At 46.1% G+C, this 108,862-nt stretch overlaps 3 protein-coding genes across 4 annotated transcripts; all 3 read left to right on the top strand.

Annotated features, from left to right (window-relative positions):
- Nucleotides 1-19,269: 19,269 nt before the first annotated feature.
- Nucleotides 19,270-34,047, top strand: LOC138802348 (RNA-binding protein Nova-2-like). Its single transcript, XM_069985546.1, has 4 exons — nt 19,270-19,850; nt 24,292-24,435; nt 32,777-32,943; nt 33,182-34,047. The coding sequence occupies exons 1-4, from the start codon at nt 19,697-19,699 to the stop codon at nt 34,022-34,024; spliced, it is 1,308 nt and encodes a 435-aa protein (XP_069841647.1). The 5' UTR covers nt 19,270-19,696; the 3' UTR covers nt 34,025-34,047.
- A 9,552-nt stretch (nt 34,048-43,599) lies between these two features.
- Nucleotides 43,600-55,673, top strand: MYPOP (Myb related transcription factor, partner of profilin). 2 transcript variants are annotated; one of them, XM_069985547.1, is made up of 3 exons: nt 43,600-43,776; nt 49,987-50,424; nt 54,293-55,673. In XM_069985547.1, the coding sequence occupies exons 2-3, from the start codon at nt 50,022-50,024 to the stop codon at nt 54,910-54,912; spliced, it is 1,023 nt and encodes a 340-aa protein (XP_069841648.1). In that variant the 5' UTR covers nt 43,600-43,776; nt 49,987-50,021; the 3' UTR covers nt 54,913-55,673. The 2 variants fall into 2 exon arrangements, with proteins under 2 accessions (XP_069841648.1, XP_069841649.1); XM_069985548.1 differs by lacking the exon at nt 43,600-43,776 and adding an exon at nt 48,456-48,549.
- A 1,623-nt stretch (nt 55,674-57,296) lies between these two features.
- On the top strand, nt 57,297-85,460 carry SYMPK (symplekin scaffold protein). Its single transcript, XM_069985538.1, has 27 exons — nt 57,297-57,440; nt 59,615-59,723; nt 60,084-60,149; nt 60,232-60,285; nt 60,362-60,435; nt 60,519-60,645; nt 62,317-62,566; nt 62,675-62,845; nt 62,938-63,180; nt 70,155-70,300; nt 70,475-70,625; nt 70,970-71,183; nt 71,267-71,417; nt 74,214-74,440; nt 74,523-74,604; nt 74,779-74,892; nt 74,969-75,116; nt 76,470-76,630; nt 76,718-76,826; nt 80,312-80,412; nt 80,495-80,585; nt 80,689-80,790; nt 80,875-81,062; nt 83,479-83,655; nt 83,738-83,827; nt 83,943-84,113; nt 85,278-85,460. The coding sequence occupies exons 2-27, from the start codon at nt 59,649-59,651 to the stop codon at nt 85,395-85,397; spliced, it is 3,603 nt and encodes a 1,200-aa protein (XP_069841639.1). The 5' UTR covers nt 57,297-57,440; nt 59,615-59,648; the 3' UTR covers nt 85,398-85,460.
- Nucleotides 85,461-108,862: the final 23,402 nt, after the last annotated feature.

Genomic DNA, 108,862 nt, shown 5'->3' with positions numbered 1-108,862 from the left:
GGCCCTTGTTATCCCCCTCATGATGCCCCCCTGTCAGCCCCCTTATAGATGCCCCCCATGTTATCTCCCTTATAGATGCCCCCATGTATCGCCCTTATAGATGGCCCCCTGTTAGCCCCCTTATAGATGCCCCTGTTAGCCCCCTTATAAATGCCCCCCTGTTAGCCCCCTTATAGATGTATAGATGCCCCCCTGTTAGCCCCCTTATAGATGCCCCTTTGTTAGCTCCCTTATAGATGCCCCCTTGTTAGCCCCCTTATAGATGGTCCCCCTAATACCCCCCTTTTAGATTGCCCCAATATTATCCCCCTTATAGATAGTCCCTGTGTAGTCCCCCCTTATAGATAGACCCCGTGCAGATAAAAGAAAAAAAACAACAGAACTCACCTAACCACTCGCTCCCCCATTGCTGCTGCCTTCTCCTCTTCTGCCCCTGGCTGACACTCTGCTTCCTGTCCCGCATCCGGCTGGCACACGCATCAGAAAGCTCAGTGTGCGCCGGGGCCGGTACTTACCGTACAGGGAGCGTCTCTGAAACGTGCTCTCTGTACGGGAAGTTCCGGCCCCCCGGTGCACACAGAGCTATCTGATGCGTGCGCCAGCCGGGTGTGGGACACCCCCCCTAGGGAGCGCAGCATCAGCTGGGGGCTGGATTGCCTCTTGTGACCGCAAGGAAGACACAATATTACCATACTAATCACCTGGCAGAGGGGTAATACCATTACTATGCTACTCATCAGGCAGACACATGTTATTATACCATACTAATCACCTGAGAGAGGGGTAATACCATTACTATGCTACTCATCAGGCAGACACATGTTATTATACCATACTAATCACCTAGCAGAGGGGTAATACCATTACTATACTACTCATCAGACAGACACATGTTATTATACCATACTAATCACCTGACAGAGGGGTAATACCATTACTATACTACTCATCAGGCAGACACATGTTATTATACCATACTAATCACCTGACAGAGGGGTAATACCATTACTATTCATATATACACTATACTCATTGTGGTGTCCCACCACGGGTGTTGCTGATGTATACACCGTTCACAAAAGCCTGTACTCTAAGTAAAAGTGGTGAAGCAGTCGTACCAAAGTTTTGCCACTAGATGTCGCTAATATGTATGTCTTGTACCTATGTATTGCACAGCTGTAGTACTCAATGGGTTATTGTTGTTTGTGATTTGTGCACCAATGAGAGCTCTTCCTCTTCTCTACCTATCACTTTTCTCCTTCCTTCTCTGCACTCTCTTCTTACCCACTCACAGCAGGTATTACATACCCTGTAGAAGGTAGTCACATGGGGAGAGGAAGTGTTAGGGAGTCTTATTTTGGTTCCTGTAAGGAGAGAACGCAAGCCAGAACGGTCCCTACAGCTTATGCCAGGTCCCCTGTTAGAGCCGAAGTCTAGTGTAGTCTGCGGTGTGGTAGTGAACAGACGCACATGGGAGACAAGGACACTCTTTTCTTGAAAGCAGCACTTCCACACACTATGCAGTGCTAGACACTCTCAGAGAGGACAAGTCAGGGATCATGCAACCCCATGCCGTGAACAAGTCTAAAGGTGCAGGACAGTATCCTGAAGAAAGAGGAAATGATCCGGATAGAGCAAAGTTGCTAGAAGCCTACGTACTCTACCTTGCAGCGCGGGTGTAACCAGGAAACCTTGGCCACTCTGCTCAACCCAGGTAACAAGGTCTGGGGCTTGTGTCACCTTCTAGGATGGGTCACCCGACAAAAATAGGTGGTGCAAAGACAAAAAGGTTGAAACACGGGAACAAGTATTCTCTCTACTCTCAAGTATTCTACTATTCTATTTTTAAAGTTCTGGCAAAGCACAGTACTACATTGGGTTGGGACTCTCTCAACATCCTCCTCTCTACTCCTCTGCCCTTAGTCTACTTCTCAGCACGCAACTAAGCCAGCACGGCTGTTCTACCTCTCAAGCCCTCAGCACAAGTCTTTTCAGTCAAGTCCAAAGTATATTGTCAAGTCTGAAGTCCATTGTATATCACTGTATCAAGTATTTCTAAAGTAAAAGAGAGTTTATTTATGGTAATGGGACTCAGAGATTATTGCTTAAGCACCTACACAGTAGTTACACCGTCCTTGGGTCCTCCCCCCTTTCTGTGGGTGGTGGTACCGATAGTCCGGATGGCTCATAACTCCACTCCGGGCAACCATGATAAGCGCCCAAGGGACCCTTCTCACAGGCCGGCAGGTCACCGACCACAGGGGAATGGGTCACCATACCTGTGTGCCCAACTGGCACTGGCGTCACAACAACCTAACATCTGGCTGAGCTATACCCTGGCCAACCACCACTGTAGTGGAGTCACACTTCACCATCTAGCAAGTGACCAGTCGAGCCTTACACCGGGGCTGCACCACACTCATCAGGCTGACACATGTTATTATTACCATACTAGTCACATGGCAGAGGGGTAATACCATTACTATACTACTCATCAGGCAGACACATGTTATTATACCATACTAGTCACCTGGCAGAGGGGTAATACCATTACTATTTGGGGGGGCACTTTGGGTCTGGTCCTGTGACATGGGGGTTGCAGGGCCATTCCATGGCCTCCCTTCCCTGCAGTTGCACGCTTTGCGGGGGTGGTGGTCGCTGACCGACACGGTGTGGAGCTAGCGTAGGGACCCGTGTGAACCAGGAGACCTGCACGTTGGTACACGGGGCGGTATGGCTTGATCAATTCATATTCCAACATCCTGAAGTTGTTTTTTTAAAATGGGCTTAGCAGCATTAGTATCAGCCATAGGTGTGATGTGCAGCCGCTCCTCTCTCTCCATGTCGGATGTCGAATACCATTACTATACTACTCATCAGGCAGACACATGTTATTATACCATACTCTACACCTGGCAGAGGGGTAATACCATTAATATTTACATAGAAATGAACAGATTCACGCAGCACTCAAAAAAGGTTTTGAAATCAACTGGTACAGAAAACAGGCTGACATTCCGAGCAGACCTCACACCCACGGACTCCGATCGGAATCCCGCCTGCTATCTCTTTCAGTGGGGTGTCTTGGGCATCTCTGCTCTCCGTGCCACTTGACTCAAAGAATGCAATATGCCTGTTTTCCGTATTGTAGATGGGCCCTTACAAAGTTATAAAGAGAATGACATAAAAGTAGTTATCAGCTGCTGTATGCCATTACAGAGTGCTCCTTTCCCCCAGCTCCCTAGCACAAAAGCAATGTCACTCGTGCGCATGCAGAACATAGAGGAAGAAGCGTCATCGGGGGACTGCGTCCGAGCTGGGTAAGTATGTTTGTTTTTTTTTAAACAAAGGGAGGGGGTGTCTACTGGGGAATTACCTACATGCGGGGACTACCTACCAGGGCCGGCCTTTGGGGTGTGCGACCTGTGCAATTGCACAGGGCGCATCACTCCTGGCCAGCTAGGGGGCGCTCTGGCTGACAGAGAGCTGCACATATAACTTAGACATGGGAATCTGTAAGTTACATGTGTTGTGTGTCTGCCGGAGCGCCCCTCTAGCTGGCCGCTTCCCCTCCTCCCATGCTGGTTGCTTTGGGGCGCTCCTGCAGACAGGCAGCACATCTAGCTTAGAGATTCCTATGTGTAAGCTAGATGTGCAGCCAATAGGGAGGCGCTCCCGCCTACCGAGCTTACTGGGGACCTGGTAAATTACTGTTCCGAGTATGTCCCGGTAAGCGCCGCCCCCTGTATACAAGCCCCGCCCCCCGCCGCCAACCGCGAGTGGGACACTGAGTGCAGTCTTCATTATCCTGCTGAGAAGCAGCAGGTTAAGAGAGGTAGATAAAGGAGAGAGTGGGCCTAAAGTGAGAATAGCCTAGGGACATAGCAGCAGCCACATCCCTCAGTGTGCTGGGACAGACCACTGTCCATGCTACGAACCAGAGCCAGCAACAGCAGCCTGTGCTCAGCACTGATACTACTGCCATATGCTGCTGGCTGGAAGGAGTCTTTCCTGGGCTAGTAAAATTATATGACATTTGTGATTGGCAATGATTTATCGTAGTCAGTATTATGGGGTCACCCAGCTTTCCCAGCATCCTGTATGTCAGTGTAATGGAGGTCACCCAGCTTTCCTAGCATCCTGTATGTCAGTGTAATGGAGGTCACCCAGCTTTCCCAGCATCTTGAAGTCAGTATAATGGAGGTCACCCAGCTTTCCTAGCATCATGTATAGTAGTTAGTATAATGGAGGTCACCCAGCTTTCTCAGCATCTTGTATAGTAGTCAGTATGATGGAGGTCACCCAGCTTTCCTAGCATCTTGTATAGTAGTCAGTATAATGGAGGTCACCCAGCTTTCCCAGAATCCTGTATAGTAGTCAGTATAATAGTGGTCACCCAGCTTTCCAGCATCATGTATAGTAGTCAGTATAATGGCGATCACCCAGCTTTCCTAGCATCTTGTATAGTAGTCAGTATATGGAGGTCACCCAGCTTTCCAGCATCATGTATAGTAGTCAGTATAATGGAGGTCACCCAGCTTTCCTAGCATCTTGTATAGTAGTCAGTATATGGAGGTCACCCAGCTTTCCCAGCATCCTGTATAGTAGTCAGTATGATGGGGTTACCCAGCTTTTCCAGCATCTTGTATAGTAGTCAGTATAATGGAGGTCACCCAGCTTTCCAGCATCTTGTATAGTAGTCAGTATGATGGTGGTCATCCAGCTTTTCCGGCATCTTGTACTCAGTATGATGGAGGTCACCCAGATTTCACAGCATCTTGTTGTCAGTATGATGGAGGTCACCTAACTAGATAGATAGATAGGCATGGTAACTTGCTTATGTTCCCTATGGGTAACATAATCGGTTAGGGGCCCACTCAGACTTGCTTGCCCCTCCATAGACTGAACAACTAGCTACGACCCTGTGTACAATTGTCTGCAGGAGCGCCAATCAGGAAAGCCAAGGACGGTCGCGGAGGCACCTGTCTTCCTGTGCGCGGGTAAATACCTTGATCAGGGGTCGGGTGGTTTAGAGGGCTTGGCTTTAGAGGTGGCGCTCATTGTAGTAGGATTTAGTCTACCATATCTAAATCCTTCATCCTCACACTACATTTGTGGTTTGATTGTGGGGGGTTGTCTGGAGGGGTGGGAGGCTGTGGGATTTAGTCTATGTCACTATTATGGGGTATCATGGGGGGGGGGGGGGCGCCGAAAGAAAGTTTTGCACAGGGCGCCATCTACCCTAAGGCCGGCCCTGCTACCTACATACAAGGGGATCACCTACTGTACATGAGGGGCTACCTACAGTGGATTACCTACTTAGGTGATATTATTTGCTTGGGGGAGGGTGTCTACATGGAGAATAAATGCCCCCTGAGAGTTACTGGATATAAATCACTGTTGTTGTTTGTACTGTTTGCAGAGCTGATATCTGCCACTGTATGGTCATTGTATAGGGGCTAAAGGTAGGATATAAGGATAGTATAGGATTTTATTGTCACAGAGGCGGCCGCGTTGCTGCTCTGGTCCCCAGCCCCGCTCTCACCTCCCAATGCAGCCGCGCTGCTGCTCCTCTTCTCCCCTTCCATGCTTTTGCTGGTGCGCGCGTCCCGGTCTCCTAGACAGCGCGCGCGCCGGCACTATTGCAATTTAAAGGGACAGTACATCCCAAATTGGTTAATGAACCAAATACCTCCACACTATAAATTTCTGCACCTGTCCTGCCCTAGCTTTGTTGGAGCCTCTGCATGCTTCCTATAGTGTGTGTGGTCCCAGCTCTCCATGATTCCTGCCCATGTACCCTGCCCTCAGAGGTTCATGCCCGTGACTGCTATCCCTATCCTTACCTAGAGCCCTGCTGTGTCCCGACTGCCTGTTTCCTGCTACACCTCATCCGCCGCCATTAGCAAGCCAAACCTGGGGTAGCGACCTGGGGGTCGCCTGCTGCTGTAAGTCCACCCCGCCAGCCCCTTAGACTCCACTCCCTGGTGCCGGTACATCATCGCTAGCGGTGGTCCAGTGGATCCACGACTCCAGTCGTTACAGTAGGTTCCAACCATGGATCCCGGCGAGGTGCCAGACATCCGCGACATTGCCAGACATCGCAGAGTCGCTCAGCAGATCCAGCAGTTGACAGCTGCCTTACAGCAGCCTGCCACAGTATAAAGGTCACCTCCAGCATCTCCACCTCTGGCGTCTGGGGCATCTCCCCTTGGTCCAAATCTATGTCTTGTGCTCCCATCCAAGTAAGATGGAGATCCCAAGTTGTGCAGAGGGTTCGTTACCCAGTGTGCCATGTACATTGAGCTCCTGGCTAACCAGTTTACCACCAAGCGCTCCAAGGTGGCATTCGTCATCAGCCTCTTGGAGGTAAAGGCTCTGGCTTGGGCAACTCCATTGTGGGACAGAGACGACCCGGTTACTGTCAACCTCTGGGCCTTACTGACAGAGTTTCAAAGCGTGTTTGAAGAGCCAGCTCGAGCTTCATCTGCAGAGATCGCCCTCTTCAACTTGCGGCAGAAGAACTCCTCTGTGGTCGAGTACGCCATCCAGTTTCGCATGCTGGCACACTGAGTATTTCTTCGGTCACTGGCGAGTCCCTTAGTGATGTCATCCGGTTCCAGACCGAACAAGTGACCCTTCAGGTAGGGGCGCTGCACTATGAGAAGATGATCTTAAACGTCTTGCCCCGTTCTTCTTCAGCTATCTTGTTGGGCCTTCCTTGGTTGCAGCTTCATGCCCCCAGCCCACATTGGAGGACTGGGGAGATCTTGCATTGGGGATCGGAGTGTTCTGGTTGATACCTGAAGACACCTCAATCTGGCCTTTTATCCGAATACCAAGACCTGGGGACGTATTTTCTGAAAAAGAGGCTGACACTCTGCCACCCCATCGGCCGTACAACTGCCCTATAGATCTTCTTCCGGGCGCTGCACCCCTTCATGGTAGGGTGTATCCACTCTCGGTTCTGGAGACAGAGGCCATGTCATCCTATATTAAGGAGAACCTGCAAAAGGGTTTTGTCCGCAAGTCTACCTCTCCTGCAGGTGCCGGATTCTTCTTTGTTCAGAAGAAAGATGGGTCTCTCCACCTCGGTATTGACTACCGGGATCCTAACAAGGTCACAGTAAAGAACCGTTACCGGCTGCCTTTGACCTCTGAGCTTTTTGACCATCTGCGAGGAGCCCGGATCTTCACAAAGCTCAACCTAAGGGGCACTTATAATTTGATTAGGTTTCGTGAAGGTGATGAATGGAAGATTGCCTTCAACACCAGGGATGGGCATTTTGAGTATCTGGTCATGCCTTTTGGCCTATGCAACGCCCCAGCGGTCTTCCAGGAATTTGTCAAAAATATTTTCCGGGACCTCCATTACATTTGCGTTGTGTACCTGGATGACATCCTGGTCTACTCCCCCGATCTGCAGACCCATGTGGCTCAAGTATGCCAGGTACTACGACGCTTGAGGGCCAACTGTCTGTATGCCAAGTTGGAGAAGTGTGTGTTCCATCTTTCTAGCCTTCCCTTCGAAGGCGATTTACATAAAGCAATACGCAAGATTAACCTCCATAAATTCTTCGCCACGCAGAAAAAAACAAACCCCACCAGCAGCGTCTCTGATATACAGTACCACATCGGTCCACTGGGGTTTTTTCCTCCAACCACCTTCGATACCCGTGAACAAGGATGCCTTGCAGACCTCATTTCCATGGCGAACAATACCACTGAAGTTGATATGACCCCGGTCTCGGTATCCACAGATACCCCTTTTACTGGGGGAAACCCCTCCACTTTTTCGCCCCAAGTTACCCCAGGGAGCCCATTGGATTTGTTCCACAAGGCTGTCCTGAGAGATGTCAAGGCACTCTCCTACCCGGCACCTTCCTCCAACTTGACAGACCGTGAACATCGAGCCTTGAAGTGGCTTAAATCCAGGCCCGATTTGCTGGTCCGCCGTGCGGACAAAGGCGGCGCTGCCGTCATAATGACCCAGGAAGATTACCATCTAGAGGCAACACGACAATTGCAGGACACTACTACTTATAGTAGACTGAGTAGAGACCCCACAGTCTCGATCAAGGAGCAGCTGCGCTCCTTGCTGCACACCCATGTGCAGACTGGTGCCATAGACCGTAAAACAGCCGAGCGGCTCATCCCCGAGTCCCCCCGTTCCCCCAAATGGTATCTGCTCCCCAAGATCCATAAGTCGCTGAGCCGCCCGCCGGGTCGTCCCATCATCTCGGCGGTCGGCTCAGTGACCGAGGGTCTCTCACAGTACTTAGATTGGGCACTTCGCCCTATTTTGCAATGTTTTGTCACATATCTCAAAGATACTAATAGTTTCCTGCAGGTTCTGGCCGATGTCCACTGGCAACCCGAGTTCGCCTTGGCCTCCGTGGATGTAGAGAGCCTCTACACCCGCATCCCTCATGATGCGGGTGTGGAGGCTGTCGATTGCATCCTCGGTCGCCTTGACAAGCCTTTAAACTTTCGTAATTTTGTACGGGACGCTTTGTTATTTGTGTTGAGGAACAACTGTTTTACCTACAGAGGAGATTGGTACCGTCAGGAGACCGGCACCGCTATGGGCACGCCGGTCTCCTGCACGTATGCCAATCTCTTTCTGGCACAACTGGAAATGGATTTAGTTTTTGCTCCATGCAATCCTTACATCACGGGTATCGTTTCTTTCCACCGTTATGTGGACGATATTTTTGTTGTTTGGAATGGCACCAAAGAGGAATTTCAGGGTTTTGTTTCTTTTCTGAATGATCATAACTCACGTAATATGTTTTTTACATTTTGTTTTGGAGGCCATACACTTGAGTTCCTTGACGTTTTAGTTGAAGCCTCGCCCCAGGGTCTTACTACCACTGTTTTCCGTAAAAAAACTGCCGTAAATTCTTTGTTACATTTTAACAGCTCCCATCCTTTGCAGACTAAAAGGTCAATACCCTTCAGTCAGATGCTACGTTTGAAACGCATCAACAGTACTGAAGAAGGTTTTCAGCTGCAAGCTACCAACCTCAAGGCCCGTTTGCTCAATAGAGGCTATCCAGCTCACCTCCTAGAAGAGGCACACGCTAGGGCTAATACTCTCCCCAGAACCTCCCTCTTGTCTGATAAATCCCACAGACAATCCAAGAAGGTCTTCGACCCTAGCAATAAAAGATTCACTTTTGCGCTACAGAACAGCAACCAAAACGATATGGTGACCAACATTATTAAAAGACATTGGTTTTTGTTACAGCATGATAGTGACCTTAGAGAGGTAGTTGACCGGAAGCCACTTATCACTTTCAGAAAGAACATCACCATAGCCGACTCCCTGACTGAGAATCGCGCCACTCCGAATAGGAACTGGCTAGATCGCAACCTGCCGGAAGGCAACAAGCGACGTGGCACTTGTCATTACTGCCCCCAACTGTTGAACAAAGCCTATGTCAACCTTGGAGGCAGAGAGTGTTTTGTCCGTGACTTTATAACCTGCAGAACGACCCACGTCGTCTATGCCATCCTTTGCCCGTGCGGCAGATACTATGTCGGTAAAACTAAACGTCCGATGTGGACACGTTTTAAAGAACATCAGTATTCTGTCCGCACGGGTAAGGGTGTCCCCAGGCTGATCGATCATATACGTACTGCTCATAACAGTGACACTAAGTCATTACGGTTCATAGGTCTAGAACGTATAGATCCCCCCAGCAATGGAGAGGATAGACTAAAACTTCTCCTTAAGCGAGAAACCCGATGGATTCTACGCTTAGATGCTACCGGGCCAAGTGGCCTGAACGAGAGGAACGATCTAAATACTTTGTTATAACTGACCGCAATGTCTATTTGCTTTTGTTGTAGGTTTTTTTATTCTTGTCTTTTGTAACAACTTTATTGATGGTTTTTTTATTCTTGTCCTTTGTAACAACTTTATCGATTGTCTTTCAACAACTTTATTGTTACCTGCATTGCTATTTAAGCACCTCCCCAGCACTCACAGGGCGTTCCTAGCCCGACGAAGCGCCTCTGTAGGCGTGAAACATTTTGTTGCTCTTGCTGAACACACCTGCTTCACCATCTCCCCTCTCCCCGCCTAGCCTACTCTGATGTATCGGAAATAAACCACTTGCATCTTCAGTCCGGTGAGTGCGAGACTCTGTTTCTTGATCCTTGTTCATTTATCCTGCCTTTTTTGTCTCTGCACCGCCGCTCCACGGTTTGGATACAGTTTGTGTGCTATATACTCCAGTCCCGGGTTTCCCACATTGGGTGTACCTTGTAGTTAGTGCCGGCCGGAACTCTCACCATACGTATACCATTATGTCTTTTCCTCCACCGACCCAGGCACAACCAGATGGACACCAGGACCCCAGCATGGACATAGGAGCTTCAGCACCTACAGAGGCTCTAAGCGCAGGGAGAGTGGGTGCAGGTGTGTTCTTCACCTCCTGTAACAGCAAGGAGGAGGTGCAGGTCATTGGACTTAAGTCCTTGGAAAACCGGATCAGTTCCTTAGCTGAAAAGGAAATCAAGTCTTTCTGGACTGTGAATTCCCTGCAGTCTTACGTGGAAAGTAATCGGGTCCCTCGTGGACTCCGCACTTACAAGTCGCCTTCCCAATACCAGGACGACGAGGCGTTTTTGAGAGAATGGCAAGAGGCGCATCATCTGCACGCTCTAAACCTCACTAAAATCGTGCTGAAAAAAAGCCAAATTGAATATGAACGGATCACCACAGAGTTACTAAAAAGCAAAACGGAATACCGGACAAGACTCCCCGATAACGAGTCTACGGTTTTTCTGAACAAGCTAGAGAAGCGTTTAGTTACTCTTCAAACAGACATTAAAGATCGGAAAAGGGAAAAGTTCGTGAGAGATAAAGCCGATTATGACCAGGGGAGAATTTTTGACTGGAACACAAAAGGCAGAAAGAAGCCTAAACCGACCAGGAGAACACCTGATTTCTGGACAACTGATTCCGAGTCCAGTCAGTCTGACAGTGGGCCGAATTATCCCCAAACGTCAGCCCCTTTAGGCGGCCGACCCGCAGGGGTGGGAAGAAGAGGAGACGGCCCCAATCGGGGCCCACTGAAGAGAAAACAGGTCTCATGGCGGCGACAGTAGACCCTCCAATGGTGGTCAATTTGACAAACGTCACCCTCCCGGACGGATGCGAATCTTTGTTCAACAAAGGACTCAATTATGGCATAAATGAAAAATTTTCCATCACAACCTTCGAAGGCGATTTACATAAAGCAATACGCAAGATTAACCTCCATAAATTCTTCGCCACGCAGAAAAAAACAAACCCCACCAGCAGCGTCTCTGATATACAGTACCACATCGGTCCACTGGGGTTTTTTCCTCCAACCACCTTCGATACCCGTGAACAAGGATGCCTTGCAGACCTCATTTCCATGGCGAACAATACCACTGAAGTTGATATGACCCCGGTCTCGGTATCCACAGATACCCCTTTTACTGGGGGAAACCCCTCCACTTTTTCGCCCCAAGTTACCCCAGGGAGCCCATTGGATTTGTTCCACAAGGCTGTCCTGAGAGATGTCAAGGCACTCTCCTACCCGGCACCTTCCTCCAACTTGACAGACCGTGAACATCGAGCCTTGAAGTGGCTTAAATCCAGGCCCGATTTGCTGGTCCGCCGTGCGGACAAAGGCGGCGCTGCCGTCATAATGACCCAGGAAGATTACCATCTAGAGGCAACACGACAATTGCAGGACACTACTACTTATAGTAGACTGAGTAGAGACCCCACAGTCTCGATCAAGGAGCAGCTGCGCTCCTTGCTGCACACCCATGTGCAGACTGGTGCCATAGACCGTAAAACAGCCGAGCGGCTCATCCCCGAGTCCCCCCGTTCCCCCAAATGGTATCTGCTCCCCAAGATCCATAAGTCGCTGAGCCGCCCGCCGGGTCGTCCCATCATCTCGGCGGTCGGCTCAGTGACCGAGGGTCTCTCACAGTACTTAGATTGGGCACTTCGCCCTATTTTGCAATGTTTTGTCACATATCTCAAAGATACTAATAGTTTCCTGCAGGTTCTGGCCGATGTCCACTGGCAACCCGAGTTCGCCTTGGCCTCCGTGGATGTAGAGAGCCTCTACACCCGCATCCCTCATGATGCGGGTGTGGAGGCTGTCGATTGCATCCTCGGTCGCCTTGACAAGCCTTTAAACTTTCGTAATTTTGTACGGGACGCTTTGTTATTTGTGTTGAGGAACAACTGTTTTACCTACAGAGGAGATTGGTACCGTCAGGAGACCGGCACCGCTATGGGCACGCCGGTCTCCTGCACGTATGCCAATCTCTTTCTGGCACAACTGGAAATGGATTTAGTTTTTGCTCCATGCAATCCTTACATCACGGGTATCGTTTCTTTCCACCGTTATGTGGACGATATTTTTGTTGTTTGGAATGGCACCAAAGAGGAATTTCAGGGTTTTGTTTCTTTTCTGAATGATCATAACTCACGTAATATGTTTTTTACATTTTGTTTTGGAGGCCATACACTTGAGTTCCTTGACGTTTTAGTTGAAGCCTCGCCCCAGGGTCTTACTACCACTGTTTTCCGTAAAAAAACTGCCGTAAATTCTTTGTTACATTTTAACAGCTCCCATCCTTTGCAGACTAAAAGGTCAATACCCTTCAGTCAGATGCTACGTTTGAAACGCATCAACAGTACTGAAGAAGGTTTTCAGCTGCAAGCTACCAACCTCAAGGCCCGTTTGCTCAATAGAGGCTATCCAGCTCACCTCCTAGAAGAGGCACACGCTAGGGCTAATACTCTCCCCAGAACCTCCCTCTTGTCTGATAAATCCCACAGACAATCCAAGAAGGTCTTCGACCCTAGCAATAAAAGATTCACTTTTGCGCTACAGAACAGCAACCAAAACGATATGGTGACCAACATTATTAAAAGACATTGGTTTTTGTTACAGCATGATAGTGACCTTAGAGAGGTAGTTGACCGGAAGCCACTTATCACTTTCAGAAAGAACATCACCATAGCCGACTCCCTGACTGAGAATCGCGCCACTCCGAATAGGAACTGGCTAGATCGCAACCTGCCGGAAGGCAACAAGCGATGTGGCACTTGTCATTACTGCCCCCAACTGTTGAACAAAGCCTATGTCAACCTTGGAGGCAGAGAGTGTTTTGTCCGTGACTTTATAACCTGCAGAACGACCCACGTCGTCTATGCCATCCTTTGCCCGTGCGGCAGATACTATGTCGGTAAAACTAAACGTCCGATGTGGACACGTTTTAAAGAACATCAGTATTCTGTCCGCACGGGTAAGGGTGTCCCCAGGCTGATCGATCATATACGTACTGCTCATAACAGTGACACTAAGTCATTACGGTTCATAGGTCTAGAACGTATAGATCCCCCCAGCAATGGAGAGGATAGACTAAAACTTCTCCTTAAGCGAGAAACCCGATGGATTCTACGCTTAGATGCTACCGGGCCAAGTGGCCTGAACGAGAGGAACGATCTAAATACTTTGTTATAACTGACCGCAATGTCTATTTGCTTTTGTTGTAGGTTTTTTTATTCTTGTCTTTTGTAACAACTTTATTGATGGTTTTTTTATTCTTGTCCTTTGTAACAACTTTATCGATTGTCTTTCAACAACTTTATTGTTACCTGCATTGCTATTCAAGCACCTCCCCAGCACTCACAGGGCGTTCCTAGCCCGACGAAGCGCCTCTGTAGGCGTGAAACATTTTGTTGCTCTTGCTGAACACACCTGCTTCACCATCTCCCCTCTCCCCGCCTAGCCTACTCTGATGTATCGGAAATAAACCACTTGCATCTTCAGTCCGGTGAGTGCGAGACTCTGTTTCTTGATCCTTGTTGATGAATGGAAGATTGCCTTCAACACCAGGGATGGGCATTTTGAGTATCTGGTCATGCCTTTTGGCCTATGCAACGCCCCAGCGGTCTTCCAGGAATTTGTCAAAAATATTTTCCGGGACCTCCATTACATTTGCGTTGTGTACCTGGATGACATCCTGGTCTACTCCCCCGATCTGCAGACCCATGTGGCTCAAGTATGCCAGGTACTACGACGCTTGAGGGCCAACTGTCTGTATGCCAAGTTGGAGAAGTGTGTGTTCCATCTTTCTAGCCTTCCCTTCTTATGATATATAGTTTCGGATCGTGGTTTACAGATGGATCCGGCTAAGCTTTCGGCAGTTCTTCAGTTGCCTTGCCCCATCTGACTCCTGGCCGTGATTCCTGCCTGTGTTCCCTGCTATCAGCGGTTCCTGCCCGTGACTACTATCCCTATCCTTACCTAGAGCCATGCTGTGTCCCGGCCTGCCTGTTTCCTGCTACACCTCATCCGCCACCACTAGCAAGCCAAACCAGGGGTCCAAACCTGTGTCCATCCCGCCTTGCGGCGGGCTCTGGTGAAGACCAGCGGCCCCTTAGATTGCGCTCCCTGGTGCAGCTACGTCATCGCTAGCGGTGGTCCAGTGGATCCACGACTCTAGTAGTTACATTTATTCAGTAACAGTATGGCCGTATTAGTAGTGGTCATGGTGTGGTGGAATATTTCTCCCTTGTATACTGGTATTATTGGTAATGCTGGTCTCGGTATACAATAGTAGTGTAATGGATGAAATTGAAACAAATTTCATCCTCATGCTGCGACTAAAAGCCACAATACAAGGAGACTTACACTGCAAGAGACCTGGTGCCATTAAAGCCGCTGCCCAGAAATTACCTATGGTCAGTAGTTTCTGCTGATTTAATGTCACTGCCAATTTACCCAATAAAGGGGTCACTAAGGCTCTGTCACCCAATAACATACCTGGGCGGAGGGATACTAACCGTACTATACTAATCCCCTGCCAGACGGATATTATCATTAGTATACCAATCACTTGGCGGAGGGATACTACCCGTAATATACTAGTCACCTGCCAGAGGGATATTATCATTAGTATACCAATCACTTGGCGGAGGGATACTACCCGTAATATACTAGTCACCTGCCAGAGGGATATTATCATTAGTATACCAATCATAAGGCAGAGGGGTACTACCCATAATATACTAGTCACCTGCCAGAGGGATATTATCATTAGTATACCAATTACTGGGCGGAGGGATGCTACCCATAATATACTAGTCACCTGCCAGAGGGATATTATCATTAGTATACCAATCACTTGGCGGAGGGATACTACCCGTACTACAGTAGTCACCTGCCAGAGGGATATTATCATTAGTATACCAATTACTGGGCGGAGGGATACTACCCATAATATACTAGTCACCTGCCAGAGGGATATTATCATTAGTATACCAATCACCAGGCAGAGGGGTACTACCCATAATATACTAGTCACCTGCCAGAGGGATATTATCATTAGTATACCAATTACTGGGCGGAGGGGTACTACCCATAATATACTAGTCACCTGCCAGAGGGACATTATCATTAGTATACCAATTACTGGGTAGAAGGGTACTACCCATAATATACTAGTCACCTGCCAGAGGAATATTATCATTAGTATACCAATTACTGGGCAGAGGGATACTACCCATACTATACTCTTCACCTGACATAAGGGGTATTATCATTAGTATACCAATTACTGGGTGGAGGGGTACTACCCATACTATACTAGTCACCTGACATAACGGGTATTATTATTAGTATACCAATTACCAGACAGAGGGGTACTACCCATACTATACTAGTCACCTGACATAAGGGGTATTATCATTAGTATACCAATTACTGGGTGGAGGGGTACTACCCATGCTATACTAGTCACCTGACATAAGGGGTATTATTATTAGTATACCAATCACTGGGCGGAGGGATACTACCCATACTATACTAGTCACCTGACATAAGGGGTATTATTATTAGTATACCAATTACCAGACAAAGGGGTACTACACATACTATACTAGTCACCTGCCACAGGGCTACTACCATTATTATACTAATCACTAATGTCTTCGGGATTCCCAGTGAAGTTATATGGGTGATTTTGCAGGCATCCTCAGTGATGATGTGGGTATCCCCAGTGATGTCATTGATATGCCTAATAATGTCAATGGTATTCCCAGAGAAGGGGATCATGGCGTATCCTTTCTTGGTATGCTGACAATTATGTGCCCTATATATAAGGCCTCTACCGTATGTAAGTGATAGGGTGCAGCTCATGTCGGGGTGTGTGATGGTGTCTGACATGTACAAGGATCTGTCACTAATGCCCCTGAATGTCTAGCATGTGAGCACTTGTAATGCAGATGTGACCAGACAATTGGTGAATAGATGGTGGGGGGGGGGGGGTGGGGGGGTCACAGATGGGATCTGGTACAAAGAAGCCTGGAACTTAACATTCAGAAGGCGTCTTCCCCCACTGCAGGGGTCCCCCTCCCCATGCCCAGACTTTCCCTGCCTCCTCCACTCTATTGATGCAGCTTTCTTTGTCTATGAATCCCCCTTGCAAACCTCATCTGCCCCCTCTTGATGCATTTCTATCCTTTTACCTCCCATCGGAACTGACGTGAAGTCTACAACCGAAGACAAACCCATTGTACACGGGAAGTACTCGCTAGTATACCCTGAAAGACACAGAAGAATCCTTGAATACACTGATATACATGGGGTACATGCTGATATATGTGACTTACACTGATATATGCAGGTATATAACATAAATCATAAATACATAAATAAGGACTACACCAATATACATAAAGATTATATATATATATATATATATATATATATATATATATATATGTGTGTGTGTGTGTGTGTTGTGAGGTTTTTATTTGGTTTTCATGGTTTGTATTACATCTTGGAATATTCTTGAATTGCGGCCTCAGAAAACTGACATGTCAGTTATTTGCGGCGCCGCATGGGATCCTGGCCGGAGCGTATACTATGTGTGTACACTCCGGCCGGGATCCCATAGATCAACAGACAGTGTTCACAGGCGCATAAAGTACGGCCGTTGTTGCCGATGGCAACAATGGCCGTACTTATACGTAGTGTGAACATAGCCTAAACATGCTTTGTGGGTTATCCTGAGTGAGCGTATGGTGACGACAATAATGATAGTTAACAATGATTGTGTGTTGCAGTGAGCGATTTCCGATCGTTCTCAAAAGCGAAAATTCGGAGAACAGGAAAATCTTTATCTAATACCACCCTTAGTCATGTTCCTTATTCCTGAACGATGTCTGCAGCAATGTGGCTGGGGCATTATCCTGCCATGAAGGAGGACACTTGGGGGGAGATTTATCAAACGTGGTGTCAAGTGAAACTGGCTCAGTTGCCCCTAGCAACCAATCAGATTCCACCTTTCATTTTCCAAAGAGTCTGTGAGGAATGAAAGGTGGAATCTGATTGGTTGCTAGGGGCAACTGAGCCAGTTTCACTTTACACCATGTTTGATAAATCTCCCCCTTGGTGTGTATATTGGTTAGGTAGGTGGTCGGTGTCTCAAAAATATCTACATAATGCCCGTGGGGAGATTTATCAAACATGGTGTAAAGTGAGACTGGCTCAGTTGCCCCTAGCAACCAATCAGATTCCACCTTTCATTCCTCACAGACTCTTTGGAAAATGACAGAGTATTATGTTTATACCACCCCCTGCTGCCCAGACAACCCCTTTTAAGGGTCGTTTACAGGGGACGATTATTGTGCAAAAAATTGTTGACTCCTGGTGTAAACACGACAGTGAACAAACAACGAACGACAGATCGTTCCAATGTCACTAATCTCATCTTTTGAGCTGTCCCTTAAAATCATTGTTAATCGTTCTCAAGTCTTTCAGTGTAAACGAGTATCATTTACAGGATATATGAGTGCAAGTACGATCGCAACGACTTTTCAAAACGATTTATCTTCTTGACTAAATGATTATCGTTTAAAAGAAAAAATCATCAGTTGTCATACGCAACAAGCGGTTAGGCGATTTATCTGTGCGTATAAAAGGAGGTGTACAGCGTCTGTGGTAGAAGTGCCCCGCTGATGTCACCAGATGCTGCAGCCAATCACTGGTCTCACAAGGTGACATCATAGGGCACTTCTCCCGGGGACTCTGGACCAGTGACACACACATTCTAACATCCCAGCTCTTAGGGTACTATTACACCAAGCGATTTTTTTAACGACTAACGATTAACGATAAACAATCTTAAACGACTGCTACGGCAAACGACCCGTAATTGTTCACCCAATTACACGGAACTATGATTGTTATTTATGATCGTTCTTGCAGTTGTTTAGTCGTCGCTGTTGCGTATGTTTTAGCTATGACTTCTTATTCCACTGAACGATTTGCGAATGATCAAACGATAAAATTAGGTCCAGATCCTATTAAATGATCAATGATTTCTTGTTAGTCGTTTAATCGTTGCCTGCTATTAAACAAAACGATTATCATTCAAATCCGAACGATCTAACAATTTTTGAACGATAATCGTCCCGTGGAATAGGGCTCATAGATTTTTAACGATTAACGTTAAACGATCGCAAACAAGATTGTTTATCGTCAACCTGAAATCGTTCACCATATTACACAGGACGATAGTCGTTAGTTGCGATCGTTCCTATGATCGTTTATTCCTTCTGATCCCAGCAAAACAATGGACAATGTACAATTACACTGAACGATTAGTGAACAAATGCGGAACTTGAGCGAACGAATGTGGAATTACAGCGAAAGATTAACGATAATTTTAGGTTCAGATCTAAATCAACGATCAACGAGGCGCAAACGATTTTTCGATCACTGCCTGCAATTACACAGAACGATTATCGTTTAAATTCGAACGATATAACGATGTTTCGCACGATAATCTTCCCGTGTAATTGGGCCCTTAACCTTTTCCCATGTCTATGACCTTACTCTGTGACCCCCAGGTCCATAATGTCCTCCCACCAGACTATAACCTCCCTTCATATTAAAACCTCTCCCCAAACTATGACCTCCTGTGCTCCAGACTGTGACCTCCCCCTATAGTGTGAACCCCCTGACAGTGACCCCCTTCCTGATCTCTGACGGCTGGGTTGGCCTGAGCTCTGAAGCCTCCTACAGCCTGGGGTGGAGGCTTCTCGGCCTCGTCCCCTGCTCTCTGGTGGGATGCACTTGCTGCTTTATCCTCATCCTTAGAATAAAGCCTGGAGAGTGTCTGCCTATCAGGGGCCGGGGGTGTGTAGAGAGGGGGGCTGCTCCTGACCAATTCCAGGCTCTGCATCCTGACGTCAGCCCCTGGCCCTCTGCCCCCAGCTCCTCTCTATAGAGATGCTAATTCTTTGCCTCATCCAGGACTGATCCCCTCATCTTAATTCCAGGATCTGATCAGATTGAATCCCCCAAATCTTACATCCCCCTCTTCCCTGCAGCCCCCTCCCCCTCTCATCCTCTTCTCAGTATAAACCCTCACACATCCCATTTCCTTCCTCCCTTTGTCTTTTCCATCCCTGATTTTTTTTTGTCCTCAGCTGTGGGGGAGGGATAATATGAAATGAAGAAACAGCAATAAGAGAGGCTGGGAGGACACACACCGGGGGCTCCAGCATCATCACAGCCCAGGAGACCTTCTGCATTGATGGAACTGTGAGACCCCCGCCACCCCCCACTCTGCTCTCTGGCTTTCTACTCTTTAGTCCTCAGTCACTGCCTCTAGGGCCACAATGGCTGGAGGGTCTCTCCACCAGAACACTCCCTATCCCCCTGCACAGCAGCAACAGCAAACCCCACAGATGGAGACGGAGGCATCAGACTCAAGGAAGAGACCACTGGAGACCCCGACTGAGGCTTCCAGCACCAAGAGATCCAACACGGCAGGTCAGTCCAGATAGGCGCTATATGTGACGTCACACCGATAGGGCCTTATTTCAGGGGGGTCAGGATAATGACACAGCAGCTATAACCTGATGACATTGATCCTTCTAATGGGGAACGTTCATGGTTATGGCCTCTGCTCCTGGCTTCATCCAAGATACTATTTCTTGGTAGGATGTCAGGGATTGCATGGCCTCCTTCATGACATTAACGCTTCCATTGCCTGCAGAGTGTAGACATTCATGCATTGTATGTCGTCCTCCATGACATATCCATCATTAACCCTTCCATTGTCTGCAGAGTATGGAAATCGAGCGATCATATGGCCTCTTCCGTTACATCTCCATCATTACTACTGCAGAATGTGGATTGCGTGTCCTTGGTCACCTCCACTAATCCTATAGCCTTTCACTTTCTTAGCGTCTGGCCTTATATAACATATCTCGATAGCAAGGCCTCTCGTGCGGATGATTTCTGGAGATCCCTAGAAATAGCTTGACGTCCATCAGTCTTAGTGGGATGCAATGAGTTGCCCCAAATAATTTTTGTGAGGTCAGAAATGAGTGAGAAATAAATCGCCTTATATCCAGGTGATGGAGCCTTTTAGGGCCCCTATTTTTGTGTACACAGAGCCCTGAGGTTCATGTGGGATGTGACGTCATGCCAGTCCATGCACAATATCGCTTACACTAATAGCACTGTCGTGTATTGTCCTTTATGTAAAGGGCCACAGATGGAAGAAGGACCCAATTTTGATGGATAGGGTACAGGAACCAGAGGTTTGGCCCAAACTCATAAAAACGACTTCTAGCATCCGATTCCACAATGGGCCCATAAAGGCAATATTAGTAAATGTTGATTATGTTGATGATGACAGCAGGCCGGACCCCTGACACCTAAGCAGTGACAGGGGCAGAAGGAGTTACCCTATGTGCTGTAGCAGTGGTAGAATTGTCCCTGGCATCACCATTATAGTACCCTCTAGTTACTTTCTCTTAGACCTGATACAACATGAGATTCCAGTTGTGCTATTTTTCAGGTCTTTGCCGACTCCAAGGGCCCATTGGAGCCCTAGTGTAATAGTTATATAGCAGATAATGTTGAAAGTGGACAAGTCCAATCTATAACCCTACTTGATCCAGAAGAAGGCAAACAATCCCATACTAAGGGAAAAAAATTATGATTTCTTTCTGACTCGGAATCATCCCATCTCCAGAAATCTAATACAATGTTGTCCTGACAAGGTTCTAGATGGAACCGGAACATGAGACACAAACAATGATGCACATAATGACGCCGGTCGCGTCTGAATCCCACCCCTTTTACTCTTCCATAATGAAGAAGCCCTTTTAGGAGCACTGCTGCTGTCAGTGACTACTTTTAGGCTCCTGGAGAAGCTTTTGCTCCTCTTCACTTTTTGTAGAATGTTCCGCTGTCTGGTTGATTCGAGAATTAGTTTGAAGGCGCAGGAACAGCAGCGGGCCTCAGGCAGGGCCACTGACAGGTGCATTTCAGGGCGCATAGTATCTACATTTCTTTATTCACTAAGACATGGCTTTATGTCAGTCCTGTAGGGAACACCAATGGCCTCTGCACTGACAGCTCTGCAAGCTGCTTACCTGACCTCATAGGGCTGCAGGGTAAAAAGCCTAAATCTGAGCCATGTAAAGAATACTAAAATCCCTGATGAGCTGCCAGATTTTTCTCATTCCCTTTCGAGGGACTTTCCAGGGACGGGATCTATGCATCTTTTTGGACCTGTCAGAACCAAGAAAAAGAGCATAAGGTCTCCACCTTGGACTGGACAGGCGCTTTCTTGTTATCGTCCAATTCCAACCCTCATTGTAAACTGATCACAATCATATCTATACATTAACTCTATCATGAATATAATCTATATAACGTATAATGTCTGTTCATGATAATGCTGATGCAATGGTGACATTTCTGTCATTGTTTTGTGGGACCAGAAGGAATCAAGGAATCCCAAACAATACTGACATGGAGACCAGAAACATGACAAAGAGGCATTCTAGGACTTGTAGTTCTTCTGTGATGCTTCCAGGGGGAGCTAGAGATGCACAAGGCAATGTATAAATCAGGGTCAGGAGGGACAGAAGGCAGAGGGGGCAGCTGCATCGGGCAGCACTGAGGTGGGAGGTAACATTTATCTATGAAAGAATGAAATGTTGCTGTGCCTTTAAATTCATGCAGCACGTGGAATAGTGAATGGGAATCATATTTAAATAGCACCAACTTATACTACAGCACTTTACCAGTTATAATATAAGTATTATAGATAGATAGATAGATAGATAGATAGATAGATAGATAGATAGATGATAGATAGATCGATGTTTGTACATAGATAGAGAGATAGATAGAGAGATAGATAGATAGATAGATAGATAGATAGATAGATAGATAGATAGATAGATAGATAGATGTGTGTACATAGATAGATAGGAGATAGATAGATAGATAGATAGATAGATAGATAGATGATAGATAGATAGATAGATAGATAGATAGATAGATAGATAGATAGATAGATAGATAGAAGATAGATGAGAGATAGGAGATAGATAGATAGATAGATAGATAGATGTGTGTACATAGATAGATAGGAAATAAATGATAGATAGATAGATAGATAGATAGATAGATAGATAGATAGATAGATGAAAGATCGATAGATAGATAGATAGATAGATAGATAGATAGATAGATAGATGAAAGATCGATAGATAGATAGATAGATAGATAGATAGATAGGAGATAGATGGATAAATACTAGACAGATATGACAGATATGATATATATAGCATATTATATAGATATATGTACCTAGGTAGATAACTATAATATAGATCTGTGTGTATATAGATAGGTCTGCAGAGACCATTGCTTATCTGTCTAACAGTGATCATGGGTTGGGGGGGGGGGATGGTCTTCATTTGACATTCACATTTCTCGGCCTTGGACACAAAGAGATCTTGTCCCTCCTCTTCTGGTGACGTTTTTTGTTGTTTTCTTTCCTTGCGGTGGGGGTCGGGGGGTATTTGTTTCCTGTTAATGATAACACAGAGGACAGAGAGGAGAGCATTGTTGTCTCCATACATTCATCAGATCAATGAACAGCTGTCTAAGACAACAGGCTAACCCCAACCCTTATTATAGCCCAGCATTACCTCTGCATCGTATGGCTGGGTTCACAATGGGATATGAATGGATGGCCTAAGATTCAGCCAAAATAGAGATGTCCGCTATTGTGAACACACCTTAGTAACCTGTACATGGGGGAAGCGGCTCAAATGTGATCACTAGATAACTACATACAGGCCATTAAGGAGAATGGAGCTGCTGCTGTACACTGCAGTATGTGTGGGCAGGGGGATGGGGTGGTGACATAAACCTGGGATGGCTGTGTGAACCTAGCCTAGGCCCAATATTAACCAATGCTCTAACCTCAGCATTAATACTAGCATCATAAGCCAAATAATAATGCTAATCCCCCCTAAACCAGGGATGGGGAACCTTTGGCCCACCAGCTGTTGCAAAACTACAATTCGCATCATGCCTGGACAGCCAAAGCAACATCTGGAGGGCCAAAGGTTCCCCATCCCTGCCCTAAACCCAAAGAGGTGTCATGGATGGATGGAAGTAGATACATCTGCAGGAGGAACAGGGGGAACTGGAGGAGGCAGAGCCTTGGTGGCACTGAAGATTATGTAGGGGATATAGGTGTATGGAGGAGATGGAGATTTTTGGATGACACATAGGAATCTAAAAGCAACAGAAAACCTAAGGGGAGATTTGAAGTTCTGAAGTTAGGGTCCTATTTAACGGGCCGATGGGGGCCCGATCAATAATGTAAACGAGCACCGACCTATCAGGTCAGTGCTCGCTTGCTCCTCATTCCCAGCTCGCTGCCTGTGCTATTGCACGCGCCAACAGCAAGCGGGTAAGTGTGTGTGTGTGGGGGGGGGCTCCTCAGCCAATCCCCATAGGGAGCCCATATTACACGGACCGATGACAGCAGATCGATGCTAGCCAAGTCGTTTGTTTTTTAACATGTTGAAAGACAACGATCATCTGACATTGTTCATGTCGTCTGATCATTGCCTATTATTACACAAAGTGATTATTGGCTGTTATGGCTGATAATCGGCCACATACGGCTAATAATCCCTTTGTGTAACAGGGCCTTAATTCTGTGATGTTGCGTCTCTTCTCTGGTTATCTCTAGTAACCAGCTGTCATCTCTGGTCATCTCTAGTATCCAACCATTTGCAGTCATACGTAGTCATTTCTAGTGTCCCACAACCTGCTGTCATATCTGGGTGACTTTATAAGAAACTATCATGGACAATAAGTGCGGAGTCACGCAGGGTCTGATGCTCACTTCTCATATAGAAGAGTTGTGTTATATTTTTTTCTGCAGACGACAGCGAGCTCTTCCTGAAGGTGCTGATACCGAGTTATGCTGCTGGATCAATTATCGGAAAAGGAGGTCAAACAATTGTCCAGCTGCAACGTGAGACGGGCGCCACCATCAAACTGTCCAAGTCAAAAGACTTCTACCCAGGTGAGTGTGCGAGCTATGGGCAATGCAGCTTTACTGTGTGTTATGTATGTACATTGGAAAATTACAGGTTTGTCATAGAGTCCAGTAGGATCCATGGGTACAGCATACTGATACCGCGTAAGGCAAATTATGATTCTTCACAACAGACGTGAATGAATAATAAATGGAAATCGAAGCTGAAGAACCCTAATGCCAATGGCTGACAATGTAGAGAAATGTATTAAGAGGCTGTCAGCAGTCCATGAGACAGAGTTCTTATGGGAAGCTCTGTTATAGGAGCAGAACAGCAAAAAAATAAAAACCAATAACACATCACAGACCCTACTGACTTGAATGGCCTCCATCAGGATTCTGTCAGGATTCCATGTCAGTATTTTGTGAGACAACATACCACTGCATGGTTGCACTATTTTGTCCTGGATTTTTGACAGAAATAGTGACAGTCCCTATTGGGACTAAACCCAAAGCCTAAGGGTACTATTACAGAGAACGATAATCGGCCGAATCGGCCCTATCCGACCGATTATCGTTCTGTGTAATAAACACAACGATCATTGGCTGATTGTTGATAGTCGGGCACGACCGCGCATTGCTACATGTAATAGCGGTGCGTGGCCGGCGGCTGACAATTTACAAAGTGCATACATTACCTATCCATGGTCCAGGGCTCCTCCTGCTCTCTGCTTCTCCCAGGGTCCTGCGCGCTGCAGCTTCAGAGCGGCCTGTCTTAGCTGACAGGCCGCTCAGCCAATCACTAGCCAGGACCGCCGCGGCCAGTGATTGGCTGAGTGGATTGTCAGTTAAGACAGGCCACTCTGAAGCTGCAGCGCGCGGGACCTGGGGAGAAGTGGACCACAAGAGGAGCCCTGGACCCAGGATAGGTAATGTATGCAGTTTAAGCAAGGGCTGCAAGGACATCGGTAATGATGTCTATGCAGCCTTTGTTAAACGATTATCTAGTCGTGTAATAGGCCCAGTAAACGAGCGCCGATCTAGCAGATTGGCGCTCGTTTACAGTTATTATCGGGCCCCCATCGGGCCATGTAATAGTACCCTTAATTTCAAAGAATAAAAACATGTAGTTTTCATTGTCTCCAAGCATAGCTGAAGGTTTCAATAGACCAAACATAGTCTACTTGTCACTTATTTGGTTTCCTTGACTCTGGTATACATTACAGCTGAGCGATAGAAAAGTGTAGACTATTACATAGGGTATTTTGTCTAGGTTACAAGGGATGTATAGTGTATATATTTACTATATGACATCCCAGCTGTGTAATATAGGCTCCTTCCTTCCCCAAACCTCTAGCACAGCGGCCACTCGCAGGTAAGTGGCTGCCAGAGAAGGACGCCAATGTCATAGGGCTGGAGACAATGGGAAGTTTTACTGCTGCCGCTGTTATTACCCCATTGGTTGTGTAGAGGAAAAGGCACAAACCCCACTCCTGCCAATAGATCTCCTGGCACTCCCATTAGAGGACTGGGCACAGACAGATACAATTACTTATCGTCTAGTCGCTGACTGATTGCCTGCTGCTGCTCTCACAGTGTAGAGACTGACTCCTCCAATCCAATGAAAGGATTACCAGCAACGCATCTCCTCTGATATAAAATACAAAAACAACAGTATAAGGGGCAAGGGTCACATCACAGACTTGTTGTGACCTCCACAATATGAAATTCTGACTATTGTCCCGCTCACATGGTCACTGCTATACTGCATTGACTAGTCCATCCAGAACTACGATAAACATTCCTGTCACTCTAGATAATGCCTCCTGTTTATTGCCCTTAGGTCCCTATTACACCAACAGATTATCTGACAGATTTTTTTAAGCCAAAGCCAGGAATGGATTTGAGAAGAGGAGAAATCTCAGTCTTTCCTTTATTACTTGTTCATAGGTCATTACTGGCTTTGGCTCAAAAAAATCTGTCATATAATCTGTTGGTGTAATAGGGATCTCCTTTGTGACTAGCAGACATATTACCTCCAGCCGGTTTTACATGGGCGTCCTATGACCACATTTTTACATCTATATTATGGCCACAAGTCCCGTCTCACCGTGGGTCTGATGACCTGAACTGACGGGCATCAGTTTAGGTCATCGCAAATGTGGTTAGGCTGGGACATTCACCGGTAATACGGACACTAAACCCACCCTGGACATAATAATACAACCAATGATAAGTGGTTTCATCTCAAAATTTACATTTAAGCCTTTAGGTACAACTCCTTCCCTCCCCAGACTCTTTATCCTTCACCTGACTTTCTTACCAATCTCAGCAAACCAAGTTTACATCAAGTTTTTTGCTTTTTCTTTTTAAACAGAAAACAGAAATCTTCAGTTTTTTTGGAGCATGGGGCGCTGATAAGGTGGGTAAGTCTCTAGCCTTCTTCCTCGGTGCCATTCCCATGCTGTTAGCAGTGAAATCCTCAGTCCTTGGTAGAAGGAACAGGCCGGCTCTCGTGATGAGAGTGGAGCAGTGCTTCTAATGGTGCTCCGGACAAAGGACTACACTGCTAATAGCACCGGAACAGCACCGGGGAGGAAGGTTAGAGACATACCTTCCTCCTCGGCGCCCTGTGCAAAATAGAGAGCTATAAGCAGGTTAGATTTAACTAACCTACTGATAGTTCCCCTTTAAACCCAATACAGATATGAAAATCACTAAAAGCGTTCCAGGACGGCTCAGCCAGTCAGCGACAGAGGTAGGCTGAGCGAGCCTAGAACATCTTGTCCCAGATTCTCTCTCTAACCAGTAAGTGGCTGGGGACCTGAGTAGCGCTATGCGGGGACCAGCACTGGAGGCGGGGAGTACACCTTTGACAAGGGGTCTGTGTTCTGAAATAACAAGGGTATCCTGGAGATAGCGGGTGAAGATCTGGCTTCACGGGAGTAAGCTTAGTTAGCAGACTGAGCTGCTTGAGGTTGACGATGGGGTCCAAATATTTGATTGAATGTGACCCGCTATACCTTATATTATACAGACCTTTAATTTACACTTTAATTAAGGGAGAATCATACATTTCCAGGGCGTGAGAACATCAAATGTGTAGGCTCCTCCCGGTGGTGACATGTTTTATGGGGAGGAATTTACAATTAGGTAATTTTTAATGACCATTTTTCACCCACCTTGGCCATTAGATCCAGGTTAATAGCAGCGTATGGTAGGTTTAATATAGGTTGGTTCTTGGCCAAGGGACTTGTTACATGGGGCGCCTTTTTGGGTTAATAATCACTAGAAGGAACGCTTGTTCTTTACAATTATAAAGGGGCCAGCCATCAGCCGATGAAAAAAAACAAAAAAACATTTGTGTTTCAGCAGGTTGCATCTTTTGTACAGCCAATCAAATTGTTATTTGATGGGTTCATGCTGTGTTCACACATGCAGTAATGCAATAAAAATGCATTACTTCATTGCAATAATTAACCATTTAAGTGCCGTCCAGCATTGCGTTAACGCAATGAAACTCCAACGCGTGTGAACATACCCTCAAATGGCTACACAAACGATCAGATAATCAAGCCTGGCTGCTCAATAGTCAGGCCACGTAAATGATCGCCGATCCCTATCAGGAGCCTGTTGGCCTCTGTAAAAGAGCCTTAAAGGGCTTATGTCATGTAAAAAACATAAATGAAACATATTTCAAAAATACAAGCATCTCTGAAACTGTTGTGTTTGAGAGTTATAGATTCACTTACATCCTATATGACTTCTTTGTTTTGATAACCTGTTGCCCTTGGTTATGACCCACTAAGGTGTACCAGGCATGCCCGGTTCTACTGCAATCTCCAGGAGGCACTGACAGTTGGTCTACACTTAGGGCCCTTTTACACAGAAAGATTATCTGCCAGATTATCTGCCAAAGATTTGAAGCCAACGCCAGGACTGGATTTGAAAAGAGGAGAAATCTCAGGCTTTCATGTATGACCTGATCTCTATTTACAGTCTGTTCCTGGTTTTGGCTTCAAATCTTTGGCAGATAATCTGGCAGATAATCTTTCTGTGTAAAAGGGCCCTTAGCCTCAAAGCAAGGGGGATTGTGGGACCATGTGTTAACAGCAACAGCAAGGTCACAGTTAAAAGAGGTATCCAGCGCTACAAAAACATGGCCACTTCCTCCAGAGACAGCACCACTCATTGAAGTTAATTGAGCTTAATTGCAAACCACACCTGGAAGAAAGTGGCCATGGTTTTGTAGCACTGGATAACACCTTTAAGAGAGATACCCAGAAGTTCCATGAGGCTGCAATAAAAGTTTAAATTGGTCTCTTTGCATCGTATGACATGGACGTGGTGAGAGGCCTATGGTCTCCAGGTCTCATCCTGTTACTGTAGAGGGGTAAATTGTGGTTTTGGGGCACACATGGTAATGCTGACACCAGTATTTTCTTCATTTTGGTAATAAAACATTTTTGTGATGATTTTATGGATCTGGTGCCCGATACTGTTGCACACAGATATTCAACACTGATTTCTGGATATTTCTATCTTCGCATCATAGGGAACTGTAGAAACTTGTGTATGATACCCCAGAAACATAGGCACATATAGAAAGACTCTGACTGTGTGGATAGGACTGGTTTCTTAAGACAGTGGAACTTGTGTCCTCGAAAGACAGTGAAGCTTGTGTCCTTGACTCTGTCGGTGATGGATTGGCTGGTGATGAATGCAACTTAAGCATGCTCGAGTCCGATTGTTCAACAGTTGAATACCAGTTGCTGAAGAAGTTGGATGCAGACCTAGGAAGTCCTAAAAAACACCTTAGGGATGCACCCAACTTCTTCAGCCACCAGTATACAAATACCGAACAATCGGACTCGAGTTGTCCTCATCTCTACTGGTGATCCTTTTATTGGATTGGAGGAGTCGATTTTTCCTCTTCTCTGCTAAAGCAGAATGACTCTCTATTTGGGACTCAGGATCTGGGTTATGGCTGCTGCCCCCCCGAGTGCCCTCTCTGCCCTTCTCACACTTAAGGCTGTTATACACGGCCCGATGTGCTAAATAAGCAAGCGCCAATCTGCCAGATCGTTGCTCGCTTACAGAGCTTATCCATGCAGCCCTTGCCTTGAGTGTAAAATAATAAACTTTATACATACCTGTCCACCCTCCCCAATATTCTTCTTGCTTCTCCCCACTTCCTGCAGCTGCGGCTGGAATTTCTATCACTGGCCGAGATGGGACACCACCACGGTCAAAGATTGGCTGAGCGGCCTATCACTTCAGACTGGCTCAGGCAGCTGCAGGGAGTGGGGAGAAGCTAGAAGAACACCGGCAAGCGTGGACAAAAAGAGCGTGGAAAAAAGTATGACTTTGCTTGCATCCGTTTTTCCATTGACTTCAATTAAAAAAAAAAAAAAAAAAAAACAGACTACGTTTTTGTGTACATTAAAAAAACGTATCCGTTTCCTTTATGATGGAAGTCAATGGAAAAACGGATCAAAACGGATGCACACAAAGGCATACGTTTTTTTTCATCCGTTTTTTGAAAAAACATTGCAAAAACGCAGTGTGAACCCAGCCTAGTAGTCCCTTTAGCTGATGGGTCGCACAGTATGTGGTAGTTGTCACTTTATGGAGATCTTTTACTTATATCCAGTATGTTCCCTTGATAGCCCTCCTAATTTTTTAGGTAAACAAACAGGGAAAGGGGAGACATTGATCAGGTGGCTCTGGGAGGAGCTAGGGGGGCAGCATGGGATTGGCCTGGTCCTCCTAGGCTGAAGCCTGAATTAGAAGGTTTCCATGGTGACGAAACACAGCCAGTCAGGCTCAGCAGAAGACAGCAGGCCTCTGTTGCCATGACGATAGTTGATAGCGAACTGTTGCCCAGTGTGTAATGGGCTGCGCCTCAGACCTTTCAGCATTTCCATAGTAACTACTGAGCCCTGGAGTCACCATGGAAACCTCCACGTTAGCCGCCACCAAGCGCAGAGATGGCGGAACACTTGGGAGGGTGCTGCGAATCCTGTCACTGAGCCGTGTGATAAATCATCTCTTTGTCTCTATTTTCCCATTTTTGCTGCTTTATTTTTCTAGGTAGATTATAAGCAGTCACTAAATCTTCCCGGAGTCTGTAACCTCCACAACGGCCGCTGTCGCACTAAAGAGTGTGGCACCCGACAGGTACCTTCCAGTCCCCCAGACTGTACATGAGTGGAGGAGTGCACCCCAAACCATGCACGCCATCTCATGCTCATGTCACACTCTTCATAGTCACCCCGAGTGGCCCAAACTGGGGTTCACATGGAGGGAGGGGGTCATAATGGGGGGGGGGGCACATCCAGGCAGTAGATCAGACAGCAATGACCTCCACACATCATAAACTCCAGGAAGCTGCAGAGAAGCCCCTTTCACCTGGTAGTACCATGGACTTCCATCTTAGCATACCCCTAGCATGCGGCATTGATTCTTGGTGGCTGCCCTAAGGCCGTCTGAAAACATGGATACAGGCCATAGCCATGTTTTCCTGGACCCCTAGGGCGGTGGTCAGCCACCAGTAATCAAATGCTGCACCGCTCATCTTTAGTGAAAACCACTCAGAAATCTCTGATATATGAACGTTATATGTTACGAATCTGAGGCCGCACCGCTGACGGATGACATCATATCCCTCCTAATTCCTGACATCTACTCTAGTCATGAATTTGCCACTCATGTCCACATATATAAAAAAAAACTATTTAAATTAGGTCTCCATTATTTTTTATTGACGGTCTATCCTTTGCGTATAAATAAAAAAAGTTGGACTCCCAGTGATCAGATATTGATGGCCTATCAATAAGAAAAGGATGGCTCATCTTCTCTCCCTTGCTACACAATGACCTTTGTACATGTCACAGAGCATGCCCTCTACATCCGGCGATGTCAATCGGTGACTGACATAACCTCATTCCACTTCCTGAACATCGACCTCCATGTTGGTCAGAAATCATGCCCACAACACTTTCCCATAGACCTCAATAGGTAATGGGGGCAGCTCGGCATCTTGTCTCCCTTCCTGCACATCATGATACAGAACAAAAAATGAAGAAGATGAACAAGTTATTCCGTAATAATGATACATGTGATCCTTGGATGTGAATGTTGATCTGGTTTTTGACATATCTGCTCATCTACCCTCATATTTTTCCTCTTACCTTGCGTTGTCTTCTCAGCCCCCTTGTCTCATGGAATGGTTACATAAGATTGTAAGGATTGATGACCTTGTTGTTAGTGACATCACAAAAGTTAATGACATCATCAGGGTTAGGGACACCACCAGTCTTCAGTGTTTGGTGACATCACCAAGATTAGTGATATCACACTGCATAGTGACATTACTAAGGTTAGTGAAGACAAGTCATAGTGATGTCATTGGGATAACACTGACATTGTTGGTTCTCTTGATGACGTAACTTTTTTTTGCCACTGACAGGTACCACAATGACATCACTATATAGTATACTGACTAAGTAACTTCCATCTGTAAGTTACATGATTGGGGTACTTGAATTATCTGGGTAACAAACACTGCCAGAGTACATGACATCACTGGGGTAAGTGACATCATCATATTATAAGACGCGTCACTATGCAGTGTGCTTCCTGGATTGGTCATTGCTGTGTCACATGATGCATTTATGATTATGTGTACTTTCATGGTAACAAACTTCCATGTGTGTCCATGATCTCTGGGGGGGGCAGTGATGGTCATGGAGGCATGTATTACATTAGTGGGATAGGAGGCCAGAGCTGCCCACTAACATTCTCCAGCAGACTCCAGCCTGAGGCAGAAAGTGAAATGGTGCCTATCAACTCAAATGGGAAACTGCAATGAGAAAATGCTCAGGGGGCACCTAGCATTCTAGTGTCTGTTCTCACTTCTGCTCCACCCCTCCTCCTCTGTTACTCCTCCACTCCACTACCAACCCCCTCTCTCCTACCCCCGCCACTGTCACCTCTTCTTAGCCATCCTGTTATCCACCCCTGCTCTGCTATCCTCCATCTCTGCTACCACCCCCTCCTCAGCCACCCTGTTACCCACCCTTCTTCTGCTATCCTCCATCTCTGCTACCACCCCCTCCTCAGCCATCTTGTTACTCACCCCCCCTCTGCTATCCTCCATCTCTGCTATCCCCCATCACAGCTGTTACCCCATTCTCTGCTATTCTTCTTTGTTGTTATTAACACCTACTCTGCTATTAGGAAGAATGGTGGTCTATTCCCAAGTATGGTTGGTTTATCCCCTGATCAGGCTTCTGCTGGAGAGTAGTCCAGATGGGTGGCTGCTGATCTTCTAAACATTTTTCTATATGTTTTTCCTGTCATTCATATTGTATGTCATGTATTATAGGGACAACGGAGCGTGTGTGTCTGGTGCAGGGAACGGCAGAGGCGCTACAGGCTGTACACAACTTCATAGCGGAGAAGGTGCGGGAGGTGCCACAAGGAGCAACCAAGACTGACTTGGGTGTACTTATCCCTGCCCAGAACAACGTCAGTGCTGAGCGAGCCAAGCAGGTCTGTGCCACCCCAAACATTCGTCTGTGCTCATGTTACCCTTCACAATGTCACCCTGACCTTCTCCTTGCCCAACAGTGATCACTCTGATCCCATCAAGACCAATAACTAACACTGTAACCCTATCCCTGCCCAATGGCGATCACTCTAGTCTTTATATTTACATCCCTAGCCTGATCCCTGCCCAATATTTAGCAACCATTCAGCCTAAAATATCACTTTCATTTCATTTCCTTAGGCCAAACTAATTGTCCCCAACACAACAGCGGGCTTGATCATTGGCAAGGGTGGATCCACTGTGCGTAGCATCATGGAAGAGTCAGGGGCATGGGTCCAGCTCTCCCAGAAACCTGCAGGACCAAACCTCCAAGAGCGGGTAGTGACAGTGAGTGGGGAGCCAAATCAAGTTCAACGAGCCATAAGAAGCATCATACACAAAGCACGAGAGGACCCCCCTCAGGGCACAGCCTATCTCAACATCAGCTACACCAACTCCCAGGGTCCTGTTGCCAACTCAAACCCTACAGGATCTCCTTATGCTGGAGGGACAGCAGAACCAGCCATTGCCCCTTTCCCTACTGCATCGCCAGCAACTCCAGCCATCTCTGGTGGAGACCTCTTGGCCATCTCTACCGCCCTAAATACACTGGCCAGTTATGGTTATAGCACAGGTTTGGGATATAACCCCTTGGTGGGTGGCGTCCATCCAGCAGCAGTCAGTCTTCTTGCATCCTACACGGGTGAAGCTGCTCCAGCCCTTGGTATTGGCGGAGGAGGAATTCTTATGGACAAGTTAGCTGCTGAAAGTGTTACAGGTAAAGAAACACTAGAGATGGCTGTGCCAGAGACATTGGTCGGTGCAATACTGGGCAAAGGTGGAAAGACGCTGGTGGAATATCAAGAGCTGACAGGAGCTCGAATTCAGATCTCAAAGAAAGGAGAATTTGTTCCAGGAACAAGAAGCAGAAAAGTGACCATCACTGGGCCACCAGGCGCTACACAAGCAGCACAGTATCTGATTGGGCAGAGGGTGGCATATGAGCAAAACGTTCGGTCAAGCAACCCGCAAAAAGTGGGATAAGATGCTTCTGAACGTGGTTGGGAGGGAGGTCGATGAGTGGGGTGGGGGGAGGGTAAACGGGGCCATAGAAACAAACAGATGTCATTTATTTGTCTCCGTGGGTTGAATATGGACTTGCACCTCCAGGATATTGATCAGGATTTGATAATGTGGCCATAACGTCATGAAGCGAAAGCAAATGGGTTTATTTTCCCTCGAAGGCTCTATAGACTGTGGTCCGAAGGCGACGTCTGATAAAACAACCCGAAAAATGTGAAGACTCAAATTCTAAACAGGAACAAAAGCAATAAGAGCAGATTTTGCACTGCGGAAAGATGAGTCCACTCATGACCTCCTGGACGGCGCAGAAGCAAGACACATGAAACCGACAGATAACATGGCGGATGCTGTACTTTGTGAACATATCACACGTCCCTGCCCAAAGACGGGGACTGGACACTCACAGTTGGATATATCCTGTGTCCACCATTTCATATGTGCCAAAACCTACCTAGAACTAGTGCCAAAACCACTCTCCAACCCTCACTGGGTGCCCTGCACAATGCCAAGCCTGGTAGTTAGGATGCTTCGGGGGCAAAGATAGAGACTGGACAATGTTATCCCCTCAGCTGCTTCTGTGGAAACATTAAAAGAAAGGCCAAAATTGCTCCTTTTACTGCAGATAGATTTGTTATGGATGTGTAAAGAGCAGATGGAATCAGCTGCGAGAGGTAGAAATATTTCCTAATATTTGATGCATAAACTATAAAAGAAGATGAATTCTAGAGGCGTGCATATTGTATGGTTATTGGGATGCGGGCTGATTGGTGATTATTACTGCATTATATCCCAGATGTACTGAAATACATATAGACGTGCACTTAAACCATCTGTACATGGTCTTTATACTGGTGGCACCTCTTTGGGTAAACTAAGGGCTTCAATCACACCACATTTGATACCAGATGTATCAAACGCTTAGTGTTAAAGCCAGTGACAGGCGTAAAATCTTTGTTAGGCTACGTTCACATTAGCTTTCGTCCTTCTGGCACCATTCCGTCAACTTTTCTCTATTTTAGAGAAAGCGAAACGGAAATTGTTGGATCCGTTATAATTCCCTATAGGTTTCAATGATATTTTTTTGTGCTCCGTTTGACCAAATAGTGCTCCGTTAGCTTACAATCCGTTCAAGTTCCGTTTTTCTGACCGGACGAAAAAATTGTGTTTGAAGTATTTTTTTTTCTGTTTTCAAAAACGGAACAGAATTTTTTTTATAATGTTAAGTCAATGGTGACGGAACGAAACGGAAGGTTAATCTGTTTGCGTCCGTTGTTCAAGTTCAGTCGCATTCTGTTTTCTAGTTGGAGAATGCGCAGAAGGGGAGAGAAAAAAAACAGTGAAAAACGGACACAAAGGAATTACAAACGGATGACAACGGAAGCAAACGTATGGCAAACTTCCGCTAATTTTACTAAAATAAACGGATACACTAACATTTTTGGCTATCCGTTTGCATCCGTTAGCAAATCCGTCTTTATCTATCCGTTTACAAAAAATGAACGGATCCATCAGTTTCATGTAAAAACGCTAGTGTGGCCGAGCCCTTACAGGCAGAGACAGGGATACACTCACTGTTACAGGCAGAGACGGGAATACACTCACTGTTACAGGCAGAGACAGGCGTACACTCACTGTTACAGGCAGAGACAGGGATACACTCACTGTTACAGGCAGAGACAGGCATACGTTCACTATTACAGGCAGAGACAGGGATACACTCACTGTTACAGGCAGAGACAGGCATACGTTCACTATTACAGGCAGAGACAGGCGTACACTCACTGGTACAGGCAGAGACAGGCATACACTCACTGTTATAGGCAGAGACAGGCATACACTCACTGTTACAGGCAGAGACGGGCATACACTCACTGTTACAGGCAGAGACAGGCATACATTAACTGTTACAGGCAGAGACAGGCATACACTCACTGTTATAGGCAGAGACAGGCCTATACTCTCTTTTACAGGCAGAGACAGGCGTACACTCACTGTTACAGGCAGAGACACATGTACACTCACTGGTACAGGCAGAGACAGGCATACACTCACTGTTACAAGCAGAGACAGGCGTACACTCACTGTTACAGGCAGAGACACATGTACACTCACTGGTACAGGCAGAGACAGGCATACACTCACTGTTACAGGCAGAGACAGGCGTACACTCACTGTTACAGGCAGAGACAGGTGTACACTCACTGTTACAGGCAGAGACAGGCGTACACTCACTGTTACAGGCAGAGACAGGTGTACACTCACTGTTACAGGCAGAGACACATGTAAACTTTCTGTTACAGAAATACACTGACTATTACGACTTCACTCACTCACATTCACTCACTGGTACAAACAAGGACACTCATTGTGACAATCAAGGATATACTTAGGGGCCATTCACATGTCCGTGCACAGACCTTGATTCATTATGATACCGGGAGCTCCGATCTACAAATCTTCGCGTTCCTATACTGACACAGCATTTTTTTTGCAGATCTGTAAAAGTGTAAAATACAGTCAAAATTATGATACCAGCTATAATTTTTTGCGGACGTTCTGGAAGGAACGTCTGTAAAAAATATGGATCCCATAGACTTCTATTGGTGTGTGCGTGCCAAAAATATGGCCAGCACTATGGCATTTCAGTAACTATAGACAGTGTGAATAGCCCAACACAAATCAATTGGCCCCAAGTTTGTCCGTAATAGCAAATGCGCAATTACGGACAAACTTACGGAACATGTGAATATTACTGTTTGAGTCAGGGAAAGGCATACATACACTCACGGTCAAGGATAGCTGTACGCTCCAGTTACATCATACCAAAAGAACCAACAATTCTGCCATAGAGTGGTCACATATACAAGATGTATACAGCCATTCGTTATAACATCATCATGATGTACACTATGTTTGAGACTCCGGAATTAATCGTACTCACGGCCAGAATATATATCAATACAAACACTTCCTTTTCTTCCACTTTTCCTCTCCATCCAGCGCAGGTAACTTCTCTATAGCATTCCCACATTTGCGGTTACCATATGAAAACCCCACCAATAGCCGCGTGGTGCTGCCAATAATCCCGCCAACTATGTAAAGCTACTGGTGACCACAAGGGGGCATGGTTTTGATCACATGTGGTGAATGCAATGTGGTCTAAATAAGCATCTGTTCTTTATATCATCTAATTCATATTCATGATAATTTATGGGACATGTGAAAGCAAATTGACAAGCTTCTCCATACATTTATCAGCTACATCCTAGCGGCCAGCCCTGTTGCTATGGAAACAGTGCCTAACAACCACTTATGTGAGAATGGCAACCAGAAAGTGTCAGATCAAGACACACTTACCCACGAACTTGTGACAACACTATGGGCATCTCGGGCACATGTAAGATGGGCATCAGACCTATGACGGCCCATAATGGTGGGACTCTGCCACATCTGTTCATTTGTCAAAAGCAGCAGATAAAGCATCACCTCTGACCCAGCATCACCTCTATGGTAAGCTACAGTAGGTCCCCACCAAATATTAAACCCTGTACAAATAAGTCCACCTCCTGGGAGTTCAGAACTTTGGCTGTAGACAGTGATATAGTATCCCCTGCATCTTAGCCCTTCTCCTAATTCTCTCCTGGCCTTGCTTTAAGACACAGCTCTCTGCTTACGCCTCCTTCACTGCTATATTACAAGGCAGAAGATCATGGATGATGCCCGGACGATCAAGCGATCACCTGGTCAGCCCCCCCCCCCCCCCCCCCCGGACTCACCCGCTCGCTGTTGCCGCGTGGAGTAGCGCTCGTTTGCTCCTCTCAGTCGGCCCGTGGAATAAGGCCTTATGCAGAAAAGCGATGTACTCTGCTCTTTCTGGCGGCTTCAAAGGAAATGAATAGAGTGCCATACCCGCGGCTCTATTCATAATGACCAGGCCGAGGGCCGATACGGAGATCAGCGGAGGGGTACAGAAGTCGGACCCCCGGTGATCTCTTACATTTCTAATCTAGAAAGCAAGTTTAATTTACAGTCATGGCCAAAAGTTTTGAGAATGATACAAATATAAATTTTTACAAAGTCTACTGCTTCAGTTTTTAAAATGGCAATTTGCATATACTCCAGAATGTTATAAAAGAGTGATCAGCTTAACAGCAATTACTTGCAAAGTCAATATTTGCCTAGAAAATGAACTTTATCCCCCAAAACACATTTCAACATCATTGCAGCCCTGCCTTAAAAGGACCAGCTAACATTGTTTCAGTGATTGCTCCATTAACACAGGTGTGGGTGTTGATGAGGACAGGGCTGGAGATCAATTTGTCATGATTAAGTAAGAATGACACCACTGGACACTTTAAAAGGAGGCTGGTGCTTGGCATTATTGTTTCTCTTCTGTTAACCATGGTTATCTCTAAAGAAACACATGCAGTCATCATTACACTGCACAAAAATGGCCTAACAGGGAAGAGTATCGCAGCTAGAAAGATTGCACCTCAGTCAACAATCTATCGCATCATCAAGAACTTTAAGGAGAGAGGTTCCATTGTTGCCAAAAAGGCTCCAGGGCGCCCAAGAAAGACCAGCAAGCGCCAGGACGTCTCTTAAAAGTGTTTCAGCTGCAGGATCGGGCTACCAGCAGTGCAGAGCTTGCTCAGGAATGGCAGCAGGCAGGTGTGAGGGCATCTGCACTGTGCACTGTGAGGCGGAGACTCCTGGAGCAAGGCCTGGTCTCAAGGAGGGCAGCAAAGAAGCCACTTCTCTCCAGAAGAAACATCAGGGACAGGTTGATATTCTGCAAAAGATACAGGGAGTGGACTGGTGAGGACTGGGGGAAAGTCATTGTCTCTGATGAATCCCCTTTCCGATTGTTTGGGACATCTGGAAAACAGCTTATTCGGAGAAGACGAGGTGAGCGCTACCACCAGTCTTGTCTCATGCCAACTATAACCGGCATCCTTAAACCATTCATGTGTGCGGTTGCTTCTCAGCCAAGGGAATCGGCTCTCTCACAGTCTTGCCTAAAAACACAGCCATGAATAAAGAATGGTACCAGAATGTCCTCCGAGAGCAACTTCTCCCAATCGTCCAAGAGCAGTTTGGCCATCACCAGAGCCTTTTCCAGCATGATGGAGCACCTTGCCATAAAGCAAAGGTGGTAACTAAATGGCTCAGGGAACAAAACATAGAGATTTTGGGTCCATGGCCTGGAAACTCCCCAGATCTTAATCCCATTGAGAACTTGTGGTCAATCATCAAGAGACGGGTAGACAAACAAAAACCAACAAATTCTGACAAAATGCAAGCATTCAATGTGCAAAAATAGACTGCTATCAGTCAGGATTTGGTCCAAAAGTTGATTGAGAGCAGCCAGGGAGAATTACAGAGGTCCTGAAGAAGAAGGGTCAACACTGCAAATATTGACTTTCTGCATTAACTCATTCTGTCAGTATAAGCTTTTATTACTCATAATATGATTGCAATTATATTTCTGTATGTGATAAAAACATCTGAGAAACACACATAGAACCAGAGGGCAGCAGAGCATGTGAAAATATATTTGTGTCACTCTCAAAACTTTTGGCCATGACTGTTTTATGTGGGATTTTTCGCGCAAATCTGCACAACAATATAGAGAACTCTGAACAGTCTTATTGGTTTGTCTTCAGAGTGACTTTGCATAGATTCGCACAGCTATATAATGCCCCATACAACTTACCACAAAAAATTTAGGCTGACGGTACATACACCACAAATGATAAATCCCCAATACAGTGGTGCCTTGGATTAGGAGCATAATTCGTTCCGGGACCGCGCTTGTAATCCAAATCCACTCTTAAACCAAAGCAAATTTTTTACATAAGAAATCATGGAAATGCGGACAATTGGTTCCACACCCCAAAAAGAAATATTTATTACTCTGAATAACATATAAAACTGATGAAACAAACATTCAGAAACTGCAGAATCTGTGATATTATAAGTTACTGTACAGTAATGGGGAGGATGGGAAACACAAGGGCTGACAGAGACTGCAGGGAGCATGAAGGAATCAGCAGGGCAGATGTGGGCACATACATGCAGCGCTCTCTGTCCGGGGAGAGAGGGGTTACAGCTATGGAGAGATTACCTCCACAGTCCTGTCCCCTGATGTAAGCCCCAGCCTGAAGTGGATCTGCCATGATTTGGAAGGTGATGGAGACTTCCTGGGTCAGAGTACAGGGCTGTAGACCCAGCTATGCAGACCATGCCCTTCCCCCGCTCCCCCTCCCACCCAGTACAGGGAGTTCTTAAACCAAAGCAATGCTCTTAACCCCTAGACGACCCTGGACGTAGGGTTACGTCATGGAAGTCTGTCCCCAGACGACCCATGACGTAACCTTACGTCATGGGTGTTATTCCCGCTATGAAGCGCGCTCCGGAGCAGAGCGCGCTTCATAGGAGGTGGGGGCCGGCTGCAGTGAGCAGCCGGGACCTCACCGGTAATGACACGCTGCAGCGATCGCGCTGCCGCGTGTCATTAACCCCTTAAACGCCGCGACCGCAGCGTTTAAGTGTAAGTGACAGGGGGAGTCCCCTGTCACTTACCGATCGGGACCCCCGCAGTGTGACTGCGGGGGTCCCGATTGTTGAAACGGACTGCTGGAGGTCTCTTACCTGCCTCCATGCGGTCCGATCGGCGATCTGCTACACTGAGCCTGCACAGGCAGGCTCAATGAGCAGAGCGCCGATAACACTGATCAATGCTATGCCTATGGCATAGCATTCATCAGTGTATAAATCAAAGTAATGTATGTACAAGTCCCCCAAAGGGACTTCAAAAGTGTAAAAAAAAAAAAGTTCAAAACACTAACACACTACCCCAAAACCCCTCCCCCAATAAAAGTCTAAATCACCCCCCTTTCCCATTATATAAATAAAACATATAAAAATGAATAAATAGATAAACATATAATATACCATAGCGTGCGTAATTGTCCGATCTATTAAAATATAACAAGCGTCATTGCGACCGGTAAACGGCGTACACGAAAAGAGGGGAAAAAGTGCGCAGATTACCGATTTTATGTTACATTATATATAAAAAAAAATCAATAAAAAGTGATCAAAACGTCCGATCTTCACAAATATGGTATTAATAAAAACTAGAGATCATGGCGGAAAAAATGACACCCCATACAGCCCCATAGGTGAAAAAATAAAACCGTTATAAGCGTCACAATAGGCCCATTTTATTAATATTTAATTGCCAAAAAAAAGGATTTCATAAAAAAATATATATATAACATTAGAGAATCTGTGTAACCTGCATATGGTTGTGTTCGGACTGACCTATAGAATAATAGTGTCATGTCGCTGTTACCATATAGTGCATTACGTAGACACAGGAACCCCCCAAACGTTACCATATTGCATTCTTCCTTACGATTTCACCTATTTATATCTTCATAAATAATATATTTGGAATTCCATCATACATGTTATGGTAAAATGAATGACGCCATTACACAGTACAACTATTCCTGTAACAAACAAGCACTTACATGGCCTGTAGATAGACAACTGAGAGTGCTAGAGCTCTTAGAAGGGGAGGAGGGAAAAACGAAAACACTATGATCAAAATTTGCGTGGTCCACTGGGTCATTTTGGGCCTGGTCCTCAAAGGGTTAAACCAAGTCACAATTTTGAACTGTGAGCTCTTCTTGCAAAACACTCTAAAACCAAGGTACCACTGTACTACGTTTTCCCAATATATAATGGTAAAAGCGGTAACCTGCTGATCGAGGGACTGTGATCACATAAAAAAAAGACACTCTAATCTTAATTGTTCCCCCTATGTTAGTGCCTCCTCTGCTTCTTAAGTCTGTAGGTAGGAAGAGTTAAAGGGATTACAGTCTTTCCCTACTTGTCTGATGTCCGACATTATAATGATACATGATGCAGGAGTTTTGCATTCTGGTCTGTAGCAAATTGTTCGTATTTACAGACCTTAATCACGGATTGTGTGACTGCCCGCTAAGTGTTCAATGTCCCTGCAGCAGGTGGAAATAAGCATTACACAATGCCCATTAACATCAATGGGTGTCTGTGTGAGATGTGACAGGGACAGGACTCATATACACTCGATGAAAATCCAGGGGCATCTGAACATGCCGTTAAGAGTTAAAGGGAGAATATCAGCAGGTTAGATAGCTTCTTATTACACATGGGGTGCTGAGGAAGAAGGTAAGTCTCATACCTTCATCCTTGGTGCCATTCCCGTGCACAATCCTCGGACCATAGAGGCCGTTTGGATCACTACCTCGCCCCCCGGAGTGCGGATCTGGCCTGCCCTCTCCACTGATCATTAGAAGATGCGGGCTGTAGGGGCAGATCAGCACTCCGGGGGGGGGGGGGGGGGGGGGAGGGGTGAAGGCAGTGCTCTAAACTACCTTACCGAACTGAGGATTAAACTAATAAGTGCACAAGAATGGTGCCGAAGATTTAGTACTAATAGAAAAAAAAAAGGAAGACTGGCACCAAGACCAGGAGGTTTGTATGTATGAACCCTATGAAACCCTGAGTTTCCCTTTAACTGCAGTTCAGCTCCCTCCCGTTCCAGTGAATGGTAACCAGGTTTGGTCACCACACAGTGAATACAGTCACCTGCTTCTGGCCATGTTTATTGTGGACTGCAAGTGCTGAAGAGTTGATCGTCGGGGGTGCCAGGTGTTGGCCCCTCCGCCGGCCAGTAACCTATCCAGTGGACAGCCCATCACTATCCCTGGTCCTCAAAGTTTTTTGTGCATGCAGCTTGTCCCACGTGGATAGAAATAATTCTTCTGGGGAGATCCCACGGTTCATGGTGTCTCTACACAGAGAACAGACGTCGCTGTATCTCATGTGCCACCTGCTGGTCGTCTCTGGATTAGGTCTCCAGTGCTGGACACATCGGAGTATGTCCTCACACGTTATGCTGCGTTTACACGGAGCGATGATTCGAACAATCGAACGATAAACAATTTCAAAGTAACCGTGTGTTTTTTATAACGATCAGCGTTTAGACGGAACGATAAATCGTTTGAAAAATCGTTATTGCAATCATCTTAAGATCGCTTAAGCCCATCTCACACATAGGGTGAATCGGTGAAAGGCTGATTACACAAAGCGAACGACCAACAATGATTTGAGAACATGCTGAAAGATTAAAATGAACGATTTGTCGATCAGTAACGTATACACACAGTGACAGCGCCCTGTCCCTGGCCCCTGTGGATGATGAGGGTTTTCCTCCTTGCTCCTGTCTCGCACTGCAGTGGTCTCAGCATGTCTGACCCTGTAATGTGTAATATCGGGGGCGTCCGGGCCGGTGAGGGGCGCAGCTCCTGTTTGGTTATTTACCTCACGGAAGCCCCGCACATGCGCACTGCGCACGATCTTTAATGCTGACAGGTGCGCTACCTGTGAAGTGGGTGTGGCATTTAGTCGGTGGGCGTGGTTACACGGATCCCTACAGCCTCGGTCCAGTCATATGGGGAGAGCGCTAAGTCAGGAGACGACATCTAGTGGCCGTAGGACGCGTTAGTGTCCGCAGCGTTCTCTCCCATAGTGCCCCGCGCTGCGGGCAGAGGTGCGGGGCGTGGCCCGAAGGTGACGCAGTGCGGCGCATGCTCCGTGGGTGGCGGGAGGAGAGGAAGTGGAAGAGGTGGAGCAGGAGCCGGAGCGGCTACAAAAAGGTAAAAAACCCCGAAATCCTCCCGGACGCTGAGCCCCTGCCCCTCCCCCGCCCACTGAGCGGCCCCCGAGCCCAGGCGGCCCCTGCGGGGGACCAGAGAGCCAACCCCTCATACACAGAGCGGATAAACACCCGGGGGGATGATAGATACCCGGGGAGAATGAGGGGTACACGCTAAGTAGGGGAAACACCCAGACAAGATGTAACATGCCTGGTAACTAGAGGAAACACACCCAGAGACTGTTATATATACACCCAGAGACTGTTATATATACACCCAGAGACTGTTATATATACCCAGTAACCAGGATAAACACCCACACACCAATCTACACCCAGAGACTGTTATATATACCCAGGATAAACACCCACACACCAATATACACCCAGAGACTGTTATATATACACCCAGAGACTGTTATATATACACCCAGAGACTGTTATATATACACCCAGAGACTGTTATATATACACCCAGAGACTGTTATATATACCCAGGATAAACACCCACACACCAATATACACCCAGATGCTGTTATATATACCCAGGATAAACACCCACACACCAATATACACCCAGAGACTGTTATATATACACCCAGAGACTGTTATATATACACCCAGAGACTGTTATATATACACCCAGAGACTGTTATATATACCCAGGATAAACACCCACACACCAATATACACCCAGAGACTGTTATATATACCCAGGATAAACACCCACACACCAATATACACCCAGATACTGTTATATATACCCAGGATAAACACCCACACACCAATATACACCCAGAGGCTGTTATATATACCCAGGATAAACACCCACACACCAATATACACCCAGAGACTGTTATATATACCCAGGATAAACACCCACACACCAATATACACCCAGATACTGTTATATATACCCAGGATAAACACCCACACACCAATATACACCCAGAGACTGTTATATATACCCAGGATAAACACCCACACACCAATATACACCCAGAGGCTGTTATATATACCCAGGATAAACACCCACACACCAATATACACCCAGAGACTGTTATATATACCCAGGATAAACACCCACACACCAATATACACCCAGAGACTGTTATATCTACCCAGGATAAACACCCACACACCAATATACACCCAGAGACTGTTATATCTACCCAGGATAAACACCCACACACCAATATACACCCAGAGACTGTTATATATACCCAGGATAAACACCCACACACCAATATACACCCAGAGACTGTTATATATACCCAGGATAAACACCCACACACCAATATACACCCAGAGACTGTTATATATACCCAGGATAAACACCCACACACCAATATACACCCAGATACTGTTATATCTACCCAGGATAAACACCCACACTCCAATATACACCCAGAGACTGTTATATATACACAGGATAAACACCCACACACCAATATACACCCAGATACTGTTATATATACCCAGGATAAACACCCACACACCAATATACACCCAGAGACTGTTATATATACCCAGGATAAACACCCACACACCAATATACACCCAGAGACTGTTATATATACCCAGGATAAACACCCACACACCAATATACACCCAGAGACTGTTATATATACACAGGATAAACACCCACACACCAATATACACCCAGATACTGTTATATCTACCCAGGATAAACACCCACACACCAATATACACCCAGATACTGTTATATCTACCCAGGATAAACACCCACACCAATATACACCCAGAGACTGTTATATATACCCAGGATAAACACCCACACACCAATATACACCCAGAGACTGTTATATATACACAGGATAAACACCCACACACCAATATACACCCAGATACTGTTATATATACCCAGGATAAACACCCACACACCAATATACACCCAGATACTGTTATATCTACCCAGGATAAACACCCACACACCAATATACACCCAGAGACTGTTATATATATACACACAGGATAAACACCCACACACCAATATACACCCAGATACTGTTATATATACCAAGGATAAACACCCACACTCCAAAATATACACAGTAACCAGGATAAACACCCACACACCAATATACACCCAGATACTGTTATATGTACCAAGGATAAACACCCACACTCCAATATATACCCAGTAACCAGGATAAACACCCACACCAATATACACCCAGATACTGTTATATATACACAGTAACCAGAATAAACACCCACATACCAATATACACCCAAAGACTGTTATATATACCCATTAACCAGGATAAACACCCACGCACCAATATACAGCCAGATATTGTTATATATACCCAGTAACCAGGATAAACACCCACATACCAATATAGACCCAGATACTGTTATATATACCCAGGATAAACACCCACACTCCAATATGTACCCATTAACCAGGATAAACACCCACACCAATATATACCTAGAGGCTGTTATATATACCCAGTAATCGTGATAAACACCCACACACCAATATACTAGAGACTGTTATATATACCCAGTAACCAGGATAAACACCAACACACCAATATACACCCAGAGACTGTTATATATACCCAGTAATCGGGATAAACACCCACACACAACAATATACTTGAGACTGTTATATATACCCAGTAACCAGGATAAACACCCCCACACCAATAAATACCCAAAGACTGTTATATATACCCAGTTATCAGTATAAACATCCACATACCAATATATACCCAGAGACTTTTATATATACCCAGTAATCAGTATAAACACCCACACAATATACACTCAGATACTGTTATATATACGCAGTTATCGGTATAAACATCCACACACCAATATACACCCAGAGATTGTTTTATATACCCAGTAACAAGGATAAACACCCACACACCAATATATACCCAGGTACCAGGATAAATACTCAGAGATTGTTATATACCCACTAACCAGGATAAACACCCACACACCAATATACACCCAGAGACTACATACCCAGGAACCAGAGTAAATGCCTAGAGACTGTTATATATACCCAGTAACCAGGATAAACACCACACCAATATACACCCAGAGACTGTTATATATACCCAGTAACCAGGATAAACACCACACCAATATATACCCAGGAACCAGAGTAAATACCCTGGGAGGATGATGGATACCCGGTAACTAGGGGAAACACCCAGAGACTGTTATACAGTATATACCCAGTAATACCTACAGACCTATATATACCCTGTAACCCCAGTAAATACCTGGAGATGCTGATATATACCCACTTATATGGGAAAACACATGGATAACATGATTTATACCTGGGGAGAATGATCAGTACCAGGATAAACACCTGCAGACTGTTATATATACCCAGTTAACCCAAGTAAATACGCGAAGACAGTGATATATACCCGGTAACCTGAGTTAACACCTGAAAATCCTGATTTGTGCCTGGGAAGAATGATAGATACCCGGGAACCAGGAGAATCAGCCACACATGGCGTTATATACCCGGTAACCTGAGAAAACACCCACCTGATGCGGGGTCGCTCTCAGGTGAGATCTGGTTCTGGCCACAAAAGGGAGTATACATGCTGACCTGTATTAAGGCTCTCAGAGGCTACTTTGGGGCAGTGTACTTCTTGGTGAGAGATGGGTGGTGGATAGACATGACTGAGAGACACGTTGGCGCCGTCCTCTGAAGAGGTGTGATAGGATGGAGAGAAGCAGGACGGCTAGTATAATGAATTACCACCATCTAGGTGGCTGTGACTGAGCTGTAAGGAGATGTTGGGAGTAGTGGTTACCCGGCTGGTGTGATGATATAGGGAGAACACACTGCCCCCTGCTGGTGTGATGATGATGTGGGGAAGGACACACTGCCCCCTGCTGGTGTGATGATGTGCGGAGGACATACTACCCCCTGCTGGTGTGATGATGTGGACAGAATACACTGCCCCTTTGCTGGTGTGTGGATGGGGAGGACACACTGCCCCCTGCTGGTGTAATGATGAGGAGAACACACTGCCCCCTGCTGGTGTGATGATGTGGGGAGGACATACTACCCCCTGCTGGTGTGATGATGTGGAGAACACACTGCCCCCTGCTGTGTTGATGATGTGGACAGAATACACTGCCCCTTTGCTGGTGTGTGGATGGGGAGGACACACTGCCCCCTGCTGGTGTAATGATGAGGAGAACACACTGACCCCGGCTGGTGTGATGATGTAGGGAGGACACACTGCCCCCTGCTGGTGTGATGATGTGGGGAGGACATACTACCCCCTGCTGGTGTGATGATGTGGAGAACACAATGCCCCCTGCTGTGTTGATGATGTGGACAGAATACACTGCCCCTTTGCTGGTGTGTGGATGGGGAAGACACACTGCCCCCTGCTGGTGTAATGATGAGGAGGACACAGTGACCCCGGCTGGTGTGATGATGTAGGGAGGACACACTGCCCCCTGCTGGTGTGAGGATGTAGGAGCCATCAAATAGGACAGTGGTCACCTCTAATAGTGGTACAAGGACACTAACAGCTCAGTGATATGTACAGGTCATGCGCTGCCCCTCATGGCTTCCAGCTGCAGGATAGCTGCCTATTATGAGCCATGTGCACAGCTGCCTCCATAGTCACAGTCCATCAGTCACACGAGGAGTCGGCTCCTCACACAGACACACTCACAAACAGATACACAGACACACACACACACACACACAGGGCTCAGTGTATCAGCACTCAGGACTCACCATAGATTCTGGGTACGTCCGTCTCATAGCTGAACGTAGAGAGGCGGCTGTGAGTGTGAGATGGCACAATCATCAGAGGAAGCTGGCACACGGCCGGGAACGTCTCCTCCACATCTACCAGGATCTACAGGCCGAGCTGTAACATCTGTGGTGACAGTACCGCAGGACGCCATACGGGACCTGTATCCTCCATGTCCAACTGTATCTCATCATCCGGGCTAGTGGTGCCTAACCGTATCTCATCGGCCAGGCTAGTGGTGCCTAACCGTATCTCATCGGCCAGGCTAGTGGTGCCTAACCGTATCTCATCTTTTATCCAGGCCAGTGGTGCCTAAGGGCCCTATTCCACAAGACGACTATCGTTCAGTTAATTGTTAAATCGTTCGGAACGAAGTGATAATCGTTCAGGTGTATAGCAGTTAACGATCAAACATTGAACGAGAAATCGTTGATTGCTTAATGAGACCTGGACCTATTTTTATCGTTGCTCGTTCGCATCCATGTAATTGGGTAAACGATTTCAGGTTGTTCGCAATATCGGTTGTTTGAGATCGTTTATCTGTAACGATTATGCGAGCGATAATCATCTCATGGAATAGGGCCCTAACCGTATGTCATCTCTTATCCAGGCCAGTGGTGCCTAAAGGTGCGTTTACACGAAACGATAATTGGCCCGATCGTACGATTAACGATGTCGGAGTAACGATTTTTTTCCACAACGATCAGCGTTTAGACGGTACGATATATCGTACAGGAAATCGTTTTGCGATCGCTTAAGCCTATCTCACACATTGGTTAAATAGGCAAACGACTGTTCACACGGAAAGATCTGCAAATTTTTTGCGAACAACGATTTGATAAAATGTTGAAAGATCAAAATGAACGATTTCTCGTTCGTCGTTTGATCGTTTGCTGCGTTTACATGTATGATTATCGTTCGAATTCGATCGTTATCGCGCAAATTCGCACGATAATCGTTACATGTAAACGCACCTTAACCGTATCTCATCTCTTATTCAGGCCAGTGGTACCTAATCGTATCTCATCTGATTAAAGGGATTGTTATTCAGTTGGGGAACAGAACTCTGGAGATGTGGGTGTAGATGGTCAGCTGCCAGGTTCCTATAGTGTGTGCCATCCAAGGATTGTGGTATGATGACCAGTGGTCTTGGGACCTGCCAGGGAGATGAGACCACCACCATAGGCTGTTCAGTCCCAACGATGCACCCTCGGGATACGGCTTCACAGTGATGCAGACCTGTCCATCCGTACAGTTCAGCAGTTGACTTTCTACCCCCGTGTATAGTGTCAGCAATCGGCCAACGAGTGGGCTTATCCCGCTTCTCGGCTGATCGCATCTTTTGAGCTGTGTGTGTTTGTTTGCTGTGTTACTGTATGAACGGACTAATATAACCAACATAACCAATGTTTTTTTCTCTTCCTATTTAGCCAAAACACTGGAGGCCATAGTGAATGCCCTCGCCATGTCTGGCGACACGGAGGAAGTGACTCGACTCCGTAAGCCAAGGTTTTCTTATGAGGAGAACCAGATCCTTATCCGAGAAGTGCGGGCCCATTACTCCATGCTGTACGGAGCGCAGAGCCGACGCCTCAGTGTGGCCGAGCGACGCCGAGTGTGGGAGGGCATCGCCGCGAAGATCAACGCCATCACCAACTGGAAACGGACGGCCCAGGAAGTGCAGAAACGCTGGAACGATTTCAAGAGACGGACCAAAGAGAAATTGGCTCGTATCCCTCATTCCACGCAAAATGGAACGGCAGAGGACGTTCTCACTGCGGAGGAGGAAACCATCTTTGCCATCCTGGGTCCTGGGGTGGTACCTGGGAGGGAGTCTTATCTTCATGGGACGCGGCTGGGAGCTATGGGTGAGCATTAGATTGCACCTACCCCTAGTTCTCAGGGTTTTGTATGAGTTCAGGTGACGATCTACTGGCTGAGACTGGTCAGTGATGGAATTATAGGTTACTATTTATTATAACCCTCACCATCTTAGGGGTCCCTGGTTGCTGATCTCCATGTAATAGCGTGTCTTCTAAAGATGTATAGGCCGTGACCGCCATAGATTTATAGCCAGTGACCGCCATGTTCATGAGGTAGTTCTCCTCCACATTAAGGTCAGCTGCCTCTCTCTATCCCCTATCACCACTCAAGCTGCAATGTCTCCTCAGGAGCCGTCAGTCTTCCCCTCTCCCTACTGATGGATCAGTCACCAGAGAGAAGAGTGTGTGTGCTGCACAGCTTAAGGTGATTGTCCTGACATGGACCCCTTTATGTACTCTAAATATTCTGTACTGATTTATAATGGTTGGAACTGAGGTTTACTGATCCAGAGCTCCAGTTCCCTTGCATTACTGTCAGGTTACAATACAAATATTCTGCTGCCTGTAGCCGCCAGTAGGGGGCGCCCAGGAGCTTACGGCATACAGACGTATACATTGGGTTAATAAATCATAATGCAGGGAGCTCCCCCTACTGATGTTAACATTTAATTACATCAGTGGAGTTCTGTACCAGGAACAGTGCAGCTCTCACCCCATGTTAATATATCGTGACTAGAGATGAGCGAACCTGGAGCATGCTCGAGTCCATCCGAACCCAAACTTTCGGCATTTGATTAGAGGTGGCTGCTGAAGTTGGATAAAGCCCTAAGGCTATGTGGAAAACATGGATATAGTCATTTGCTGTATCCATGTTTTCCAGACAACCTTTATCCAAGTTCAGCAGCCCCCGCTAATCAAATGCCGAAAGTTCGGGTTCGGATGGACTCGAACCCGGTTCGCTCATCTCTAATCGTGACATTAGGTATCACAGAACGATGGACCTACATAAAACCGCTATATCTGTCATAGTCCAACGTCTGATCCCTCATGACAACCGACGTAGTGTAGCCGTAAAGCTGTGTTTGTAACGTAGAGGTATGCCACTGCCTCAGTCGGAGATAACTCTGCCCCAAGATGTTTAACCCCTTAGATGCTGCAGTCATTGGTGACTTTATGGAATTTACCAAGTTTAAAAGAGGGGAGTTGTTCTTTGGACGGCTCCCTCTATAGGTCACCAGTAAAACAGGCCTAAAATGACAAAACACAAAGCCATTTGTAAGTGCCCCCCATGTCTGGTGTTATTTCTTACCATCTAAAAACATCTGTTTCTGTTCATTGGGCACAAAAATTCAAAAACTAATGGGATGAAAGTGACGGAAAACCAGATCCCCAGATCCACTTTGTGCTATTTAAATAGAAATTTCACAGATCCTTCTTTGGGGAGAAAGTGCCTCCCCCCCCCCCCCCCCCCTTACTTACTTCAGATGGAAGAGCAGCGATATGGAAGAGCAGCGATCAGGAGTAATGATCAGAACCTAGGAGGATTGCGCAGGAACCATTGAGGGGGTTTTCACACATGACAGTTTTTTTTTGGCCAAGATTATGACGGAAAGAACCAATGTGCGAATTCTGCATGGATATTTTGATTTTGTTGGTAGATGTGGATACACCGGGTACCTTCAGACTCTAATTTGCAGGAAACCGAAGCAGACTGCATGGTATAAGGAAGAAAGCCCCATGAATGTGCTGTATTTCTGCTGGTTGTAAATGAAGTCTTATGGAATTCCCACCAAAAATTAGCATCACCAGGCCTTCATCCACATTTCTTTCTGAAACCTTTTATCGTATTGGGGATAAAGGGGTTGTTCTAAAATTAGGTTATCCTCTATCTATAGAGTAGATGCTAAGAGTCTGTTTGTGGGGGTCCAGCCATTGGGACCTCCACCGATCACAAAAATGGAGGTTCCTGGCCCTCGGGTTAATGGAGCTTGCATAGTCCCTGCTCTGTTTATTTTCTTTGGGACTTCAGAAGATGCTGCCGCTACTTTTACTTGGGGAACAAGGGACCTCCGTTCTCATGATTGGTAGGGTTTTAATTGTTGGACCCTCATGGTCACATTCTGAGGATAGAGGATATCTTTAAAAAGTACCTATCACTTGTAGACTGCGTCAAGAAATGTTGAGAACCTGCAGGTATGCTGTCTTTTCTGACACAAATGTGGGATGGAATCCCTGGAAGTGCCATAAACTGCATTGTCTACAGCGCTTCCGGGCATTCCCTCTACCTCCCACAATGAAGAAGACCGTGTACCTGTGGGAGATTTTCAAAGTATACTGCCGTGGTCTTCAAGTCATAGGTAGACTTTAAAGGGGAACTATCGGCAGGTTTGTGCATACCGGCAGTCACAGAACTCCTCTTACCGTGGCCGGCCTTCTCATGCATATGCATAAGCAGGCAGGCTGGAATATGTATCAGAAGCGGGGGGCGGGCCAAACGATGCTCCGGACGGCCAAGGAACACCCCCAATGCTCCTAACAAGCGAGTTTGCATATTTTTACATCATTGACTATTATGAAAATGGCAGCATTTGAGAGCGTGAGAAGACGGACAACGGTAAGAGGAGTTTAGAAGCTACCGGGAACTGTCAGCAGGTTTGTACGAATGAACCTGACGATAGCTTCCCTATAAAACTTAGAAGAACCACTTATAGTGTCTAGATGCCAAACAATTGTCATCCAGCCTCCCACTGTCCAGAAGACTGTCTACAAGTGAGGAAGTTTTCATGGAACCTTTCAAGACCAGAACAGAAGACGCAGGGAGTCGTCTTTAAGAAGCCACAAAACAGCCATTAAATAAGCATGATGGTACCAGAAGAAAGTAATACCTGCAAGGTAGAGCAAAGTGGTCGTAGATATATGTCCACAGGACCAAAGAGCCGTGACAGACTGTATTTCACAAGAAGAATCTAGTACCTGTTCTGTAAAGCATGCACCAAAGAAGTTGATGCATGCAGTGTACAGCATGATGATGATTGAGGTGGCTGGAGACTCCTAAATGCTCGGCATTTGACTCTCAGTGGTTGGAGAGGATACAGCGTGAGGGCTCCCTTGAAGACGTGGAACTGTAGGATCTGGTGATGTTCTGGTTTGAGGAGCTTATGGTTTGAATCCACACTGAATTATAACGTTTACCAGAGAAGATTGAAGAAGGTGTGATAGCTGAAGAAAAGAATTGGAGAAGCCCTGGATGTCAATGCTGGATTGGAATCTTATCAGGATGGTGGCTGGTAAATTATAGTGAAGAAAGTCTGTTTTTGGTCATTTTTCATTCCCATTATTATTCTATGTGACTGAGGAGCAGATACTGAGGGACAGATGGTAAGCACATTGTACGTTGGGGCGCACTTGCCTTACTGTACACCTGTACTACAACCTATTAGGTATTTTTCTTCCATACGGCTCTATTACCTGTTAGATATTTATAGTCCATAGCTCAACTGATCTGTTTGTGGTGTCTATTAACACGATAACGCAGACACAACAGCTGATGATTCACTTCCCTTGCTCCAGAAGCTCAGCCCCAGACACAAGGGTCTCCCATTGAAAAACCCTTAGATATTTTAGTGCTGACGTTTCCTTGTAGCGTTCATCATGCGGGAGGGCAGCAGTGGTTGGCGTTGTAGATATTTTATTGCCTACGTTTCCTTGTAGCGTTCATCATGCGGGAGGGCAGCAGTGGTTGGCGTAGATATTTTAGTGCTGTTTCCTTGTAGCGTTCATCATGCGGGAGGGCAGCAGTGGTTGGCGTAGTAGATATTTTAGTGCCGACGTTTCCTTGTAGCGTTCACCATGCGGGAGGGCAGCAGTGGTTGGCGTTGTACACAACTAACACCATGTCTGTTCTTATCCACAGACTTACATTTACCTGGCCCCGGCTCATCTAGTGCAGAGAACTCTCTCAGCGGTCCCTGCTGCCCCCCAGAGCCTCCACTGCTGCTTCATCCTAAGGAGTCTGCTTCCCCCACGCCTCAGATTCACATTGTTCAATTGCCTCAGCTAAGCCCTTCGCCAGATCCCTCAGATGGTGACTCTCCAGAACAGCTTCCCCCGGGCTCTGGTTCTCCTCTACTGGCCCCAGGCGGTGTCAGTCAGCACTACGACCCAACAGTTGCCATGCTGAGAGCCCAGCAGGAAACGGCTGAAGCTATACGGCACCTGACCTATACCCTCCGGCAAAGTATGGACCGTTTGACCAATGTCCTGGCCACCTTATTGCCTCTTATACCTCCCCAGCCGCCATCGCCGGCCCCGTCGGCCGTCATTGAGCCTGTTTACTTTCCCACAAAGACAGAGCCAGAATCTGAACCATGTTCGGTGAGTTACGAGGTAGAAAGTCACGAGGCACACGAGGACGAAGTCCAGGAGACGACAGTAGATCCACCACCGCCTCCACCATCTCCGCCTCCCAACAAGAGGAAGCGATTCTCCTACCTGACAACACGCAAACGCAGAGGTCGCTGGAAAAACATATAGACAATCACAAACTGTATGAGAAGGCATGGCGGAGTGTCGGGATTGTCTCTCAGTAACTTTACCCCCCTCGCCCCAGATAGGAAAAAAGATGAAATCTTCCCATGTTAGTTTCTGTGTTTGAAATACGACTCTGACAGTCCTCTTGTAGTAGGAATTGTTGGGGGATAGTGTAGTACAAGCGCAGCTGACAAGGACCTCATCCTTCAGCCTAAATCTCACGCTTCTCTCTGCTCCTCCTCACCTGGTGATGATGAAGGTATTCGCAGATTTGCACCCCTATCAGGTAACTAGGATGTGGGTCCTCGGTGCCGATTTCTCATAGCTGGGTGATGCCTTGTGTTGGATTTACAGCGGCCTAGAGGAAGGTCCTCAATAATAAAGCACAGCAGTGACGGGGTTGTCATCTAGTGTCAGGGTGACAGCGGGAAGAGTCGAGATTCCTCGTGATGAAGGTTTGGTAGGTTCCAGGTGTTGCCACCGGGTACAGATGATATAAATGGTGGCTGCATGGTAGCGTGCTGTGGCTGCCTATCCAGCGTCTGTTTCCTGTTGCTCTCAGGTCTTTATATGGGAACGTTTGGTATTGTCAGTGATGGATTCTCGGGTCCTGTCCTCTCTCTCCATACACGTGGCTAGCCCAGAAAGCAATATATGTGTAGAAATCGGCATCCTCCCGGTGTCCCCACCGCGTTACCGTAATGAAATGGAAGGGAGCGTTGATTCTGTATGTAAATAACTTATTAAAAGCTTCTGATTCCTAACAAATCGTGTTCATTAAAGAGGAGGGGAGAATATGGAACAGGGCGGGATCCACCAGGCGAGGTCTGTACATCCAACAAACATGGGAGATGCCAAGGTCCTGCGACTGCTGAGGAAGAATGGCGCGGGCTTAGGAGGGTGCGGATGCCGGCTGGTTATCTGCCATCAACAGGCGGTGTCCAAGCTCCACATGATGCCGACTTTCAGCTGTCCAGATGCCCAATTATAATAATGCAGCATCCGGCCATACTGTGCCTCATCGGTGGTCAGGGGTCCAGTCATCACCTGGCAATGCCTTCAAGCAGTCTTAGCAGCCCTTGTGACTGAGCTTTTCTTACAACCTGCTTATACACGTCCCCTGTATTTGTTATCGCTACAGTGAATACAATTACACTACTCACAAAAAGTTAGGGATATTTGAAGGGGTTGACCAGGATTTGGAAAACATGGCTGCTTTCTTCAAGAAACAGCACCTCTCGTGTCCTCAATTTGGGTACGTGTAAACTATGAAATGGCGACGGATAACCCGTCGCACTTTACGCAGCTGGCACCCACTCTCGGACTGAGGTGGATGGATTCCCTCGTCCCTCCAAAGAATAAACATGTTAATTCAGTCTCCCATAACGTTACCTATGATGTCACCAGTCTCCCATAACGTCACCTATGATGTCACCAGCCTCCCATGTTACCTGTGTCACCAGTCTCATGTTACCTATGATGTCATCGGTCTCCCATAGCATTACTTATGATGTTACCAGTCTCCCATAACATCATCTATGATGTCACCAGTCTCCCATAAGTTACATGTCACCAGTCTCCCATGTTACCTATGATGTTATCAGTCTCCCATAACGTCATCTATGATGTCACCAGTCTCTCATAACGTTACCTATGATGTCACAGTCTCCCATAGCATTACTTATGTCACCAGTCTCCCATAACGTGACCTATGATGTCACCAGTCTCCCATAACGTGACCTATGATGTCACCAGTCTCCCATAACGTGACCTATAATGTCACCAGTCTCCAATAATGTTACCTATGATGTCACCAGTCTCCCATAACTGCACCTATGATGTCACCAGTCTCCCATGTTACCTGTGTCACCAGTCTCATGTTACCTATGATGTCACCAGTCTCCCATAGCATTACTTATGATGTTACCAGTCTCCCATAACGTTACATGTCACCAATCTCCCATAACGTTACCTATGATGTCACCAGAGACATGGATACTACTAGGATGACATCACCAAAGCTGATAACACTACTGATGATATCACTGGACATGCAGATAATTACTTGTGACGTCACTAGTGATTTAAATCTCTGGTGGTGACCCTACTAATGACGTCACCAAAAATAAGGCTACACCTTAAAATGTTGCGGGAGAAGCTGTTGACCTCAGCGGAGCCCTGGCTCACACTAAGCATGTCAACGGAGATGTTAGTGTTTGTGATATTCCTGACACTGATTATATCACTACACACGATGATGTCACTATTGATGACATGATGTCACTTGGCGCCCCTGATGCGTGTCCTGTGCTGGAGACCCCGGAGCGCAGCTCCCACTGAGAAGCGCAAATCCTAGGGTGCGCATGCGCACAACGCCAGCGCACCGGAAGCGGAAGTACGTCATCGCCGTCCAAGATGGCTGCGCCGGCTGCGTTTTGGCGAGAGGAGGAAAGTTGACAGATGCCGCGGGCTCACCGGGGGATAGTGTGCACTGCGACCGACAGGGACAGCCCAAAGCTGGAATATTACCGGTAATACACCCCTATAGAGCAGTAATGGAGGTGACTGCCCGGTGACAGGAGGAGGAATGACCGGAACCATGTCTGCTGGGGAAGGGAGGGGGGGGGGGTTATCACTGTTATCTGTGGTGTTACATAGGACTGCAGGTGACATCTACTACATTATCTGTACTCAGAGATATCACTGTGTTATCTGTGCTGTTACATAGGACTGCAGGTGGCATCTACTACATTATCTGTACTCAGAGATATTACTGTGTTATATGTGCTGTTACATAGGACTGCAGGTGACTACTACATTATCTGTACTCAGAGATATCACTGTGGTATCTGTGGTGTTACATAGGACTGCAGGTGACAGCTACTACATTATCTGTACTCAGAGATATCACTGTTATCTGTGGTGTTACATAGGACTGCAGGTGACTACTACATTATCTGTACTCAGAGATATCACTGTGTTATCTGTGGTGTTACATAGGACTGCAGATGACATCTACATTATCTGTACTCAGATATCACTGTGTTATCTGTGCTGTTACATAGGACTGCAGGTGACTACTACATTATCTGTACTCAGAGATATCACTGTGTTATCTGTGCTGTTACATAGGACTGCAGGTGACAGCTACTACATGATCTGTACTCAGAGATATCACTGTGTTATCTGCTGTTACATAGGACTGCAGGTGACAGCTACTACATTATCTGTACTCAGAGATATCGCTGTGTTGTCTGTGGTGTTACATAGGACTGCAGGTGACTACTACATTATCTGTACTCAGAGATATCACTGTGTTATCTGTGCTGTTACATAGGACTGCAGGTGACATCTACTACATTATCTGTACTCAGAGGCATATCACTGTTATCTGTGCTGTTACATAGGACTGCAGGTGACATCTACTAGATTATCTGTACTCAGAGGCATATCACTGTGTTATCTGTGCTGTTACATAGGACTGCAGGTGACAGCTACTACATGATCTGTACTCAGAGATATCACTGTGTTATCTGCTGTTACATAGGACTGCAGGTGACAGCTACTACATTATCTGTACTCAGAGATATCGCTGTGTTGTCTGTGGTGTTACATAGGACTGCAGGTGACTACTACATTATCTGTACTCAGAGATATCACTGTGTTATCTGTGCTGTTACATAGGACTGCAGGTGACATCTACTACATTATCTGTACTCAGAGATATCACTGTGTTATCTGTGCTGTTACATAGGACTGCAGGTGACATCTACTACATTATCTGTACTCAGAGATATCACTGTGTTATCTGCTGTTACATAGGACTGCAGGTGACAGCTACTACATTATCTGTACTCAGAGATATCGCTGTGTTGTCTGTGGTGTTACATAGGACTGCAGGTGACTACTACATTATCTGTACTCAGAGATATCACTGTGTTATCTGTGCTGTTACATAGGACTGCAGGTGACATCTACATTATCTGTACTCAGAGGCATATCACTGTTATCTGTGCTGTTACATAGGACTGCAGGTGACATCTACTAGATTATCTGTACTCAGAGGCATATCACTGTGTTATCTGTGCTGTTACATAGGACTGCAGGTGACAGCTACTACATGATCTGTACTCAGAGATATCACTGTGTTATCTGCTGTTACATAGGACTGCAGGTGACAGCTACTACATTATCTGTACTCAGAGATATCGCTGTGTTGTCTGTGGTGTTACATAGGACTGCAGGTGACTACTACATTATCTGTACTCAGAGATATCACTGTGTTATCTGTGCTGTTACATAGGACTGCAGGTGACATCTACTACATTATCTGTACTCAGAGATATCACTGTGTTATCTGTGCTGTTACATAGGACTGCAGGTGACATCTACTACATTATCTGTACTCAGAGATATCACTGTGTTATCTGTGCTGTTACATAGGACTGCAGGTGACTACTACATTATCTGTACTTAGAGAGATATCACTGTGTTATCTGTGCTGTTACATAGGACTGCAGGTGACTACTACATTATCTGTACTTAGAGAGATATCACTGTGTTATCTGTGCTGTTACATAGGACTGCAGGTGACTACTACATTATCTGTACTTAGAGAGATATCACTGTGTTATCTGTGGTGTTACATAGGACTGTTGGTACATAGGACTGTTGGTACTTGACTTCTTTTTTTGTTATACTACAGATCTGCATAGAGGTTTCCTGTACTCCTCTTCATTATGGCGGTCAGCGTCGCCTCCCAGTTCTTCACCCAGGATGATGCGACCTCTGAAGTCCTCTCCACCTCGGAGAAGGTAACAAGTTTGGCATTGGCATGGTCACATGATTGGGTTACATGGCATTGTTATAGTGTGGTCACATGACTGCTTACATGGCATTGTTATGGTGTGGTCACATGATTCGGTCACATGGCATTGTTATAGTGTGGTCACATGACTGCTTACATGGCATTGTTATGGTGTGGTCACATGATTGGGTTACATGGCATTGTTATAGTGTGGTCACATGACTGCTTACATGGCATTGTTATAGTGTGGTCACATGACTGGGTCACATGGCATTATTATGGTGTGGTCACATGATTGGATCACATGGCATTGTTATAATTGTTGGGTTTATGGGCTTCATGTGTTTTGCAATCATCTGGCTTTCAGGTGGTGGAGCTGCTGAACATGGCCGCCCTCGCCACCAACGATTCCAAGATCACGATGCTGAAGCAGGTGAGTCCGCGCTGCGCCCCGAGTGGCCATGCTGCACCCCCGCTGCTTGTCCGCAGAGCTCACATGTCTCATCCATTCCCAGGTCCAGGAGCTGATCATAAACAAGGACCCGACGCTGCTGGATAACTTTCTGGATGTAAGTGCCTGTCAGGGGCAGCAGGGGGCAGATGTGGGCAGCGTAGACTCTGACCCCTCTTCTTTCCATCGTGCAGGAGATCATCGCTTTCCAGGCTGATAAATCTGTAGATGTTCGGAAGTTTGTGGTGAATTTCATAGAAGAAGCCTGGTGAGTGAGTGGTGTGTACTGAGAGGGGCCCGGGGGTCTCTTATGTCTCCAGTATCATATACTGATCTTTCCTTGTCCGGCAGTAAACTGGACAATGAACTCCTCATCAAGCTGATCGCTAATCTGCACATGTTACTGAAGGATGAGAACGTCAATGTGGTGAAGAAGTCCATCCTGACCATGACCCAGCTGTATAAAGTGGCCCTTCAGGTCAGTGCCCCCTCGTATTGGGGATCAGACAGAGGGGGGCGTCCTCAGTGATGGCAGTACACAGCATCCCATGGGAGTGCAGCCAATACAGGGGGCCCTATGGCCTGGAGATGGTATTACTGTATAGATATAACTGGTCCCAGTACTGGAGATGGTATTACTATAGATGTAACTGGTGACAGTACTATACATATAACTGGTAACAGTACTGGAGATGGTGTTACTATAGATGTATCCGGTGCGAGTACTAGAGATGGTATTACTATAGATGTAACTGGTGACAGTACTGGAGATGGTATTACTGTAGATGTACCAGGTTCCAGTACTGGAGATGGTATTACTATAGATGTACTCGGTGCCAGTACTGGAGATGGTATTACTATACATATAACTGGTGACAGTACTGGAGATGGTATTACTATACATATAACTGGTGACAGTACTGGCACCGGGTACATCTATAGTAATACCACCTCCAGTACTGACACCAGTTATATCTATAGTAATACCATCTCCAGTACTGGCACCGGGTACATCTATAGTAATACCATCTCCAGTACTGTCACCAGTTACATCTATAGTAATACCACCTCCAGTACTGACACCAGTTACATCTATAGTAATGCGGTTCACAGAAGAAAAGGAGCGTTGCACCTCACACCTATGGCTGATACTAGTGCCCCTAGGCTAAATAAAAAACACATCAGAATTTTGTGTATGAATTGATCAAGCCATACTGCCCCATGTACCATCGTGCAGGTATCTGATACACATGGGTCCCTACACTAAGTCCACACCGTGCCAGTCAGTGGCCACCAACCCCGCAGGCGCGCATAGTCAGGGATTGGGGGCCATGGGACGGCCCTGCGACCCCCATGCCACAGGACCAGACCCAAAAACACCACACCACCAAAAACATTACATCTATAGTAATACCATCTCCAGTACTGTCACCGGGTACATCTATATAGTAATACCATCTCCAGTACTGTCACCGGGTACATCTATATAGTAATACCATCTCCAGTACTGGCACCAGTTATATCTGTAGTATTACAATCTACTTCAGAAGTAGCCATTGCATTCAGTGTAAGGGGCTCGGACGTGTATTCTTAGGGTCCATTTACACAGGAAGATTATCTGACAGATTATCTGCCAAATATTTAAAGCCAAAGCCAAGACTGGATTTGAAAGAGGAGAAATCTCAGTATTTCATTTATGACCTGATCTCTGTTTATAGTCTATTCCTGGCTTTGGTTTCAAAACTGTGGCAGGTAATCTGTCAGATAATCTTTCTGTGTAAATGGACCCTTACAATGTTCTGCCACTGTTCTTGTGACCTCGAGGCTGGATGTTGTAGTTCCCTTTTTTAGGGCTGAGACTGTGACTGTGATTGGTCCCGGACTTCTAAAAAGAAGCTAAATTGAGGAGAATTCTTGTATGTTGTATGTTAATTATACAAGGTTGTGTAAGGGTACAAACACACACCATATACGCAGCAGATACGCAGCAGATCTGCAGCAGATTTGATGCTGTGTTCAGTTATTTAGATCTAACTTGCTGTGTATTTGTTGCGTAACGCAGCAGTAAATACGCTGCATATACTGTGTGTGGGTTTATACCCCAAGACTGTTCTGCGGCCTTTACCTTATGCGTCTTCTTTTGTTCCAGTGGGTCGCCCGCTCTCGCCCCACGTCCGATTTTCAAGAATCCTGCTGGGATCTGGTTACAGAAATGGCCACTGACATTCTCCAACTTTTGGAGTCAGACAACGATGGGATTCGCACACACGCAGTAAAGTTTGTGGAGAGTTTAATTGTCACTTTGTCCCCACGTACTGCAGACAGTGAGATTCCCAAGAGACAGGAGGGAGACATCAGCCTGGAGCAAATCCCTACAGATCACCCTTTCGTAAAGTACAGTATGTATCTGCTATAGGTGTTTGGAAGAGAGGGGGGCACTCCTCCTTGGCCATGTTGGGTGGTGTCAGGGTCACGTGCATGTTGACAAATTGTTGGATTCTTGGCAGGTGTCTTACGAGATGTTGGGAAGCAAGCCCTGAAAGAACTCCTGAAATTTATGGCTCACCCTGCAATCTCCAGCATCAACCTTACGGCAGCAATGGGTTCTTTGGCCTCAATTGCTCGTCAGCGGCCCATGTTTATGGCAGAAGTGATCCAGGCCTACGAGTCTCTGCATGGTGAGATATTCATGTACATTGCGTCAGCAGGTCAGCAGTGTTTTTTTTTTTTTTTTTCGCTAGTTCTGACTTTTTTTTTTTTTCCTCTTTAGCAAACTTACCTCCAACTCTTGCCAAGTCTCAAGTGAGCAGCGTTAGAAAGAATCTGAAGTTGCAGTTACTCAGCGTTCTCCGGCACCCATCCTCTTGTGATTATCAGGGGCCCATCAGCACCCTTCTGATGGATCTGGGTACTGGCCAAGCGGAGATCACGCGCCACCTACCGCCACACAGGGATCTTGGCAGAAAGAGAACCAGGGAGGGTGGAGAAGGAGGCCAGAAGAAGAGCCGAACTGGTAAGATTGTGCTAGATATTATAGTGCAATGTCCAGAAAGTATTCTAGCGAGACAGCCATCCTTGATAAAATCCACTTTTATTTAACTTGGACAAAAATAGAATAAAACATCCAGCACATGGATAGTGCACTATCCATGTGCTGGATGTTTTATTCTATTTTTGTCCAAGTTAAATAAAAGTGGATTTTATCAAGGATGGCTGTCTCGCTGGAATACTTTCTGGACATTGCATTCTGACCAGCCCTGTGAGTTCCAGGGCACTAGCGACGCCTCCTATACCACGCTTGCATCTAGGAGAAGGTTCAGACCTGCATTACAGGCATGTATATGGTTGTAGCGATTTTCTGTTTTCTAGATATTATAGGGTTATCATCTGACTGAGAGCAGGTAGTAATGGCAAAGACGGCCTCCTATATACAGGAATATAACTACTATAATACTGCCTCCTATATACAGGAATATAACTACTATAATACTGCTCCCTATATACAGGAATATAACTACTATAATACTGCCTCCTATATACAGGAATATAACTACTACAATACTGCTCCCTTTATACAGGAATATAACTACTATAATATTGCTCCTATATACAAGAATATAACTACTATAATTGTTTGTGTGGAGCAAGAGACCTCAGCACAACCGGATAGAGGATTAGCCAGACCTTGTATAGTATGGAGTATAGGTGTCGGTGGAGGGGGCAATCTCCATGAAATAAACAGCTTATATAGGTGGTGCACGGGCAGAAATGGAGCAGTTCAGACAATGCGTATAGGTAGATAAAAAGTCCAGCACTCACCGATATCAGAGGTATGTAAGCTTGTGTCTTTATTTCATCTTGCGATATGTGCAGGGAGGGAGAGGGTGCGCGGCGTGACTCAAATGGCGACGGCCGTTTCTGGCCGCTAGGGCCTTTCGTCTAGCCGAGAGTATGCACCGTGTAACAGGAAGGGGGTGTGAAATAGGTAAAAGTAACACACGTGATCAGTGACAGTATAAAATCATTCAAAGCAGTAAAACATTACAGAAACACGGCCAAATCGTTTCTTTCATTAAGGCCAAGGGGGCCAGTAGCTTCAAGACCTGCAATCCATAAAGACTCCCTTTTTAGTAGAGTCCGATGCTGGTCTGTACTGCTACCTCTGGGATTAACCCGTTCCAGACCTAGAAATTTAACGCACTTTGTGTCGCCCCCATGTTCCTTTCGGATGTGTTCTATTAAACGCGGTACTCCCTTTCCTGTGTGAACAGAGTACATATGCTCTTTATACCGGTTCCATAGAGGGCGTTTAGTTTTGCCCACATAGAATCTTCTACATGGGCAAACCAGGGCATATACTGTGTACGTAGTTCTGCAGGTGATGAAATCCTTAATGTAGCATTCTTTCCCTCCTAGATGAATATAGGAGGTACTAAGCATTTGTGGACAGTAGTTACAGTGGCCACATTTACGGTTACCCTCGGGGAGAGATGCATTAAGCCAGTGTGTTGTTCTCTTTTTCTTTACATCTTGACTATTGTTGCTACTGAGCATGTCCCCTATGGTTTTGTTTTTTCTGTGGGTAATACAGGGTTTACGACTGGCAATGTCGTGCAAATCGGGGTCGCTCTCTAAAAGAAACCAGTGGCGATTTATGGCTTGTCTTATAGTATCATTGAGTGGTGAATTCTGAAAAATAAACATAAATCTTTTTTCATTAGCTTTTTTGCGGGAGGAGGGTTGTAATAAGCTGGATCTTTCTACGTCCAGAGCACGGTTAAATGCTTCTTTGACCATAGGTTTGGGGTAGCCTCTGCGTGTAAGTCTCTCCTCCAGATCACCAGCCTGTCTTTTAAAACTATCAATGTCGCTATTAACCCTCCTAAGGCGCAGCATTTGGCCATATGGTATGGCTTTTTTGACAACTGGGGGGTGCGAGCTGGTGAAGTGTAGGAGAGAGTTACACGCAGTAGGTTTTCTATATACAGAGGTCTTGATCTCATTGTCTATTATTTCTACAGAAATATCTAGAAACTCGAGTGTGGGGCCACCAAACTTGGATGTGAAAAACATATTTCTATTGTTGTGATTATTGAGGTATAGGACAAACTCAGAGAACAAGTTCTCGTTACCACCCCATGCAATAAAGATGTCATCCACGAACCTATAGTAACCCTTTATATATGTAATAAAGGGGTTGTTTTCTGTGTATATAAGGTCGTGTTCAAGCTTGGCCAGGAATAGGTTAGCGTACGTGCAGGAGACCGGCGTGCCCATGGCAGTGCCGATCTCCTGTCGATGCCATACATCTTCAAACTTAAATACATTACTTCTTAAAATAAACATAAGGGCCTCTTTAACAAAATTACGTAGGGCCACGGGGTTGCCCCCTTTTTCAAGGAACCAGTCTACTGCCTCTACACCCGCATCATGTGGGATGCGGGTGTAGAGGCTCTCCACATCTATGGAGGTGAGAGCCGTTCCAGCCTCCCAATGTATGTTCCTAATTGCCCCAAGGAATTCACCGGAGTCCTTAATGTAAGATGAGGTGTGTTCAAGTATGGGTCTAAGGACCCATTCAATATACTGGGATAGGCCCTCAGTAACCGAATTGATCGCTGAGACAATAGGGCGCCCAGGTGGTTTCTCCAAAGATTTGTGGATCTTGGGGAGAAAATACCACCTAGGCGCCCTAGGGGAATCAGGTATCAGTTTCTCTGCCGTCTCTCTATCCAGAGCCCCTGCAGCTACGTGTCTATTCAAAAGTGACCTTAGGTCCTCTCTGACTTTCCCTATTGGGTCTTTGTTCAGAATAGAGTAGGTATTGGTGTCACTAAGCTGCCTTTGGGCTTCATATGTGTAGTAGGCTTTCGACATGACTACCGCTGATCCCCCTTTATCTCCCCAGATAAAGGGGGATCAGCGGTAGTCATGTCGAAAGCCTACTACACATATGAAGCCCAAAGGCAGCTTAGTGACACCAATACCTACTCTATTCTGAACAAAGACCCAATAGGGAAAGTCAGAGAGGACCTAAGGTCACTTTTGAATAGACACGTAGCTGCAGGGGCTCTGGATAGAGAGACGGCAGAGAAACTGATACCTGATTCCCCTAGGGCGCCTAGGTGGTATTTTCTCCCCAAGATCCACAAATCTTTGGAGAAACCACCTGGGCGCCCTATTGTCTCAGCGATCAATTCGGTTACTGAGGGCCTATCCCAGTATATTGAATGGGTCCTTAGACCCATACTTGAACACACCTCATCTTACATTAAGGACTCCGGTGAATTCCTTGGGGCAATTAGGAACATACATTGGGAGGCTGGAACGGCTCTCACCTCCATAGATGTGGAGAGCCTCTACACCCGCATCCCACATGATGCGGGTGTAGAGGCAGTAGACTGGTTCCTTGAAAAAGGGGGCAACCCCGTGGCCCTACGTAATTTTGTTAAAGAGGCCCTTATGTTTATTTTAAGAAGTAATGTATTTAAGTTTGAAGATGTATGGCATCGACAGGAGATCGGCACTGCCATGGGCATGCCGGTCTCCTGCACGTACGCTAACCTATTCCTGGCCAAGCTTGAACACGACCTTATATACACAGAAAACAACCCCTTTATTACATATATAAAGGGTTACTATAGGTTCGTGGATGACATCTTTATTGCATGGGGTGGTAACGAGAACTTGTTCTCTGAGTTTGTCCTATACCTCAATAATCACAACAATAGAAATATGTTTTTCACATCCAAGTTTGGTGGCCCCACACTCGAGTTTCTAGATATTTCTGTAGAAATAATAGACAATGAGATCAAGACCTCTGTATATAGAAAACCTACTGCGTGTAACTCTCTCCTACACTCACCAGCTCGCACCCCCCAGTTGTCAAAAAAGCCATACCATATGGCCAAATGCTGCGCCTTAGGAGGGTTAATAGCGACATTGATAGTTTTAAAAGACAGGCTGGTGATCTGGAGGAGAGACTTACACGCAGAGGCTACCCCAAACCTATGGTCAAAGAAGCATTTAACCGTGCTCTGGACGTAGAAAGATCCAGCTTATTACAACCCTCCTCCCGCAAAAAAGCTAATGAAAAAAGATTTATGTTTATTTTTCAGAATTCACCACTCAATGATACTATAAGACAAGCCATAAATCGCCACTGGTTTCTTTTAGAGAGCGACCCCGATTTGCACGACATTGCCAGTCGTAAACCCTGTATTACCCACAGAAAAAACAAAACCATAGGGGACATGCTCAGTAGCAACAATAGTCAAGATGTAAAGAAAAAGAGAACAACACACTGGCTTAATGCATCTCTCCCCGAGGGTAACCGTAAATGTGGCCACTGTAACTACTGTCCACAAATGCTTAGTACCTCCTATATTCATCTAGGAGGGAAAGAATGCTACATTAAGGATTTCATCACCTGCAGAACTACGTACACAGTATATGCCCTGGTCTGCCCATGTAGAAGATTCTATGTGGGCAAAACTAAACGCCCTCTATGGAACCGGTATAAAGAGCATATGTACTCTGTTCACACAGGAAAGGGAGTACCGCGTTTAATAGAACACATCCGAAAGGAACATGGGGGCGACACAAAGTGCGTTAAATTTCTAGGTCTGGAACGGGTTAATCCCAGAGGTAGCAGTACAGACCAGCATCGGACTCTACTAAAAAGGGAGTCTTTATGGATTGCAGGTCTTGAAGCTACTGGCCCCCTTGGCCTTAATGAAAGAAACGATTTGGCCGTGTTTCTGTAATGTTTTACTGCTTTGAATGATTTTATACTGTCACTGATCACGTGTGTTACTTTTACCTATTTCACACCCCCTTCCTGTTACACGGCGCATACTCTCGGCTAGACGAAAGGCCCTAGCGGCCAGAAACGGCCGTCGCCATTTAAGTCACGCCGCGCACCCTCTCCCTCCCTGCACATATCGCAAGATGAAATAAAGACACAAGCTTACATACCTCTGATATCGGTGAGTGCTGGACTTTTTATCTACCTATACGCATAACTACTATAATACTGCTCCTATATACCAGAATATAACTACTATAATGCTACTATATACAGGAATATAACTACCATAATACTGCTCCTATATACAGGAATATAACTACTATAATACGAACTGGAGAGAGTGGAACGGCTGCACATCCCATCTATGGCTGATACTAATGCCGCTAGGCCTATATTAAAAATCAACACCAGAGTGTCTGTATATGAATTGATCAAGCCATATTGCCCCGTGTACCACCGCGCAGGTCCTCTGGTCCACACGGGTCCCTACGCTAACTCCACACCGTGTCGGTCAGCGACCGCCAACCCCGCAAAGCGTGCACATGCAGGGAAGGGAGGCCATGGAACGGCCCTGCAACCCCAATGTCACAGGACCAGACCCAAAAAGCCCCACCAAAACCCAGCCAGCACCACCGGCGGGGAAGGCTGCCCCCAAACGACACAAGTATGGATATGGTATTACACTTACCATTGCTGCTCTCACAGAATGGGGAAGACATAGGGTCCAGACATGTGAGCACAGACATATCCTGCTAATTTTGGTCATGTGGGTCTTATAAAGGAGACACCTGAGTGCACATGGTTTTAATCCCTCCTGTTTTTTCCCATTCTGTTTGCTGCAGCTATGGTGAGTGTAATACCTCATCCAGACTTGTGCTGTTTGGGGGCGACCTTCTCCGCCGGCGGCGCTGGCCGGGTTCTGGTGTGGTGTTTTTGGGTCTGGTCCTGTGGCATGGGGGTCGCAGGGCCGTCCCATGGCCCCCGTTCCCTGACTGTGCGCGCCTGCGGGGTTGGTGGCCACTGACTGGCACGGTGTGGACTTAGTGTAGGGACCCATGTGTATCAGATACCGGCACGAGGTACATGGGGCAGTATGGCTTGATCAATTCATACACAAAATTCTGATGTGTTTTTTATTTAGCCTAGGGGCACTAGTATCAGCCATAGGTGTGAGGTGCAGCACTCTGTTTCTTCCCTGAACCGCATTTTGCTTCTCTCTTTTCTCCGTGTTTTGCACTCCTCCTGGTGAGACCCACATGACCGCAATTAGCAGGAGACACCTGAGTGCACATGGTTTTAATCCCTCCTGTTTTTTCCCATTCTGTTTGCTGCAGCTATGGTGAGCGCAATACCTCATCCAGACTTGTGCTGTTTGGGGGCGACCTTCGCCGGCGGCGGCGCTGGCCGGGTTCTGGTGTGGTGTTTTTGGGTCTGGTCCTGTGGCATGGGGGTCGCAGGGCCGTCCCATGGCCCCCGTTCCCTGACTGTGCGCGCCTGCGGGGTTGGTGGCCACTGACTGGCACGGTGTGGACTTAGTGTAGGGACCCATGTGTATCAGATACCGGCACGAGGTACATGGGGCAGTATGGCTTGATCAATTCATACACAAAATTCTGATGTGTTTTTTATTTAGCCTAGCGGCACTAGTATCAGCCATAGGTGTGAGGTGCAGCACTCTGTTTCTTCCCTGAACCGCATAACTACTATAATACTGCTCCTATATACAGGAATATAACTACTATAATACTGCTCCTATATACAGGAATATAACTACTATAATACTGCTCCTATATACAGGAATATAACTACTATAATACTGCTCCTATATACAGGAATATAACTACTATAATACTGCCCTCTATATACAGGAATATAACTACTATAATACTGCTCCTATATACAGGAATATAACTACTATAATACTGCTCCTATATACAGGAATATAACTACTATAATACTGCTCCTATATACAGGAATATAACTACTATAATACTGCCCCTATATACAGGAATATAACTACTATAATACTGCTCCTATATACAGGAATATAACTACTATAATACTGCTCCTATATACAGGAATATAACTACTATAATACTGCTCCTATATACAGGAATATAACTACTATAATACTGCCTCCTAAGTGATCTGATTGCCATTTGCTTTCTCTCTTGCAGACACCCCTTTGGTGGATGATGATGATGAGAAGGACACCATCCCTCATGTCCCGTTACCCCCTGCTCCCCCCGTTACAATGTCTGCTACTGACATCACTGCTGACTTCCTGCGTCCTTTACTTACTCCAGAAAGTGTGGCCAACCTGGTGAGTGTGGCGCTCGGCTTGTTTACCATTGCTCATGGTTCCCAGTGTCTTTTCTCTCTCTTTCTTTGTATTCTCACCCATCTCCTCTTTGTTATGGTCACCCCCTGCTGTGTGCATTACTCCACAATATCTACAGTTCATTAGGTGCTCATATAGTAATGTCTTGTCCTCCAGGTCCTCATCAGTATGGTCTACCTGCCAGACACCATGCCGGCCTCCTTCCAGTCCACATACACTCCAGTGGAGTCTGCCGGGACAGATGCTCAGATAAGGCACCTCGCACGTCTCATGGCTACGCAGATGACGGCATCTGGAATTGGACCTGGTAAACGGGATACATCTGTCTGATACTATATCACAGGGGTTGGGAACCTTGGCTCTCCAGCTGTTGCAAAACTACAACTCCCATCATGCCTGGACAGCCAAAGCTTTAGCTTTGGCTGTCCAGGCATAATGGGAGTTGTAGTTTTGTAACTGCTGGAGAGCCAAGGTTCCCAACCCCTGTAATATCAGATTTAATGGGGAGGAATACAACATACGTTGACTACTTTATGTATAAACCCCCCCCCCCTCCCCCTTACTATCGGCAACCAGCTCCATGTTACAGGACCAGACCTGCACCACAGTGTCCCATCCTTTAGCTCTCATACTTGCTTTGTTACTCTCCAGGTGTGGAGAAGCTGAAGGAAGCCCCTGTAGAAGTGGTGGAGGAGGAGAGCACAAAACCAGAAGGACTAGTTATTAAAAGAAGGGTCTCGTCCCTGCTCACCCAGGGCCAGGCCATCTCTGTTGTGGGCTCCCAGGCAAAGGACTCAAAAGATGAAGATGAGGCCCCACTAGCCAAAAAACGACCTGAGCCCATCTTGCCAGCAACTCAGATGAGGTGAGAAGCCCCAGGACGGGGATCATGCCCCTGCACTGATACGTTACCGCTATAACAGCTTTATTTATTCCTATTCCCCTCAGGGTGGCCGGAGCCGGAGGCCGCAAGAAAATCTTCAAGCTCAAAGAAGTTTTGGAACCGTTGACAGAAAGTCAGATCAAGAACCTTAAGCTGTCGGCAGTGCAGAGGATCCTGCAGGCGGAGCGCAGTGTGGGGGGCAGCGGGGCCGCACAGGTATCACACATCCCCCCCCCCCCCAGGGTCCTATTACACTGAGCGATTTTTACACAAACGAGATTTTGTTTATCGTTAACCTGAAATCGTTCACCATAGTACACAGGACGATAATGGTTAGTGACGATCGTTACTACTATCGTTATTGCGATCGTTACTATGTTTTGTTAATTCCTTCTGATCCCAGCAAAACAATGAACAATGTGCAATTACACTGAATGATTAGTAAAAAAATTTGGAACTTGAGCGAACGAAGGTGGAATTACAGCGCACGATTAATTGATAATAACGATAATACGAACAATTTTTCGATCGTTGCCTGCAATTACACAGAACGATTATTGTTTAATTTCAAACGATATAACAATTTTTCGCATGATAATCGTCCGGTGTAATAGGGCCCTAACTGTTACACTGGTCAGTTCAACCCCGATTTCTTCTGTCTTCCCTGCTCCCCCTCCTCCTTCCATACATAATGGAGGTGGGTGAGGAGGTTATACATCAGAGCCTAGAGATGGAGGAGAGCACAGGACAGTTCTCAGCATTGCTGTACAGGAGAGAGATCCTTCACGAGGGTCAACCAATTGTGATGCCAGGCTGCAAGAACTGGTGCCAGAGTTTTATAAATATCCTGTATAAGGATATTAAAAGTATCCAGTACTTATCAGCTGCTGTATGTCCTGCAGGAGGTGGTGTATTCTTTCCAGTCTGGAGAGCAGGAGAGGTTTTCTATGGGGATTTGCTTCTGATCTGGACAGTTCCTGACATGGACAGAGGTGGCAGCAGAGAGCACTGTGTCAGACAGGAAAGAAAATACTACTTCCTGCAGGACATACAGCAGCTGATACGTACTGGAAGACTGGAGATTTTAAAAAAGGAGATTTTTTTAAAAAAAGCAAGTTGCAAATCTCTGGCACTTTCTGGCACTAGTTAATTTAATTTTTTTTTGCTTAACGATCTCGCATGGGTAAAGTCTGACACTAGAAGCAGGTCACATACTCTGTATCGGGGTTTAACTCCTAGGCGACCTAGGACGTACCGGTACGTCCTGGAAGTCTGTCCCCAGACGATTTTGGACGTACCGGTACATCCTGAGCTATGAAGCGCGCTCCGGAGCGGAGCACGCTTCATAGCAGGTGGGGGCCGGCTGCAATCAGCAGCTGGCACCTCACCGTTAATGACGCGCTGCAGCGTGACATTAACTCCTTAAACGCCGCAATCGTGCCGCGGCGTCTAAGTGTAAGTGACAGGGGGAGTCCCCTGTCACTTACCGATTGGGACCCCCGCAGTGTGACTGCGGGGGTCCCAATCGGTAAAACGGACCGCCGGAGGTCTCTCACCTGCTTCTGTGCGGTGCGATCGGCGCTCTGGTCAGTGAGCCTGCACAGGCAGGCTCAATGAGCAGATCGCCGATAACACTGAGCAATGCTATGCCTATGTACAAGTCCCCCAAAGGGACTTCAAATGTGTAAAAAAAAAAGTTAAAAATCGCTAACACACTACCCCAAAGCCCCTCCCCCAATAAGTTTAAATCACCCCCCTTTCCCAATATATAAATAAAACATATAAAAATAAATAAATAAACATATAATATACCGTAGCGTGCGTAATTGTCTGATCTATTAAAATATAACAAGCGTCGTTGCGAACAGTGAACAGCAGAGACGAAAAGAGGGGAAAAAAAAGTGCGCGGATTACCGATTTTATGTAACATTATATATTAAAAAAAAATTAATAAAGGGTATATTCACACGAACGGTCTCGCAGCGAGATTGGCAGGTCCTGGCAGTTCCCACAAACTATAAAGCGAGTATGTAATTCTGCCGCCCTTAACCCCTTCTGCTCCCGCCCGGCTCCCCCGCTGTAAGCATACATTACCTGTCCTCGCTGCACTGGCCCGGCGTCCTGCTCTCCCATCCGGCCAATCAGTGGCTGCGGCTGGGCAACACACTGATTGGACGGACGGGAGAGCAGGACGCCGGACCCGTGCAGCGAGGACAGGTAAAGTATGCTTACAGCGGGGGAGCCGGCCGGGAGCAGAAGGGGTTAAGGGCGGCAGAATTACATACTCGCTCCGTTCGTGTGAATATACCCAAAAAGTGATCAAAACGTCCGATCTTCACAAATATGGTATTAATAAAAACTAGAGATCGTGGTGGAAAACGTTGTGGTGGTGACGTCCCATACAGCCCCATAGGTGAAAAAATAAAACCAGTATAAGCGTCACAATAGTCCCATTTTATTAATATTTATTTGCCCAAAAAAAAGGATTTCATTAAAAAAAATATATATAACATTAGAGAGTCTGTGTAACCTGCATATGGTTGTGTTCGGACTGACCTATAGAATAATAGTATAATGTTGCTTTTACCATATAGTATATTATGTAGACACAGGAACCCCCCAAACGTTACCATATTGCATTCTTTACGATTTCACCTATTTATATCTTCATAAATAATATATTTGGGATTCCCTCATACATGTTATGGTAGAATGAAAGACGCCATTACAAAGTACAACTATTCCTGTAAAAAACAACAAGCACTTACATGGCCTGTAGATAGAAAACTGAGAGTGCTAGAGCTCTTAGAAAGGGGGGAGGGAAAAACGAAAGCGCAAAGATCAAAATTTGCGCAGTCCACTGGGTCATTTTGGGCCTGGTCCTCAAAGGGTTAAAGACGAAGAATACAGCTTAAAGTTTAGTTCAGCTTTGTAGCTTATAGGAAATCACTAATGTGAGGAAACAATATTCTATGTCTGAGGTGTCCGTAACCTTCCTTGTCTTCTCTATAGATGCGGGTGAAGATTCTGGCCCGGCTGGTGACCCAGCTGGATACCTCACTGAAGGCTGAGGTCTTGGGCCACTTTCTCTCGGACCCTCGTGGTCGTCTGGACTTGGCTCTAGCCTGGTTGTACCAGGAGTATTGTGACTATCAGTCCGGGGCAGGAGAAGCCGGCTACCAGGAGTGCTTGATAGGGATTCTGACAGGACTGCAGGAGCGGCCGGACCAGCGGGACGGGTCAGTGCTGCCTCATACTGGCTCCTGAGCTCACAGACTTTTGTCATCATTCAGACTGTGTAATGTTTTCTTATCCTTGTAGAGTCTTCACAAAAGTTGTTCTGGAGGCTCCGCTGCTCACAGACGCTGCGCTGGAGGTTATTCGCAAATACTGTGAGGACGAGGTACTGGCAGCTAGTGCTGGAGCCCACCCTACTATACAGATATATATATTTAGTGACCAGTCTATGTATATCAGTGACACAATACCTCTAAGTCTCAGCTTTGGATTTATCACCCCACCCTGCGGGTAATACTTGGCAGCAGCTCTCAATGACCCTAAATGCTTTTGTTTCCAGGGTCGCAGTTACCTGGGGATGTCCACCCTGAGAGATCTCATCCTCACTCGCCCGGCTCGGCAGTTCCAGTATTTGCATTTACTCCTGGACCTCAGCTCTAATGAGAAGGACAAGGTGCGGCTCTGCCCCCTGCTCTGCCCTTTCCCGCTTCTCTCCTGACCTTCCGCTCACTCTCCGCTGTGTTTCCTAGGTCCGGCAGCAGGCGCTGCTCCTTATAAAGCGCATGTACGAGAAGGAGAGTCTCCGGCAATACATAGAAAAGTTTGCACTTAACTACCTGCAGCTGCTCGTCCACCCCAACCCTCCGTCAGTGCTCTTTGGGGCGGATAAGGACACAGGTATACTGGCTGGTTTGAGTGGGTGATTGACATTTTATTTTTATTTATTTTACAATTAGGAGCCTCAGTTGCTTTTAACCCTATGATGCAAACTTGGGGTCAGCAATAATAATAAGCATATATAGAGCAACACTAGGCTATTATTAAAGAACGGTGTGGCTGATCCTGTGTATACCTGTTTTGGCAGATGTACCTCTTAAAGGGGTAGTGCGGCGGTAAAGAATTATTGACAGAATAACACACATTACAAAGTTATACAACTTTGTAATGTATGTTATGTCTGTGAATGGCCCCCTTCCCCGTGTCCCACCACCCCCACCCGTGTACCCGGAAGTGTGGTGCGCTATACATACCTGTCACGTGCCGACTCGTCTCCAATCTTCAGTCTGCAATGTCGTTTTCGGACGGCCGGGCCGAATCCCTCCGGGCGTCCTGAGTGCCGGCCGCCCTCTTCAGCGTCATCAGATGCTCAGCCGCGATTGGCTGAGCACAGTTTGGCTCACCACACTTCCGGGTACACGGGTGGGGGTGGTGGGACACGGGGAAGGGGGCCATTCACAGACATAACATACATTAGAAAGTTGTATAACTTTGTAATGTGTGTTATTCTGTCAATAATTCTTCACTGCCGCACTACCCCTTTAAGGGTTGTCTGCCATCTTGATTACTTCTCCCTTTGATATAGCTCTGCTTATACAACGTAAACTTTCCAGAGACCGTCTGATCGTATGAAGCTGCATCTCGTAGGACACACAAGAATATCTGTATACGCAGCAGAGAGAGGTTGTGTAACTATGCAGCTAAACATTGTATGGACTCGCATACTATATTACTGCACTCCTGGTCCCTAAGATCTGAGCTGTCTGGAGGGGTTTGGTAGGTGATGAGTCAGGTAATACAGGAATTACTGACACCATGGGCCATACAGTAGAGCAGGGCTTAGGAACCTTCGACCCTTCAGCTGTTGCAAAACCACAATTCCCATCATGTCTTGACATCCAAAGCTAAAGCTTTGGCTGTCCGGGTATGATGGGAATTGTAGTTTTGCAACTGTTGCGTGTCATTTAGTGGTAGTCAGTCTTGGGAATCTGGTGACCCAGCTTGAGTATGTATAAATCCGGCTGAGCTGGGATGAAACAGAGTACACTGCAGGACTAATGCTGGGGCGTTACCTGAATGGGCAAGAAAAATAAATTGACTGCTTCTAAGTTCACACATATGTAAATAGCTGAAATCAGCACCATCAAATACACAACAATTTATGTTGGTTGTATTGCACCAATCCACAGCAGATCCTGTACGTGTGAATATACCCTAAGGTAATAAAGTTCATGTTTTTATTGTTCTTCTTAGAGGTGGCTGCACCCTGGACTGAGGACACAGTGAAGCACTGCCTGTACCTGTATCTCGCTTTGCTGCCACAGAACCACAAGTTGATCCATGAGCTGGCATCAGTCTACACAGAGGCCACAGCGGACATAAAGCGCACTGTGCTGCGTGTCATCGAGACTCCGGTGAGCCATTAGAAACAGTCATAGAGCTGAGCCTAGAATGTGAACAGACTACGGCTTATCGCTGATGGCTGTCCTGCTTCCCTGCAGATCCGCGGAATGGGCATGAACTCCCCGGAGCTGCTCCTGCTGGTGGAGAATTGCCCCAAGGGGGCAGAAACCCTGGTGACTCGTTGCCTGCACATATTAACAGATAAAGGTTGGTCACACGTTGTGTACACCTGGGTGGGATGGGACTAGTCAGAGGAAAGTTAACCATATTGTTCACCACATTACACAGAATGATGGTCGTTAGTTATGATCGCTTAGGGTCCATTTACACAGAAAGATTATCTGACAGATTATCTGCCAAAGATTTGAAGCCAAAGCCGGGAACAGACAATAAACAGAGATCAGGTCATAAAGGAAAGCCTGAGATTTTTCCTCTTTTCAAATCCAATCCTGGTTTTGGCTTCAAATCTTTGTCAGATAATCTGTCAGATAATCTTTCTGTGTAAATGGACCCTTATGCTGGGTTCACACGGAAAGATTATCGTGCGAATTTGCACGATAACGATCGAATTCGAACGATCATCGTACGTGTAAACGCAGCGAATGATTGCACGACGAGCGAGAAATCGTTCATTTTGATCTTTTAACTTGTTCTTAAATCGTCGTTCACCGTTCGCAAAAAATTCATCGAACGTTCCGTGTAAACAGTCGTCGCGCGATAGTCCGGCCGCCCGCCCCCCCCGCTCGCCCCCCGCTCATCCGCAGCCCCCTACGCCTGCTCGATCGCCACCCCCGCCGGCGCTCTGATCGCCACCCCCGCCGCTGCTACGATGGTCTTCGACATCCCCGGCTCCACTCTTCAGTGCACTGATTGGCTGAAGAGGGGAGCCGGGAAATTCAAACGGCTCCTCTTCAGCCAATCAGTGCTGAAGTGGAGCACTGATTGGCTGAAGAGGAGCCGTTTGAAATTCCCGGCCAATTCAGCCAATCAATGCGCTGGAGAGGGGAGCCGGGAGTTTTGAAGACCTGCGACGCGGAGCAGGTAACGTATGTTCTTGGCGGCGGGGGGTGGCGATCGGAGCGGCGGCGGTGGTGGTGATCGGAGTGGCAATCGGAGCGGCGGCGGGGGTGGCGAGCGGCGCGGGGGCGGGCGGCAGGCGCGCGATCGCAAAAGATTTTTCCGTACGATATATCGTACAGTCTAAATGCTGATCGTTATAAAAAAAAAAATTACTTCGAAATCATTAATCGTGTGATCGGGCCAATTATCGCTCCGTGTAAACTTAGCATTTCTCCATCTTATCCCAGTAAATGAAGGAACAACGTGGAATTTCACTGAGCAATTAGACAATTAACCATGATTTTGGTGTCGGCACCAAATGAACGATGAACGATTTCTCTGTCGTTCGTTCTTTGCTTGCATTAACATGAAACGATTATTGTTTAAATTAGAGTGATATAACGATAATTCACACGATACTCAAAATAGGGCTTTAAGACTCGGAACCAAAGGTTCAAAGCCAAAGGGTAATGGAATAATAAATCCCTCTGTGCATTCAGGAATCCATCGCCCTGGAGATCATTGTTTCCCCAACCTGTCTCTCCACCTGTTAGCTACAATTCCCAGCATGCCCTGAGAGCCAAAACTTGCTGCAGCATTGCTGGGAGTTTTGCAGCAGCTAGAGAGCCGCTGGTTGGGGGTCACTGCCATAGATGACATTAGAATAGATTATATCACCCGCTGCATGTTCTGTCTTAAAAGTTTAGTAATTTTTTTTCTCAAAAGATACTCGTCAGGAAAACTAACCTTTGACATGTCATGAGACATCAATAGTTTTTGATCCTAGTGGATCTCACTGCTGACACCCGCTCAGATCAAGAGAAATAGCCGGGGAAAGATGGCAGCAGCGTGGTGCAATCCCTGGCCTGCACCGTTCGAAATTCCCTATAGAAGTCTATGGGAAATGTTGACGTTCTGAATGGCATTGCATTGCACAGCCGCGCTCTTTCTCTGGGTGTTTCTCTTGACCAGAGTGGGTTTCAGCAGTAAAACCCAATCAGATGAATATTTTTTTTACATGTCTGATGACAAAAAAAGGCCAGAACTCAATACCCTTGTTCACACTGCCGATTGCACGCTGTCGGTGCTGGCATACATACAAAAGCAGAAAAATGCTGCAGCAGCCTGCTACTGTCACTCACTCGGCTTGCACTCTACCCATCTCTTGTGGGTGTTTTAAACAGGTTACTTGGATCCTTTATGCCCAGTTTTGTAGTTTTATAGTCTGAGAGGCCAGTGTTAGGGACCATCTCTCTGAGGTCACCTTAATATGGTGAGATGATACACTCTATTTGATCAAATGGTTTGGTATATACGGGAAGTCCTAAAACTTGCAGGTTGCTGCAACATTTTTCTTTTTTTGTATACCTGATGACACGTCAAAAGTTAGTTAGTCACAGTGCCCATTTAAAGGGAATGTGTCACTTTTTATTTTTTTTATTTACTAAATACTAGATACTAAAACTTGTTATTTTACTCTAATCTGATTTTAATGATTTTAATTTAACAATTTGTACCTTGTTATGGGGACTATGCAAAACAAGAGTCCGTGGAGCCTCAGTTACGAGTCTCAAAACACGGGATAGCCAGATATCTCTAGCCTGTTGCCAACGGGGTGCCTCCATGATGGGGAGAGCACCACACCACCCTGATAAATAACCCCTTAAGTCCCACTCAGTTGCGAGTATTGGAACATAGACAGGGAAACAACAGGGTGGCCCCTTTTGTCAATGTCTAACTCAAGGTGCGAGTATTGCGATCATGACAAGGGCTTGCAAAGGCAGCCCTTGTCATGATCGCAGCCTGCCTTTGCAAGCCCTTGTCATGATCGCAATACTCGCACCTTGAGTTAGACATTGACAAAAGGGGCCACCCTGTTGTTTCCCTGTCTATGTTCCAATACTCGCAACCGAGTGGGACTTAAGGGGTTATTTATCAGGGTGGTGTGGTGCTCTCCCTATCATGGAGGCACCCCGTTGGCAACAGGGTAGAGATATCTGGCTATCCCGTGTTTTGAGACTCGTAACTGAGGCTCCACGGACTCTTGTTTTGCATATTTAAATTTTTGGGGGCATCAGTGGAGACTCTTGATTGAGTACTTCATTGGAATTTTTTTCGCTGATCTCCTTGAGTTCAGTGATTACTGTGTTTTGTTGTTATGGGGACTGCAATATTTCCTGGGCTGTTTTTAACAGCATTTAGTAACATGCTTTACAGCAAGCCTCATGAACATATACGGCAACAGACAGACTCAGCCCCCATGAGATGAATGTGAGACATTACTGAGCGTGCTCTGTGACCTGTGAAGAGGTCATTCCACAGGGAGCTGCTATTGTCTCCTTTATCTACTGTTGTCACATGATGCTGCAGTGCTGTACAGATCACTTTACAGCAGCCTCCTCTTATCACCACAGACACAACAGGAAGTCTCAGCTTAGTTTTAGCTCCAGTAGTGAGAATGAAAACTGCAAGATATTAGAATTATTATATATAAAATAGATAGAAAATTGGAAAATTAGAAAAAATGTCACCACAAATTCTTAAAAAAATCAGTTTAACACAAAAACCTTATTTATATATGTCATTTTCTGATTTAATTTGCCTTTTTAAGTACTTGTATCCTCTTGTTTCAGTTCCTCCTTCCCCTGAGCTTGTGAAACGTGTGCGGGATCTGTATCAGAAGCGTCTCCCGGACGTCCGCTTCCTGATCCCGGTGCTGAACGGCCTGGATAAGGTGAGAGGGGAGGACGGCCTGTATAGGATGTCGTCGTGTCTCGGGATGGAGGCAGCGTTACCGCCTTCTTTCTCTCTTGCAGAAGGAGGTCATTCAGGCTTTACCCAAACTCATCAAACTCAACCCAATTGTTGTGAAAGAAGTCTTCAATCGCCTGCTGGGGACGCAGCACGGTGAGAGCGGGAAGGGTCCGATTAGTTACCCAGATCTGTTCTGTATGAGAATGTGAGCTGTTACATGTCTGTGTGTGTGTGATGGAGATTGTGACTTTCCTAGGAGATGGAGGCAGCACCATGTCTCCCCTGACTCCCGGGGATCTGCTGGTCGCTCTTCATAACATCGACTCCAGTAAATGTGACATGAAATCCGTCATTAAAGGTAATTCTTCATTTCCTCAGTGCTCCGCCATATTACCCAGAATTCTGTATCCATATCTTTATACAATGCTCCACTTCTCTCCAGCCACCAACCTGTGTTTCTCGGCCCGCTCGGTGTATACGTCCGAGGTGCTGGCGGTGGTTCTTCAACAGCTGATGGACACTACGCCGCTCCCTATGCTGCTTATGAGGACGGTGATCCAGGCCCTGGGCATGTACCCCAGACTAGGAGGCTTCATCATGAACATCCTCACCCGGCTCATCTACAAGCAGGTAAGGCATGGATCCTGTCAGGACTCACCCTACATACCTTCTCCATCATACATACATTTAAAAACCTGTTCTAAATTTTTTTTTATTTTATATTCTGAGAGAGGCCATTAGTTAGTATAGGGTCCAACTCTCTGGGGTCAACTTAATGTGGTGAGTTGGTACATTCTGTTTGATTAAATGGTGTGATAAGAACCTCAGAACAGGTTTTTATTGCGTGTACGCTGGAGGGAGTATATGCGGTCCTGACACTTGCTGTTTGCTGCAGCATTTTTCTATTTGTGAAAATACCCGACCTGGCTGATGGATTGCCCCATCAGCCAATCAGTGACTGCATTGGTGTCCCTCCCGAGTCACTGACTGGCTGAGTGGGAAGGAGACTGGTGGGAGTCCTGGAGCGGGAAGGCAGTGATGCGGAGGGACGGGTACGGGTAAGTAGAGCTTCTTTATTATGTTCCTCCTTCCCCAGACATCTCCTTTTAAGGCCCTCTTATACCTCTAGATCTTTTACAGAAGTGAGAACCAACATGTCAGGTCGGCACTCGCTTCCCCCTTGTTCCCTGCGTGCTGCACTGTGCTATTACACAGACACACAGACCCATTGAAGTTAGCGGAGGCCTGCTGCCTCTCCTATTGCACAGAGCATGGTGCTGCAGACCGTCACTGACACAAATGGAGCTTTTCCTTTTTGCTACATCCATGATATGGAAATGACAAGCTCAGCGACTGCTCCACTTTCTGTCTCCAAGTATTCTTTGCACTCACAGTAGTATGCACCCTTGTCACTACTCGATGTGTGGGTGTCTGGGGTAAAACCTACCTGGATGAGGGCCTCTCTTTAGCTATCTGTAACATGAATGTGTAAATGAGTGTTAGAAAGGAAAGCATTGCACGGTGTAAGGCTGGGTTCACACACAGTATATTTCAGGCAGTATTTGGTCCTCATGTCAGGTCCTCATAGCAACCAAAACCCGGAATGGATTAAAAACACAGAAAGGATCTGTTCACACAATGTTGAAATTGAGTGGATGGCCGCCATTTAATTGCAAATATTTGCTGTTATTTTAAAACAACGGCTGTTATATTGAAATAATGGCCATTATTTACTGTTATATGGCGGCCATCCACTCAATTACAACATTGTGTGAACAGAGCCTTTCTGTGTTTTTAATCCACTCGTGGTTTTGGTTGCTATGAGGACCAAATACTGCCTGAAATATACTGTGTGTGAACCCAGCCTAAAACTGGTTGCGTCAGTTCTTTGCAACTCACAGGATATTTACAACCTGAGATAGTTGTGGCTGTGTGACAGGACCTAAAGGTAATCGGACAACCCAACATACATCCAACACAGAGATACCCAAACAGTAGGAAATCATGTGATAAAATATCACCTATTCTAATACAAGAATAAGAGCCTATAAAATACCCCTAATTGGGTAGAGGGGGGAAAGCACCTGTGTGCTTAGTCAGCAAGAGAATGAATGTTCATATATCATGATTATTATTATTAGTATTATTATATGGCCTTAGGATAAGTCCTCAATATCTAATCGGTGAGTGTGGACTCAAGGCTTCTCCATCAATCTGCTGCTGGGCTCACATACACAGAGCAGAGAGATGAAGGCAGACAGCGCCATACACTGTGTAGTGGAAGGATGTGTTGAGGACGGCACTTCCGTGGCGGTGGTGCTCGAGGCAGTGGATAACCGAGTATAATAGTAGAAAGGACCCGGCACTCACCAGATGATGCTGCTAATTTATTGTAGTGCACAAAGCATCAGGTACAAGAAGGATGCAGGTCGGCCAAGCATGGCCTTCATCAGCTCAGAGTGTACTACACTGAGCTGATGAAGGCCATGCTTGGCCGAAACGCGTCCTCCTTGTACCTGATGCTTTGTGCACTACAATAAATTAGCAACATCATCTGGTGAGTGCCGGGTCCTTTCTACTATTATCTACTGTGCAGTGGCGGTGCTGGGATACTCAAGCTCAGCTTCCATTTGCTTCAGGGTGCCTTCACACCTACCGTATCGCAGTAGAAAATCCGCTGCGGATCCGCAGCAAATCCGCAGCAGATTTAACTAAATGAATGAACACAGCATTAAATGCGGATCCGCAGCAGATTTGACAGTGCGTATTTAATACTGTTTTTCATTGTGCTTGTTATAAGTGGTTGGGAACCTGCGGCCCTGCAGCTGTAGCACAACTAAGGCAAAGCTTTGGCTGTCCAGACATGTTGCAAACTACAATTCCCATCATCTGGAGAGCTGTAAGTTCCCACCACACTATTAGATCCAGCCCTCATTGCCCATAATACAATGATCTTACTTTCACGACGACTGAACCATTTGACCGCTATACCTGTACTGTGACTCCGCAATGTCTAACCTTGTACACAACGCTGTCTTGCCCTCAGGTCTGGAAGTATCCGAAGGTTTGGGAGGGTTTCATTAAGTGCTGCCAGAGAACCAAACCCCAGTCGTTCAGCGTCCTCCTCCAGCTGCCACCTCCACAGCTGCAGTCAGTCCTCCAGACGTCTCCTGATCTCAGGGATCCTCTGTTGGCTCACGTCCGGTCTTTTACCCCCAACCAGGTGAGTGCTGATTCCGTCCTTCTCTGACACATGGCCGCAGTGCTGCCCGATGCATTTACTAACTTCTCGTCTTCCCTGTCAGATGGCGCACGTCCCTCATGCCATCATGGCGGTCCTAGAAGCTGAATCCAGAACGGACACTGAATTAGAGGACGTTGCTCTAACAGAAGAGGTTAGTGGTCATACCCTCCATGATGCAGGTACTGCAGACTACAGAGACAACCTGACCCAATCATCTTTATACCCCCCCCCCCCCCCCCCCCCCCCCCCCCCCCCATTGTCTCCAGGTCCCAGAGATCTCATCCCAGCTCCATATTGCCCATGGTCTCACTCAAGAAAAATCTCTGAAGCGGCAGGTTGTGGAGGAGCAGAAAGGAAAAAGTATCCAGGAGGTGAAGGAAGACACCGAGATGGACCTGCCTGTTCTTCTCCTGGAGGAAGATGATGAAGTGCAGATGGTTTGTGTTGGATTTCAGCCCCTTCATACTGCTGGGTTTTTACGCACACAATGCCCCACCTCCCACTTTTTAGCTTTTAAGACCAATAACTTTAACTTTTCCATTTACAAAGCTGTATGAGGGTGCATGTTTTTTAGGACAGGTTGTACTTTCAGTTGCATCCTGCAGTTTGATGTATGTATGATATTATGAAACGCACAGAATTATAATGAAGCCCTATGGAATTTCCAGTGCAGCGAGTGCCGGAAGTTCCATAGGGCTCCATTATAATTCTGCCCACTGCTGTGTTTTTCTGTCCCTTCGTTTTATCAGTCGGCGGAGGTTTCAGCACTTGGACCCCAACCGATACAAACCTAGAAGTTTGCCTTTTGCAATTCATGGCTGACTGTTAGATAGTTGTTACCTGGTACCTTTCATATATCAGTCTGTGCTTCCAGATCATAGATTAATGCTTTTATTCTCTGGTGGAAAATGTCAAAGGGGGGTTTCCAGGCTCCTATAGTGCAGGAATGTCTCCTTGCTCCCCTTTCCATCCCTGCTCAGTTGACAGCCAGCACTCTGCTTCCACATCTCAGTGTGGGAATAAGATTTGGATACAGGGCTTGGCTTTCAGCTGTCAATCAAGCCGGATAGGAGGGGTAGCGAGGAGGCGTTACACAACTCGGCCCTTGTTATATATGAAAGGTATGAGGCGTCTCCTTGCCCTTTACACTCATAGTGATTGTCAGCTGCAACTAGCAGGAGCTGGTACCTCCTGAGCGTGCTCCACATGTCTTTTCACAACATATACCTATGTATCACATGTCAGGAGGGGCCAAAGGGCTTGTTCAAAAAAAAAATAATTCTTTCAAATCAACTGTTTCCAGAGATTTGTAATTTATTTCTATTTAAAAAAAAAACCTCTAGTCTTCCAGTACTTATCAGCTGCTGTATGTCCTGCAGGAAGTGGTGAATTCTTTCCAGTCTGGAGAGCAGGAGAGGTTTTCTATGGGTATTTGCTGCTGTTTTGGACAGTTCCTGACATGGACAGAGGTGGCAGCAGTGAGCACTGTGTCACACTGGAAAGAATACACCACTTCCTGCAGAACATTCTGATACATAACATCTGTAGGAAGTGCGGTGTTTAGTAACGTAACCTTATAACGTGTTTATTCTCCTTCTCAGAAGAGTCAAGGGAAAGATCCTCCCCAAGAGGAAAGTGAGAGCACCCCGGCCGCTACCACCACCCGCTCCCCACCCCCTGAGGAGCCCATGGAGGAAGGACTGGACCAAAGAGAGGATTAGATCGCTCCTCTGTTGTTACATTGTAGTCATTCATGAATAAAATGTATTTTTCTGTTGTGCTAAGATGATTTTCTGTCACTTTGGATGATGCATCAGCAGTCGGGTTTCTCGTTAAATTATGTTATGTTATTTTTTTTTTTTTACAGTCATGCAAGTCAGTGGTCAGTAAAGGTTTCCTTATTATATGTAGGATCAATCTAAAAAATATCCCGCTAATGGCACAAAGGTGTGGATAGATATTCAGAAACACAGAAGATATCTCCACCTGTACATCAGGGACTCATGGACGTATCTGATACAGAGCAGATCCATCGTTGGCAATGTGGTTATGTATACCAGGGCTATATAGCTGTGTGCACGTCACTTACGTCTTGTAAGAATAAAATGTGTTACACTTGGGATTTCCCAGTGTGCTGTGCTCCCAAAAGGGACAGTACATTCCTGTTTTCTCCTGTTATACTACTACTTACTGCCACCACTAGGGGGAGCTCTCTGAATACAGAACGCTACAGTGTCTTCTCTAGAACTAACAAATTCCAGTTAAAGGGACCGTTAGAGATGAAATCCAAGCAGATGTGATATCTTTTCTTGTGTTAACCCCTTAAGGACATATGCAGTACCAGTACATCATGGGAGCATGTCACTTAAGGACCCATGATGTACTGGTGTGCCAGTAGGTCCGGTGGCTCTGTGAAGTGAGTTTAGGGACTGAGCTTGTTTCACAGAGCCTGAGGACTGGCTGCTATCTGTAGCTGGGTTCTCTCTGTCAATGACAGGCCACCATGATTGTGCAGCCGTGCTGTGCTCCTGTCACTGTCTGGGAACCCCACAGTGTCACTGCAAGGAATCTGATCGTTCTAAATGACTGCCGGAGGTCTCTTACCCTCCTCTGTGCAGTTAGCTTGGCGATCATTGCATAGAGTCTGCCACAGGCAGGCTCTATGTAATGTTTGCAGATTTCATTGATCAGTGCTATGGCTCACGGCCGCCCGCATCTCCACCTGTGCCATAGACTCCATTTTATGCACAGGCGGATGGTGGAATTCGCCCGACCATAGAATGGAGTCTATGAGATGGTCAGAAATGTGCATGGGCGTGAGTGACTGAATTTACGACAGATTATCCAATGCAAATCCGTAGACGGAACCCACCCTTATAAAATAGGAGCTTCGATTTTTGACTTATCCCCTCTCTAAAGTCCCTATTACATAAACTGATTTATTGGCCATTACGGCTGATAATCGCTACATGTAATAAAAGACAACGATCAGCTGACATGCACGATGTCGGCTGATCATTCTCTTTCCACATGTTGAAAGACAAGCGACAAGGATAGAAACCATCTGTTGCTGTCGCTCTGTGTGACAGGAAAGGCAATAGTAGACCTTCGCTATCTCCTGTGGGCGATCGTCTGGGGAGCCCCTCCTGGCGGCATGTGTAATAGCTCCAGCAGCGAGCGCTGAGTAGTCGTGAGCTGTCAAAATGTTTTGAGTTTGGCAACTGGGACGTCTGGCATTTGATTACCAGTGGCTGCAGAAATTGGGTGCTGCCCTAGGGCTGCCAGGAAAACATGGATACAGTCTCAACCACAGCCAAACGTTCCAGTTGCCAAACTCCAACATTTTAACAGATCAGCTCAACACTAGCACTGAGCTGACAGGCACTCGCTTACTCCCGCTGATCGGCCCGTGTAATAGGGGCTTAAGACAGGATTCACTCCAAGATTACACTGAGTATATATAGAGGGTTGGTGAAATTAAACTTTCCCAGCTCAGAGGGTTGTGGAGGATGTTCAACTGCTCCAAATGAGGTTAAAGGGGTATTCCACTCAAACATAACTTTTGATATTGATACTAACTATTCTGTCCATACTTGTTATTGTCTATTCGGTCTCCTTCCCCCAGTTCTCAGCTGCTGCTTTCTGCTGAAGACACAAAAATCTGTGTGTGAGCTTTTCTCTCTGTCTCCCCCTCCTCCCTTCTGGGAAAGATGATGTAAACAAGTCCCTGACTGTCTGTGTCTGCAACATTGTAGCTTCTTTGTAATGCTGGGAGGGTTATTCTGATGTCAAGTTGCTAAAGCTACAATGTTGCAGATAAAGCCTGCCTCCTGTTTAAACCAGCCGTCTCAGAAGGAAAGGGGGAGACAGAGAGAGAGGCTCACACACAGATATTTGTGTCTTCAGCACAACGCAGCAGAACTGGGGGAAGGAGACTGAATAGATAATAACAAGTATGGAAGGAATTGTTAGTTACACCATGAGCAACAACGTATCAAAAGTTATGTTTGAGTGGGATACCCCATTAAACATTTTTTTTTAGCTGATAGGTGGTACTGGAGCATTAAAGGGTTTATGCGGTTTGGTAAAATTAATGTTGCATCATGGAGACTAACAATTCCTTCCATACTTGTCATTACTCTTTTCAGTCTCCTTCTCCCAGTTCTGAGTTGCTGCTTTCTGCTAAAGATACAGAAAACTGTGTGAGCTGTGTCAGACTGTCTCTTTACTCTGTGAGACCTGGAGGGTTAATCTGCGGTCAAGTTGCAGATAATCTCGCTGTGATTAATCCTCCCGGCATTACAGAGTGCAGGGTGCTGTTTACATGAGCTGCCTCAGAAGAGGAGGGGGGCGGAGATAACATCACACACAGATTTTTGTGTCTTCAGCAGAAAAAAGCAGCTCAGAACTGGGGGAAGCAGACTGAAACGGTATACCAAGTATACAACAAATTGTTAGTCTCCAGGAGGAAGGGGTCAACATGGACTTTACCTAGCTGGATAACCTCTTCAAGGGTATTTTATGTGCATAAAGTGAGACCTTTGCAGATGCATGAATGATCAGCAATGTGGCCCCTTTTTTTTCCCTGATCCCATCCTGAGTGGTTTCTTGAAGGACTGAGTCTACCATGCAAGACCTGCATCAGTGTCAGATCTGAAGGACGGGGTTCATTGTAGCGATTAAAGCTCACTGCAAACTTTCAGCAGTGGAAGGCGCAGTTTTATGAATGGAGAGTATTGTTGAAAACCAAGGGGGACATATTGTGGCATAATTGGCATATTTACAGCGCCATCTATCAGCAATTGTTTATACTGAAATGTTTTATTTAATTTTATCTTTTATTTAATAAATGGGGAGAATATCCTCTGAAGTGTCTGTTCTTTGGAGCAGCAGAACGTCCCCCAGAGCACTCCGGGATTAGGAAGTATTATTTCACTAATCCTGTTCATTAAAACAAAGGATGAAAAGAAATAAACTTTTTGAAGTGATTACAAATAATAAAATACACATATAGCACCGAGAAGAATATAACTTTCCCTATTGTCCCATTGGCATCACAACATATGGGGTAAATGAGCCCCTGGGACGAAGGAATATTTTAATGAAATGATAAAAGTAAACTTTTATTCCCCTCCTCCAGGAAGTATAAATAAGCCCCACCTCCCCACACACCTCAGTCTTTTTTTCTTCGTTTCCTATGCAGCCCCATGGAACCCTGTCCCTCCTCTTTAGGCTGCAGACAGATGTCTGAGTCAACGCTGGAGCCTTTCTCAGGCCAGTATCCTGAGGCATTAACTTGTGCCTCAGCCTCTTTAGATGTGGAGCGCTGTTCCACGTCTATTTTAAAATGTAAAGACCGCATCCCGGCTCGGCCGGGCGGTGGAACACAGATGCGTTCCACCAAGCTGAACGTCATATCCGGTCGCGGCCCTCTGGGCGGAAGTGACGCGCCGTGGAGCACAGATGCGTTCCACGGCATTCTGACGTGTTTCCGGCGGCGTGGGGGCGGCGCGGCGGCTCACGCTTGCCTCCAGCAGTATAAAGAGTCTGCTGTACTGGCAGCATGTAGGTCTCTCAGCTTGTGAGATCTCGGATTGCTGCCTGCTGTGTTGGAATCCTGCATTTGCCTTGCTTAGCAAAACCTGTGCATACAGACCTGTTAAAGCATTACCAAAGTAAGTGGAACTTTGCTGCCATCTAGTGGTGTATTAACACACTATTCCTATAGACTAGGTCTATTGGATTAATGGAAAATTTTATTTCAGATGTCTGAAATGGATACTAGCCCTGCTAGCAAAATATCTACAAAGAGGAAACACTTCTCCTGCGCTGAATGTGAAACTCCTCTTCCAGATGGATATGAATATCGTACGTGGAACGTCTGAATCAGATAAGAACTGAATTTTCCCTATTTTTACATATTTATGTATAAATATGTGTTACAGTGCGATGCGTTTCATGTCGCCCTAAACCCAATGAGGGGGAGCCTGACGTACAGGACGTAGTGATTTGGGTAAAGGACTATGTCCAAAAGACCCTTGCTGAAAAGGAGAGCCACCATGTTAGCAAGAAAAAGTGTAAATGGAGTATCTCTCCTTCCACTTCTCAGCCTGTAAGTAAAATTCCTATAGTGGTGAAATAAACTATTTTTTATATTAAACCCTAGGGGTCTGAATTGAAGATAGTCGGTGGAAGAAGGTCTTCATCATCCTCCTCTGAGTCATTTTCCACCTCGGAAGATGAAAAGGAGTTATTTAAGGGTTATTTTACTCAGGATAGAATTTACAAACTCCGTAAGGCGGTACAGGCTGAGATTCATCCAGAGGACTTAGAAGAAGGTACCTCCTCCGCCAAAAAGCCTAGGGCTTTTTATGTTGGAGAGACTTTTATGGAGATGTTACATACAGAATGGAAGAAACCGGAAAAGGCTCCGGTGTTAAGTAAGAGGTTCAAAACCTTATATGTTCTTAATGAGGAACAATGTAAGGATTGGATAAAACCTCCCAAGGTGGACATGGCCATAGCCAAGTTGTCCAAGTGCACGGTTTTACCTGCGGAGGATGGGTCAAATCTTAAGGACCCTATGGACAGGAGAGTTGAGGTTGCCCTTAAAAGAGCATATACTGCGGGGCGCTGCCCAGGGGGCAGTTTCAATCTCCTCATTCGAGGTTTCTAGAAGCCTCAGGCGATGGCTGGCCAAAGTCCAGGAAAACCTGGAATCTGGAGTGAGCAGGGACAAGGTCCTTCGCTCCTTCAAGAAGGTGAACATGGCAATCGATTTCCTCTGTGATGCACCATCCCAGGGAACTAGATTGGCGTCCAAAACTATGGCCCTCTCTACCGCCGGTAGAAGGGCTTTGTGGCTGAAGCCTTGGTTTGGCGACGCAAACTCAAAATTTCAGTTATGCAATATGGAGTTCCAACCTGGGAGGCTGTTCGGACCAGAGTTAGATAAATTGATGGAAGAATTATCGGACAAAAAAGGGAAATCCTTGCCACTGTCACATAAGTCCCGTGAGTCTTTTCGGAAGACCAGATCGCCTCAGCGTGGTAGAGGCAGATACCAATATAGGGGGAAAGGAAGAGGTTATAATAGAAGAACATCCGGCAAGCAGAATAAAGATACAAAAAAGCCTGACTTCTGACGCCAGAAGTGTCTCGGTGGGGGGGAGACTAAGTCTGTTTCTTCCAGCCTGGGAAAATCTAATAAAAGATTGTAAGATTGTAAATATTATTCGCCAGGGTTATGCGCTTCATTTTTCTTCTCCTCTTCCTCCCCCAAGGTTTCTCCAATCAAGAAGTGTAAAACCAGAAAAACAAATCATTCTAGAAAGAGAGATTCTTCACCTTCTATCCATAGAGGCTCTGGAGGAGGTTCCTCTGGCAGAGAGAGGGCTGGGAGTGTACTCTCCAGTATTTATCGTGCCCAAGCCATCAGGAAAGTGGAGGCTTATTATAGATCTGCGGTATCTAAACAGATATATAATAAAGACAAAATTTCGCATGGAGAATATGAGCGGTAAGGTCTGTCCTTCAAGAGAAGGATTTCATGGCATCCATAGACTTGCAGGATGCATATCTCCATGTCCCGATCCTACAAGGCCATAGAAAATACCTAAGGATCTCAATACACCTCCAAGGGAGAGTAAGACACTTACAATTCAAGGTGCTCCCGTTCGGAGTAACCTCTGCTCCCTTTATCTTCACGAAGATAGTGTCCTCCATGATGGTGTTATTCCGTTTACAGGGAATAAAAATCATCCCGTACCTCGACAACTGGTTGATTATGGCTCAGACTCAAGAGTCTTCTGAGTCTGCAGTTGAGTTATGTCCAGGACATACTTCAACAGCTGGGATGGCTCATCAACCACGAGAAGTCAGACCTGGTTCCTTCCAGGACCAAGGTTTTTCTAGGATTTCTCATAGACTCCACACAAATGAAACTGTTTCTGTCGTCCCCCAGAGTGGAACGTATCCAGGCAGGAGCACAATTCCTTATTCCTCCTCGACAGGTCACAATAAGAACTTTGATGAGATTCCTGGGCCTTCTGACCTCAACAGCGGAAGCCGTTCCATGGGCACTATGGCACATGAGATTCCTCCAGACTGAAGTTTTGGCAGCCTGGAATCGGAGGTTAGAAGATCTAGATGCAACACATGTCCTGTCTACTCAAACTTAACAGTCCCTAATGTGGTGGAGACAAGTGAATCATGGAGCATCAATTTCAGAGCCGCAATGGGTGACTATTACGACAGACGCCTCAGGTACAGGATGGGGGGCTCACCTTTTAGACAATACAATCTCAGGAGTTTGGAGTCCACAAGAATCTCTCCTTCCTTCATATCTCCTTTGCTTCTCAAGGAGGTGGAGAAGATATTCAGATGGGCAGAAACCAGGATTTCCAGGTTGTCTGCAATTCATATCAGAGGTATACACAACACTCTAGCGGATCGACTGAGTCGAGGTCTTACAGTTCCGGGAGAATGGTCACTCTCCGGGAGAGTGTTCACTCAGATAACATACAGGTGGGGACTTCCTCAGATAGATCTCATGGCGTCAGCAAGCAATGCCAAACTGAGGCAGTTTTGCTCCCTGTATACGTCGGACAACCCGACGGTGGTAGACGCTATGACAATTCAGTGGAATTTTCAACTAGCGTACATTTTTCCTCCAATCGCCATGATTCCCAGAGTTCTGACGAACATCAGGATGGATCAATCTTCAGTAATCATGATAGCGCCATTCTGGCCCAAGAGGTCATGGTTTCCCCTGCTCATGAACATGAGCAGGGGGAACCTTTGGAAGCTTCCGCAGGAGGTGGATCTAATATCCCAGGGCCATCATCTCTGCAGGGACTTAGCCAGTCTCAACCTAACAGCCTGGAGACTGGAGGGCCCTTATTAGAATCCGAACTGTCAGAAAAAGTATTACAAACTCTTTCCCATGCATGCAGTTCTGCCACAAATAAATCATATTTGAGAATATGGGGGATTTTTTGTGCTTGGTGTTCCTCAAAGCAAATTAATCCATCTAAACCATCTACTCCACAGATCCTGGATTTTCTTCAGGAGGGGTTTGATAGGGGCCTCAAACCTGCTTCTTTAAAGGTGCAAATAGCTGCCCTTTCGGCGCACCTAAATTGGCACCTTTTTTAGGTGATGGAAGTCAAGAATTTTGTTAAAGCAGTAACCAGGTTGAGACCCAACTTGGTTAGACAAGTAGATACTTGGGACCTGTCTTTGGTGTTGAGACGCCTATGCCTCCCTCCGTTTGAACCTCTGGAAGAAGTAGATTATAAATACATTTCTTTTAAGGTTGCCTTTTTATTGGCAATTACATCTGCCAAGAGGGTGGGGGAGCTTCAAGCATTAGGATCCTCCCCCCCTTATGTGATTTTAACTCAAGATAGGGTTATTTTACGGTTTCTTCCAGGGTTCCTGCCTAAGGTAGCAACCTTTGCTAATATTAATCGGCAGATCATATTACCTGTTTTTTCTCCTGTCGGAGCAGATGAAGAAAATATGGATCTTTCCAGCCTGGACGTGTCAAGATCTATCAGGATCTATCTGAACAGAGTGGCCTCCTTCGGCAAGCAGGAAAACTTTTTTGTTCTCTTCGCTGGACAGAACAAGGGGAAGAAGGCTTCCAAACCAACCATATCAAGATGGATCTGTGATACCATCAATTTATGTTACTCTTTGGCCGACCTAACTCCTCCGGAGTTCACTAAAGCCCATTCAACTAGGGCAGTAGCTTCTAGTTGGGCCGAGCGTGCCTCGGTACCTTTAGAGGATATATGCCAGGCGGCAACCTGGTCGTCTCTCTCAACTTTTGTAAACCATTACAGATTGGAATCTATACTGTCAACCAGAACAGCTTTCGCAAGATCAGTGCTATCTGCAGCTGTGATTGGAAACCCACCCAATGAGGAGCATTCGTGCTAATTCACCATATGTTGTGATGCCAATGGGACGATAGGGAAGCAAAAATTATTATGTTAATTTGTTTTCCCTGAGACCCATTGGCATCACAAGACACCCTCCCTATTTATGTTCGTTATAATTGACTGAGGTGTATGGGGAGGTGGGGCTTATTTATACTTCCTGGAGGAGGGGAATAAAAGTTTACTTTTATCATTTCATTAAAATATTCCTTCTTCCCAGGGGCTCGCAGGGGCGAATTTACCCCATATGTTGTGATGCCAATGGGTCTCAGGGAAAACAAATTAACATAATTTTTGCTTTTGGTCTAGGATACAAAATTAAAGAAATGCTCTGTAGCTAATACAGAAAATGCAGTCATCATAGTAAACATATAAGCACAGATCCAAAATACACTGAAACAACATAAAGAACCTATAAGCAGTGTCGGACTGGGGTATCTGGGGCCCACCAGAGAAAATGATCCTGAGGGCCCGGAGGATTCTGCCCATCAATACCTGAAGCATTGTGTACTGGGTAGAAAATATTACCATGACGTACAAGGGTACGCACACACTACGCCTTTCACCCAATGAATTGACATGTTAATACATCATGTGGGGTGGGGAAACATTCTGTGACAGGACTTCCCCGACTAGAGCCCGTAACTAAAGTGTAACTGTCATGTAAATGTCACTTTTCAGAAATCATTTAGTACAAGCGATTTTAAGAAACTCTGTAATAGGTTTTATTAAGCCAAAGAGTTTCCTTCTGTGCTCAAAAAGCAGTTTTCGTACCTCCCCCCTCACTTCAGAAGAAGCAGGATTTCTGTGTCTATTATGGTCTATGGAAAGGGGAGGGGCCGAAGCGGGTGAGTGAGCACAGAGAGAAGAAAAGGCAGCCCTGCACAGCACAACACCCTGCAATCTTCTCTCACCAAGCTCCCAGAAAAGCACTGACCTTTCTGACCTGTGAATCTAGCGTTTTATGTGCCCAGTCTCCAAACTGCACAGCTGCTTGTCTCCTCTTCCTGCTCACTGATCCCTCTCGGCCCCTCATCCCCCCCATAGGTTATAATGGACACAGCAGAACTTGTCTTCACCTTGTTCCTGTGTAATGAAGGCAACTTTGTCTGATAATGCACAAATAAAAAGTGAGGGGGGGGGGGGGGGGGGGGAGTATGAAAAGAGGCTTTTTTTTGCTTAATAAAACCTATTACAGAGTTTCTTAAAATATTTTAAATGGAAGTTAGGGATGGGAGGGGGAGCAAGGAAGCATTACAGTCCTCAGTTTAGAGGCCTGGTACCAGCTTAGTTTTACTGATTAGCTTAATTATTTACATTTCAATAGTAAATGACTTCTGGGGTTGGGGGGTAAGAACTTTCCAGTCACTGTAAGAGGCCATTTCTCTTCGTCATCGTCAGTGTTGCTCAGATATATACAAGAAGACACTAATATAAAACCAACAACAATAATAATAATAAAGTCAATACTGACAATAACAGTAATAATGATACAATTAATATGGATGTGATATATTGAGGTGTCATAAGTAACAGCAATCTCGGTAAAGTGGTACTTGCTCTTGAAAGCACTATATATCCTCCACCAATACGCCTTTTCCTGGTGGTGAAAAGGTGTGGTGACCTCCTGCAGTGTTATGGAGGAGGTACAGCCGGTCACTGGCTGAGATGTAGCCGGGCCCAAAGATGTTGTGTCGTGACGCCAGTGCCTGTTGGGCACACAGGTATGGTGGCACTCCTGCTTTTATTTTAGAGGGCCGGTTATACCTTGTTCCCCTGCGGTGACCTGCTGGGCTGTTGCGGGGTCCCTTGGGTTGTAGTCATGGTGGTCCGGAGTGGAGCAATGACCCACCCAGACTATTGGCACTGCCACCCACAGAAAGGGGAGATGACCCAAGGAATGTTCGTGTACTGTGTTGGTGCAAGGTGAGAAATCATGGAATCTCTTTATCATAAATAAGGTCTGCTTTACTGAGGAAACACTTGTGTGTAGCAAGTCATACAGCTTTGCCTTGAAACAATTCTTCATGCTTAATAAAACACTTGATAAGTTAGCATCTAGATCTGTAGTGAGCAGAGGAGTAGTACAGTTGTGTGAACTGAGTAGCGTGATACAAAGAAGCTGAGTAGCAGAGAGGAGGATGTCGTGAGAGTCCCAACCCAATTAGTACTGTGCTCTGCCGGGATGTTGGAGGATGAGGTAGAAGAATACTTGAGAAGAAAGAGAGAATATTTGTGCCCGTGTTTTGACCTTTGGGTCTTCGCACCACCTAATGCCCTACCAGTGTCTGGGGACCCGTCCTAGGGGGTGGCACAAGCCCCAGACCTTGTTACCTGGGATGAGCGAAATGCTGAGGGTTCCCTGCTGACACCCACGCTGCGAGATAGAGTTCATAGGCTTCTAGAAACACGCTCATTGGTCTACAGATCCATGTGACATATCAATAAACAATAACCCATACATCAACTAAGTGCATCAACTAAGTATATACACTTATAGTAACTTACATCTTGTGGTGAAACTCGAACACTACTTCATCACCACTGACACACAAAAAGTACAGGCTTTTGCGAAGGGTGTAACTACGAGCAACACCCGTGGTGGGACACTAATAAAACACAGTCTAATAATTGTATCGCTGGAATATATTGCCCCTTCTAACCAGCAGGTGGCAGTACAACACTATACTCTCTATTGGATGACTCGGGAAGTGTGTGATAGAGGAAACAAAACCTGCAGGACGAACAGAGACGTCTAATAACTCACAATATGATTTATCATCAGGTTAGTAGAAAACAAGGCAGAAATCCTTTAGAAGGTAACTTCCATATTCCCATCACCTTATCCTGCTCTTCTATGAGTAAAAAGAGATTCACATTCACGTTATAGAGATTTGTGTAAAAACATTTTTTTATATTAATGTTCATTATTTCGAGAAAATCTCCAGATTTCGCTTTCACTCTCTCAGGCGTCTAGTTTCATCAGCTGGAGAGTCATTTTCCTATTGGAGGAAGCTGTAAGTGGCGTCCAATCAGAGATGAGCCCCGCCCCCTGTCTATAACAGCACTGCCTGAGATGCTTTGCTGGGTTTGTCTCGGGTGACACTTGTGTTCTTGTCCCTCGGAGCCCCCAATATATCAGCGACAGGGTGAGGAAGATGTTCCCCCTCATTGTGCTTCAACCTGGTCGTCTCTCTCAACCTTTGTAAACCATTACAGATTGGAATCTATACTGTCAACCAGAACAGCTTTCTCAAGATCAGTGCTATCTGCAGCTGTGATTGAGAACCCACCCAATGAGGAGCATTCGTGCTAATTCCCCATATGTTGTGATGCCAATGGGACGATAGGGAAGCAAAAATTATTATGTTAATTTGTTTTCCCTGAGACCCATTGGCATCACAAGACACCCTCCCTATTTATGTTCGTTATAATTGACTGAGGTGTATGGGGAGGTGGGGCTTATTTATACTTCCTGGAAAAGGGGAATAAAAGTTTACTTTTATCATTTCATTAAAATATTCCTTCTTCCCAGGGGCTCGCAGGGGCGAATTTACCCCATATGTTGTGATGCCAATGGGTCTCAGGGAAAACAAATTAACATAATAATTTTTGCTTTTGGTCTAGGATACAAAATTAAAGAAATGCTCTGTAGCTAATACAGAAAATGATGTATTAACATGTTAATTTATTGGGTGAAAGGCGTAGTGTGTGCGTACCCTTATACTTATAGGTCATGGTAATATTTTCTACCCAGTACACAATGCTTCAGGTATTGATGGGCAGAATCCTCCGGGCCCTCAGGATCATTTTCTCTGGTGGGCCCCAGATACCCCAGTCCGACACTGCTTATAGGTTCTTTATGTTGTTTCAGTGTATTTTGGATCTGTGCTTATATGTTTACTATGATGGCTCACTGATCCCTCTCGGCCCCTCATCCCCCCCATAGGTTATAATGGACACAGCAGAACTCGTCTTCACCTTGTTCCTGTGTAATGAAGACGACTTTGTCTGATAATGCACAAATAAAAAGTGAGGCGGGGGGGGGGGGGGGGAGTATGAAAAGAGGCTTTTTTTTTGCTTAATAAAACCTATTACAGAGTTTCTTAAAATATTTGAAAAATATTTTAAATGGCAGTTAGGGATAGGGATGGGAGGGGGAGCAAGGAAGCATTACAGTCCTCAGTCTAGAGGCCTGGTCCCAGCTTAGTTTTACTGATTAGCTTAGTTATTTACATTTCAATAGTAAATGACTTCTGGGGTTGGGGGGTAAGAACTTTCCAGTCACTGTAAGAGGCCATTTCTCTTCGTCATCGTCAGTGTTGCTCAGATATATACAAGAAGACACTAATATAAAACCAACAACAACAACAATAATAATAATAATAATAATAATAATAATAATAATAATAATGAAGTCAATACTGACAATAACAGTAATAATGATACAATTAATATGGATGTGATATATTGAGGTGTCATAAGTAACAGCAATCTCGGTAAAGTGGTACTTGCTCTCGAAAGCACTATATATCCTCCACCAATACGCCTTTTCCTGGTGGTGAAAAGGTGTGGTGACCTCCTGCAGTGTTATGGAGGAGGTACAGCTGGTCACTGGCTGAGATGTAGCCGGGCCCAAAGATGTTGTGTCGTGACGCCAGTGCCTGTTGGGCACACAGGTATGGTGGCACTCCTGCTTTTATGGTGGGGTAAAAGAAAATAAGAAAGTCTTATGCAGAAAACAGTATCAGCACTGCTGGCCATATACCTCTATATACCAGTTACCAAATAATACCACCATACCAATTACCATCATACTGCTACTAAACAAAGCTGCTGTACTGAGAGCAACATTTTATAAACACCAAATAATACTACCAGACAATGACTGCATATTACCACCCCATAGTGACTTAATATTATCATCAATATTACCAGTACACAAGGAACAAATAATACCGCCACTATGATTGAAAAATACCACTAGTATTGCTACTGAAAACCACTGTACAGAGTCCAGCATTGCCCCCACATAGTGACAGTATAGAGATTACAGTGCAGTTACATCCAGTGGCTCACAGGTGACATTGTCTCTAATCTGAGTTGTCCATTTTTTTTCCTTTTTTCTCTATTCAGTCTCGGCCATCACAAAGGCTTTTTTTTTTAGCCATAACTTGTCCCCTATTAGACAAACATTTTAGGCTCCACACGTTTCCTGTATCCCTCCTTTCCTGTATACGATACCCCATCCATAGTGCCCAACATCCATGCAATAATTATCCTCTTCTGTTCCTCCACGCTGTCAATACCCTTCTTTTTGCAGTGACACTTAAAGGGGTTAGTCAGTGCTACAAAAACATGGCCACTTTCTTTCAGAGACAACACGACTCTTGTCTCCAGTTCAGATGCTGTTTGCAATTAAGCTCCATTCACTTCAATGGAACTGAGCAGCAAAACCTCGCCCAAGCTGGAGACAAGAGCGGTGCTGTCTCTGGAAGAAAGTGGCCATGTTTTTGTAGCACTGGATAACCTCTTTAAGATCCCTTTTGCACCTTCAAACTAATCCTCCCTCCTATGCCCCCAAATAGCAATAATCCCATTTCCTGTGCCTCCAAATACTGCTAATCCCCCCTCTTGTGCCCCCAGTAGTGATGATCCACCTAGTAATGATGATCCCCCTCCTGTAACCCCACAGTAGTGATGATCCCCCCTCTTTGCCCCCAGTAATGATAATGTGCACTTCCTGTGCCCCCCAGTAGTGGTGATCCTAACTCCTGTGCCCTGCAGTAGGGATGATCGCCCCTCTTGTGTCCTCAGTAGTGGTGATCCACCCCTCCTGTGTCTCCTAGTAGGAAGTGATGATCCCCCCTCTTGTGTCCCCAGTAGTGAAGATGCCCCTGCTGTGACCCCCAGTAGTGATAAACTGTGTCTCCCAATTTTAATTGTCGCCCCCTCCCCCCCAAACTGTTTATTATTGTGATGACGCTGTTTTGTTTAATATGGTTGTGGTAGATGGGACTCTATTTTGTCTGCCTGTCATCCATTTTATCTCCATTGCGATAAGATTCTTTTAGAAGATGTCTACTGCAAAGGCTATCTGACATGTAGGATATGTAAAATGAGTGTGAAACGGAAGTATATGCTAAACCACAAAGTTGGCTCTGGAGGTGAGGTGTGAAATGCTATGAATTTTAGTTTATAAGATACAAATAACTCGGGTAGGATTTATCCACCTCATCCCCCCCCCCCCCCTCCCCAAACCACTGGTACCGTCCGCTTGATGACGCTAAGTCCTTTAAGTCCTTCACGGCCCTGTTTAAAATGGGCCCGATGTTCATTCTTCAGCGCGTACAGAGCAGGAGCGCGCGCCTCCCATAGACTCCCATTATGAGCGGGAGGCTAACGGCATTCCGCGGCGGACAATTCCGTCGCGGAATTCCGCTAGCTTTCCTCAGTGGGAACGGGGCCTTAATCTGCAGCAATGTCAATGTGGCCCAGGTCTGTGACTCCTCTCCTTTCTTCCTCCCCACCCTCATCATCATTAGGAACTCCCCTGGCAGGATTTCTCCTATTTATCACTTGTCTAAACACTGCTCAGGTGCTGCTTTGGATCGCTAAGACACAGGTGCAGTGTTTAGACAAGTGATAAATAGGAGAAATCCTGCTAGGGGAGTTCCTAATAATTAGGAGGGTGGGAAGGAAGAAAGAAAGGAGATGTGTCACAGGCCTAGGGCACAGACATTCTAGGCCACATTGACTCAGCAAATTTTTTACCCTAACCAAGGCACCAAGATCATTTTAAAGACATGACTGGGAAGGACTCTGAGCAAACAGTTACCTGCGGTTTGGGGGAGTGGGTTGGTTGGGAGGTGTCAGGCAGCAGGAGGAGGATGTGTCAGGCAGCAGGGGGAGGAGATGTAAGGTAGCAGGGGGAGGAGGTTCAGGCAGCAGGAGGTGCCAGGCAGCAGGGGGAGGAGGTGTCAGGCAGGAGGAAGAGGTGCCTGGCAGCAAAGGGAGGAAGTGTCAGGCAGCAGGGGAGGAGGTGTAAGGCAGCAGGAGGAGGAGGTGTCAGGCAGCAGGAGGAGGAGGAGGTGTCAGGCAGCAGGAGGAGAGGGTGTCAGGCAGCATGGGAAGGAGGTGTCCTTAACGTCCTAGCGCCAATTTTCATTTTTTCTATGCAAAAGAACACTGCAGAGACACCATCACATGTCTCTACGTCAGTGAACTAACCAGACCTTCCTCCGGGAAGGAACAACCAAGCCAAGGAATGTCTCCAATCAAGGAAACCACCCAAGCAAGGTACCCATCCACAGACAGCGGTTTCGGGGTATTTACTCCTCATCAGTGTGGAGTAGGAATCTGGCTAGTGGGAGCAATGACTAGTAACTAGCATCACTTTGCATGCACTTTTTATGGTCTTTTAATGTACCATAAAATGTATGACAGAACCCCCAAAATTTTTATGGAGTGGAATTAGGAAAAAACTTTTGGGGAGTTCCCGTGTCTATAGAATTCACTTTACGGTAAAACTGACATTTTAACTCTATACATTTAAAAAAAAAAATTTCTAAGTCCCCCAAGAGGACTATGACATGCAGACCCTAGATGATTGCATACGCTGGTTAATGCTATGCCATTGCATAGCACTGATCAGCATTATCGATGGTCTTCACATAGAGTCTGCTTGTGGCAGACTCTATTCGAAAAACACCAAGTTGACTGCACGGTAAGCAGTATACCTCCAGCAGTCAGGGAAAATTATCAAGACCCCCGCTATCACACTGAGGGGGACCAATCGGTAAGTGACAGGAGCTGCTCCTGTTACTTACACTTAAATGCAGTGATTGCTGCTGCCTCTCATTACACCCTTAACAATGCCGGGCATACATGTACGCTCTGCTGGGGGGCCGCCCTATGAAGCGAACTCAGGAGCTGATCTCGCTTCACCCTTAATGGTGGGCTGCTGCGATGGTGGCAGGCCGCCATTAACCCTTTAACCGTTGCGATCTTGCCGTGACGTTTAGGTGTAAGTGACAGGAGCAGCTCCTGTCACTTATCGATCAGGATCCCCACAGTGTGTCTGTAAGGGTCCTGATCGCACTGTCTGACTGCCGGAGGTACAGTATACAGCTTACCTCCGTGTAGTCAGATCTTCAGTCTTCTGATAAGAGTCTGACACAGGCCACAGGCAGGCTCTATTAGAAGATCACGGATTACACTGATCCCTGCTATGCTATGGCATAGCAGTAATCAGTCAATGTGATCTAATGTACCTATGTAATAGTCCCCAAGGGGGACTAAAAAAAGTGTAAAGTAAATAAATAAATGTTTAAAAAAAAATGCCCCAAAGCCCCTCCCCCAATAAAAGTCTAAATCACCCTCCCTTCCCTTTTATAAATAAAACACATAAAAATAATAAAATAAATAAACATATTATATATTGTAACTAGCGTAATTGTCCAATCTATTAAAATAAAACAATATTGTTCCCGCACGGTGAACGGCGTAAACAAAAAGCGGTAAAAAAAACCTCAGGATTGATGATTTTTTAATGTTGGGGGATTTTGAACAATCATCTTGTGCTAAGGCAGAATTGCATCCACACCATGTCAGTAGGGTGACTGCAGCTGGGGATCTGCTGGCACCTGGAGGGATTCAGGATGAAACCTCTGTAACTCAATTATAGAGATAAAATAACTTGCAGCTCGTCCATATTGTACTAACTAGGTACATTGTATGAGCTCGGTCATGTCCGATGCTGCAATACAGTATGGAATAAACAAGATGTGATAAATCTGGGCGAACAGCCAAACACTCGATTGCATCATTGCTCAAACACAGTGATTTATTCGGTCTGAGGGTCCGTTCACACTACGGAGTAAGCGCCGCTTGAAGTTCCACCTGTCCCGTTGATTTAATAGGATGTCTTGCGCACTCCGCCATCCAGCCGGAGAAGTGACATGTCAATTCTGCGCTTATTCAGTAGTGTGAACGGACTCTTACTGAGAAAGTAAATTAACAATTAAAGGACAACTCCAGTGGTACAAAGAAAAAAAGAAAAAGAAAAGATGTAACACATAGGCCCAGATTTACTAATGTGTCTGTGCCAGAATTTTGGGTGAAAAAGGGGGCGCACTTTTCCACCACTTTCACACACTTTTCTGCCTGGTATGAAAAAGGGGCGGGGTTTAGGTATACAACACCTGGAGGGGGGGGGGCCAAGTGAATCTGACCCTGCCCCCCCCCCCCCCGGCTCCTGCTGCGGTCCAGTGCTCTGGCATCTTCTGGTCAGGTCTGGATGCTGTGTATTGCAGGCAGCGCTAATCACACTGACCACAGGAAGTGCTGAGTGTCAGGACAGGGAACGGGGCGCTTCCTTCCTCTTGCCACCACTCCGCCATTCAATTGTAACATCATTGTAAGAAAAAACGAATACAATTGAATAGAAGGGGAGCAGGCTTGCTCATGGCAGTTCCCGGATCATTTTCACAGTCCATTTAGGCAGAGTAACAGCATGTGGTGGGTCACCCTACCATAAGGGCAATTGGTTGTGACCCCTATAGCTACACCACTGATCTTCTCCGAACAGGACTGGAGGAGCTCAGGTACATGCCGACATGACAATGGAGACCACAGCCCACTGCGGCCTGCTGGAGCCGGTGTAACAGTCTGGGGTAGATGATTTGGGGTGGGATTGCTAAGCCTGGTCAGCAAATAGGTCAGAAATCTTTCACCCTCACTCCAGGCCTGTTCTCAGCCGTACTATAGTAGGGGCCTGTTCACACTACCTAAAGCAGGCAGAAATTCCGAGCCGAACCCCTGCCCGCGGACTCCACTCGGAATCCCACCTGAATTTCCACCTCTTTTCCGTAGTATTAACAGGCCCTAAAACTCAGTCCGGTAACCATAGAAAACAATGGGGCAGAATCCCGGAGTGGAGCCCTTATAAGCTGCCAATTACGCTGCTGCTGTCATGGCCGCCTGACATAGGGATAGAGCATTATAGACAGAGCATTATACAATCTACCCAATCATTCCGACCCCTCAGCACAGTCAGGGGTGGGGCCCTACACTTCCTATACGTGCAGGTGGATTGGGGAGCTCCAGTTCTTAGTGCAAGAGAAGCATCAAAGCTACAAACCCCATCTACTGCAGCAACACCGAGTGTGTGATGTATGTGTGTGGTGTCCCACCAGTGTTGGACTGGGGTGTCTGGGCCCACCAGAGGAAATGATCCTGGGGGCCCACCAATGAGGAACCAGTGAGAAACGACATGTCAGTCAGTGTTAGTTCAGGTTTTAAAGCTGGGGGCCCACTGGACGATCCTCCGGTCCTCTGGTGGGCCAGTCTGACACTGTGTCCCACAGTTAAGTGCCTTAGGCACCTGTTCTAAAGTTCCCTCTTCAGTTTAGTGGTGATGAAGGTAGCATTCTCTAGTTTCACCACTAGGTGTCTAGGTGTTTGGTATATATGCTTTTATGTGTTGTATAGCTGAAGTGAGCAAAGGGTTACTGTTGTTGTTGTACCATGTGGTCTGTGCTGACCTATAGGAGATACTCTCTCTTCTCTTGCCTATCCCTGCTCTACAGACATACACACCGCCCCTGGGGAAGTAACTAGTAAGCCAGTGTGAACAGGAAGATCAGATCAGTATAGACTAGACAGTGTGTTGGTGAGGTGGTGAGACACACTCAGTTTCTCCAGTCTATCCACTATATCTACTATGCAGTGCTAGACACTACAAGAGGGAGAAAGTCGGGGATAAACCCAGCCCACACCAAAATCCACTCTACACAGTGTAGGGCAGTATAACAAAGTATACCATAAGGTCTACACATTCTATCTTGCAGTGCAGGTGACACCGGGACACCCTCGGACACTTAGCTTCACCCAGGTAACCACGGCGGGGGCTCGTACCACCCTATTAGGACGGGAAGCTCGACACTGCACGGCAGAAGGTGGTACAGGTAAACTTCTCACTCTCAAGTCTTACTCTAAAGTTCCGGCAGAGCACAGTACTACTTTGAGTTTGGACTCCCTTGACAAACTCCTCTATGCTTCTCCACTTTACTCTCAACTCTCCAAGCATCGCTACAACTACCTCTACTGTCTCCCACTCTTTCAAGTATCTCTGCAGCACAGATCCAGTTAAGCACTAAAGTCTGTACAAAGATTACCTATCTGCTGCCAAAGTGTTTTATATTATTGTTGTTCTATTTTTATCACTGGGACTCAGTCATCTCTTCCTCTGCACCAGCTCCTATACACACTAACCACACACCTTGGGTTATTTTTCCCCTTTCTGTGGGTGGTGGTACCGATAGTTCGGGTGGGTCAATTGCCACTCAGGACCACCGTGACAAGAGCCCAAGGGACCCGTTACAGACCATTTGGGGAATAGTACAAACCGGCCATACACAAAGCAGGTACCAACATCACACCTGTGTGCTGGACTAGCACTGGCGTCTCAACAATCACCATCACTGGCCGTGTATTACCGCCGAGTTACCACCACATGTGTGATGTCCTGTAGTATATGTGTGATGTGATCAGTGTGTGATGTCCTGTAGTGTATGTGTGATGTCCTGTAGTGTATGTGTGATGTGATCAGTATGTGATGTCCTGTAGTGTGTGTGTGATGTGATCAGTGTGTGATGTCCTCAGTGTGTGATGTTCTGTAGTGTATGTGTGATGTGATCAGTATGTGATGTCCTGTAGTGTATGTGTGATGTGATCAGTATGTGATGTCCTGTAGTGTATGTGTGATGTGATCAGTGTGTGATGTCCAGTAGTGTATGTGTGATGTGATCAGTGTGTGATGTCCTGTAGTGTATGTGTGATGTCCTGTAGTGTATGTGTGATGTCCTGTAGTGTATGTGTGATGTGATCAGTGTGTGATGTCCTGTAGTGTATGTGTGATGTCCTGTAGTGTATGTGTGATGTCCTGTAGTGTATGTGTGATGTGATCAGTGTGTGATGTCCTGTAGTGTATGTGTGATGTCCTGTAGTGTATGTGTGATGTCCTGTAGTGTATGTGTGATGTGATCAGTATGTGATGTCCTGTAGTGTGTGTGTGATGTGATCAGTGTGTGATGTCCTCAGTGTGTGATGTCCTGTAGTGTATGTGTGATGTCCAGTAGTGTATGTGTGATGTGATCAGTATGTGATGTCCTGTAGTGTATGATTGATGTGATCAGTGTGTGATGTCCTGTAGTGTATGGTGCTAGGTGTTGTTTGCAGGGACTGGTGTTGCGACACTGCTGCGGCACAGGTCACAGAACTCGGAGTGGTATAAGCCTTCACTGGGTCCTAACACATGCCTGTTAAATGAGTAGTTCCTGTGTCCCTTTGAACAGGTCGGTGTATTACTTACAGCATTCTCTTCAGCCATTCTCCTAATATGCAGGAGAATAGGATTCTTGTCACACCCCTCCCCCGCCCTCCAGCTGCTGTTTGACAGGTGACTGCCTATACACAGCATGGATAGATAACTGTGAATTAGCAGCTGGTGGGCGGAGTTTTCTGCTTCTCATGAATATCCAGGACTGCTGAGCTAATGCACATATTGGACTTACTGTCCATGTTATTCTCTGGATCAGCTGCACAGAACAATGTAAGTGACACATCATTTTGTACAACTTCTCTGTCACTAGTTTATGCTGCAGCGAGACAGAGTCTCTTTAAAGTGATGCCAGGAGATGGGATATAGTGACTGTAAATAGGAACTTGTAATGATAATTTCTTTAAATCACAATGTAAATGTAATAATGATTTGGGATTGGGAGGCATCATAGTGTAATATTATAAAAATAAACAGAATTATTTTTGTATAGAGAGACGCCCTCTGGTTAGTTGTAGACTGTCATATAGCTGTATTGTGTGATCACCATGAAGGATGAAAATAGCACGGATTGTAGCACAAAGGCATCCATCCTAGAGTTTTTCAGGAATTAAGACATACCCTTATTAAAGATTCTATAATGACAGGGACTGTTCCACAGGAGCTAATGTGGTACCATTATTCAAGAAGGGGTCAAAGAGTGATCCTGGAAACTATAGGCCTGTAAGTCTAACATCTGTGGATGTTGTGTATCTGGACTTTTCAAAGGCATTTGATACTGTGCCGCATGAAAGGTTGGTCTACAAAATGAGGACGCTGGGACTGGGGGAAAACATATGCAAATGGGTAAGTAACTGGTTGTGTGATAGAAAACAGAGGGTGGTCATTGATGGAACATATTCAGATTGTGTTTTAGTTACTAGTGGGTTACCACAGAGGTCAGTGTTGGGTCCACTTCTTTTTAATATTTTTTTTTGTATTATTGACCTTGTAGAGGGGCTACAGAGTAGAATCTGCATATTTGCAGATGATACAAAATTGGGTAGAGTAATCACCACAGAGGAGGATAATATCATATTACAGAGGGATTTGGAGAAGCTGGAGGCTTGGGCGGAAAAATGACAAATGAAGTTTAATGTGGATAAGTGTCATGCATTTGGGCTGTAGAAATAATAAGTACAGTTATGTGCTAAATAATAAAACACTGGGTAACACTGCTTCTGAAAAGGACCTGAAAAGGACCTGGGGTATTGGTGGACAGTAAACTCAACTTTATTAATCAGTGCCAGGCAGCAGCTGCCAAGGCTAATAAAATAATCCATACAGGTAGCAGAAGATAGTCAGCGGCACTCACCATGCATTAAAAACTCGGTCTTATTTTCAAAAAACAAGTTACACGGCAGACATGGCAAAAAGCAGGAGCGTTTCACTAACGCTTCCTCAGGCCTAATGATACAATCTACTATCTTCTGCTACCTGTATGGACTATTTATGCAACCCCTTTTAGCAGAGCACCCGAGAGTCCAAGTTACACACTCCTAGCGAGGTACACAAGAGCCTATTGCTTTCATTCCATCCACCAGTTGTGGCAGTGTCGGATCTGTGTCTAATACGGCTAATAACATCATGGGATGCATCAAGAGGCCGAGATGCTAAAGATGAGAACATAGTTTTGCCTCTTCATAAATCACTGGTCAGACCACACATGGTATATACTGTATACAGCACCAGGCACCGGTATATAAGAAGGACACAGCTGAGTTGGAGCGGGTGCAGAGGAGGGCAACAAAGGTCAGTAAGGGAGTGGGTGGGTTACAGGACCAGGACAGGTTATCAAGCTTGGGGTTATTTACACTAGAAAAAAGACGTCTTAGGGGCGATCTGATCACAATGTACAAATATATGAATGGACAGTACAGAGATCTTTGTAGTGATCTTTTTACTCCTACGTCTGTAACCATGACAAGGGGGCATCCTCTACGTCTAGAGGAAAGAAGGTTTCACCATCAGCACAGACGCTGGTTCTTTACTGTACGAGCGGTAAGACTGTGGAACTCTCTGCCATATGATGCTGTCATGGCTAATTCATTAAAGGACAAGTGCCATGAAAAACTTTTTCCCACTAATTGAAGCACATTACAAAGTTATATAATGGTGCGTTTACACAGGCAGATTTATCTGACAGATTATTGAAGCCAAATCCAGGAACAGACCATAAACAGGGAATGGGTCATAAAGGATAAACTGAGATTTCTGCTCTTTTCAAATCCATCCCTGACTTTGGTTTCCAAAATCTGTCAGATAAATCTGCCTGTGTAAACACACCATAACTCTGTAATGTGCTTCAATCACCTATCTGCCTCCCTTCCCTGTCTTTTCCCCCCTTCACCCCCCACCAGGAAGTGTCCTAATTCACACAGACCTGATTACTGCCGTCACCGTCACCAGGCAGCTCCTTCTTGTGAGGATGAGTCATCAGCAGGAGGGCTGCTCTAGCTCCTGTTACACCAGCCTCCCCCTCCCAAGCCCAAGTGATGGCTTGCAGTTGTTCAGCCAATGGGAGCTGAGCAAGCTGAGTCACCTGACAAGGCAGGGGAGGGAGGGGGGGCTGCTGTAACAGGAGAAGGAGCTGAGAGAGAAGCTTGGTGACGGTGACGACAGTAATCAGGTCTGTGTGAGTTAGGACACCTTCTGGTGGGGGGTGGTGGGGGGAAAAGACAGGGAAGGGAGGCAGATAGGTGATTGAAGCATATTACAGAGTTATATAACTTTGTAATGTGCTTCAATTACTGGGAAAAAGTTTTTCATGGCACTTGTCCTTTAAATAAGTTCAAAGGAGGCCTGGATGCTTTTCTTGAAAAATATAGTATTACAAGTTATGGACATTAGATTTCCGGTGATA

The sequence above is a fragment of the Dendropsophus ebraccatus genome, chromosome 10 (assembly GCF_027789765.1).
Source record: "Dendropsophus ebraccatus isolate aDenEbr1 chromosome 10, aDenEbr1.pat, whole genome shotgun sequence".
Classification (NCBI taxonomy): Eukaryota; Metazoa; Chordata; class Amphibia; order Anura; family Hylidae; genus Dendropsophus; species Dendropsophus ebraccatus.
This window is presented reverse-complemented; position numbering and strand designations above follow the sequence as displayed.

What these genes read in the sequence shown, in the direction of transcription:
- LOC138802348 (XM_069985546.1), top strand. Translation starts at nt 19,697, where the DNA reads ATGGCTGGAGGGTCTCTCCACCAGAACACTCCCTATCCCCCTGCACAG. An exon ending in CAAGAGATCCAACACGGCAG is followed by an intron (nt 19,851 to 24,291) that starts GTCAGTCCAGAT and finishes TTTTTTCTGCAG; the next exon opens with ACGACAGCGAGCTCTTCCTG. An exon ending in GTCAAAAGACTTCTACCCAG is followed by an intron (nt 24,436 to 32,776) that starts GTGAGTGTGCGA and finishes CATGTATTATAG; the next exon opens with GGACAACGGAGCGTGTGTGT.
- MYPOP (XM_069985547.1), top strand. Translation starts at nt 50,022, where the DNA reads ATGTCTGGCGACACGGAGGAAGTGACTCGACTCCGTAAGCCAAGGTTT. An exon ending in GACGCGGCTGGGAGCTATGG is followed by an intron (nt 50,425 to 54,292) that starts GTGAGCATTAGA and finishes TCTTATCCACAG; the next exon opens with ACTTACATTTACCTGGCCCC.
- SYMPK (XM_069985538.1), top strand. Translation starts at nt 59,649, where the DNA reads ATGGCGGTCAGCGTCGCCTCCCAGTTCTTCACCCAGGATGATGCGACC. An exon ending in CGGCCGGACCAGCGGGACGG is followed by an intron (nt 74,441 to 74,522) that starts GTCAGTGCTGCC and finishes TTATCCTTGTAG; the next exon opens with AGTCTTCACAAAAGTTGTTC. An exon ending in CCCGGCTCATCTACAAGCAG is followed by an intron (nt 81,063 to 83,478) that starts GTAAGGCATGGA and finishes TCTTGCCCTCAG; the next exon opens with GTCTGGAAGTATCCGAAGGT.